A 116,796-nucleotide genomic window follows, 5' to 3' on the forward strand; every position below is an offset into this window, starting at 1 on the left:
ATGTGCAAGTTTCCGGCAATAACGATCCACAAGTAAACAGAGAACGGTTGAGAGCATTAAATAGTTTAATCAGCGGAAAACGAGACTTTCATGCAGTAGGCTGCACTTCTTCAGGTTTGAGGACCTGTTACAAATAGTCAAGAATATATCAACCCAAGTCGCAAAAGAGAGTGGGACTCTCTTGCGACTCTTTTGCGACTTGGGTTGACATATTCTTGACTATTTGTATTGCCATGCATTACATCAAATTATACTTTTTCGCGCCAAACTTTCGCGTTATTGTCGGTGATTAACGACGAGTCAACGACACTATCGTTTCGGAACTATCGGACGGATGCGATAGTCCATTTAACGTGCCCTCAGCACACGCCACGCCGCATTTAACGTCCCTCGCGGAAGACGCGTGTTAAAGCAACTTGTACTCTGCTACTCTGCGTTTCGTGTGCGTCAACTCCGTCTCCTGTTCGCGTACATACTGAACATCCTCGAAGATAGCCTACAATCTACCTTCGGGGTCGACCTTGGGGTCACTGGGCTGCACAGATCATGTAGGAGAGTTATGTAGGAGATCGTTATCGTACGCCCAGTCTAAAAGCGGCCGCTACTGTGAAACACCATCCATAGTGGATGTGCTCTCGTGGAAATCAGTCAATACATTCTGGAAGCTGCTTTTGTGTCTCCAAGACCCACACCACTCGACTTAATACCGTATCTTTTGGATGATTTGCACGTCCATCTCGACAGGCCTTTTGGCCTGAAGGACGCCATATCTGAGAGATCCTGAAAGATTTCCCTGGCTTGAAATGTGGCGCAACTCTGAAGATTTTCCATATCAAGTGAAGTTTGCCGCCATTCCAGCTCTTACTGATGACACCTCACAGATAACACCTACCAACAACAACAACAACTTTATTACGAGATGATAGCTGGGGAGTTTCATCGCCGGGGGCGATACCCTACCCCATTGCTGGTGGTGATGCGGGGAATGAAATAATGAGCCCCTTCACCGTAAGGATCGAAGTCCTGTGGTGTCCAGAAAGGTGAAGAGAGCCTTGAGGGCAGAGCGTTGGCGTGCTGGATGTGGCCAGGGACAAAGCAATTTTGTGAGAGGGAGGGGGCGGGAGTCTAGCTCGTTGAGGGATGCGGAGAGTACAGTTCGGGAAGGTTGGTAGTGTGGGCAATGGAGAAGAATGTGCTCTAGATCTTTAACAGCACCGCAGTGGCTGCGGTGGGGAGAGGCCACTTGTCTCAAGCGGTAGCGCCACTGTGCCGTGAAGGCCACGTCGAGGCGCATTCGATGAACTAATGCGGCATCTTGACGAGAGATATGTGCGGGCATGCGGAAAGCGTGCACTGGATCAACTCTGCTCAGCATGGCGGTCAGCGGCCCGTTGGCGGGTAGCTAGAGGAGCCACGAGGCGTCGAAGTGCGGACCGATAATCTCCTCTCAGCAATGCAATACACGTCCGTTTCCAGGACGAGAGAGCTGCTTCGGCGGCGTTGTCAGCTTGTTCATTGCCTTCGACACCGCAATGGGCTGGAACCCATTGCAGAACGAGCCTGTGCCCTGCTTCGTAGACAAGTTTGTAAGCCATTAACGCATGCATAAACAACGCTGCGGAGGAGCCTCGTATGCCAGAATTTGCAATTGCTTGCAGCGCAGATGTTGAGTCAGTGAAGACCACCCAACTCCGTGGGGTACAGTGAACGATGTGCTGCAGAAAGAAAAGTATGGCATAGAGTTCCGCAGCTATGGGTGAGATATGATGCCAAAGGCGACGTCCATCAACTACGCCTTGATAGAACGCCTACCTCTAACCTACCTCTCCCTACCTAACACCTACCTCTTCTCATACACTACATACAAACATGGATTTTTTTCAGAAGAAATTATTATCGGTATCATCATTGCAGTGTGAATAAACATCGACTTTATCCCTGAAACTGACCTACACTCTAAAAACAGTGCTTCACCGCGTAGCACGCTACTAGCCAACCATCATCCGGAATGACATCGTTCTCACCCCTGATTTGTTGAAAATGGGAGGCGTACGCCTTTTTTGTACCACTTATGTACTGCATAATGAGTACAAAAAAAAAAAAAAAAAGCGAACGCATCCCGTTTTTAACAAATTCGGGGCGAGAACGATATCATTCGGGATAATGGTTGGTTGGGAGCGTGCTACGCGCTGAAGTTTTATCCTACCTGGCCAGTATGCCTGCCCCTGACCTCCGATACCTCAACCTCCGTGCTGCGCGACGACGAGCACAGCGACGAGCTCTGAGAACCGGCCTTCAGGGCGACTGGGTCGCTTACAGGCGTGTCTGTGCTGCCCATAGAAGGTATGCCTTGAAATTAAGGCGGACCCAATGGAGACAGTTCAGCGAGTCCCTCAATGCCCGCACTCCAACAACGAAGGTTTGGCATACCCTGCGAGCGATCGAAAGCCTTCCCGAGCCTGTCGACCCGCTTGTCACTTTATCGGTAGCCTCAAACAGGGAGCCCAAGAACATAGCCGAAGACTATGCCAGCGAGCTAGCTCGCGTCGCAAGTTGCAGTGCCCAACGCCTTTTTCCTAGCCACACAGGAGCAAATGGTTCCCCGGCGGACGACGACCTCACGATGTCCGAGCTGAAATCCGCCATCCAAGGCTTAAAGCGGCGCAGTGCAGCTGGCCCGGACGGGATCCCTAACCAGGCCCTCAAGAACCTAGGCGACGACCAACTCGACGCTCTGCTCCAGCTATATAACAACGTCTGGACCTCTGGATGCATCCCATCTGATTGGAAACATGCTCGAGTAATACCCGTCCTAAAGCCGGGGAGGCCACCGAGCCAACTGTCCTCCTACCGTCCCATTGCCCTAACCTCGTGCGTTGGCAAATTATTGGAGCATATAATTCACAAAAGGCTGGCTTGGGTCTTGGAGCGAGGCGATTGCTTCCCAGATCACATTACGGCATTCCGGAAGGGCTGGAGCGCGTCTGACGCAATCGCTGAAGTGGCTACTAGCCTGAAGCAAGCGAGAGAGTCCAATGAGTTTGCTCTCGCTTTCTTCATTGACGTGAAGAAGGCATACGACTCGGTAACGCACTCGGCATGTTTCGCTGCGCTCGAAGCAGCTCGAGTCACTGGCCGCCTTCTAGGATACCTATGTGACTTTCTGTCCAACAGAACGTTTGACGTCTCCGTCCGCGGGTGTATCAGCTCTGTGAAGAAGTTTGAGCGAGGAGTCCCACAAGGCAGTGTTCTATCACCTATACTATTCAACCTAATCATGGCAGGGATTCACCGAGGAATTCGCCCTACACCGTACACCCTTCATCTCACCATCTACGCGGACGACATCTGCCTCCGCATTGTGGGAACGGACAAGGAGAAAGTTCGTGACACAGCTGATATTGCCTTGAACGGGCTCAATGCAGCGCTGCTTGCGAGAGGGCTGGAAGCATCACCAGAGAAGTCCAAATGCATGGTCTGCATTCCCCGTGGAAAGTACGTGGGCAAAGACTTCCCAAGCCTCAGCATTAACAACACTCCCATCCCAAGATGCGCGTCATGTAAATATCTTGGTGTCACCATCGATAGCACATTACGCTGGTCTAAGCAAGTAAACGAGACTATCTGCAAGGGGAAGAAAACGCTCAACCTGCTACGCAGAATCAGCGGTAAATCATGGGGCTGCAATGCGCGGTCATTGCTCACCCTTCACAAAGCCCTGATCTTGTCACGCATTCTCTACGTGGCGCCATACGTAGACCTCGCGCCTACACAATGGCAGGCCCTTGAGCGCCTTCATCGCGCTGGCATAAGAACTGCGCTTGGTCTCCCAACGTTCTCTAGCGTCACCCAAACGTACCTGGAAGCTAAGGAAAAGCCTGTTAGTGTCCACTCTGAGCTCAAAGGACTCCAGTTTCTGGATGATGCATCAACATCCATCAGCAAGCATTCCCTCTTCACCGACCTCGAACAGAGGACACACACATCCCTAGGACGCCTGGCTAGTGCCACCAGCTCTCTAGCCAACAGGGGCGCTCTTCCTCGGCTCCCAGCTAGCCCACCTACGCCGCCGTGGCGGGAGTTCGTGCCCGCAACAACGCTTCACATCCCGGGTCTACGGAAGAAGAGCGAGTCCAGCCCCCTAGTGGCCAGGATGGCGGCTGAGAACCTGATCAGCGACGTTTATCACACACATACTCTGGTGTTCACGGATGGCTCCATTGACCACCGTTCCAAAAGTGCTACCAGTGCGTACTACATCCCGTCAATAAACAAGGCCTGGCAAGGGAAATCAGTTCGCTACCCAATCTCATCTACGACGGCCGAACTCCTGGCCTTGCTACACGCAGCCGCTGCGGTTCAAGTCACCGGAATACCTAAGGCCGTCTTGCTTACGGACTCCAGAAGTGCCCTCAACAACGTGATAAACCCCATGTGTGGTAGCATTCTGGCCCAATGTATAAGGAGATCGTGTGCCCAGCATAGGCTAACCGGAGGTGAGCTTACGCTCCAATGGATCCCATCTCATGTCGGCATCAGAGGCAACGAACGAGCGGACCAGCTAGCTTCCTCAGCACACAACAGCTGCAGCCCATCCTTAGCAGTCCCGGCCGACACTGACAGGCTCATGGTCGTCAAACAGCTAGTTGAGGTGCGTCACCCTGGCATACAGGACATCATGCAGAATCACCGACCCTCTCTTCCCACGAAAGATCTTCCCCGTGGTATGCAGACAATGCTCCATCGATTACGCACAGGATCTGCGTTCACGAACTCTCAACTGTGCAAGATCGGCTCCAGGGAGGATTCCAGTTGCGGACACTGTAATCATCCGGAGACAATTGCGCATATCCTCACAGAATGCCGTGCATACCATGCCATGCGGGAAACCCATCTTCCCCACGCCAGGACTGGTATACTGACGGACGTCCTCTTCCCCGAAGGTTCTTGTGCGGAACGACTTTCAAAAACTCGCGGCCTCGTGCGCTTTCTCCAAGCAACGGGCCTAGCGGAGAGACCACTCTAGTGCACCTCTCACCTACAGTGTGCTTCCGTCCCATCAGTACCGGTCATCCTGCTTCTACATCACTTTGAAGTCCTCAACTCCCCTTTCTCCCACCTTCTTTTCCTTTTTTTTGGCTATAGTCGTGACGATGCCCACTTGAGTGCGGCCAACAACGGCAAGCTACCTCGACCCCCCCCCCCCTCTTTTTTAAGAGTGTACGATCACTTCCCGTCCTCACACTGTTAAAACAGAACTTCACCACATAGCATGCTCCTAACCAACCATCATACCGAATGATATCATTCTGTGTCATGATTTGTTTAAAACAGGCGGGAGGCGCCTATCTGGGACAGATTATCTTGTCCCAGATAGGCGCCTCCCTCCTGTTTTGAACAAATCATGTCACAGAATGATATCATTCAGTATGATGGTTGGTTAGGAGCGTGCTATGTGGTGAAGTTCTGTTTTAACAGTGCAGCGATATTGAGTGACCGTGCTTTAACTCTAGTGAATTCTGTTAATGCATCTGAATTCTCCAAACTATGCAAACGTACCTCAACGCAGCGGGAGCAAAGAAATGGTGGAGTATAGTTGAAACCTGACAATGTGCTCGTTCTATATCTGGTCAGATTATGATGTCCTTATTGGCAGCAGTGCGAGGACACTGGTAACTAAAACAAAGTGCTGGTCAGTACCACGATCAAAGTCAACGCTCTGCAGCATTTGGGCGACATGTGCTTTGATGGTACAACGAAAAGTGCTCGTCTTTAATGCGCTGGAAAAAAAAAAAGAAGGAAAGAAAGACGCATTCGAGCGGTTCAAATATACCCAGCCAATATAACTGATAAACAACTGAGTCACTCTGCATTATTGCGCCGAAAAATGCAAGTGCGCATTAATGAAGGTTTCTTTTCGTTATACACTCAAAAAACTGATGGTGGTGGTGGTGGTGGGTGGTGGAAGGGCTTGCCGTTGTCGGCCTCACGTAGGTGGGCAACGTCACGACTGACGCCCTGGGGGAATGTGAGTCCTGGGCCGACTTCTAAGGGAACTGTGCCGACATATGTCTGAAAGCGTCTGAGGAAAACCCAGGAAAAACCCCAGACAGCACAGCCGGCACCGGCTGAACTTCACCGCATAGCACGCTCTGCGCCAACCATTGCCACGAGTGATAGGGTTCTCGCTTCTGATTCGAGGAGAGAGAGAGAGGCGTACGCCTATTTGTGTCAGTTTTCATGTATCCATATATCCGCATTTACAAAAAGGCGTACGTCCCCCTCTATTTTCGAATCAGAAGCCATAGCCCTATACATCATTCGTGGCAATAGATGGCGCAGAGCGTGCTATGCGGTGAAGTTCATTTTTAAGAGTGTACTTGAGAATGGCCCCTCCGACCGTTAACATGCACATCCGAGCCTGCCCTTTGCGTGACGCAATGGAAATAGACCTCTGCCCGAGAAACGCCATCATGACGTTGGTAGACAGAGTGAAACCAATCGGGAGTGGGGGGCTGGGTTCCACGAATGGGCACTTGTTCACCGCATCCTATTGAAAGAGAAGTACACTCTTAGAAATGGGGGGGGGGGGGGGGTCGAGGTAGCTTGCCGTTGTTGGCCGCACTCAAGTGGGCATCGTCACGACTATAGCCAAAAAAAAAAAGGAAACGAAGGTGGGAGAAAGGGGAGTTGAGGACTTCAAAGTGATGTAGAAGCAGGATGACCGGTACTGATGGGACGGAAGCACACTGTAGGTGAGAGGTGCACTAGAGTGGTCTCTCCGCTAGGCCCGTTGCTTGGAGAAAGCGCACGAGGCCGCGAGTTTTTGAAAGTCGTTCCGCACAAGAACCTTCGGGGAAGAGGACGTCCGTCAGTATACCAGGCCTGGCGTGGGGAAGATGGGTTTCCCGCATGGCATGGTATGCACGGCATTCTGTCAGGATATGCGCAATTGTCTCCGGATGATTACAGTGTCCGCAACTGGAATCCTCCCTGGAGCCGATCTTGCACAGTTGAGAGTTCGTGAACGCAGATCCTGTGCGTAATCGATGGAGCATTGTCTGCATACCACGGGGAAGATCTTTCGTGGGGAGAGAGGGTCGGACCATGCTGACCAACGACAACCTTTATTTTATTAGCATTTCTTTGTCTCACGTCAGCATGAAGCATTTGCGCTACGTGGTACAATATCTTATCTCTTATCTCGATCTCTTATCTCGATCTTTATTGTTCGGATGCACCTGGTACCGTTAGTTTGAACTCTTTCTGACGCTGTGGTCCGATAGCTTTGTCGCGAGAGTAGTTTCGTCACCAAACACCCTCGTTTCGAGAGCAACTCTATGGAACTTATCACTCCGACCCACAGCGGTAACAATAACGCTGGCACGTAATATGTCTATTTACTTAATGATCGTTTATTATCAGTGCTGACAATACCCACTTAGCCGCATAGCTATTGAATTCCGAGAGAAATAACATCTTATCACAGTCTCCATTTTTACAAGGCATGTTATCTATCATAGACTGTGAAGGGACGCACTGATATACAATTGATCTATGTAGGGGTTGTTTTTTCATCGGTACCGACCTGGGATCATTTCCTAATCCTTGCTAAAGGTTCGCACTACTCTCTCTTTAAGCATGTTGTGCACCAGCGTGGCTCTGTGCTGTAGTGCGGTTCTCCTCTTCCAGGTAGGTTGTATTCGATGTGTCTATTCGATTCCAATTATGTTCTGCGCTGTTATTTGGTGGGTTACGTAATATTAGTATGCTACATTGTTGCGGACGAGATTCGGCATTGTGTGTCGGACAGACAAAGCCACCTTCCTCTCAATTAAGCTACTAGCAGTCTTTTAGTCATATATTTGCCTTCCAGTATGCCGAGTCTGGAGCCAAGCCATAAAAAGCGTGCGCGTGCCAAAATTGATGGGTAAGCACAATCCCTTGTGCAAATCAGCAAACATTTTTTTTTTCCTGTTTCGACACCGTAGGACGTCGGTCCTTACTCTGAGAAGACAATTTCCCACGTTCCCATTACCATTTCCCACATTCCATATCATCGTCATGTATTTCTCTCTCTCTCCCACATTCAATTCCCCATATTCTCTCCAGCAGTATGGGGTACACTCTCAGAAAAAAAAGGTGGAGCAGTTACACCTTTTAGTAGGTAATAGTTGTCGCATATGTTGTGCCGAAAAGGTTGCAAAGTTCTTCCCGCTACCTCACTCTCTGCCACGAATGATTGGGTTCGGTAAACGAGGGGGGCGTACGCCTTTTTGTAGCAGTTTGGGTATATGGTAATTGCTTTTGCTACCCTGCTACACCCTTTATCAGACGCTATGTTGACCTAGGTGGTAACTTTAGAAGTTACCACCTTTTTTTGTCACCCTATTAGAGTGTAGGGTATCCCTCTGACGATGAAACTACCCAATCATTATCAGCAATTAAAGTTGTTGTTGTTGTTCCTTTCCTACGAGGTAAGTATATTATTTGCTGATAAAAGAGAAACACATATTCTTATTAATTTGAAAAGAAAAGAAGACAGGCACTGTATAGCATCGTAGAACTCATTACTAATCATTTTTCCGGTCAAATACGTGGGTACCCAGTGCAAATGCTGAGTTATGACTGCCCAAGAGCTTAATTTTTGCCTCGGCAATTTACGCCTATACCGCCGTCGCCTCATCGTCGAGGGCGCTATAAGTATCACGCGTGCATCTATGGTCAGTCACGTGACACTGTTGCAGAGCGTTTTCGACTATTGCACCAGCAGCAAACGCCCCCGCTTGGAATGTACATCTATAGCGTATATGACACCTGGAATATCTGTCAAAAAAGTGATAACGTCACTGAGAGGGTGTCGGAATGCAAAGGCATGAGATGGCCACGAAATCGGATTCAAAGTTCTCCGTGTGCTAATGAGCAGTGCCCGCCAACCCCAGTGTCGATCGACCTCAGCCATTGGAAGCAGACGGGCCATCGCTACCAACTTTCTCTGCTATCGTTGTATAAGACGCTAAGATACAGATGCAGATACAGATAAGATACAGATACAGATAAGAAACCAGGCGAAGATACACCAGACCCTTCTCCTTGTAGATGACCGTGATTCTTAAGTATGTGAACACAGTTCCAGTTGCAGTGCGTTTGTAAGGGATAATTTATTTAGGTCGGAAAAGCACGCGTGTCCTATTCGAATGCTGAGAAGTAATTGTCTCGGCCTCTAAGTATAGTCTTCTTTCTAAGTATATAAGTATTTTTTTCCTTTATCAATATAATGTAGCCTCTATAGAGTAGTCCCGTCATTGTCTGTTAGTGTATGCCAAGACAGTTGTACTGCCACGGCAACAGCGTTGCTTACCCGTTGTCACATCATGATCTCTTTTGTCTACTTCCATGAACCATCTGTGGGTTCATCAAGGCGTTCATCACAGCAGGTGAGTTGCCCATTCACCGTATTCTGATTCTGTTCTGATTACAACAACTTCATTCTGTTTCTTAAGTGACGCGTAGCCATTGGCAATACCGCTGTCAAACTATTCTTGAGAACTGAATATGTAATCCCGAGACCTGACCTTTCCTTTTTGCCCGCCTCTTTTTTTTTTTTTGCGTAATAAACATATCCCCCCCCCCCCCCCCGAGACATGGTGCCGCCATGTACCATTTTTAAAGGAATGTTCCTGTAGTTTGTGATTAATTTGTGGCGACATGTGCCATCGCTTGACATAAATGCAGCATCGAGCAATTGATGGGTTGCCAGCTTCCAAAATTGTGCTTTGTACTCGCACGGGAAAATACAGAGCAATTAAAAGCAATATGGAGATGACAGCCTAGACAGTCCAAGGTGCATCCTTTCCAGTGGATTTGCCTGATAAAGAAGCCTTCCAATGCAATTGCCGCTCCATCCGAAACGTCGCTCACCGGATTCCCCACGATTTGCGTTTGATACTTCGTGTCACAGATTCGGAAAGCCGTCTAACAACTTGCTGAAACCACCATGTGATTTGAACATAAAATTTTACTCTTAGCTCAGACGTTCTAGCCATCTGAGACAGTGGCCACGACTGTGTCGAACACTTCTCTGGATTCTGTAATAAGCAGGCAATGTCACGTATAGACATCTACCCGAGACGCGTTATCATGACGTTGGTATGGGCAGACTTCGAAAGAAATCGGAAGGGGAGGGCTGGGTTCCACGAATGGGCACTTGTTCGCTGCCTCCTATTGAAAGAAAAGTCGTGCCTTTCAGTGACCACCGTAATCACCTCAGGACCGTGGCTTTCGGGCGCGACCTTTTTCGCCCCTGGATTCAAGCGTATAGTTCAACTCTACTAAAATTGGTAGCGTTGTCGAACACTATGACGTTATTTGTTTGAAAAACAAGGAGAGGTCTATTGCAGAAATATCTGTTTCGAGTGTTCCTTTACGAGTGTTATATGTGCACCTTATGCGTACTTGAACAACGAACAAAAAGTGCCTATGATGTCAACACAGTCTGTCTGTACACTGCTTTATAAATATACTATATCTTTGAGTACCTGACTTTGCCACTAATAAGCCCCTCTTTCCATGTCATTCTTTCTCTCTATAACAACGGCATTCAGATGGGCAGCAGCAGCTTAACGTTCAGGAACTGATCGATGACTTTGTCCGAAATGCCTCCGGTACGAATACGGTTCTTTGGTGGGACATGACGGCGCAGCACGATGTTCTCAAGAACACCCCACGCTTCCGGAAGTACGTACCTTATCAATTCTTATGTGACCCCAGAAGTATAACCAGAAGTATGAGGGCCTCAAGAGATAAGGCTCGGCATTAGCCTTACCTTATGCATTTTAAAGAGCCTCTCCGAACGAAAAATATAAGCTTTACACACGCCTATGTATTTTCCATAAAACCCATAAAACTTCAGAGTTTCGGACTATCCAATACTATGTGACGTCAACGTGTGCTTTGGCGTCTACTTCCTAACAACAGGGCAGGCACCACCCCGGTCTCTGTTTCCGCCGCAAGTTAGAAAGCGGCTGACGCTGTGGTAAGGAGACGTGAGGCGTTTCCTTAGTGAAGCAGCGTTGACAGACATGTGGAAGATTACGCACATTGTGACGTCATACTTCTCACATTTAGATGAAGCATTATGCAAAGTGATACAAATATTATTATATATATTATGATATAATTATTATTCAATTATGCAAAGTGATATAGGATAAGTTTTTCTTCGTTCCAGACTCTCGTTATGTGAACGCGCAGATATACACTCTTAAAAATGAACTTCACCTCATAGCACGCTCCTAGCCAACCATCATCTCGAATGATATCGTTATCTGCCCTGATTTGTTGAAAACGGGGGGCGTACGCCATTTCTGTGACGCTTATGCTGTTCATAATTGTCACAGAAAAGGCGTACGCCCCGTGTTTTCAACAAATCAGGGCAGATAACGATATCATTCGAGATAATGGTTGGCTAGGAGCGTGCTATGCGGTGAAGTTCATTTTTAAGAGTGTACGTTCTATACACTCTTTTTGAAATGAACTTCACCGCATAGCACGCTCCTTGCAACCATTATCTCGAACGATATCGTTATTTCCCCTGATTTGTCGGAAACGGAAGGCGTACGCCGTTTTTGCGACCACTATGAACGGCATAAGTGTCACAAAAAGCCGTACGCCTCCCGTTTTCAACAAGTCAGGGCGGATAACGGTATCATTGGAGTTGATCGTTGGCTAGGAGTGTGCTATGCGGTGAAGTTCGTTTTTAAGAGTGTAGGACAGAGCATAAACTTGCGCCAAGTTGAATCATCACGATCATCTCCATCGGCAGGCTTGCTCGACCGTGCGCCCAAGGTTTCGTGTTGCGTGCGCGCACCTTCATAATCATTAAAACCAGTTCGACTGTAGAGCGCAGTCGGCTCTACACTCGTCTTCAGTCACTTACTCTAAGGATATGTAACACTCGCATAGAAGTTTTCTCCATTTGTAATTGCAGCCGGAAAGTGACTGTCTCAGCGGGTCCCATCGTCTATGGCAACACAACCAACGTCTCCGTGAGAGAACCGGAGGTGTACGAGCACTGGGTGCACAACGATCGCTACAACGAGTCACATACAAGCTTGGTAAAGAAGGCCATCACTCACACACACAGTTACACGTGGAAACTGGACAAAACATTCGCCCTAGATGAGACATTTAAACTATCAGTGGGACTCTCAAAGAAAATCAGCATTGAATCGACAACGAAGGCGTCCTTCAGTGTCTATAGTGGCTCGGGCGACACGCAGACCGATGTTACCCAAGTGGAAGTGCACGAGACCGTGACTGTGAAGCCGAGATCTTCGATGAGACTCATATGGACTGTCAACAACGTCGCCAAGGTGAGATAGCGATAAGGTAGTCCACCTGTGAAGGAAAAGCAGGTTTCTTCTACACTCTTAGAAAAAAAAAGGGTGAAGCAGTTGCGGCTGTTAGCAGGTAAGAGTTGGCGCATATGTTGTACGTATACTCTCAAAACAGAAGTTCACCGCATAGCATGTTGTCCACAAACCATTGCCACAAATCTCTTCTGGTTCGGTGAGCGAGTGGGGCGTGCGCCTCTTTGTACCAATTTGGATATATGATAATTCCTTTTACCACCCTCTTACACCCTGTATCACACGCTATCTTGAGGTAGGTGGTAACTATAGAAGCTACCACCTTTTCACGCCCTTTTTTCTTGGAGCGTACACTTTTAGAAAAAAGTGTGGAGCAGTTACACCTATTACCAGGAAATAGTTGTCGCATATGTTGTGCCTAAAAGGTTGCAAGGTTCTACCTGCTATCTACGAATGATACACTCTTAAAAATGAACGAGAGGCGGAGCCTATTTTGTGCCGTACATAATGGCACAAAAAGAGGCTCCGCCTCTGGTTTTCAACAAATCAGGGGCGAGAGCGCTGTCATTCGGGACGATGGTTGGCTAGGAGCGTGCTATGTGGTGAAGTTCATTTTTAAGAGTGGTGGGTTACCGAGGGATAAGGTCGGTGAGCGAGGGGGGCGTACGCCTTTTTGTAGCAATTTGGATATATGATAATTGCTTTTACCACCCTTTTACACCCTTTATGAGACGATATGTTGACCTAGGTGGTAACTGCGATGGGTGTTCAAGTCAAATCGGGACTTTTCATTTTTCGCAAAAGTAAAATGAACTTACAGGCGAGAAATTAGTTTTATTTTTCAACGTAATCTCCAGCTGGCACTAATGCACTTGTCCCATCGTTTCACGAGGGCTTGGTTGCCAGCAGCGTAGAAATCCTTATCGGCGCGTAGCAGCCATGATCGGACCGAGAAGTCGCGTGCCACGAGATGACCTCGCGTAAGTACCCCACCCACTGAAAGCCTTATAGTGCTAATCCAGTAAATACGTAACCCTGACGACGGTAACAACATACCGGCGGCATCGCAGTACACATCCATGATGAAGCAAACCTAGGCATGGGCAACATGCAAAGACGAAAATACATATTTTCATGTTGTCCAAGCTCAGGCTTGCTTCGTCATGGATTGGATTTTGTCAACCACCTAGTCTGCGTTTATGCCATTTTATCAGTAGTACACAGGCTTATAACTCGAAGGTGTCTGTACATACGAAGAAATGGGGGATGTCACTTATCATTCGTTAATTAAAATTTGGACCGAAGCGAGGTTTAACTAGTTACCATGAGGGAATTTCTTGGCAGATGCACGGAGCATGTGGAAGTAGCTGACTGTGAGAGTGAGGGAACGTGGAGTAAAACTAGGCAAGTTACTGCCCCGTTCGCCCTGTTTCTTTTCTCAGTGTGTGCCATATCGCTAGATTGGTAGTATACTCGTCAGTGTTCCGTTAGGGCCGCTGACATGAACCACTGACATCCTCCCCCCAGCCTTGCTGAGCGGAGTTGATCCAGCGCTCGCTTTCCGCATGTCTCCACATATCTCCCGTCAAGATACCGTATTAGTTCGTCGAATGCGCCTCGATGTGGCTTTCACAGCACAGTGGCGTTGCCGCTTGGGACAAGTTGACTGTCCCCACTGCAGTCACTGCGGTGCTGTAGATGATCTAGGGTACATTCTTCTCCATTGCCCACACTACCAATGTTCCCGAACCATACTCTCCGGGTTTCTTAACGAGCTAGACTCTCGCCCCCTCTCTCTCACAAAATTGCATGGTCCCTGGCCACATCCAGCCCACCAACGCTCTGCCCTCAAAGCTCTGTTCACCTTTCTGGATGCCATAGGACTTTGATCCTTATTGGGAAGGGGCTCATTATTTCATTCCCCGCATCACCAAGAGCGATGGGGTAGAGTATCGCCCCTGGCGAAGAAACTCCCCAGTCATCATCATCTTGTAATAAAGTTGTTCATGTGGTGATGGTGACGGCGGTTGGTGCACATCACCACCACTGGCGCCCTTCTGGCCGTCCACTGACCAACTTGAAGACACGTGATTACACCTCTCTGAGGACTAGAACTTCGTCGTTCTTCGGGGTACCACCGTTCAGTTCTTTGGCTGTCGTCCTCAGTGTGGGATGTCCGCGTGTCATTAGGGGGTACCCCATGTCGCAGTAGCCATTCCAAGCACGTCGGCAAAAGCTCGTTTTCATGCTCAGCGCCCCGACAGAGGTTCTCCATTCCCTCCTTCTTGTGCAGAGTCCGCTCATCGCTACTTTCGGCGAACTGGGATTCGGCAGGCTGCGATATGGCCCTCTATGGCAAAACTGGCGGCGTCCTCTGTGTAAGCTGAGGTCGTGAAGTCCACAGACTACCGCGTTGCGTTTATTTGAAGCATTTTCTGATTCAAAGCGCGCAGCCGTTGCCAACCAGGGGGCTTAATCGCTTCATCGTCGTTACGGTCGTTACACGATAACGAGTGGTGGGAAATACAAAAAGGTGGGCACGTGACACATTGCGCGTGACGTCTACCACGGCCTTCACGTATCGCGCGAAGAGCGCCGTGCACGTGTTTTATCACGTGCCCATCTTTTTAAATTTCCCGCCCGCCTTTTTGAATTTCCTGCCACTCGTTAGCTTGTAACGACCGTAACGACGATGAAGCGTTATCTGATTCAGACCGATAACGTGCACATGGCGAATCATTAAAGCTAGGGTCTGCGCGTCCTGTCATTTTGGGAGGGGTGTGGGGACGCGCATGTACCCAGTAAGGTACATAATACATGTATAGGTATGGCACATGAGCTCTGCACTCTTAAAAATGAACTTCACCACATAGCACGCTCCTAGCCAACCATCATCCCGAATGACAACGTTCTCGCCCCTGATTTGTTGAAAACGGGAGGAGGAGCCTATTTTGTGCCGTGCATAATGGTAACAAAATAGGCTCCTCCTCCCGTTTTCAGCAAATCAGGGGCGAGAACGTTGTCATTCGGGATGATGGTTGGCTAGGAGCGTGTTATGTGGTGAAGCTCATTTTTAAGAGTGCAGAGCTCATGTGCCATACCTATACATGTATGGCAAGCCCTATCACCACCACCACCATCATTTCTAAGAGTGTGGTTGCCGGCCGATGCCCGATTCTTTTCATCGAGGTTTGGAAAGCTCGGGCGGAGTGGGGGGGAGGGTCTACTTATTTGAATTGGAACGCTCGATAGAGTGAGAATATAAGGACTACGACAGTATTTGCCAGGCCATAGTTGCCACCCTCAAGGGGATCGTTACGGATTCAGAGAGGTGTCGCAAAAGGGCTCGGGAACTTGAAAAAAAAACAACAGTAAATGACGTCCTTAACCATGTGCATACCTATCCATATTGTTGGGCAATACATATGCCCCACTATCATGCGTCACCAAAGGGCTCGTGGTAGCGAACCCTGAGGTGTAACAAACAAGCTCACCTTGGTGAATACTGAATTGGAACAGTCATTCTGGCTGGCATGTGCTTTTAATGCGTTACCATTAGGAGCGTCAAATGGGCAAAAGATGTTCGTGTGTGTGTGTGGTGTCTGTGTGTGAGATGGTGAAGCCTCACCGAGGCAGATGTATAAGAGGACTTGTAATGGTGATATTAGTGGGTAAATTTAAATGAAGGTAAATAATTTGAAATTGAAGAGAGAAGGTAATTAAGAACATGAGGTAAGCGTAATTAAAGCTAATTAAAGCAGGAAACCGGAGTTTAAAGGTAATGCATGTAAGGTATATGTAATTAGGTCAAGATTAATTGAAACTGAAGATCACAGAAGGCAAGCGCAGGTTACCGGAGGTAATTAGAGCTAATTAACGCCAGTTAAAGGGAAACAGAGTACTCTGAAAAAAAAAAAGGAGTCGTACCGACTCCTTTACGGGGGTAAAACGTCCTAACTCCGGGGTGCAAAATAACACCCCTTTTGAAGAGTATCTGCAACTCCGGGAACTACGGAGTAAAGTTTACTCCTATGGTACAGGGTAAAGGTTACTCCCATACAGCTCCCTATTTACTCCAGCATATTGGGTGTAAAAGTAACTCCGTTCATGGGGCTAGCGTAACTCCACTGGGGAGTTCTTGTTATGCTACATAAGGCATAAAAGTTATGCTCTTCACCTGGAGTGCACATTACTCCAGTCGTCTCCTCACAAGATCATGCAAATAAGTGTTGCAAAACAGTATATCTAAATAAGAAACATTTATTGTGTATCTGATACAAAATGGCAAGAACAGAAAAAGGAAGCTTTCAGTGCTTAATATGATCCTATGAAAACAGGTAAGATGCCACAGGTACAAGTACATTCTTGCATTATAAGGTTGCCACACACCCAATGCAACTATCACCTGGCATATACTTCCAACTCCTACAAAGAGGAAACAAAACAGTTATTCGAAGTTCATCTGTCACTATACATTAACATATCAGTGCATAGGAATTTGGAATATCGGCACCCACTTTTCTGCTTTTTCATGAGAAAGCAGGGGGAGACACGCCTTTTGAAGTGCATGTGGCTGAGGCATAAAGTGCAGTACATGTACTTTAGATTTTTCTTTTTTTCTTGGCAGAAGGGTAGTTGCCTTATATGAGAAACTGCTGTCATATGTAATTCACAATTTGGAGCCTACAAGAATATATTGCCTAAAATAGATGTGTGTATACACTTCCCAATATATCTATTGTAAAACACCTGTAATAAGATGAGCACTTACACAAGTGAAAAGGTCAGATGCACCTCCTTCAGCAGATGAGCAAGGGCATGAATTACTCATGCTGGGTAATAATCTGCAACATAAATATAGGTAATGGAGTCCGAGCAGTGGCAATATGTTACGTTATCATAAGTCAAATACTTTCATAACTAACAATTTCTTGTGCCAAACAAACTATGCTAGGAAAATGAATGGTTTGAATCATGTCTGTGCGTGCAAAAAGTGATTGGTGCTATGTCGGTTACTTACTATCTTGTCCATCAATAATATTCTCATTTATGAGCTGATGATTACTCTAACTAGTCCCTTTCTCTTCCTTGCAATGTGCATCCATCCTTTGTGGAGTTTTTTTTCTTTCTCTGTCTGCCCAATGTGCCGTGCAAACGACTCGTAAATCTGAAACAGTAACAACAGCATTAGAACTCAACACTGATGCAGTGGCGGATCCGGGGGGAGGGACGGTTGGGCGATCGCCCCCCCCCCCCGCTCAAAACAGTAGGTTTGGCAGCGGTGTCCCCCACTCCCCCCCCCACACACACTTAGGGGCTTCGACAGACAACCCCCCCCCCCCCGAACAACAACAACAAAAGCGACACGGACTGGATCCGCCCCTGCACTGACACCACTTGTCGTCGGCAGGATACACGTAAATGATAATACAGAACGGCGGTAATACCTACCCCATTGAAACTTACCAGTGCAGGGTACCTCCTTACCACAACCTGCACAGTTGACTTCTCATTCCAGAGCCGTGCCGAGTGATGCTAGCCTTTAGGTAACTTGCCACCTTCGTCATCTGCAGTGCGTTCCATCAAAGCCAGACTATTCTGCAATGCTGTTAACATTAATTAACAAAGCGTCCTATCCAAAATACGATTTCACTTATCGTCAATTTGAAGTTCCTGTTCTTCAAAGAAGTTAGACTTCTCAGGATACAAAGGTCCACTTACGAAAAGAAACTCTCTTGAAGAAGCATAACTGTGAACAGCTACCACATTTTCATAATTCGTGTACGTAACACAGGACGCATACTTACCTGAAGTACATACAGGACGACACTCAGACACATGATTTGTAGTTGTGGCATTCATTGCACTTCTGCACGCCGACGTTGTTCTTCGAAGATAATCTTATTCATGTTTGAGAACATCGTCGATACATACAGTTTCATGTTCCCGCACGACAACGGCCAACCGCTAAACGACCGCGCGATGTCAGTGTTGCTAGACTACGCAATGAAAAGAACGAAAACGGTCCAAGAATATGAAGACGCCTCGCGCTCAACTCTTACCACGGAGTAAAGCGCTGGTTGAATGGAGTTATTAGAGCATGAAAACATAGAAACGCAGAAACAGGGAGTTGCAATGGTGTTTGGTAAGAGTTAAACTGCATCAAGGGGTGTAAAATTGCCTAATACTCTCGTTCGACTCCTTTTTTTCTCAGAGTGTAAAGCACGTAAACGTAATTAAAGGGAATTCAATGAAATTCAAGATTACCTCAGGTAACCTGCGATTACTTTCGGTAATGAAATGGTGAGCGATTGAAAGTTATTCAGGCTAATTGAAGGTTAATTTAATGGACTTTCATATGGTAATTGACAGTTTTTTTTATTTATTTTTTTTTGATTCCGTGTTAGCGCCGCGAAGCAACCGTGGCTATGAGCGGCGTACAGATGTGGACAGATGGAGTGAGGACAGCAGGAAGGAGTGGGGGACAGGGGGGTTAGTATGCGTCCTGGGCCGACTTCAGGGGGAACTGTGCCGACATTCGTCGGTAATTGAAAGTGTCGAACCGGAAGTCGAGTGAGTCAAGGGAAGTGGACAACCGAAAGTTGCGTTTAGACCGGAAGTGAGTACCAGGAAGTCAAGTATGGACCGGAAAAGGCGCTTAATGCTAATGCATTTCCCTCGCATTTGCCGCGAAGTGGACTTTTTTCACATACGCGTTGTATCCTAGCGGCTCTCCAACGAACCACGCTCGGCGCGCGTGAAAACAAATCCACGTGAGTAACACAAAGGATTAAAACCGGTCCAGAGTGAGGCCGACAAGCTTGCGCCATTCGTGCGGTCTCCCCACTGGTCCCCACTTCTGTCGTCCCCACAGTGCGCCATCTAGTAAAGACAGAGATAGTCCTCTCCGGCGCCTGAAAGTCATATGCGTGTGTGAAAAAGGTCCGTTGCCACTGAATTTTTCTCTATTTTATTTTATTTATTTATTTTTTATAGTTTCTTGTCCAGCTGACTCACATTAACTAAACCAACTGTTAAATTAAATTTCTTCGTCAATTTTGCGCACTACTGTTCTGCAGTCAAAATGGAAAAGCTGTAAGGGAGGGGCCTCGTCGCGCCATGTTATATTTTCGTGAAGCGCAGCAGTCTAGGAAGCACTGGACTACGATATCGCAAACAATGCATTAGAACACGTCCTGCACTCTTAAAAATGAACTTCACCGCATAGCACGTTCCTAGCCAACCATCATCTCAAATGATATCGTTATCTGCCCTGATTTGTTGAAAACGGGAGGCGTACGCCTTTTCTGTGACACTTATGCTGTTCATAATTGTCACAGAAAAGGCGTACGCCTCCAGTTTTCAACAAATCAGGGCAGATAACGATATCATTCGAGATTATGGTTGGCTAGGAGCATGCTATGCGGTGAAGTTCATTTTTAAGAGTGTGTCAGAGGTGATTTCTAAACCAACAATTCAGACGTCGCTGATTCAAAATCCCTTTTGCTTCAATGAGTATACTTACATTTTACTTTTGTCGTCTCTACACCTGATGCAGGACCTGCCATGGACCGTAAACATAACCCTGCGTGGATGGGTAGCTGTGTGGTACTACTACAAGGTGGCAGGCCATCACCTCTGGTTCTACCCTATTGATTTCCTCGCTGGCGAAGGACTATGGCACATTCCAGGAGGAGGCATCCAGTTCACGGCCAGTGGAACATTCACGGGCGTTAATTCTCAAACGTCTTCATTGAGGGTGGAAGAGCACGACCTTTATACGTACTCTTCAAAGCCTTTAAGTGTTACATACTTGCCGGTGAAGGAGACGCCCATTGCTGCAGTCACAAAGGAGCGGCCCAAAAGAACACCCAAAGCTGATTCGTACTCTCGGGCACCTGGAGGAGCATGGAAATAAAGCGAACATTGAAGGAGTTAATGGTGTGGTTCTTTCCCGTATACTGCAATGCCTAGCAATGAACTCACACTGAGAGGCACTAGATACACCAGAGAGGCATCTGAGAGGCACCAGACGTACAAATGTTAAAGGAAGAGACCGATATTTCGAACAGTCTGTTCTTCTAGGCACCATCTTACGCTATTTCAAGTGTGAGAGTGTTAAAGGGCTCGTGGCTGTCTTAGATCTTTAACATGCGTGAATAGGAAAACTTCAACAGGCTGTTATAACTGAGGTAACCAGTTCTAAGCGATGGTACCCTGAAACAGCGTGGTTATGCCCTAAGAACACGCTGACATCCCTCACTCAACCTGAGGATGTGACTGAAGAACATAATTGACATCCTGGGAATATCCCCACAGGACCCTCAATTTGTGTGTTAGAATGAGACTCCAGAGATGATCCTAGGGACAACATCTCAGTATGAATCATGAGTTCCTGTCATGGGGACCATTGGCGCACAAAACGACAAACTCTCGAGACGTCCTCAACCATGACTGCTGAGGATGTTAGCGTTACTGTGTACATTTCGAAACTTTCTTAAGGACAGCGTTTCCTGTGAGGGGCATTATAATGTGCACTATATGTGTTACCATTCTAAGAAACATTTCTGCATTAATCTTCACATTAACGCTGTTGATTCAGTATAGACTGTGGAAGCGCGAAACAATAGAGTCACATATTTCGAGCTATCGCTGCACATTCCTCATTACACGTTTCAGCTGAGCTCATGAATACAAGGCGAAGTGGCTAGACATAGGACAGTGCATGATAAGATAACACATGGCGCTAGCAGGTTAACGCCAATTCATTATCTTATCAGGTGCTAATGGTTCATGCTGAGTGGGTGGAGAATACTACTTCGAATTACAGTACTATCCTCTTTTGTTTCTCGCACCAGGTATTATATCACAGCCAAGAAAATGATCATTCAAATTGAGTTACGATATATGCAAACGGGCGCGCTTGGCTCGTACAGAATCGAGTCTTCTATAGTCAGTACCAACACCACCTACCGAAGACTGGGACGTACACTCTTAAAAATGAACTTCACCGCATAGCACGCTCGTAGCCAACCATCATCCCGAATGACAACGTTCTCGTCCCTGATTGCTGAAAACGGAAGGAGGAGCCTATTTTGTGCCATTATGCACGGCACAAAATAGGCTCCTCCTCCCGTTTTCAACAAATCTAAGGCGAGAACGTTGTCATTTGGGATGATGGTTGGCTAGGAGCGTGCTATGTGGTGAAGTTCATTTTTAAGAGTGTACTTCTCTAGTCGCTCCTTCCTATACAAGAATGGAAAGTTGAATTCGTCAAATTGGCGTGGGTGCGGGGAAGCAGAAAACACAGAACGCACCTCGCTTCGCAGATCTCAATTCATGTCGACGAGATCTTTACGTTGCCCTGTATCGACTACCGTTACACTCTTAGAAATCAACTTGACCACATAGCACGCTCCTAGCTAACCACCATAGCGAATGACATCGTTCTCGCCCCTGATTTGTTGAAAACGGGAGGCGGAGCCCATTCTGTGCCGTGCATAATCGTACAAAATAGGCTCCGCCTCCCGTTTTCAACAAATCTAAGGCGAGAACGTTGTCATTTGGGATGATGGTTGGCTAGGAGCGTGCTATGCGGTGAAGTTCATTTTTAAGACTGTACACTCTTAAAAATGAACTTCACCGCATAGCACGCTCCTAGCCAACCATAATCTCGAATGATATCGTTATCTTCCCTGATTTGTTGAAAACTGGAGGCGTACGCCTTTTTTGTGACAGTTATGCGGTTCATAATTGTCACAAAAAAAGGCGTACGCCTACCGTTTTCAACAAATCAGAGCAGATAACGATATCATTCGAGATTATGGTTGGCTAGGAGCGTGCTATGCGGTGAAGTTCATTTTTAAGAGTGTAGACTTGAAGAAGCTGCAGGGAGGCAGGTCAGCTGAGCTAAGAAGAGAGCGATCATGGTGAAATTTCTTAGGAGAATCGCGGCCCTTCCACATGTAGCTACTCGATTTGATTTGAGCGTTACGTCAAGAGCGTTACGTCACCCGACAAATTCCGCAAACACTTCTAATAAGACTGCCTTACCCACAAAAGAAAACCCCATACAACCCCTCCCTCACCGTGCACGCCACATAGGACTCCACTTACGGCGTGCAACGGTCCATGCAAGCGCGAGTACATAACTGCATCATGTACGAGTGCACAGAAATGCAATAACATAAGACAAGGGGGCAGAGATCTCGAAAACGCATACCTACAGTATACACGTGCCTAATAGTCTGTTTCGATGGCACAACCCGCCACAAAATTCACATCGTCAGTTACGTATGGTAGGTTCGGCTATCGAAAAAGGTCGATTCGGCGGGTGTATTAGTAATACGTTATTAAGATCCTATACCTATACAGCCAATATACAGCAACTCCACACTCTTAAAAATGAACTTCACCACATAGCACGCTCCTAGCCAACCACCATCCCGAATGACAACGTTCTCGCCCTAGATTTGTTGAAAACGGGAGGAGGAGCCTATTTTGTGCCGTGCATAATGGCCACAAAATAGACTCCTCCTCCCGTTTTCAACAAATCTAGGGCGAGAACCTTGTCATTCGGGGTGATGGTTGGCTAGGAGCGTGCTATGTGGTGAAGTTCATTTTTAAGAGTGCACATCACTCGTCACTGTTTCTTATCGTAATTACCTACGCTTGTATAAACTTTCTGCGTCATTCTCTGCGGCAGACTTCCTCCCTTTCTCTTTTTTCACGAGTTGAAGATCTATAAAGTCTCGCTGGTACCATGTATTTTTTCACCTGAAGAAGTACAGACTACTGCGCGAAAGTCTCGTAATTAAATTATTCATGCTTCTAACCGGTTAATCGTCATTCTCTTTACCTTATCTCGCGGTGCTTGTCGTTTACTTTTTTATCTACGCGTATTCTCCGCAATATGCAAACGTACCTCACAGCAGCTGGAGCTAAAAAAAATGGTAGAGTGTAGCTGAATCCTGATAATGTGCTCGCTCTATCAGGACAGATAATGATGTCATTATTGGCAGCAATGTGAGGACACTCTTAACTAAAACAAAGTATTGTTCATTATCACCACCACCAACAACAAATAAATCATGACTATGGCCTGGGGTGATTCACCGCTTGAGAGCAGTACATTACCCCATTACACATGAGATTACATGAGGTGCGAAATATGAAAATGCGAACAATGCGGAACAAATTCGTCCCATGTTGTTCAAACGTTGTTTATCAGATCCCCCTAGCTTGTGGTTTCTGTTATATTAGCCAGACAAAGCGTTGCTTAAATGATCGTTTGAGAGAGCATTCATTAAAAGTAAAAAATAAAGCCTCAAACTCCGAAATTGCCAAGCATTTGGAAGAATGCTCAGATTGCTTCTCTCTATGGGATGAAACAATTGTAAATCTTCTGAATTGGACCCCCACAGAAGACTTTTGAGAGAGACCCTATGCATAACCTCTTGTGGGAACTGTGTCAGCAACCCATCCGTAATCCTCGGTCCGGCCTTCAGCAGACTTCTTGTTCCCCCGAACTGACCCTTTTTGTCCTCAACTGGTTGTTCCCTTCCCTCTGGTTGTATATAATTCTTGTATGTGAAGTAAAATTTTCAGCTGTGTTTGAGACTTCGTGTTGTCTGTCCTTTCGTGTTCCCTAGCCTCGGGGTTTTACATTATGCATCATCTTCACCAGCTCGCTTGCTTCCTAGCCGTTTTCTCATGAAAATGAAGTTATGTGCAAGTACAACTCTTGAACTCCCGTCCTCTGGTTGCGCAACGCTACGTCACATAAAAGGAAGAAGCACATGAAAGAAGCGCCAATGGTCCTTGAGATGCAGGGGAGGACCCTACACTCTTAAAAATGAACTTCACCGCATAGCACGTTCTTAGCCAACCATCATCTCGAATGATATCGTTATCTGCCCTGATTTGTTGAAAACTGGAGGCGTACGCCATTTTTGTGACAATTATGAACAGCATAAGTGTCACAAGAAAGGCGTACGCCTCCCGTTTTCCACAAATCATGGCAGATAACGTAATCATTCGAGATTATGGTTGGCTAGGAGCGTGCTATGCGGTGAAGCTTTATTTTTAAGAGTGTACAACGTCTGGAGCAAGCCGGTAGCCAAGAGGAACTCCAAGAACATCAGAAGACCTCGACGGTGTTGCACATGGCTCTGACATGGGCCAAGAATTGCAGCCAGGCTGAACATCTGTCGGCTAGCACCACTCAGCTGAGCACAGAGTTTCCGCCTCTCCGTTTCGTAGAGCTTACATTCTATTAGGACGTGATCAATGTTCGCTACGACGCCACATTTGGAGCATAGGCAGCTGTCACAGTATCCGGTTCGGCACTTGAATTGGGGAGTGAAGGCTACCTTGAGACAAAGCCCGTGCAGGAGGGACGTAAAATAGCGTGGTAAACGGACAGGAACTGAAAAGGACATAGTGGGATCCACCGAATACATCAGAGACCTGTCAGTGATGTCCCGACTCCACTGCTGGCGAGACAGTGGCTGAATGAGCTCATTCAGAAGTGATCTCCTGTCTCCTCTTGATAACACCGTTGGTACAACAGTCCGAGACTGTTGGGCAGCCGTTGCCGCTCTGTCGGCTTCTTCGTTTCCGCTCAAACCGCAGTGACCCGGGACCCACTGCAGGGATATATGATGGCTGTGATCGCTTGGACGCTGAACCTGATGGAGGATATCAGTGACAACTGGGGCTAGCGATCCACGTATTCCCATGTTGGCTATACATTGAAGAGCAGCCTTTGAATCTGAGTAGATGACCCCGGCCCGCGGATCGTTACAGGACGTCTTACGTAGACACAACAGGATAGCATATAGCTCAGCCGACGTTGATGATGGCGTGTGAGAGACGGTATCCATGTGACACACCGTCAGTTGGAATAACAAATGCAGACGATGAACACCATTATCACCATCAAGGTCAATGCCTTACAGCATTTGGGACACAAGTGCTTTCAGCGTACACAGGAAAAGTGCTCGTCTTTAATGCTCTGGAAAACACGCATTCCAGCGGTTAAAATATACCCAAACAATACAACTGACAAACAACTGAGTCACTCTGTATCACAGCGAAAAAAAGAAAACAGAAAGCACGTGCGCATCAGTGAAGATTTCTTTTCGTTATAAATGAGAATGGCCCGTCACCACGTGGGTACATCCGAGGCTGCCCTTCCCCGTGGCGCAATGTAAATTGATTTTCGAACCATGCCGACCAAGTACCACGTTTATTTTATTTTTATTTCGTCGCAGCATCGGCATGAAGCATTTGCGCTGCATGCTACAAATTAGGGATGGGCGGAATCCAGAATCTTACTAATCTCGAATCTTTCGAATCCTTTCTTTAAAAAGAGGTTAAAAAGCCAGGAAACAAAAACACTTCTAGTGAAAAGTGTTTTGAAGCAGAATACGATGCCTTTGTTTTATGAAAAACAAATTAAATAGTGTTTCAATTTCACGAGAAAATATAGCCACATAGTTATTCTTAAACGTAATTTACTTAACACGTTGTTCATCGACTAAAAGAAACGCATACATTCTCGAGTCTGAATTCTTTCCATAAAACTAAGCAAACGCAAAACCAGGTTACTTTTAAACTTGTAATCTAACAGTTCCTGTCTAAACTCTTCCAGTCCAGATTAATGTGAACAAACAAAAAAGAAAACACCTGTCGGCCAATTTCGGCAGTCACCGGAGGCGCCAATTTCAAAAAGAAACAAGCAAACAAACGTGGTTGGTGGATTCGAAAGATTCGATTCGCCGTTTTGGGGCACTGGGATTCGCGGATTCCCGGATTCGGTTGGCACATCCCTACTACAAATATTATCTCTTATCTCCATAGCGTAGTGACTTTATTGTTCGTTTTTTTTTTTTTCATGATACCGTTACCTTGAACGGTTTCGGACGTTGTGAACTGATAGCTTTGTCGTGAGACTACAGCTGCGACACTGAGTAGGCTCGTTTCGAGACTACTTCTCGGAACTTGTCACTCCAACCCACAGCGATAGCAATGACGCAGACATTCAATATGTCTGGTGACTTAATGAGCGTTTATTATCAGTGCTGTCAACACCTATTTAGGCACTTACATATGGAGTTCCGAGAGAAATGACATCTTATCGTGTCTTCATTTTCACAAGGTGTATTATCTATTATAGATTGGCAAGGGATGTACTGAAATACAATGGATCTATAGGTGTTCGTTTTTAAGCGGTGCCGACATAAGATTATTCCCTAAGCCTTGCTAAAGGTTCGCAGTATACTCTCTTGTGAGCATGTTGTGCACCAGCGTGGCTCTGTGCTGTAATGTGATTCTCTTCTTCCAGGTAGGTTGTATTCAATTTGTCTAACCCATTGCAATCGTGTTGTGTGTGTTATGGTGTGTAGTTGCTAGCCACACTGCAAACTTAATTGCATTAAGCGGAATGGCAGTAACTTCACGTCCTATAACCAGCCATCATCTCGAATGATATCGTTCTCTTCCCTGAGTTGTTGAAAATAGGAGGCGTACTCCTTTTTTGTGACAATTATGCAGGACATAATTGTCTGACATAACTGTCTCGAAGTTACTGCCATTCCGTTTAATGCATTAAGTTTGCAGTGTGTCCAATGTATTACATAATATTACAGTCTAAAAACAGAACTTCATCACTTAGCACGGTGAACTCCAACTATTGTGAGCTAGCATGACTGGTGTGATTACCGGCCTATACAATGCATTGGAGCGATCGGCCGCGGCCGTGGCACCCGGCCACGTGCGATTGTTTACATGCATGCGCTGACGCTCGCTGCGCGCCTTGCGGAAGGATTTTTGTACGGATCCGAGGTACTCTTGTGTTTTGTGTCACATGCCCTTCCCGTGAAATTCAGAGGTTCGCACCGCGCCGGCTAAGAAACAGAACCGTGTCGATGGATGGCTTATCAGGACGTCACGAACTCTTGCTCAGTACAAAGTCGTCACTTGCAGCATGGGGTTCTCTCTCTCTCTCTCTCTTGCAATTGATAATTTGTGGCTTTATGTCGTGAGACAACAGTGATCATAAGCGTTGCAACAGTGGTCGGTCTGTGTATACAGCCGTAGTCTCGCTCAGCCCTGAGGGATTCCTGCGCTTCGAGGGACCCTTCCAGTAGTATTGGAAATGCATTGGGGGCGCACAATCTATAAACAACTTGTACCCTGCCGAAAAGCTAATAGCGTCCTCGGCCGGAATCGAATCCACAACCTGACGCCGACCGTTTGAGGGTTTTAGTGACGGGGTCTCGATAAATCACTGATTGTGAAGCACCGGTAGATTTGGTAGGGTACATAATGATATTATCCGGAATGATGGTTGGCTAGGAGCGTGCTATGTGGTGAAGTTCTGTTTTAACAGTGCAGGCACTCCCAGGTGCTCTGTCACATGGGGTCACGTGGCCGTGAGGGTGCGAGACGCGGCAGCGAGCCCAGCCCTTAGTAGCCACCTATCGGCCCCGTCGTCATGACCCGATTTCAGTCGCCGTTCCGCAAAACCATTCACACTAGCTCACCATACTCCAACCATTGAACCATTGAACCATTTGAACTGTATAAGTGTTCCAAAAAGGCGTACGCCTACACTCTTAAAAATGAACTTCACCGCATAGCACGCTCCTAGCCAACCATAATCTCGAATGATATCGTTATCTGCCCTGATTTGTTGAAAACGGGAGGCGTACGCATTTTTTGTGACAGTTATGCTGTTCATAATTGTCACAAAAAAGGCGTACGCCTACCTAGTTGAGGTAGTTTTGTGCGCTTGTCAAGATAATTACAGATCTGAACAGGATTCCAGCTGCAATGCGGTCGTAAGAGATGATTTCTTTATGTCGGAAAAGCGTGTGTTTCCTATTCGAATGCTGAAAAGTACTTGTCTCGGCCTCGAAGTACAGTATTTTTTCTTTATCTGTACAATGTCGTCTCTACAGAGTAATACCGTCTGTGTCTGTTTATGTGTGTCAAGACAGTTGGATTGTCATACCCGTTAGTATCAGCATTGCTAACGCGTTGTCACGTCATGATCACTTTTGTCTACTTCCATGAACCGTCAATGCGCTCACTAAGGCGTTCACAACAGCAGGTGAGTTGCCCATCCACCTTATTCTGATCCTGTTCTGATTACAACAATTTGACCGGCCTCGGTGGCTCAGTCGGTAGCGTGTTCGCCTTCTGATCCCGAGATCGCGGGTTCGAACCCGGCCGAGGACGCCAGCAACTTGGTGGCAGGGTACAAGTTGCTTAGACACGCCGTCTTCCGCGAGGGACGTTAAATACAGGGTGCCGTGTGATGAGCTTTCATCGCACATTAAAGAACCCTCAGGTGGGCAAAAGCAATCCACAGACCGACCGCTGTGGCGTCGCTCATGATCTCAGTTGTCTCGAGACGTAAACACCCAATTATTATTACAACAATTTGATTCTGTTTCTTAAGTGACTCGTAGCCACATGGCAATACCGCTGCCAAACAATTATTGGGAACTTAAGATGTAATACTGAGACATGGCGTCGCCACGTACCGTTTTTAAAGCAAATTTCTGTAGTTTCTTATTAAGTGATGGGGCCTGTGATATCGCTTGACTTAAACGTAACATCGAATAATTGATGGGCCACCAGCTTCCAAAATTCTGCTTTCTATTGGGACGGGAAACATAGAGAAATTGAAAGCTAAGTGGAGATAATAGCCCAGACAGACGAAGGTCGATCTTTTCCAATGGATTTGCCTTATAAAGAAGCCTTCCAATGCAATTGTCGCTCCACCCAAAAGGTCACTCACCAGATCCCAATTTTTACGTATGATACTTTGTGCCACTGATTCTGAAGACGGCTTAACTACTTGTTGAAATTAACGCATGATTTGAACATAAAACTGTACTCTTAGATCAGAACTTATAGTCATCTGAGACTGCGCTTTGTGCAATAAGCAGGCCATGTCACGCATTGAAGAAATGTGTATTTCAGCTGTTAGAAACAGCTCCCTTGCGAGTGTTCTGCATGCTCCTTGAACACGAACAAAAACGGTCTGTACTTTTGACAAGGTTTGCCTGTAACCTCCTTCACTAAATAAAGAGTCACTAAATAAGCTTCGCTTCAGAGTATCGACACTGAGTTCCAAGTGCGAGAACGCGCCATCTTGTTTCCGCGGCTCGGTATCCACACGCACGCGCACTTCAGAGCGCACTTTAGAGCACGATGTCATCTACGGTGCGCGGGTAAAATGTTGCTTTCTCTTGAAAGCAGCTCATCGAGGTTGGCGGCCTTGAGCTCATCTTGCCATCCTCGGGTCCCTCTGGTGGACAATACATGGATTATCGCACAGCAATCATACATGCTTCTCTATACCACAGCGAGCATTATGTTAGCCGTCTTTGATCCTCATTAACTGGGGATGGTACCGGTATATGGTGCGGCATCAAGATGGCGCTCCTGCTTTCCCTTGGACCTCAGTGTCGATACTCTGAAGCGAAGCTTATTTAGTGACTCTAACGAAATATACCATTGAGTACTATGCTATATTTAGTACCATGGAGTGCTCAACGAAATATTCCTTCTTTGAGTACTTGTCTTCGCCACTAATAAGCGCCCCTTCCCATCTCGTTCTTTCTTTCCATAAGCACGGCACTCAGATGGGGAGCTGCCTAACATTGAGGCACTGATCGATGACTTTGTCAAAGCTGCTGCCGGCAAGAACACAGTCGTCTGGTGGGACATGTCAGCAGAGCACGATGTTCTCAAGAACACACCACGCTTTCGGAAGTACGTACCTTATTACATAATTCCGTGACCTGCTTAAAAGGGCCTCCTCGGACGAAAAATAAAAACTTTACACACCCCAATGTATTTTCGATAGAACCCACAAAACTGCATAGTTTCGGTTTCTCCGAAACTATGTGACGTCATCATGTGCTTTGGTGTCTACTTCCTAACAAGAGAACGGGCATCTCCCCGGTTTCTGTTTCCGCCCCAAGTTGGAAGGCGGCTGCAGCTGTGGTGAGGAGATGCGACCTCAGTGAAGCAACATTGCCAGACAGGTGGAAGATTACCCACATTGTGATGTCATACTTATCAAATTTAGATGAAGCATTATGCAAAATGATTTTGAGCATGATAAGTTTTTCTTCGTCCCAGACTGTCGTTATAATAACGTGCAGGTGTGTGTATATACGACAGAGCTTAGACATGTGCTAAGTTGAATCATCATGATCATTTCCATCGGCACCATGGAGGAAAGAAACACAGGAGCGGCCCTTACGACCGTTTTCCATTGGGACGGGAATAGCTGCCTTCGCATCGCATTCTTGGGTGCTCCTGTCTACCACGTGGCCGCTCACGTGACCCCAGAGAGCATGGTGCTGCTACCAAAAGCAGACGACGCGAGCTGGTCGCCTTACAGTTCAGGTGTCAGCATTATGTTAAACGCGTGCGTGCACTTTTATTTATGTGTGTTCGGATGTTTATTCTTCTATTACAAGACCAGTGACAGCCCCCAGGACGAGTACACGGGACCGGAAACATCACGCGTGGCAACGGTGTTGCTCAAGCGGTAAAGAATACTGCGTCCCAGAACACCATTAATTGCACTTGTACCACAATAGAAGATATGAAATAAGTCTGCGGCACAGCGCCAGCTCCCAAACGAAAGATTCAAGATGACACAAACACACACAGGTGACCAAAACAACCGAGCGAGTTCTTACGAAGGAAACGTATTGCCGTGACAAAGCTGCTTTCTGTTGAACTATAGAACTGCAGCCGGGACAGTCGTTCCCGCTGACATTTTAACAATAAATGACTTTGAAAAAACAAAAAGGCAGGGAGAGAAGCGCGAGAAATGAAGCCTCCCAAAAGCGGAACTTTAGAGAGGATTACGTGGTGGACAGGACGTAATGACGGTTTTGACTCAAGCGACCGCCAGAATATGGCTGCGCTAGTCTACAGGGAAGAACCGCTCCTGGTGTTTCCGTCCTGCATGATCGGTACGCTCGCTCGGCCGTGCGCTCAATGTTAATTGTTTTCCGTGCGCGCTCCATCCTAATCATAAAACACTTCGATTGTAGAGCGCAGTTGTCTCAATCAGTTGCTCTGCAAATATGTAACACCCGCGTAGAAGTTTTCTCCATTTGTAATTACAGCCGGAAAGTGACTGTCACAGAGGGTCCCATCGTCTATGGCAACGCGACCAACGTCTCCATGAGAGAACCGGAGGTGTACGAGCACTGGGTGCACAACGGTCGCTACAACGAGTCACATACAAGTTCGGTAAAGAAGATCACCACCCACACACACACTTACACGTGGACACTGGACAGAACGTTCACCCTAGATGGAACATATAAACTATCAGTGGGACCTTCAGAGGGAATCGGCATCGAATCGACAACGAGGGCGTTCTTGAGTCTCCGTCGTGGTTCGGGCGACACGCGCACCGATGTTACCCAAGTGGAAGTGCACGATACCGTGACTGTGAAGCCGAGATCTTCGATGAAACTCATATGGACTGTCAACAAAGTCGCCAAGGTGAGATATTGATAACACTCTTAAAAATGAACTTCACGGCATAGCACGCTCCTAGCCAACCATAATCTAGAATGATATCGTTATCTGCCCTGATTTGTTGAAAACGGGAGGCGTACGCCTTTTTTGTGACACTTATGCTGTTCATAATTGTCACAAAAAAGGCGTACGCCTACCGTTTTCAACAAATCAGGGCAGATAACGATATCATTTAAGATTATGGTTGGCTAGGAGCGTGCTATGCGGTGAAGTTCATTTTAAGTTGCGGACACTGTAATCATCCGGAGACAATTGCGCATATCCTGACAGAATGCCGTGCATACCATGCCATGCGGGAAACCCATCTTCCCCACGCCAGGCCTGGTATACTGACGGACGTCCTCTTCCCCGAAGGTTCTTGTGCGGAACGACTTTCAAAAACTCGCGGCCTCGTGCGCTTTCTCCAAGCAACGGGCCTAGCGGAGAGACCACTCTAGTGCACCTCTCACCTACAGTGTGCTTCCGTCCCATCAGTACCGGTCATCCTGCTTCTACATCACTTTGAAGTCCTCAACTCCCCTTTCTCCCACCTTCGTTTCCTTTTTTTTTTGGCTATAGTCGTGACGATGCCCACTTGAGTGCGGCCAACAACGGCAAGCTACCTCGACACCCCCCCCCCCCCTCATTTTTAAGAGTGAAGGTACCCCGCCTCTGAAACGAAGGCTAGTGCTATATGGGCATGTCGAGGGAGACCGGGGTCGAGTTAGCTCTATGGGTGTCTGGTTCGAACCCAACAGCGTCTGGGACACCGTCACGTATTTTCCCAGCGCGGCGCCTGTGCGGAGGGTTGTCCGCGCGCTTATCGGCGAGGGGAGGGCTGCGTGCGCGCTTACTCGCTCACATTTTTCAGCCCGGGCCAACTTCTTTCGTCATTTTTCAATCTGCGCCGACTTTTTTCGCGTATTTTTCCTCGCGTGCGGCAGGCGGCGCTCGGGTGGAGGCTCTCACCGGTGGGCGGAGCGTGGCCGGAGGGCTGCGTGCGCGCTTACTCGCTCACATTTTTCAGCCTGGGCCAACTTCTTTCGTCATTTTTGAATCTGTGTCGATTTCAATCGTAATTTGTTTTCAACTACAACGGGTGCGCAGTAGGCTGTTTACATGCACAGGATAGCCATACACAAAAGTACAAGTGAAAATATATTTATTGAAGTCATTAATGTCAGACTTAAGTTATGACTCTGTGTGAAGGAGAAAAACTTAGCCAAAAAACCTGGTGCAGAAGAAACACAATACACCAAACAAAGATTATACTTATTACAGGCATGATGCAATACCAGGAGTTTTAATTACAAAGTTCTGATAGATGTATGTAACTTCAAGAACATTAGCTGAGCCGACTTCTCTAGCGATTTTTTGTTATTTTTTAAGAGCGCGGTGGGTGGCGCGCAGGTGAGGGGCTGTCCGGGTGCTTACCAGCAGACCAACGGGTTCGGTGCGCCCTGGGCCGACTTCTTTGGCGATTTTTCCGTATGGGCCGACTTCTCTAGCGATTTTTTTTTCAGCGCGCGGTGGGCGGTGCGCAGGTGAGGGGCTGTCCGTGTGTTTACCAGCTGGCTGAAGAGCTGAGCGTACACTTATGGTTGTACACACTGGGCTGACTTCTTTGGCTATTTTTCAGCCTGGGCCGAATTCGTTCGCATTTTTTTCATGCGGCGCGCAAGTAGGGACATGCACACTGACAACATCGGGCCACATCTTTGGCGATTTTTTCACCTTGGGACGACTTCGTTCGCAATTTTTTTCAGGTGGTGCGTGTATCAAAATTAAAAGTTTTGTTATAAAAGTCTAACATGAGCACTCTAGCGGAGTTTTAATTGCAAAGTTCTGATACGTAACTTCATGCACAACAGCTAATATTCCATTATGACCCATTTAATCAAAAAAGATATTTTTAATCAATATACTTACAATCAAAATTAAAAGTTTTATTATAAAAAGTCTAACATGACCACCATACTGGAGCTTTAATTACAAGTGCCGATATATGTATTTGGACAGCAGAGAACCTGGAAGACCATGGGACACGAACACAAGAGGAAATCAAATCTATAACACTACATTGGTTAATCAAAACAACAGAGGAGGAGAATAATCTATCATTTTAATTATCATAAAATCATCATCGTGACTTCCCCATACAATTTTCATTCTAAGAGACACTACAAACCTTACTTTGTTTTATGAATTCAATACAGAAAATATATTTTAAAAAATGAGGGGGGGGGGGTGTCGAGGTAGCTTGCTGGCCGCACTCAAGTGGGCATCGTCACGACTATAGCCAAAAAAAAGGAAAAGAAAGTGGGAGAGGGGAGTTGAGGACTTCAATACATAGCACGCTCCTAGCCAACAATCAGCTCTAATAATATCTGCACTGATTTGTTGAAGACGGGAGGCGTACACCTGACAGTTATGAACATTTTCGAGTGCAATAGGGAAGATTATTCCAACATTACACAATTAATCATTTTCTTATTAAGTAAACAGCATAGGCATATGGAAATAATGAGAAGCACGATCAACAGCTAATAGAGAATCAAAACCTATCACATAAACAACAGACAGGAAAATAATTGAGAAAGAATCTATCAAAACGATAAACATGCATGGACGAATAGCAGAGAAACACTCTAAACGGCGCTTCTGCCAACGTGTAAGCAACAGACAGGAAAATATTACTGAAACAAGATCAACAGCGAACGGTTCTCGAACGGCTCGCGAACGGTTTCGTCCCAGAGGATTCCATTCTGAGTCACTCCCCCTTGCCATTGGTTCCCCGCGATACCGTTCGTGAAGGGTTTGCACGATTCACCAAAACTCTCTATATATGGTTCAGTTCCTGTACCGTTCAGCGATACAACAAAATAATTTCGGTTCGTTCAGTGCTGGATCAGCAAGAAATAGTGGTTTTTAGCATTTTTCGGTTCGGGCTCAGCCTTGACTTCGATCCCTGATTCTCTCTATCGAGGTTTGGAAAGCTCAACAGAGATATAATACAAGGACCGCTACAGTATTTGTCAAACTGTAGTTGCAACAGTCAATGGGGGTGGGGTCGCTACGGATTCAGCAGGGCATCGCGAAGGGGCTCGGGAACTCGAAAACAAAAATAGCAGCAGCAAATGACGCCCTTAACCATGGTACGCCCCACTTTCATGCTTTACGAAAGAGCTCGTGGTAGCGGTCACCTTGGTGAATAGGAACAGACATTCCAGCGTTTTTCTTTATTTAATTTGTTTACTGTTCCTTTACTTTATTTGTTTGTTTATTTATTGTTTCTTTGCTTTATTTGTCTATTTATTTATTTTTGCGATGGTTTCTAGTACGGCTGCGTCACTTTCACTAAATACACTGTTCAATTCAGTTCTCTCCTTAATTTTGCGCATTACCGTTCTGCACCGAAAACCGAAAAGCTCGGTGTGACGGGTCGCGACGTGACATGTTATATTTTTGGGCAGCACATGGACTACGATGTCACAAACAGCGCATTAGAACACGCGCTCAGGGGCGGGCGGGCGGTCTTAAGAAAATTTCGTGCTTTGCGGCACAGCATCATCCAGGAGATAGGGTTTTTACATAGGCAACACAGCAGTATGAGGGGCGGTAGCACCTCCCCCCCCCCGTCCCCCTTAAATCTGCCCCTGCACGTGCTGTCAGAGGTGATTCCTCAACCAACGATTCGCGCATCACTGATTGAAAATCCTTTTTGCTTCATGAGTACACTTACGCTTTACTTTTGTCGTCTCCACGTCTGATACAGGACATGCCATGGGCTGTAAACATAACACTGTGTGGATGGGTAGCTGTGTGGTACTACAAGAGCGTCTCAGGCCATCACCTCTGGTTCTACCCTATTGACTTCCTCGCTTGGGAAGGACTACAGCACGTTCCAGGAGGAGGCATCCAGTTCACGGCCAGTGGAACATTCACGGCCGTTAATTCTCAAATGTCTTCATTGAGACTGGAAGAACACGACCTTTATACGTACTCTTCAAAGCCTTTAAATGTTACATACTTGCCAGTGAAGGAGACGCCTATTGCTGCAGTTAAAAATAACCGGCCCAAAGTACACCCAAACAGCACAACTGTTTCGTACTCTCGGACACTCGGAGGAACATGGAAATAAAGCAAACATTGAAGAAGTTAAAGGTGTGGTTCTTTCCTGTATAGTGCAATGTCTAGCAATGAACTCACACCGAGTGGCACCAGATCATCGAAATCCTAAAGAGTATGCTAGAAGGAAAGCTCCGAAACTGGGACGTACGGGCGAGTGGAGCACCATTGAATCAGCCTGCGTTGCCGCGGCGCATGCAAAAAAAGAATCCGGGAAGCACACACCAAACACAACGCAAAAGAGGTTTCTGGAGTAGTAGCACACAGCCCTAATCCATGAAGCGCTAAGATTTGGAAAAAAAAAATAAACACTAAAAAGCGCAGATACGCCACGGACGCCACGTGGGGACACGATCACCGCCGCTGCCTCGACTAGCATTGGCTATAAGCCTAGATAGGGGGGAGGACAGTGACAAAATCCGTAGCCAACAAAAACAGTGGAACAAGCGTTGCCAACTGTTTCGGAATTGCGCCTGCTTTCACGGGCTAAAAATATGCGACGTTCCCTCAGCTGATTGAATATGGCTACCTCGAGGTCCATACACTGGGAGAGCGAAAAGCCCCGTTCGAGTTGTTTGCTCTCCTCCGATCCTTCTCCTGGTCTTTCCTTCTAGATAGACTACCAGTGCGGCCCGTGGGATAGATAAGGTAGACATCACAGCGATGCGCCGTATCATGCTCTCACCTTGCTCCCTGCCACCCAAGCAGCACAATGTACTGAAAGGCGAGTGCAATAGGGGTGGACGGTATCAATGTTCCTTATTTTCAAGAGTCTGTTCAAGGTCTTCCACCTACCCGTCCACCCCTATTACACTGGACTTTCAGTACATTGTACTGCTTGGGCACTTGTAAAACTCAAGGACAAGCTTTCCGCTGCTTTTGGTATCTTTGTTTATCTTCGTCTGAGCGCTACAAGGTCAGCACAATGAGAAATCCCGTCAGTGATGTACAAATGTTCCAAGAAGAGCCTTAAGACGATGAGCCGCTGATATTTCGAACAGCGACTGTTCTTCTCGACACCGTCTTTCAGCGTGGTATTTGAAGTGTTAGAAATGACGTGTTAAATCGCTCGTGGGTATGTTAGGTCTTTAGCATGCTTGAATCCAACAGGCTCGTGCGACGGAGATTGACAACAGTTATACACAAAGTCTAAGAGCACTTAAGTTGGTACAGTCACTAGCATAGGCAGAACGTAATTGAGGTGCAGCATAAGTATACCGAGAGCGCCTACCCATAAAAATGAGAAACAAGATATAGTTACAGCGCCTCTACAGTCTATATCTCGTGCCAATACGGAATCCAACCAAGGTTATATGCCATTACAGCGTACGTGGCTCATGCTGTATTCTCCCAAGATATTTGTTTCTCTACGTGACGGGGGGAATATTGTGGAATTCATTTATACTTTTTGACAACTATGAGGTCACAGTTCCGCAGTCCTCCACCCATCCGACAAGCATTGCTGCCTAAGGTACACTCTTAAAAATGAACTTCACCGCATAGCCCGCTGCTAGCCAACCATAATCTTGAATGATATCGTTATCTGCCCTGATTTGTTGAAAACGGGGGCGTACGCCTTTTTGTGACAATTATGAACAGCGTAAGTGTCACAAAAAGGCGTACGCCCCACGTTTTCAACAAATCAGGGCAGATAACGATATCATTCGAGATTATGGTTGGCTAGCAGCGTCCTATGCGGTGAAGTTCATTTTTAAGAGTGTAGCGCCATCCAACTCCTCACCACAGCTACCACAGGTACTGGCCACCTTCCAACTTGGGGCGGGGAGACGAACCGGGGAGGTGCTGGCACTGTTGATTGGAGGTAGACGCCAAAGCCTATATAATGACGTCAGTAGTAGTTGCTGACCACGACCATGAGGCCACACACAAAGCCTCTGTGCGCCATTAAATTAGCAATTACAGCTAATTAGGACCCCTTCAGTAATTAGGATCATCCAGAGAGTCGTTACACTGATTGGGGGCATCTAACACGTGTCCAGATTACTCTGTATGTCTCCGGATAGTCGTGGTCATAAAAAGTACAAAACAGATAAAAATAGAGTGGACAGAAATAATTTATTTGAAAGTCAACGACTCAAACAAATTACTTCAGAGCAGGTGACTGTCCAGTGACTGCGATCTTGCTCGTTGCTGGCAACTGGTAGTTGCTGAGATCGACGACACGTGGTTACCTAGTTGCAAGGTTTCACACCAGGTGGCGCCATCAACCCCTTCATGGCAGATTGCGTGGAAGACAGAAAAACGACAAAACACTAGCGACTGGTAAAAAATGCAACAAGAAAGACACTGCAAGAAAGACAAGACAGACAAGTCTAAGCATACGACAGCCCAAGCAGCACACAATATTAGACCCATATTTGCTGGGCATTGCCAACAGACGATTTTAAAAAGATGCGCGCGCCACCAAGCGCGTGGCGCAAAGCAGCATGGGAACTTTGAGGGACACTGCTCTGTCGCCTGCTTTGGGTATGGTTTACCTCGGCTGACGCTGCTGCTCCGCACACCGGGAATGTTGTTAATCTTCTTCTACCTCCGCCTCTGGCCACCTCGTAATGCTTCACGGCGCGCTAAGTTCCCATGAGCCGCGTCACGCGTTTCATCAGTGCCTTGTGCCCGATACGCTATGGCACAAAGTTGAAGTCCTGTTCGGTGTGTCACGCATTCGGTGTGTAACGCATTCGGTGGGCTGTCATTCAAACGCTCTTTCAGCCTCCCGTCCCGCATCGCGATAGGAAACAGTTCCTCCTTCTGGCAGTTGAGATTAACTACAAGGTGTGGATTTCTCGCTGCATTGCAGCACAGGGTGGCCGCATCCGTAGTGTAGCAGATGTGCTAAATCTTGTTCGAGCAGGGGTTCGTCGCGCTCTTCGTAGAGAGAGAGCTGTGCTGGGAGCTGTGCACTTTGCAAGACGGTGGCAGACATCTTCGGTCTTCTTTGAAGATTATAGAGGTACGTATGTGCTTCACTTTTAGGTGGCCAAGTACAGTGAGCCGTTGTCACGTTCGCAGCTTTCCGTGAGTATTCGTTCGTTGCATGGTGACGTCCAGCACACATATTAATCTAGAGATCATATTGCTCTAGAGTTGGCATCTACGTAGCCTTAGTTTAGTCCGTGTGAAATGTTAGAGGGAGCCAGTCTGTGTGGCTGGTCTTCCGCTCTGATGCCAATACAGAGGCGCTTGCTTTTCTAAAAAGGTCTATACGCTTGTCCCATCCTACAGTTGGCGATAAAAGGTCTATACGGGTTCAATATGATTCTCGTTTTGCAAGGATTTCCCTCATATTGATCCAGACTTGTCAATACGAGCCCCATATTGCCAAGTTTGAACCAATATGGGGAAGATGTCGGCAATATCGGTCCCATATTGCCCGTGTAGACCTCATATTGGCCGATAATGCAGAAAATGGTACGTACCCATGTTGGTATACTTGTACCAAACACCCAAGCAGCATGGCAAGATTGGACATTGACGCATGTGAAATGCTCAACTTAATATGTCGTTGCATCCAACAACTTCCCACAGATGATACACATTGTTCGAGCCAGTCAACATATGTGGCAATCCCAATGTAACATGCACTGGAACTCAACAACTCAACTTTCCACTTGCTGCGAACAGCCGCCATCTTGCTTCGCGATGCCGATCGGTCGAACTGACTGAGAGCGTGGTTGTTTGAGTGAAATCATGTGTCCTACAACTAATGCGCATGCAAGACACTCGGATCGAACGTTTCATTCAGATAAAAATATCGCTGGTTTCTTTTATGACAACAGAAGTGCGGTAGGTCAAGTAAAATACACAATGTTTGATAGGAAGGGATGTCTGTTCTGTAACACTAGGTGCTTTCAAGTAACTGCAGGCAGTGTGATTTGCTTAGGCATATGTCCGTTACCGTCACGAAATTGTCTCGCTCCTTTGTAGTCTAGGAGTGGGTTGGAAATTTTTGGTTCATGCACTGTTACGATCCCAATGATGGCTTCTGAGGGATGTTTGGTATTCGCAGTTCCGTGAGACTGCATGGGTGTTTCAGCAAAGCGGGCCCATCAACTGTTCTTCGTTTTTAGGGCGATGCAGTATTGTTTTTGTAACGTGATGCAACGTGGATCAGTAATAAAAAGGAAAAAGAAGAGAGAAGTATATCAGTGGTGGATATTATACCCGATAATGCTTTATTATTACGCGGACTCACCGTTGGTGTTATGAAAATATTGGTGCAATAATGGCAGAATGGCTTGCCAATATAGGCAGCCCATACTGGACGAATATTAGTAATCCTGGCAGCCCACAAGCATCCAATATTGGACCAATATTGGCGTGCTGCTTGGGACCACATACAAAACACTGGTCATCAGGGAAAAGGCTTAAGACGAGCGCAGAGCTAGGCATCATGACGCTTAGGCCTAATTGCAGTGTCCGGGCTTATGGGAGTTTGTGTGGAACACGGAAAAAAGAGCAGAGTACTAGCCGCGGGTAAAAATTACAACAAGAAAGACACTGCTCAACAACTCTAAGCATGCAACAGCGCATACAAAACACTGCTCAGTGGGGAAAAGGCTTAAGACGAGCGCTTAGGCTTAATCGCAGTGCAAAGCTCGTACACAAGAACGCTTACAAATACCGGGAGCGCTTAGGCCTGTAGAGGAGGTGGTGTTCCTCTACACGAGTCCTGACAGGCGGTGATGGAATGTCCCAGCGTGCAGATGTTCATGGCCTCACGCTAGGACAGTGCCCGTAAAACTGGCTGCCAGTAGAACTGCGCAGTAGCGCGTGGCAGCAGAGGTGCGTCGTCGTCGTCATCCACGGGCCGCCACACCACTCCCCCCTCAGACGCGGAGCGACGCATGCGGTAGAGGTTCGCGTGGATACCATGAACAGGAGAATGAGTGCGACTCGTGGGTCATGGACGACTGCCACATGCGTTGTGATTGTGGCAGTTGATGCAGCAGGGCGGGTTTCAGAGATGAGGTGCGGGTGCTGAGTGGTTGGTAATTGCCTTCAGTGGCTGCTGCTTCCATTGACTGCGGCGCGTTGCATTGAGTAATTGTTGCTGAGCGTTGATTGTTGCTGAGTGTTGCCGAGTGAGCGCGTTAAGTTGCGTTGAGTGATTGTTGCTGAGTGGGCGATAGTACCGCGACCTATACAAGTACATGACTGTCGGTTGTCGCCACAGAAGTGCCAGGGAGGACCATCACGAAGCAGGTGGAGGCAGTAAACTGAGCTTGCTGTGGTCTCCTTGTGGGTCCCTGATAGAACAGTGGTCCTCTTTTTTTTTTATTCCGTGTTAGCGCCGCGAAGCAGCTATGGCTATGAGCGGCGTACAGACGTGGACAGATGGACAGAAGGAGTGGGGAACAGAGGGGTTAATATGCATCCTGGGCCGACTTCAAGGAGAACTGTGCCGACATTCGTCTGGAAAGTCTTCGGAAAACCCAACAGTGGTCCTGGTGCGACTTGCCGGCTAGAAGGTAGTTCACTGCTAGTTTGCCAAAAAATGTACGATGATGAATGGCCGAATTACACCGAAGATGGTGTTCATTGTTCGGGTCACCAAATGTAGAGTAGGTGGTGTTCCTCTACACGAGTCCTGACCGGCGGTGATGGCATGTCGCAGTGGACAGATGTTCATGGCCTCAAGCTAGGATGGTGCTGGTAGAACTGGCTGCCAGGCGCAATAGCGCGCGGCAGCAGATGGGCGTCGTGGTTGTCATCCACGGGCCGCCACAGGCCTAATCGCAGTAAACATGCATGAAGCAAAGGCTGCATAAACAATGCACAGACACTGCTCAGCATTGGGGAAAGGCCTAGCCGCAGATTGTTACAAAAATCACTGGCAAATACACACTGCCTAGCCACTCTCGATCACAATCGTTGCGGTGACGCTCACCTTTGCCGCAGATAACGGCTGCACCAACGGAGCGCCCAACCGCATGACCGCTCCCGACAAGAGCAAACAGAGAGCCACAGGGGTGGCATCCAATATACTGCCCCATAGACGAAATCGTGCTGGATGAACGCAGTGCATCCTGGACAGGTGCTGGACAGGTCGCACGTCACATCAAAAGTCAAGGCACACGTGACCTTAAAGATGGCGGCTTAGGATTAAGTGGCTGGATGGCTCTTTGCTTTGAGGATGAGGCAGTCTAACGCCATGCAACGGTGAAAAATTAAAAGATCTACAGAAAGAAAAAACAAAAAGGCGAGATAAATACTGTCACTGTTAGTAGTGGATATTATGCCGGACAATGCTTCATTATTACGCGGTCTCATCGTTGGCGTTATCACCGAAAAATTGGCGCAATATAGGCAATATTGGCTGCCAATATTGGTCCAATAGAGAGTCTGGTTGCACTCTTCATCTTGGACCATTATTGGCGGCCCGTATGGGAGCAGTATTGGCCACCCTGCCAGCCCACATTGGTCCAATATTGGGCCAATATTGGTGTGCTGTGTGAGATCTCTTGGACCTTATTTCGCTGTCCGCGTCTCTGTGTCGTCTGCTGTCTTTATCGCTGCTGTTTGCTAAACCTCGCATCCGGGCGATTTATAGGAATGTCTTGTTTACGTTCTTGTTTTCCGGGTGACAGAAATCATGCACCTTCGACGATTAAACGTACACTGCACTCGCGAGAACCGCACGACCTCGCATAGATGGCGCGCGAGTCGCCTCATGGTTGGCACGTCTGGAGCCCGCAAGCTTTGCCCGGCGCAGCAATCTCTGATCTCTTAGCCAACCACCATCCCGAATAACATCGTTCTGTCCACTGACTGGTTAAAAACAAGGGAGGAGTACGCCTTCTGTGACACTGATGCAGTCATGTTAATTGTCGCAAAAAGGCGTGAGCCCGGTGCTTTCCACAAATCATTACCGATATAATTTGATAATCATATAATAATCATTATGTGCAATGGCTGGCCTTCACCGTGCTATGCGATGCGGTTCTGGTTTTAGAGTGCACCCGTAAAACAGGGTACTTGATGCATTGCTCGTAAATTTCAAGTGCGAGAGTGTTGCGGAGGTGCTCTGCCGATGTACAACACTGAAGCGTTTGGGACAGCAGTGGCGCTGTTTCGCAATACCAGTCGTTTCTGCGTCTTCATGCACTGCTCTTCATTACGCAGCCATTTTGATCGTTTTGATTACGGCGTTCGTATGTTTGAAATTGCAATTCTGCGTCGTAATGTTCACTCGCGTTGAAACAGGATTGGATCATCTCCGGAGCTTTATACAGGGTGTCCCAGCGAAGTGCGAACATGTTTCTAAAATATATATATATATTACTTTTTCCGAAATGAAATCAATTGCAATATAGCCTATGCTGAAGGGCGCTCCTCAGGAGGACATTAGCAAACTACTAAGTCAATGTCTTAATTAACTTTCAATAATGAACTTTTTAATTATAAAAGCTACGAAGTTGTCCCAATGAGAACATCCCGTCCCTTCGGTCACCCGATACCGGAGCCGTTTTCAGAAAAAAAAAAAGATCCGTTCGGTAGATCGTCCCCCCAAAATTAGTGAAGGAACACAATATTTTTCTTTCTTTTTTTGTTCATTGCGCATCTTCGCAGACGCGTCTTTCCTTCACCCCCAATGTGAGAGGGTGAAAGAGCACACTATCGCCTCTTGCATCCTGGAAAATTTTTTAAAGAAATCGGAAAATGCAACCCAAGATAAGGGCAGTTCCGATAGAGTCACCCGATACGTTTGTTTTTGTTTTGTTTCGGCACGTTCAAGCTCATCTTCGACGCATGAGGTGGCACTGTGCACCCTCTCGCATTCGGGAAGAAGGAAAGACGCGTCTCCGAAGATGAGCAATCAACAAAATAAAGAAAAAAAAGGTGTTCCTTCACGATTTTTTTGCGGACGATCTATCGAACCGATTTTTGTTCTAAAAACTGCTCCGGTATCAGGTGACCGAAGGGACCAGATGTTCTCATTGGGACAACTTCGTAGCTTTTATAATTAAAAGTTAATTATTGAAAGTTAATTAAGACATTGCCTTAGGAGTTTGCTAATACCCACCTAAGGAGCGCCCTTCAGCATATGCTATATTGCAATTGATTTCATCTCGGACAAAGTGATATATATATATATTTTTAAGAAATATGTTCGCATTTAGCTGGGACACCCTGTATGTAGGCAGCCCAATGTTCCGCCTGTTTTGAGCACGGCACGCCGCCGGGTAAATTTGTTGGAAGCCACCCCGTACTTCGTCCTCAAACAGCACTGTCATCGTATACGGCATCACCCATGACATCGTCATCAACTCGTAGAACGTTTCAAAGGGAACAGCCAACAGGATCATCAAGAGAAGAAAGCGATATGTCCATTGAGTGAACCCAGTGGTTGTGAAGCATTTCATATTCTGAGGTAACACGTAAGCGATTACTTCTTTCAATGTATAGTAGCAGCGTTTCAATACGGCTCCAATAGCGCGTCATCCTTTGTACAGGTGAACAGAGCAACACCAAAGCATCTGAGTTGCGATTGGTGTTTCTCTCATGGTGACGTTCGTTGAATATGTGACAGTTTTATTCTCAATGCGTTCGAGACGTTTGGTATGCGTACACAAAATATGCGTTAGAAATGCACAGGCAACAGTGTGCCGCTACCCCTTGAACGACTGTAGTTCTCAGTACCAGGGAAGGGTAACGCGTGTGTTGCCGTTACCGTTATCCGTTTCTGATGCCAGCCGTGCACTCTAAGAAAAAAATGAGTAAAACGGGGAGTAGTAAAACGGGGAGTAATTGCAGGTTCTACTCCGCTAGACTGCAATTACTCCTCATTTTAGCCCCCTAACCCAACATTTAGTCCCGGCATTTACTCCCCAGGACTGCAAATTGTCACTAAACTTCGCGAATGGTCTCCTGAATGCAACAGTCTACGTAAATATGTGCCCTTGGTCAATTTGAACGGCATAAGGCTGTATAACTCAGACAACGTAGCAATATTCCAGCCACACAGAGTAAGAAACAGTTAGCGCATCTTTCTTCGCAAATTGCGCCCTATGTATGACGTAAGATTTCATATCACTCGACATTTTACGGTTGACGATTTGCTTCAAAGTATTTTCATGCATGCACACCAATTATGTACCTGGGACTCCTGCAACAGCCCGTGAAATGCAGTCTCAACTCTGCGACATTCATTTACTCCCGTGCATTTACTCCCGAAAGGGACTATTTTTTGTGGCAATGCATTTAGTCCCCAAAAGGAGCAAAATTACTCCTTTTTTTCTTAGAGTGTGTAATTTCGCTTCCGTTACGTTTCCATTACTTTTTGCGGTAATAGAACAGCTCTTACAGAGTTGCGGGAGGACAGCTCATTCAGCTCTGTCACCACCTCGTTCTGCCCCAGTGGCGCCTCGGTGTCACGCGGCTACAGACGTAATTTCGCATCGGCGGGATGCGTACATCTTGCAGGACATTTAAAAAAAAATATGTAGAAACATTATTCCATCCCGTAGAGCGTTGTGTCCAAGCTCTTGAGTCCGGCAGCTCAAGATGGGCGTGACCAGACCTCTTTCCAATGCCGCATTCATAGCCAGACGCCCACAACGTGCTCTACACTCTAAGAAAAAAAATGAGTAAAACGGGGAGTAATTGCAGCTTCTACTCCCCTAGATTGCAATTACTCCCCATTTTAGTCCCCTAACCCAACATTTAGTCCCGACATTTACTCCCCAAGACTGCAAATTGTCCCTAAACTTCGCGAATGGTCTCCTGAATACAACAGTCTACGTAAATATGTGCCCTTGGTCAATTTGAACGACATATGGCTGTATAACTCAGCCAACGTAGCAATTTTCCAGCCACACAGAGTAAGAAACAGTTAGAGCATCTTTTTTTCGCAGATTGTGCCATATGTATGGCGCAAGATTTTATATCACACGATATATCACGGTTGACGGTTTGCTTCAAAGTATTTTCATGCATGCGCACCAATTATGTACCTTGGACTCTTACAACAGCGCGTGAAATGCGGTGTTCACTCTGTGACATTCATTTACTCCCGTGCATTTACTCCCGAAAGGGACTATTTTTTGTGGCAATGCAATTACTCCCTAAAAGGAGTAAATAAAGTACTCCTTTTTTTCTTAGAGTGTAGAAACAGGACTTGTGCGCCGACCCTCTCCAGGAGCAATAATGGATTCATGGCAATGGTTGGCACGCAGCGTGCTATGCGGTGAAGTTCTGTTTTTAGAGTGTAGGCTTGCGTCTTCATGATATTGACGTGGAGAACGGCCTACGGGAGGCGCTGTGGGCTCTTCGAATATACGGAGCCGACACTGTCAAATGGAACCTCACCACATAGCACGCCTCCTAGCTAACCATCATTCCGAATCCGAATGATCTCATTCTGTGTCCTTGTTTGCTGAAAATGGGAGGAGGCGCCAATCTGAACATTATGCATGTCCCAGATAGGCTCCTCCCCCTGTTTTGAACGAACCATGACACAGAATGATATCATTCGGAATGGTGGTTGGCTAGGAGCCTGCTATGTGGTGAAGTTCCATTTTAACAGTGTACATACGCGACTCCGTCTTTAGAGTGGTGAGGTGCCCCCAGTCGAGGTGCCTCAGGCGGCCACGAAATTTGGCGTCCGCCTGATTTGTTGAAAACGTGAGGGATATACGCCTTTTCTTGCGGCAATTAGGTACAGCATACGCCTCACAAAAAAGGAGTACGCGCCTCCCGTTTTCAACAATCAGGGCAGATAACGATATCATTCGAGATGATGGTTGGCTAGGAGCGTGCTATGCGGTGAAGTTCATTTCTAATAGTGTATGGTCGCTATACCACGCCGGCCAGGGCAGGGAATGGGGACCAAGACGGCGCGGCGTGAACGCTGGCAACACTGTCATCTGGCGAGCGGTAGCAAGCGGTGTGTCAAAGACTGACACCACCCTAAGGGCCGGGTCCCATAGCTTTATGCGAGCAGCAGCAGCAAAGCAGCAGCGGTGCGGCAGCAGCAACACGGCAACATGGCAGCAGAGCAGCTTTCTGCTGCCGCTGCTCTGCTGCTGGGGGCGTCCCATAGCTTCGTTTTGAATTAGCGGCAGCAGCGGCTTAGGAAACACAAAGCGTGTTGGCAACTGTGGCATTGTTTACATTTCGCACATTCCGAAGGCGTACGCAGCGGCTAAGCCTTTTAGTGCACACACCTAGGAACGCAATCCTAGGTGAAAGGCGTTTGTGTGAGAGATATATTGTGGATTTGGAGCTCATAAGTGAACTTTGAGATGAGTGTGGTGGTGGTCTGAGCCTCGTATTACCTGACTCTTCGTTGATGTGTAGTCAGTTTCATGACATTCAACGTAGGTTCGTCCTACTGCTGTGCTGTGCTGTGCAGAACAGTCCTTGCTGTGTTATGTGGAGATTCTTCTACGGGATTTTGTCGTATAAATATTGCCTCGTTACTATAGTATTCGACATTTTGATTTACGGTGACTGTCAAATGCGTACGTTGCTCTTAGTGAAATAAAACTGTCTAACGAAAACAAAGGCCCCTTCTGCTAGTACTCACTGCTTTCTGCCTGTTTTCACAAGGAATGGGTTCATTATCTATCTCTATCAAACCTTTTCTTGTTGTCTGAACGTTGTCTATCTCCATCTACCCTTTTCAAGGGTCAGTTTCATTTACAACCACCTAGCAAGGTCTTGGAATACCGACCACAAGAAATTTGTTCGGTTTGGTTTTCACACGGCATGGACGTGAAAGTAATTTGCTTGTATACGTTATCAGGTCACGGGTTTTGAAGTACTTTCCAGAAAACAAGCGAACATGTAGCTACAACTGGTACACAACATATGTATCACGTAGGTTCGGTCGAACACTTTATTGAACTTTATGAACTGAATTATGTCCTGAAAGCGCACTTCACGCAGTCCCGATGATTGAACACTCGCTCCAAACTACTGGCAATCACAAGCGTATCCAGGTCTTCAGAATCAAATCACAGAACAACCTGAAACAAACCTTCTTCCGTCACTCACCGCCCTGCTAACCCTAAACACCGTCGAACGAAAACAATACCAACCAGCCTCCTGATTGGCTTTCGAGACCGGCTGCTCAGGCTGCAGAGCAACAGGGCAGCACAGCAACCAAAAATTCGGATACGAGAGCAGCAGGGAATTTCTGCAGCTCGGCAGCGCTGCTGCTCTCGCCCAGTGCTATGGGACCGCTCGTGTCGCTGCAGCTCTGCTGCTCCGCTGCTGTTGCTCTGCTGCTGCTGCTCAAATCAAGGCTATGGGACCCCGCCTTAAGACGAAGTCGCGTATGTAGCCTCGAATAGTGCGGGTGGCTTGTTAGATCTGCATAGGGCAAGAAACAACGAAAAGTTCTGTTGTTGGAACTCAGGATTGCGATGGTGGGTAACAAGCACTTTACCAATGAACATTTCAGGACAATAGAGGAAGACAACACAGATACCGCTCATAGAAACCCGGAATCATGTCGTGTTACTCAATTGTTACTATACTAGCACGATGGAAAGTGTTCTGTAGCTGAAACACACAACAGGCGAACACAACCCAAGCCTCAATGAGGGATCGGCAATTGAAAGATGCGTGGTTCAAATCCCGCCGATGTTTGGCTTTTAGCTACGTCATAACAGCTTAACATACCATTACCGACATCTGTCTATACACCCTAAAAACTGAACTTCACCGCATAGCACGCTCTGCGAATGATAGGGTTATCACTTCTGATTCGAAGAGAGAAGGGGGCGTACGCCTTTTTGTGTCAATTTGAATATATGATATGACAAAAAAGGGCATACGCCTCCCTCTCTCCTCGAATGAGAAGCGATAACCCCTATCATTCGTGGCAATGGTTGGCGCAGAGCGTGCTATGCGGTGAAGTACCGTTTTTAGAGTATATCGTGGATACAATAAGGCAGTATTTTCGCGTTCCCCATCGAACGTACACGACTATTTTTATTTTTGTTTTTAATACATGAAGCAAACAACAATGCAATCATTTCCAGAGAGCTCGCGCTCAACAATATTAAATGTTTTTGTTTGGAATCTGGTGTTCTGTGTGTCACGTTCAAACGAGTGTCCACGCAGATTCTCCTAAAAAAAGTAGGTAGCACTTGCTAAGCATCGGTATCCCTGGTACAATACGCTGTTCACAAAGCAATGCAATGGGTTCTTATGCTGATCGACTACATCTATCCCTTCTATATTAAGTAGCAGTGGTAACGCAAGTCAAAGACAGAGAAAATTATCATCTGCTCATGGGGTTTCGGTCTAAAATGTTTCGGGTTAAACGGTTAAACACGATTCCGCACGATTATTCCATCTCGATTGAGTTTCGGACCAATTCGGGTTACATTAGAATTCTGCTGGAATTCTAATCACGTATGACTTTGCATCACGTATCAGGTACACGACTTATTAGTGATCTGTGCACATGCCTGGTGAAAATATTTGAGTACAAGAATAAACTATGTGAAACATATATAATGCTACGTTATGCGGCATGTTGTTACCATAATTCGTAAGAAATGCACGTTGGGCCAATATGTACCCCTTTAAACTATGCGGGCTATTTCCTGGGCAGAAGGAAAAAAAAAAAAACGACAACACACGTTTGTACGAATAGCACCCAATCTCATCTCGAATTTCAGATCGGAAAATAGCACACGACCCCCTCCCCCCTCCCAAATATGTATAGGGGAAAAGTATTTAAGCCAAAGCAGAGACTACTCAGACACTAGTTATATTCCATTGTTACAAATATCCTAAATAAGCAGCAACGATTTTTGCAAGCGACGCTATCCGCGACCCTATAAATTCTCACTGCACAGCCACGACAACATTCACTTTACGCAGGATTGTGCTGCAGAATTGCTTGGTTCTCCACGCTAATTGGAGGGTTGTGCTCGCACGTTCTTACGTTGTAGGTGCCCTTGGCGCATTTTACGACACCGCATCTCCAGTAAGACAATTGCCGGTTACTTGTGTACACTTTAATTGTGCAAGCTTTTCCACTTTATAGAGTATTTCACAAATACTACACAAAATTCCGATTGGTCGTATAGGAGTCTCAAATGTTGCACGAACGAGGTGTTTGGAATGGCGCATACGATGCTGGTGGGTTTCACTCCAACGCTTCAGTGCAGCAAATGAAGCCCTCTTTACATGTTGAAAATTTGTAACGTAAATGGAACCTCGAATATATCAATATTCAGCCAAAGAAACTGCATTAAAAGCTTCGCTGTAGCACAGGGAAGGTTCCACTAGCGAACGAATACAGATCCTGTCAGAAAAATGTGTTGCATGCGCTTTTCTGATCCTAATACATGGGCTCTATGGCGGACGACCAGGTGAAGCCCGCTTTATGTTTTGTCCCGAATTCTCGGGCATGGATAGCCGTGCGATGGCACCTCTAGTTACAGTTACCCATTGTAACCAGTCTGCACTGTTCGGGATAAGGAGCATTCGGGTCAGGTGCACACCAGCTTCTGTACGTATTTCGTCGGTACTAGTCAAGTGGAGGCTAACTAAATAAGGGGCACCGAGGAGCCCGGTAGTTCCTAAAAAATACGTAGAACGCTACACGGTACAATCGATAATATGACCTGCCGCCAGAAGCTGCTGTTCCCAACGTGCTTCATTACAGCGAGCATTGAAAGGTGTATTGAAAAGGGCAATGAAAGTAAACAGCAAAGTCAAATACAAGTGTTTAGATTCTTCGACAACATGAAACGTTTAATGAATTCCTCAGACGAATACTCGATTAATTTTGCGATGCACTCACAAGGCTAGGCGCCGTCCGGTCGCTTAATCCTCTCAACGCCATGCAATGAAGTAATGGCTTCGAGGAATGCGTTGAGAGGAGGGATAAACCACAGTCACCTTCATTCACACACGCAAAGTACTTGGCAAACAAAGCGCATGTTACAAAGAACGCGTTGTTCCTGCTCACGACAAAATAGGAATCGTATGTCCACTGATAGTGTCCTACTTCTCACAGAGTGTTAATTTTCTGTTACCAAAGACCACAAAGCAGAGGAAACGCACCGGACGTAAAGCCTGCAATGCGAATTGCCCTAAAATCTGAAATCTTGTAAATTTCCTCATGAAGTACGCGCTTCCCAACGGAAATATTTTGCATGACAGTTCCGGAAGGTAGTACAGTCGACCAGCGTTTATCCGGACTTCATTTATACGGATCCTGCGCTATCCGAACAAAAACACACGGGGACGGATTTCTCCCCATGTATTTCGCCCTCGTTTATCCGGACTTCAGCTTCCGGACTCGGACGAGAATCCCAGGGAGCAGAAGTGACTCATACCCAACAATCGGCTTCAGTTATCCGGTCATTGTCCAGGAAGGACACTTGACCCGCACCTAGACAAGGGAGGTCGAGAACCCTGGTCGTAGCCTCCTTTTTACTGACACAAAAACGGTGTTGCTAGGAAGAATTTTCTCCCTTTCTGACTTTGCACGTTACACAAAAGTAATCCACCGAACAGTCTGCTCATTCCAGACTGGGAAGGTCCGCAACGAGAACCCCTGCGCTGCAATCACTGATGACGACATCGTCAGTATGGCCGCTTCCGATAGTGTTCAAGAAGAATCTGATGATGAAAGCGTGGATGCACCAGCTGTGACGGTAGAAAACTGCGCGGGTGGCACTGAGAAAGGCGCTATTATTTTTCGAGCAACAGAACAATATTTCGCAAGTAAATGCCATTATCAAAGGTTTCCAAGAACTGGATGCGTGTATTAGAATGAAACAGATGACAATGTATATTTTCTGTGTAATGGTCAACAAAGACGTCCTTTTAGGATCACTCCGGTTTTCGTGTTTCACTTATCCGGTTCCCCCGCTATCCTGACATTTTCACAGGAAACGAAGTCGTCCGGGTAAACGCGGGTCGACTGTATATTTATATCACGCGGTAAAAAAAATGTGTTTGTGGTGCCTTCCAAGCTACTTTAAGTGACGCTGGACAAGAACGTGGATTGTCTGTACAGGGCTACACACCCTCCCTTGGGTAACCCTGTACTTCCATTCCTTTACAGGGTTCTTGTTTTCGCATGTGCTACCTTTCTTATTGAGTTAGAGTGAAAGCATCCCGTCCAACTCAACTTCGTGCATACGAGAAGAAAAAACGACTGCAACGGTATTCTACAGGTTAGTCGTAAATTGGTTCACTGTGAACTTGCGTTCCTCCGATAAAACGGCACAGTAATATGTGAGTACTCCGTCATTCCCTGATGGTGTAATTTGCCTATACTTGAGTACCGAGGCTTTTTCCTTTCCAGATTGCACAGATAACCAGCACAAACATGTCCAGTGGAATGGTATTCGCTACTTGCTACGCCATTGCATCTGTTGTAAGTTAACAGCACTTGATTGAAGCCCTTTAGGACAACTATCGCGATGACTATCATATCTCCATACCATACTATACCATATCTCTACCATCCAAAAGAATGTCACGTGTCGAAGAGGTAACTGACGGTTCCTCGTAACGTTCAGAGTTCAAGCAAGTAAGCTGTAAATGGTGCCTTCAGCCTAGCGGTCGTCCAACGAACTACTTTCGTCGCGCACCAAAACGCGTCTACGTGTACACTACCTGTACACCACTGTTTGAACAGTTCTACACTGCAAGAAAAATATCCGTAATTTTACAGCACAAGTCACTGCCGGCATACGTGCCGTAAAATATATGATGCATAAAATCCGTTTGGAGTGCACTCTGCACACTTCAGAATTAGGTTCATAGAAAGTCTTCCTACATCGTACGCTACAACCTTTGCGTACGTATGGGATAGCGTTGGGGTTCTGCGCGAATACGAATTACCCGCGGAATAATATACCTTACTGCGGAATGACTGCTTCAGAGCAGATCTATTGCGTCCGACTCGACCATGTTTCAGCTTCGTTCGGGAGTCCTGGAAAGAGAGCGATCAGAAGCGAACCGACCGTCACCTCGAAGCGGTGAGAAGCATAAAGTGCGTGAGGAGGTAGCTCTAATTCTGTTTAACCTCTAGAGCGATAAAATATGAAAGACGTGTTTGCTGCTGTTCCAGGAAAGAATAGCACATCGCTAGAGCAATAGCACAACTAGTTACAACACCAGTGCAGACGATTCGGAAAGGAGGAGGGGGAAGTATATGGAAGTATATCGGAAGTATGTGGAAGTCGCTGAAGAGGTGTTGTCATCGAAGAGTTGACAGTTTTGTCAAAGACAGTTTGTCGTAGAGTTTGTCTTTCACTTAAACAACAGCACATGACCTTAACCTAATTTTCTACGCTCAGACGCGGATCCGTGTTATTGTCTGCTCGACGTTATTGCGCTCTTGTAGCAGTTCTTATCCAGCGGGTGCAGCCTGGCTGTGAACTCGTCCAGAATTATAGGCACACACTTTCACGAAACGAGTAGGAAACTGCAGGTGGATCCCGCGGCACCGAAAAAACAAATGCGAGAGTGCTGCAGTGCTTGAAATGGTGCAGCCAAATCGAAGGGACCTCAACTCAAAATGACATACGTAATCTGCACTGCAACCTTAAAGCAGCCTCGGTGGCTCAGCCGCTAACGTGTCTGCCTGCTGATCCCAAGATCGCGGGTTCAAACACAGCCGAGAACGGGGGCAACTTGGTGGGAGGCTAAAAGGTACACGCTGTGTTCCTCGAGGGACGTTAAATATGGTGTGCCGTGTGTCGAGGTTTCGGCGCACGTTAAAAACAACCCTCAGGTGGGTTAAATTAATCCATAGATCCACTGTGACGTCGCTCATTATTGCAGAGATATCGGGACGTAAAGCCCCAAGTTATTGTTATTACTGAAGCCCAAACATTGCACAGAATGATACCGATATCGCTCCTGATTTGAACGACGTCAATAGCGCGTCATATTGTGAAGGCTGGGGTGTATCCCGTGAACGGGGTGTATCCCGTTTGAAACCACTAAAAATAATCTTTCAAAAATAAACGCGTAAGTATCCACTGTTAAAAACATATCTCCCAGAATATACGCTTAAAAATAAACGCACAAAAATAATCGCCGAAATATCCCCGTTTAAATATAAACGCTAAGGAATCCACGGTTAAGAATACATCGTTAAAAATAAACCGTTTCAGAATCCCCCCAAATGCACCCTACAGTTGCTAGAGCCATATGGTATGGCCCAAATCAAGGTGAACTGCAAGCAAGGGGTTTAACCTAACCTCATAGGACCAAACTAGCCTAAGCTATCCCAAACTAACCGAAACCAAACCAACCTAACATAACATGATATAACCCGGCGTAAATTGCAATCAGTCCGGCTCCGTGCTAGATGGTGAGGGGATTTTGAAACAGTTTATTTTTAATGGTGGATTATTAAACGGTGATCTCTAAGCGGGGATAGTAAGCGGTTTATTTTAGGATATATATTTTTAACCGTGTATTTTTTAAGCGGATTATTCTTGAATGTTTTATTCTTAAACGTTTATTCTTAATGGTGGATTTCGGGGACCCCCCTACATTCTGACTCAAAGTCTCGTCAGTCAGCGCAGCGTTTCGCGCCGGGGGCCCGAGTTCGCCACGCTTCGCCGTTGTCAATTGATCACAGCCTGACGAGATATAGACAGGAGCTAAGGCAAGCGACGGCACGATGTCATTTGATACATGCGTACCCTCTTTAAAAAAAAAGTGTACTTTAACTGTTTTTCCGTGCCACATATATCGCCCTCTCATGGAGAGTACAATTAGTCTCAAAAAGGAGTCTCCTCACTCCTTTCCGGGAGTAAGGAGACCCTTTAACTCCCTACTGGAGAGTAATTGTACACTCCAAAGGGAGTGATATATGTGGCAAGGGTGTACTTCCCAAAAAGGAGTTGCAGTACACCCTTTTTTAAGAGTGTACCGATTTATTTGTCAACGCGTCCCTCGCCTATAGCTTCAAATCTTTGACAAACCTGTCCCGAACAGCATTGAAATACTTGTCGAACTCATAGTTGACCAGACGAAACATCGTTACCTCGACAGTGACGAATGACAATGACCACGTTTACAACGCAAATAAGGGTGGAGTCAGAGCGCAGGGCTCTGAACTTTGCTGTGTTTGAAGTCTGCACTCTGAAGTGTCGAGTCGGAAGTTTGAAGTCTGTCCTTTTCTGCACTTCTTCTATTTTTCTCTTCTTTTCTCTTCTTTTTTCTCTCCATCGGTCATCTATTCGCGTTTCGCGCAGACTCTGATTATCATTCGCGGCTTCGAACGACAAGCGCAGCTGTCGAAGCTACCGCCAGACGACGCCATAAGTAGAGACGTGCTCCTCGTCTTTGCCGAATGCTGGCGCGGTCGCGCGCCGCCTTCCCGCCACGTTACGCTTCATAGCGCCGAACTATGAACGGAACGGCGGCCGCTGGCGTCGCGGGCGGCAGCTGGACACACACTGACATAAACATGGACACTGAAATGAAGAAGAAAGACACACCTCTTCCCAGCTGTTCTCCTTCTTTACGTCGTCTTATAGTCCATCCGTCGTGTATTATATAGGGAAAGATTTCTTAACAGCTTCGATCAAAAGCTGAATGGGCGACGCCATGTTGGGAAATGAGACTCCGCCGAAGCCCACGCCATGCTCAGCTCGCTGGCCACCGCCAGATGTAGAGCATTGCTCTCCTCCTCCGACGGCGGCCGACGAGTCGCGCGTTACCGCCGCGCTTCGCCGAGTGCCGTCGAACTATGAACTCGGCGACAGCAGCTCGCGATGCACGTCGTTACGCCCTGCTGCGTCGGACTCCAAACCAGCCTTACACCAGCCTTGAAGGAGCGTCGGCATCTACGGGTGTCATATGAGCCCGCCTGAAGGGGCGCCAAAATAGACACCTTTCGGGCAAGAAGCTGCTGCTCTAGGACGAGGGAAGAGAGAAACAAAATCTAGAATGCGTGTGTAGAGGGGGACGTAAACTTCTCCCTCACCCTACCGGAGGCGAAAAGTTAGACACCAGCCCATGCGATGCAGTTCTGTATTTAGAAAGTAGCAATAAGCTCTCGCAACCGTTTAACAATGGATTCACGAAGACTGTTCTTGTTTTTATCAGGCACTACACCTCGTCACTACCTCCTATCCATTTTTTCAAGGTGAGAGACTTGACTGAATTACTTCGCTTGACTTTTCTTCATGCCGTACGCAGCTGATGACACCGGCCGTAAACGCCGATCAATAACAACGAATTGATCAAAGTTTGTTATGCACAGAAACCGGTTTAATTGCCGCCCTCCAAGCGTCACTGGTAAGGTTTTTGAGTCCCCTGGTACTGCACTTCCCTACTTCACTGAATCAAAAAAAAAAAAAAAAAAAGAAAACAGTTTTCACCGACATGAATGATACAATCGACTATCGGCATTATAAATCATTGGAGCCAAGAGGGCTTCAACTTCTCATGTGTAGAGACGTATGTGTGATGTCATCGTGACGTCACGAGGTCTTTCCCTCTGCACCTTCTTCACCTAGTGGCTCGTTTCGAAGAATACATTAGCAGAAGGTGTGGGAGAGTGAGCACCCCGGCGAACGTAATGGAAACGTCACACATTCCCTCGGCTGATCTCCGCTCTCTGAGGCGCGCGGCTCCTTTTTTCTTCCTTTCCGCAGTCGATTGGTTGCCTTCCCCCGTCGGCATAGCAGACCGTTCTCGGCAGCGGACAAAAGTGTCACAACATGACAGAGGAGGCTACGAGAGATCGTACTCGCATTCTTGTAAATTAATTTGCTCGAGAAATGCACGTTCCCCAAATGAAATGTAGCGTGACTGTTCTTGAAGGTAAGTATGCTCATATCAAGCGAAAGGAAATATATGTTGGAGGTGTCTATAAGGCTGATTTGAGGTAGCGAAAAGCAGAAATTGGTTATGTACGTAGTTTTATACAACCCTGTGAAGGTGTACCGTAAACCGTGTACGGTAAACACTGAGTACTCAGGCAAACGCACACTAAGAAAAAAGGGAGCGAGCACTAATTGCAGCTTCTAGTCAATAGACCTCTGCCTGTTTACAAACAAATGACGTCAGGTGGTTCAACAGCGCCGCCAACTTGGTAGACTGGAACTACTATAGCAAAAAATCAATAAGTCACAAGAAAGCCACGTTTAAATATAGTTTTTCATATTGTAAGGCTTTTATGCAATCCATGCATATTATTAGTTGTATTGCCCCCCCTCCCCCCATGTTCTGCTCCATTTTACCAGTGACACTATCTTTTCGGTAGCCCTTTCTAAAGATGGCTTCTGGGCTGTTCCATCTTCCGAAGCCTGTAGGGCGTCAGTTTATCTAAGGGTGAACGTGGTTTCCCTATACACAGTAAGCGCGAACTAAGTCGTAATAACAAACCACATTCTGCATGGGATTACGACGTTGACTTTCGAGATGGTGCAACCAACCCTTCGGTGGAGACATCTTTCTTTTTTTTTTCCGTGGTGGACTGGGAACGCGAATGAAGACACCAAATCGACTAAAAACGTAACCCCATTTGTGCGTACCACTAATACCAAAAAGGGACCCTTTACTCTCGTGAAGGAAAACGGCTTTGTGAAGCGGCTGTGTTCTTCGTCCACGCTGTTTCGGTTTCACTGTGTCCACCAACTTCATGAATACGTCACAGTGACGTTTCTTCGGTAGAGGTCCATTGCTCCCTAATCCCGAAATTTACTCGCCAGAACTCCAAACAGTCGCTGTACTTCGCACATGGTCTACCGAATGCAAGCAACAGACTATGTAAATGCATGCTCTTCATGAATTTGATGGAATAAGTCTATACAACTTCGTTAACTTAGCCACTTTCCACTCACACAGAGGAAAATATAGAGGTTCTTTCTAGCGATATTGTGCCCTTTGCATGTTGAAAGAATTTATATCACTCCACATATGCCAGTTTATTTCGAAGTATTTTCATTCTTTCACGTGCATTATATTCCTGTGCCTCTTGGGACAGAGCGTGAAGTGCAGTCCCCACTCTGGTCCCGTGCATTTACTCCCTGGCGATGCATTTATTACACAAAATGATTAAAATACCTTTCTTAGAGTGCACATGGACGTTCGGTAGATAGAAAGTTAACAGTTGTTTCCTTTGCAATGAATCCACAACGTTTGTATATACACAGAGTACATGGGCATGGGCAGGTTCCTGTACCTGGAGATAAACAACATTGTCAGGCTGTCCATGCAAATTTGCCTGGCTTTTGCAGTGGTCAGGGTAGGTTACCACTCCTCTTGTTCCTCGCATTTACAGCATTAGAAACAAACGTAAGCTCTTCCTTTTTGCATTTTCAGATGCTGAAAGTGCCCTTACAGATTTACATCACATTGCTCAACGTATGGCTAGTTTACAGCCTTTTCTACGGCATTCTAGCAGTAGCCATGGTAAGCAGTTTGTCCAATTACCACAATATGTTCAAAGCAGCAGTACAAGCTTTCTTCGCGGACACCGGTGCAAAATGAAGCACCTCACTGAAAGCATGCCTTGCAGCCTGTGTACTGTGTGGGACACGGTTGCCTCAGATCTCCAGCCCGTGCAGGAGCGGTTGGGGGATCCAGCTAATCTGTCATGAAGGGTCCGCCACAGGGCTGGCGATTTCAGCAACCGCTCCCAACACAGAACTTTGGGAGTAGTATTGTTTCAGGTCACTTTTCAGGTTTTGGCACACTCAAGCATGTGCAAGACTACGGCAGGGTCTGTAATATATGAAGGTGATATGTAGGAGGAGAACAAAGGGGTGGGGTGTCCTATCAAGGCTACCTAATCAATTTCTGGGTTCGTTTGTCCTTGGCGAGATCATGTTGACGTCCCTTTTTAAAAATCGTGCTTACTGGCGACTGAGTCTAGGTTATCTGCGTGAAAGTCCAACATTTAACCCATTGGATTACTAATTATGGGACAGAGTTGGAGGCTTTGAATGTTCATAGGTTGTATATGCTTTCACTGAAAAGTTCTTCACTTGGGATAGCTAGCGATACGCTATAAACACAGAACTTGAGCCTGCCTTTGAGCCGAATGGTATAGTTATGGCTTCTGGTTTCAGAAAGGAGTGGTACATACGCCTTTTTGTGGCAGTTAACTTCTATCCGAATAGGGGATACAGAAAATGTACGGTGCAATCTCCCGTACAACGACTACGCTACTATACCAGCGACTATGGCGACTACACCGCGCGACCAGTGACAGTAGTAAGCACTGACCACGAGTATCATCAAACACACAAGGGGCCTGGACACCCCCCATTAAATTTCTAATTAATTATTCATTAGGACGCCCACAGTAATTGGGGTCATCTAGTGAGTAACCAGATTAATTTGGGAGCATCTAACTCGTATCCAGACCACCCGCATGTTTCAGGATACTCGCGGTAATTAAAAATATAAAAAGACACCAGAATAGAATGGAAGGAAACAATTTATTTGAAAATCAACTATGCCAGCTGGAAGAAATCGCTCCGGAATGGGCAGTTGACCACCAACTGCCATCTTGCTCGTTGGTGGCTGGTAGGTATAGAGATCGAGGACAGGTGGCTACCTCGTTTCAAGGCATCACACCAGATGGCGCCACCATCCCCCTCATTGCAATATACGTGGAAGACAGAAAAAAAACAAAATGCTAGCGGTGGGTAAAAATTGCAACAAGAGAGACACTGGGGGGGGGGAATTTATTGGCGGAAGAAAAAGTAAAAAAAAATAAAAAGAGAGACACTGCTAAATAAATGCACACTACTAAACAAGTCTCAACATGTGAGAGCAACACCGGAAGAAAGGCTTAAGACGAGCGATTAGGCCTAATCGGAGCGCAAAGTCTGCGTAAACAAGAACGCCGGTCCATGTCTAGTTTAATGACGCCACTCAATTTCAAACTTCTAATCCACATACCTGGATGGAATTATGCATGGTGCATCGTAATCCATAATAATCAAGCAGCAATCGATTCCACAAATTCCTCCAGAGATCAGTTTTTCATGGAAAGTTTCGGCAGCGGTGACCATGTCATCTCCATGCACCCATTGTTTACCTACGACAGCTTACGCACACCTTGCACTCTTCCCAGCATGCCTTTAGCCTGTTCGTTGCTAAGACGCACAGCAACTCCGCTAGAGGACGACAGTCGGCCTCCTCCTCACGCAATTGCTCCGCACCAAAGTTGGCACTGTCTTCTGCCCGCACTGTCTTCTGCATGCACAGTCTCTAGCAACTGCGGGGGGAGGGCTACCGCCCCCGGAACCCCCACATGTAATATATCGACCTAACCTGACCTAACCTCCAGGAAAACCAGGCCTTATGGCTGATGCGTAGGAGTACCACAAATGACACTCGTCGAGATCTAGTGCTTTCATTGGAACAGGTGAAAAGCATGCTGGGAAGAGTGTGAGGTGTGAGTCAGTTATCGTGAGTAAACAATGTGCGCATAGAGATTACATGGTCGCCTCTGCTGAAACTTTCCCAGGCAGACTGATCTCTGGGGGAATTTGTGGAACCGACCGCTGCTTGATTATTATGGATTACAATGCACCTTGCATAATTCCATCCAGGTATGTAGATTAGAAGTTTGAAATCGAGTGGCGCCGCTAAACTAGACATGGACCACATTTTCTTGTTTTTTCTGTCTTCCATGCATATCACCATGAGAGGGATGGTGGCACCATCTGGTGTGATGCCTAGCGACTAAGTAGCCACCTGTCGTCTATCCCTACAACTACGAGCAAGATGGTGGTTGGTGGTCAGCCTCCTGTTGCAGAGCGATTTCTTCGTGCTGGCAGCATTGATTTTCAAATAAATAGTTTCCCTCCACTCTATTTTTGTCTATTTTTTACTTTTTATGACCACGAGTATCCAGAAACATGCTGGGTGGTCTTGACATGAGTTAGATGCTCCCCAATTGGCACGGTGACTCACTGGATGATCCCAATTACTGTGGTGGGTCCTAATAGCTAATTAATTAGGAATTTAATGGTGTGTAGGCCCCTTGTGTGCTTCTGGATACTCATGGTCAGTGCAGCCATCTTGGTTAATTCATGTCGGAGCAACAAAGACATCAAACGCTAGGGTCACACCTACATCCAGGCATTCCGAAACTATGGCATGTGGGCAACCACAAGGAAGTGTAAGATCAAAACCGGACTATCGGTGACGTCGTAGCGTCCATATTCCGGCTTCACTTCTCGGCGGAATAGGGGCTCCTCTCACTCTTGACTTTAATGGCTGCTTCCTGCTCATCACTCACATCTCTGAGATATAATTCACATGATTCATTGTAGTTAACTAATTCATAACAATTCATAATTTATAATTCATTATAATTTACAGCTATTCATTCACTCTGTCGCTGTGAGAGAGTCGAACCAAAAGTGCTTATCACTTCGCTTTGGGTTTAGGTTCAACGAGAAGTGTTCAGTTCCGGTTCAGCTCCGGAAGGCAACTATAATGGTTTGAACTGGTCTTTTTCGAAACGGTTCGGTTTACGAACTGGTTTCAGGAGTTACGGGTGGAAATGAAGCATATAACAGGCAGCTTAAAGCACATTTCTGTTTGTGTGGTACAGTGCTTGAAGTGGACAGGAAGGCGTACTGTCATTCAAGATTTCAAAAGATTTTGTGCGATATGAAAGGCAACATTAGTAACGGTTACGAAAGGAGCATAACCATGGTTTGGGTTGACTGCCCCAGTGCGTAGCTTCTGTCATGGTGGTGAGCTAACCCACCGAGTTGTTCGAAAAATCTCCGTAGGATCATAACAATCAACCAAGACTGCTACATTAACCTAAGTCATTTAAGTCATTGAAATCATTGATTACCAGTCAGTAGTCGCAACTACTTGGTATGCTTGGTATTTTCTTTTCATTATGGCCAGCATGAGGGTGGCTGGCCCTCTACTTTGTAAGGGGCTCACGTAAGCTTACGCACCCCATGTGTCATCGATCAATTCTGCAGTTAGGGTGGACACCCTGTATAGCTATGCTATATGTCACTTCATGAACTCTACCCAGTGATCCCTAATCCTTGTACACTCATGTGTATGTCTAAGACAGTAGTAGTCATAACAGTTCTAAGTTACTATCTTTGTGATCTTATCTTTGCCTTTATTTCACGACTCCAGAAAATCCACTGCATTCCTGCACTGCACGACTTTTTCGAACAGGAAAGCTAAGAAGCTAATAAAAACAGAAAAGAAAGGACGAAAATATTTTGTTATATTCAAGAACAACATGAAAAGTTTCGCCCATAGTTCCGTATGGACCGTTATTTGAACTGGTTGGTTACGGGTATTTTCTTAACGGTTCAGTTCCAAGATGGCGTCGACTGTTTTTGGTTCGGTTCAGTGCTGGTTCGGCCAAAAATAATGGTTAATAACGGTTTTCGATTTGGGTTCAGGTTACGTTCGACTCTCTGGCCGCTGTTACCCACGTACAAAGTGGAAGCCTTAGCTTCTTTCGGCTGTTTCATTCTGTGCTTACGTAGTTCGCCGTTTATAGTTGTAAAATGCAATAGCTGGGCTGCAGGAAGTCATAGAAACTGTTGCACGTACGAAGCCAAGGATAACGATGCTATTCTGGCTGACTCCGCATGTCCTGAAGGCATTACCTCTGTGTCGTGATTTGGCGTCATGATGAGACATCTGCATATCATGGCTAGCAAATAAAAGTGTACGCGAATTAGATCACGCCACATAACCTCATAGTAAATGAGTGCATCATGAACATCGGCGGCGGTCCTCTGTACAGTGAATGATTTCTCAGGCTCATTTCTTATGTTTCAGATGCACTTTGCCAAATACAATATATTAAGCTTCAAACACGCAGACAATGCAACAGGAACCGTTATAAAGGTATGCACGCCGTTTTTCCGAGGCACTTAACGTTATACGCAGAGTTTGGCGCAACATATGTAGTTAATGCATTTGTCGTCTAAATTCAGCCCAAGCGTAGGCAACCGGGAGTCCTCTATGTAAGCAAACGGAAATCTCACTCGTTAGACAGTAATTCTGTTGGTAGTAACTTAATACTCCATTCATTGCAGCCCTCTATTCTCAAGGAACTCGTCATGGTAAGTTGGTTACACCACACACCACGCTATGAAGTCCTATGTGAAGCGTTGAAGAGGCAAAGAGGCAACGACATTGGTTGGAACCTCTTTCATTCATCAAGCCGACATGTACAATAGTTTCGCTAAAGGGAGTCTCGTCACTGGACAATTACAACAACAACAACAACAAAGTAATATCCTGCGAAGCATCAGCCATGAGCAGTGCTGCGTTACCTAGGAGGCGCGTCTCGGTCTCCTGGCGTGACAGTACCTTGTGACGTACACCCCTGTAGGGAGCAAACGCGAGGTATCACGGTGAAATAAAGTTTTTGATAGCGGACACGACGTGGCGCTGCCTCTACATGGCGCGTACTCTCCACGTCACGTACTCTCCACGTCACGGAGCGACGCATCGTTACTCTTTGCTTGCGGGCTCCCTGAACTATAAGGAAGGGAGTTCCGTCTAGCGGGTGTGTAGACGAAGGACATCTCGCCCCCCTACGGGTTAACTACGATTATCGTTTGTGCACGAGAGCGCACGTTATAAGTTGTAGAATACTCTAGGCAATCAAAGTTTATAGAAGAGGCCTTCGCTGCCCGTTTAAACAGGCACTAAGCGGTATACAGCCTGCAGTTGCAACCTGCAGTGCACAAAAAAGTGCATAATCCATCAAAACTGACACAGCATGGGAAGCTTTTTGGATGACGCCATAGATGGAGCTTCGGTGGTGTATGCAGAGCCGTGGAAAGTGTTGCTATCCTTTGGGCTTTTGATGCCGGTATGGGAAGTATGGGGAGATGCGCGCGGCGGTGATTTAGCGGACGCAGCACGTATGGCGATCGGCAGTCTGCAGACTGTACTGCATGCGGGTACCGAGGCATGGGTTAGGAGGCATGGGTTAGGAGGCATGGGTTAGGAGGCATGAAAAAGGAACGCTGACTTTTTGTTTTTTTGTTTGTTTGACTTGTTTGTTTGTTTTTGTTTGTTTGACTTGTTTGTTTGTTTTGTTTGTTTGACTTTTTTCAACTGCCTGTCTTCGCTGTCGTCGCTGCTCGGGTGTTCGTGTCCGCAACCGTATTGAGTCAGCCTCTACTAATGTTATTGCGTCAAAGCAACAATATTGACAATTTAATGCCTTTTCAGTTATCTGAGTTACAATAAGAGTAAGGGTACTGACACGGGTCGGTCCACGCAGTAATATTATCTACCCTTCAAAATCAGGCTAAGCCCAACCGTTTGGTACGCAGCCGCAGATAGACGGCCAGAATGAGCGCTGGCGAGTGTGGCCTTACATTACAACCTTTCACAGCGACAATATTTAGCGTGTGTACATACTTTTAAGTGAGATCATATTCTCTATCAATGCCCTTAGGCTATTGCAGCAGAAAATAGTTACATCACCTACGAATTCGAAGACAAGCCAGATGTGCCCAATGTAAGTATCAGAGGCCTGCAGTGTGGGCCTGCATATTTGGCTTTGACAATGCCGAAGCCAAGAAAAATGCGTGTATCTCATATTTGGTCAGGCCTCATAATGGTGCCCAGGGATTTCTCTGGCATTTTCAACTCGCGGTGGGGGTGGGGAATATCCCGTAAAGAGGGGGTGCTGCTGGCTTTTCGGTGAGGGGTGTTGGGAGAATCCCTGGTCTCGCCAATACAGTTCTGCATTGTAGCCTCTTGGCGTGACTACACAATTCAATGCCGCTGTTTTACCAAACCCTTCTTTTCCATATACGAGACTGTTGTTCAGTCTGAAGAGGGAGAGTAGAGAGATCGAGATTGCTTTCCATGTATTCCAAGAAGAAAATTTAGTGAACACGTTTGTTCTTTTTCTTTTTTTTTTCTGCAGGCGAAGATCTTCTCAATGGAGGTCGCGATTATGACTTTTGCTGATGCCTTGTTTACGGTAAGCTTAGCACTTATGCACACTCCTGTTTTGCCACACATGATTATATCGCTCCCAGAAACCACGATGCGAAGCTTGTACGCAAAACGCACTGACGCAGGATCCACATCACGCGCAATCGCGATTAGGCAGCGGCTGTGATCGCCCGCAGTGTGTACAGAACAAGTCATGGCGACAGAGATCGACAACGCAGACTCTTGTGCCCCATTCGCGAGCGTGATTACGCACTTCAAGGAGGGTTGGCGCAGGTGCAGCGGCTCCCGTTCTCCCTCGCCTACTTGCTACTCATACTGCCGGTCCCGGGCTGGCAAGATGGTGGCGACCCGGACGAAGAGAACAATATAGGCAAATGCCGAAATAGCATTTGCAAAATTTGCCGAAATAGCATAGCAAATGCGGATGACGCAGGCGTGTCCAGCGGGATTGTGGTGACCAGGATCGCGCGCCCACCCAGATTGTGTGCGACAGTGCGTTTTGGGTATTGCTTGCTTTCGTTGTTGCGGTAACACATAGTTATAACGTGCTGTCAGACGGGCGTTTCAATGGTCATTGAAATGAAATGCGATCGAACTGAATGGTGACAGGACGCTACTACACCGTCTGCTGATGTGACATCGACTCGGCTCCACAACTCGATGGAGCTTCGTAAAACGCCATTGTAGCTGCCAAGGATCCTCTAAAAGCACCACTGGGAGCCTCAAGAATAGTTAAAGGGGGCAATAGACCGGTATACGAAAGAATACCCGTATACGATACCGGTATACCGGTATACGAAAGTATACGAAAAATATATTTTTTAAAAGGTGTACAGAGGGCCATCCAAAAAAATTTCAGGTTAAGACATCTGATGAAAGTGTGTGTGTAATTATACCGAATAGCGCGAAAAGTTTTGATGTGTGCAATTTGTTCCCCAGAAAAAAACTGACATAAACATAGCTCCGCGCGTTCACCCTTAACTCGCCACTTCAGCAATAACGAGGATGAGGAGGTACGATGCACGTCACCGATGACGGTATAAAGAGAATTCGTTCTGGTTCGGCGGTCAGTGGGAGTAGCGCCTTGTCCCTTTGCCGCCGTAAACCTATTTTGCCAGTTCTCCTGGAGAATTGGGGATAGAAGGAGCGGCCAAAGCATTACCGAGCAAGGAGAAAGGCATTATCAGAATCCCGAACAGCCGAGTAGTAGACGACAGCGGAGTAGCAGACATTTCTCTAGGCCAATCAGCAAGCGTTCTCCTTATAGCGTCAGCGCGAGGTTCCACGCAGATCATAGGTTGGTACTGCTCTTCACCACCGTTGCGCACGGTCGCTTTTTGTGGAGTATTTTAAATTCAATTTCTGCGATAATTATGACTCTGTGGTGTAAATTACTTCGCATGGTGCATCTTACTGGCCTACTTAACAGTTTTATAGGAGGAAAACTGGGTGTTAAAAATGACTTCTGTTGTGACGGTCCGAGTTTCTTGACAAAATCGGTTTCACAGACTTTTTCCAATTATCTAGCACCAAAGGGACAGCGCGCCCTGTTACTTCCAAACGGTTGCGAGAGCTCGTGTTCCCCCACAGTTGAAAACCATAAAACTTTAGTTGGCATGTGCGCAGTGTCTCTCCGTGGGAAGGGTGACATCTGCTCCCCCTTGGACGGTGTTGTTTTCCCCTAGAGGCGGCTTTGTGTAGAGGGCAGCATAACTGTATGTTAACGGAAACAGTGGCAATTACAGCGTTCTTCGAATGCAGTCTCGGACGCACATGTGTTTTTGGTTTTGCGTACGTGACTGACCCGGGCTGTGTCATGGCGCGGGAAGGTTATATAAACCATGGGTGACTTCGAGAGAGAGGAAGAGAGTGGAACAGTCGCGGAAACAGACAATCGTAGTTTGCATCGAGGGTCCGAACCAAAAAAGAGTCGTCGAGATGTGATCCAGAGCGGGAGCCCGGACGGATGCCCGGAGGGAGATGGACGACGGCGGCGCCTTGATGCCTGGAACCCACCTTCGACCTGAGGGTTCGTCCCCGAAGTCTCCTTCCACCAGCGCTGACGTCCGGGCAACCGAAGTTACGAACAGGAGGCCCAGCTGGCGGTGACTGACCGGAAAGAGGTGTACCCGACGACGATGTGGCGAGCGAAGAGACGGATCGACGAGGGCGGCAGCCGAGCTCCTGGGACCGAGCCTCCAAGTGGGACGGTAGGCCTGCCGCCAAGTCGCCGTCTTCGCTATTGTTTGACCCGGCCGTGGACCAAGAATGGAGACCAGAGCGGATGAAGATCGACGGAAGCAGCAACCGAAAGCCACAGCATGGAAAGGCGGCCGTGTAGGTCACTGCTGAAGTCATCTTCAGAGCTCGTCTGCCACGCCATCGTCCATGGCCTGGTGAAGATGTGGTGTCGTCGTGATGCGCAAAGTCAGGGTCAGTCACTCTTGCCGCCTTGTTGTGTCTCCTACGTTTGCACACGATTCACGTGTTCATTAACCGCGCTTTTTGTATAACTGTTCTTTTAAAGTATACCATGTTCGCTTGATATCATGTGTGTTGTTGCCGCGATTTGTATTATCCATCATACGAACTGAATAATGGCATAGTGCTTACTTTTATTCATTAAATCATGTCTTGTTGTAGTTGACGAAGTGTGTGGTTGTTATTCCTTCTCGCCTCTGCAGGTGCCCACGCGTTGAGTGTATCCCCTTTTCTTCGGTAATTTTGTGCTCCGTCCCTCCTTCGGCATCGGAAACGAGGGACGTCACACTGTGCTACTTTAAAGCATTGTGATACGTTGCCGACGGATGTTGCCGCAAATAATGACTCCATGACCCAAGCAGCACAACATCTTTGCCCAATATTGGACCCAATATTGGCAATATTGGGCCAACATTGCCACTATTGGTCCAATATCGGGCAAAGACATTGTGTCGCTTGGGTCGATAGGCAAGCCCATCGCTCAGACTCACCTATCATAAAGTTTATCCACCAGCTAGCCTGCACTTACACCATTCTAAATAATGACTCCGACTAATGTATTGTAATCAGCGAGGCAAGTTTGCCCCCACGATAGGTTAATCTGTAGCGCCCCCTCTCCCACTGCCATGGCCCTGTAAACAAAGGAATGAAAACGCTTATTTGCACTGCCGACATCGTAGATTGAAATTTTCTTGCCATCTGCTTACGGACTACCCTGACTATCAGCGGGAGCGCACGGACTGCATGCAATCGATCACCATAGGCAACCACCCTTCACCATAGGCAAGGTGCTGGGCCCATGGTCCAGTGCCGTTCATATGCACGAAAATCTCCGTTACCTTTGGGATTTCCTGTCATCAACGGGCCTCTAAACCCTGCTTTGATTACCGGAATCCTCATCCCCATCATCACCTCACATTACTTACAAACGGCACTGGGGCACCGGCCAGCCTGCTGGCCAGCATCACCCCCATCTCATCATCATATCTTTATGTGTGTGTGTGTGAAATTTTCTTCGTTCCCGCTTTATTCTGTCCAGCCAACCTGCCAGGGCCTGCCGTTCGGCGCCCTCTCTGACGAGGGCGCCCGGGGCGGTTGCCCCTCTCGCCCCCCCCCCCCGTCGCTACGGCCCTGATTGTAATGACTAATATATTAATTGAACTCTTTCGCGCCTCATGCCCCGCCCTGTGATGTCCCGGCGACAATAACCGCACGTCATTTTGACGTCGCGCACCATCAGCCATTCAGAATGCGTGGCGCTTATACATTAATTTTGTTGTAATATCGAGAAGTGAGGTCAATTCTAAACAAATTCTCACTTGTCATACCTATGACAGTCAGTTCAAACCGTACCAAAAGCCCCCAATATTCCACTTCATGTGCGCACTATGTTGTCAGTGCTGTATTGCTACGCGAGGTCACATCGATGTTCCCACAACCGGTTCTCCCCGCACACCGCTGCTTGTGTGAAGGAGGCCCGTTATTGGCTAGGAGTCCGAAATCTCCCCCGTCTCCAGTGACTGGAATGCAGCTTTGCTACACGTGCGAGACATGTGACGTAGGTGCTCTCCGAATAGGAAGGAGAGACTCACGCGGATTATGCTCCTTGAATGGCATTGTTTCGTGTGCCACGTTCTTCCGTAGAGCATAATAATTAGAGAAAATTCCTGGAGCTGCTTAGTGCCTCTTCAATGTTCGCCTCAAGGAACATAACTAAAGTTTAAAGGGTTTTAATGGCAACCATGGCCACCATGTAAAGAATGCAGTTGCAATGCAGGGCTAGAGGGAACACAAGGTCACGCAAAAGAATTGAACGTTATGAGTCATTCTTCATTCAGTAAAGTGAAACTCGTGCGTCAGCATGGCGCCCCTAGGCTTGAGTAATAGGGAAATGTTGTTCCTATCTGTATAAAAACTGGCTGTCTGTTGTCAGTAAAGCTGTTGTTGAAAGCATGCGAAGTGTGTGTGCCGTCCTGTCTTCGTCCCTTATTTAGACGCGCTTGTCTTAGTATGGGTTCAAAATCGATAACAATGTTAATAATAATAAAGATAATAATAATTTCATTCCCTGTTGGTTGCGGACGCCACCTATCCGCTAGGATTTATGAAGACGGATGAACGGACGCGCGTAGCGTCATCTGACGTGTAAAGCGTCAACCACTCAATGACCATTAGATCGGGTCGCCTTGACGTCACCAGTGCGTATCAATGCTGCTTGACACGTTTAATTGGACACCATTGGTTTCAATATTCATGGGAATGGCCATGTAACAGATGTATTACACAGGGATTACTAGGAACTAGATTTACGCAACTCTACGCCAGAGTAACAACCGAACGTCAATCATACATGGTGATAATGATACAGAAGTGACACAGGCGTTAACGTTGAAACGGCTCAACATGCGATTTTTTTGCGCAGTACATCGTTTTAGCAAACACGCCCTTTCCCCGCGGTAAATTTGTTCAACAGGAACTGCATAGCCCAAAAACCCGGGTCTGTATCGGCAAAAACAGAAGGACAACACAAGACTCAAACCAGCACAAACTTAATTTCCAAACCACAATTAACAGACTTATGCACGTCTGCCCGCCCCCCGAAGCACTTTGCCCCCCCCCCCCCCCCCCCACTACCCCTTTGGGAAAAAAAAAAATCTTGAAAACGCCCATGCCTATGATTTCGATTTTTCTGCTCTATGGAATATTCATTACCATTCTTCCCAATGCAGGTGTTTTTACTTTCGATACTTGGAAAAGTGTACGAGACCTTCCCAGAGCCTTTCCGGAAAGTACCTTTTTCGACGCACGAAACGTTACAGCCACTTCCTCCGGGCGTTCGACCTGGTACCGTCGAACCGATGTACCCCGTGCTGCCTCCGTACGAGGTTGAACCTCAGACCCGAACGGATCTTCAGTTCGGCATGGAGCCTCCAACCGGCATGGAGCCTCCAACCGGCGTGGAAACCCAAATACCAGTGGAAAGCCAGGCTTACGGACAACCTCAGACAGTGTTCAGGCCTCAACAGTTTTAGGTTGATCCTTGTACATCCTTGCTATCCTTGATGATAGCAACTGCGTTACAGCAGCCTTTCTCTCTTTTTTTTAAGGAAAATTATAAAACAACTGCATATCAAGATACATAAAACTGTGTCTACGTTAATATTCAAACGGTATTTCGTACACTCTTAAAAAAGAGGTGTATCGTAACTCCTTTTGGGGAGTACACCCTTGCCACATAATATCACACCCTTCGGAGAGTACAATTACTCTCCAGTAGGGAGTTAAAGGGACTCCTCACTCCCTGAAGGGAGGAGTCCCTTTAACTCCCTGAAGGGAGTGAGGAGAATCCTTTTTGAGAGTAACTGAAGTCTCCAAAAAGGGAGGGATATATGTGACAAGGAAAGAAGTTCAATTTTTTTTTTTTTTTTTTTAGGAGTATAGTGCAAGATACAACCAAGGACGTTCCAGGACTGCTCTTGCCTTGGTTTAAGGTGCAAAGATTGAGAATAAATATTAGACTCACTGTTCTGTTTAGCATATAAGGTAATAGTATGGATGAATCCAAATCTTCGTGGCGTCCTTCCGTAACTCCCTGTTTGCTTTGATATTAACATTGCCTTGAGTTTGAGGGGGAAAAAACACCGGATGAACACAGGACGAGATGAACAGATAGACTCACGAACCAGCAATGAAGCTTTCATACACAAAGGGCAGGGGGAACAGGGTAAAAAGAGAGAGTACACTCCGGCGTCTCAGCGTAGGTGAATATGAGGCGCGTAATACGAACCTCTTAACGGTCGGTGGTAGCATCGATAACTGCACAAAGGAACGTGTGTGCTTGCAAAGACTCCCTCTGGTTCCTCTATGTGTATATTCATCTATGTATTTTCATTTATTTTGGTAAAATAAATAAATGTCAAATGTCAAAGAATGGACAGATATTCCAAAGCAGTACAGATTGCAAAAAGGACGATAAGAAGTAAAAATATTGGTAACAGTAACAGTACAATATATAAAAATATATAAACATACAAGCAGAACTCAGAAGTGAATAAGGTACGGAATAAAATGTGTTTGAGTCTGTCCCATGGAATTAATCAAGATTAAAGAAGTTATCCGGGGCTAATAGGGCTAAGGAGAGTGACCAAGCCTTCTGGGATGACAATGCTAGGTTGGCTCACACATGCTAACTTGCCTGCTCCTGCTATGTTCGTCCTTGTTTGCCTTCCAGCCGTCGGGTATGCAGTTGCGTTCGAGGATAGCAGTGGCACAGCCGGCAGCCTTAACTAACTGAGGTTACGCGTAACAGCGGTTTGCTGATGGTGGCACCGCCCTGAGCTTGAGGCCGTGGTATAGGTTCAGCGTCGGTGGCGGAACCAGACCTCCAGGCGGGGGAGGGGGGCACTGGATACGAAAACCCTCTCCGCTGATCCACACACCTGTGCATATACTGCGAGATGAGAAAGATGAAGAATATATAGAATAATAAAGCATGTATAAATATATAGAAAAACACAGAATGCGATTACACATGGGGTGTCATGACAGGTGAGGCCGAGTCATGAGATTGCAAGTATTATAAAAATCTCATAATTTCGCAAATATTCAACGATGCTCCTTGGATAGACGCCGGTAACTGCAAGAACGTTCGCAATCGTCACACTCGACTCTCCCCCCCCCCCCAAATAATATAAATTTGTGACCTCGAATTTCTCCATTCGCCTGGGTCGGCCTGTGGCAGGTAAGGGGGCTCAAATGCCCCCCAAGCCCCCCGTGGCTACGCCACTTGTTAGCGTGAGCCTTGCTCGTCCACTTCGATCGCCTTTGCGTACGTAAGGGATGGCGTTGGTGGATCTGCGCACTGCGCAAAGCCCTCTTTCTCTCATGGGCATGCGCAGAACCATCAACGGTGTCCCTTACGTAAGCAAAGGCGATAGAGTATATACTAAACTCTCTGATAAAGCCGAGGCTCCCATAAAACGATGCAGCAACCATCGGGCAGCGATTGCGAAAGGACGTGTTGGCTTGCTGAGCTCAGGCTCGCGGGTTCGGCCCCGTCGAGAACGGTAGCAATGTGTGGGAGGTAAATATTGCTTCCAGCGTGATATCACTTTTGTCACCGCAGTCTACAACATAACCTCGAACAACACTAGATCCATTTTTGAACGCCATCTGAACATACTGCACAGCGATGAAAAACTTTCCAAATGATATTTTTCCTACTGCTCCATTCGTAACTTTCCGCAGGTCTCGCAGTATTCGCAACATTCTCACCTCCTCGCGCTTAATGCGGCAGCAACCCGGCTGCTCTCATTGTAATAAAACACGCTGTCAGACATGTCATTTCATAAACCCGTGTACACGTGTATCTAGTACCGCTAGTTCCTTTAGATTCAGGATCCGTCACTCTTTACATTGCAGTTCGTTTAATTTATGTTAATTGATTATGTGCAAAAAACTGCAGCATCCAGTATATTTGTGAAACATCAAACTCCATGCGAGAAAGATTTGATAGCCACATATCCGACGTAGTCAATAATCGCCCAACCCCTGTATCGATACTGTATCGTCTACGTCTGCACATTCAACGCGAAGGCTGCCAGTTCGAAATGCTTCCAATGACGAATTCGGGTGTACATTTCATGGCAACACGGCCAAGCGCTCGCAAATTGCTATGTCGACGCCCGCGCTGGATCACGTGACCGTTGCCACCAGGGATCTAGTGGTTTCAGACGCATGGATCACGCAAGGGGCATCGCAGTCGCTCGTCTTCGAGTTGCGTCGTCAGCTAACCCACGTGAACTTCAAGTGCGGGACAAAGAACCTCTTCCTGACAAACGTCATCGTGACGTGGTAGACAGACCGAAACCAAAACAGATCGGAAGGGGAAAGCTGGGTTCCACGAATGAACAATTGTTCGCTGAAAGAAGATAGGACCGAAGGTCCTATACGTATATTTCATGTACAGACACATCTGTAACTACAACATGCCCAAGAATTCGGCACAAAACCAAAGCCCGCTTCACCTGTTCATGTCCCCATAGAGCCCGCGGTATCATGAAAGCACACACATTCCGCAGACAGGGCTCTGCATTCGTTCGCTAGTGGCACTTTGCCTGTTACACGGCGAAGCTTTCAATGCAATTTCTTTGGGTGAATATTGGGGTGTTCGAGGCTCCATTTATGTGTTCCAAATTTTCAACATGTAAAGAAGGCTTCATTTGCTGCACCGAAGCGTTGGGGAGAAGCCCACCAGCATCATATGTGCCATGTAAGTATTCCAAACGCCTCGTTCGTGAAAAAGCAATCGGAATTTTGTGTATTATTTGTGAAATAGTCTAGAAAGTGCAAAAGTTTGCAAAATTATAAAGTGTTCTCAAGTAAGTGGCAACTGTCTTATTGGAGGCGGGGTCTCGTAAAATGCGGCAAGGGCACCTACAAACAACGTAAGAACATGCGAACAACCCCCTTCAATTAGCATGAAGAATCAAGCAATTTTGCAGCACACTACATCTATACGTAGAGTGAATGTTGCCGCGGCTGCGGAATACGGGTTTATAGGGTCGCTTGCGAACCCTTGCTACGTATTTAGGATCTTTCTAACACTGCCCAAGCAGCACAATGTACTGAAGGTCGAGTGCAATAGGGATGGACAATATGCGTCTTATCAATGTTGTTTAGTGTCACTAATGTGTCCAAGGCCTTCCACCTACCCGTCCACCCCTATTGCACTCGACTTTCAGTACATTGTGCTGCTTGGGTGGAATATACAAGTAATTAGTGTAGCTTGCTTAAATACCTTTCCCGATTTCAGAGGGGAGAGATCACGGGTGTTGTGATAACGCCGAAATGCTGCCATGCGATAACAAACGTGGCCACAAAACGTGGACAAACTCTCTGGCAGTGACGAGGGAGCGAAGCCGTTAAATGCGGCACGGCCAGCAGCACGAAGCAGAAAAAGAAGAAACCAATCGAAGCTGAAGCAGTGGCCCGTTCACAACAGCAGCATTGCACAGAGCAGACAGAGGGACAGTACAGAGCTCAAACACGACAGAATAGCATGTAAGCAAATAAACACCTGCTTTTCTTTAACTTGTACTTGCTGTATTCTCTGGGGCAGCGCAGCGGCTATGGTCAGTCAGGTCGGCGTATGATTTTGAGGCGGAATTTCCCATACGTGTTCAAGCGCGGATATAAACAACCATGAGAGAGAGTGCGCTTTCAGATGCCACACCGTGAACGTCCCGACGCCACGTACGCCGGCGCAAGAAGCTGTCGGCGGAGGAACTTCTGCAGTTCAAGTGTAAGTGTGTCTGTGTACGAAGGAGACTTCAGGCCAACGCAAAGCACGTTTTTCCAAAATGCGACAAGCTAAGCGGGCTATGCAGGACGGGTGCAAGACGCAGACTGCAGCGAACTATACAGCACATTTGAATCCCAACTCCAGGAGATTGTGCTTACCAACAAATAAGTTAACGGTCTTCCCCTCCATCCCACAGCCATCTCGCCCGAGAAACCTACCCCCAGCTTAGTCTGGCCAATCGCTCGTCGGTCCGACGTTACCCCCCCCCTCCCCCTTCTCTTTAGCGGGCAAGGGTGTCTCACAAAACGACAAACAGCACCAACTTCATCTCCAATATAAGGGGGCCGTGCGTTAGACAAAAAAGAAAAAAATAGTCTCGAGGCATCCTAAAAGATGGTGCAGTGGGCCAAGGAGAACGACAAACCCCAATGCACATGTTACCGACATGCACATGTTACCGACATAGGAACTGACCCGGTACTGGTCAACTGCAACGTCCTCGCCTTCTCGGAGACCTACACCAAGTTACCGCGACATTGGAAGCTTGATGATGCGTTTCCCTTACCAAGAGAGAAAACAACCAAAATGCCGGTGGCGCCACCCACTCGAGAAATGACGAAACTATCTTAGGAACCAAGGCAGTCACGCTCAAAGTAGACAATAAGGTAGAACACGCCCTAGCCGCTCCAGACAAGGTTGGTGACGTATCCGTCGTAGAGATGAGGGAATGGTGCTTGAGGGAGGTGCGGTCAGCCTGCTCGTGGGTGGCGGCTCGGTGCAGCCAGCGAAAGGAGTAGAGGGAAGGTATGTGCAGTCCCACCTGATCTGGGGTAGGGTAGTCGCGAACTACGCAGAAAACACACGAGCATCCCTCAGTAGCCTTCATTGGAATGCTCTCTGTACCAACCGCCAGTATGGTTGGCGAAGTTACCACACCTACGCGTGTACAAGTGGATGCCCCCATGGATGCCCCCTCCCTCATCGTGGTATCGTGCTGTATACACTACGCAGGAATCCCTAAAGGCAAAATCAAGAAGTTTCTGCTAGCCAAACTCAACCAATGTTCTACAAGCAACACCTTCATAGAAAAATTGAAGGAACACAGCATGGCGATGATTGTCAGGGCACGCCAGGGCACGCCCTCACAGTCCCATTTGTAATTCATTGAAACTCAGAAAGAGTAAATAAAACCTGAAACCTGTCATGGGAGACTTCAATATGGACATTAAGAAGCCCCAGAACAACTGGTTCGCGGACTTTATGAAGGAAAGCTTCGACTAGTCGTGACGATAGATTACCACAACCCGTACGGGAAGTGTTGTAGATTGTGTCTTCGTCAGGAGCATGGACAAGCTAGTGGTGGCCATGTATCGCGTACGTCAGCTGCTACAGTCTTCACAGGCCTCTATGTCCATCGTCGGAGAATGCCAGCGATGAAAAGCGATCGCATTTTAATGACAACCTGCAGAGCGATTTTTGCAGAAAATAAATGAATACAAAAGGAAACTGCTTACTTTTAATACTGCGTTCCACTTGTGTTCTCACATTGTTCTCCTATTTTTGACTAATTTTACAACTTACTAATTACCTACAACTTACTACTCTTTACTACGAGGGGTGTTCAAGTCAAACAGGGACTTTCTGTCTCCTGAGTGTACAAATGGCTCGCGCTACTTCTTTTTCATCATTTTCACACGCGACAGGCTTCCGTGGCCACCGCGTGGTGGTCCAAAGTTTGTGCAAAACAGAAGACACGTGCTGGACAGGATGGCCGACAACGAGGTGAGCGCGCACATCGAACAGCGAATTGTCATGAAGTTTCTCGTGAATGAAGGCGTAAAGTCATCTGAAATTCACAGAAGACTTGAGGCTCAGTATGGCCACGATACACTTAGCCGCAGCAAAGCGTTTGAGTGGTGCAAGCGGTTCCGAGACGGCCGTACATTGGTGCGGGTAAGGTCATGGCCACGATTTTCTGGGACAAGGCTGGCGTTGTTCATGTTGATTTTCTGCCCAGTGGTACCACCATCAATAGTGCATATTACTGCCAGGTTCTCAGGGATGTGCATAAGCCGCTGAAGCAAAAGCGGCCGGGCCTCATCACCAAATGAGTCCTCCTCCTACAGGACAATGCACTCCCGCAATGCACTCCCGCAACTTGGCTGGGAGTTGCTGTCACATCCCCCTTACAGTCCAGACCTCGCCCCCAGCGATTTCCATCTCTTCGGGCCACTGAAGGCGTTCCTTGGGGGCCGCCTCTTCAGCTGCGACGACGAGGTCAAGCATGGGGTCCGATCATGGTTGCTATGCGCCGGTAAGGATTTCTATGCTGCTGGCATTCAAGCCCTCGTGAAACGCTAGGACAAGTGCATTAGTGTAGCTGGAGACTACGTCGAAAAATAAAACTAATTTCTCGCCTGTAAGTTCATTTTACTTTTGCCACAAATGAAAAGCCCTGGTTTGACTTGAACACCCCTCCTATTCACTTCAAGTCATGCTTAATGGCATGCCCCTTAGCGATGTGTCCTTGCGAGAGGACAAGGCGAGAGGTCCTTGCGAAAGGAGGTTAAGGAGGAGGCTAAAATACCTTTTAGGCCGGTTTCACACAAACGTTCTCCTCATTCGTGTTTTTCACTTGGCCAAAACGGTCTCATTGGCACCTATGGGCAGACTTGTGCCCGTTACTCGAAGAAAGTAATTGATAACCGTTACTTCTACGGAAAAAGTAATTGATTACCGTTACCAATTGCTTCGACTCCAAATGTAATTGAGCAATGAGTAGAAAAGTAACGCGTTACTCCGGTCGTTATTCTGCATTCACGCAAATTATACTCGTCTTTGTGTGCCTCAGTAAAGAAGAGAGAGAAAAAAAAGGGTTCAACAGCGAAACAGCTGAATAACACGAAGAACAAACACACGTAGGACAAGTAGAGCTGTACGTCTACTGTATTTATCGCCCGGGAAGACATTGACCCGATCTTGGAAGAACATTGCATGGAACTTCCCCACGACTCACTAAACCTCAAAAGCTTCAGGTACCGGCACACTGGTGTTGAGGAAGGGATCAGGGAGAGAGACCTTGAAATTCCAAAGCGTTATTACAATGACCTCCGCTTGCTATAGTAGAACAGTCCAACAAAGGCTGTCCGCATTAGGGGCTGACTTGGGGCAGAACATCTGAAAGATAGGTTAATCTCTGCCGGAAATGTAATATATAAGTAGTAAGCATTTGATATTTGCTGTTCTGTCATGTTTCAATTTGTCAATGCTTCTAATGTGTGGGAACCGCGGCCCACAAACCCGGGGTGGTTCCGTAGTCGACCCGCCGCAACCCCGAAGAACACGAACACAGCAATTGAACAAGAGAAACAGTGTTTATTCTCTTACATGTTCAAGCGCAGAGCAGCGTCGGTCGTGTCGCCGCAAGACCCAGTCCAGGCAAAAACTCGCTCCCGCTGCCTTCCACCGGCGCTTAAGTAACATCTCGGAGACAGGGGCGTCTCCCCCTATCGCACAAACCTTATCTATAGGTGTACACGTGTCTGAACCGGAAGCGGCAGCCCACAAATGTTACAGGAATAAAAACCGGGACTGGTGTACTTAAAAAGGGGGGAAAGGTGGGGAAAACTATACTTAACGTTTTGAGCGGACGCTCTTCACGATGAAGAGCGTCCGCTCGAAACGTTAAGTTGTTCATGTCCTACAGAGTTGTGTGTTCAACATTGTTCCCGTGACAATTATTTTGGTACGCTCATTGTACTGAATGGGAAATAAACTAAATGAAATGAATGAAATGATTTGAGAGGTTTTTTCCGCACGCAGTAGACGCGTTTTGCGCGTTTTACTAGACCGAACATCGTGTGAGACAATAGCCAGTTGGTTGAGTACACTTTAATTTTACTAACTTTCCCTTTTTATAGACTACTTCGAGTATACTACGCAACATTCCGATTGCTCGTATAGGGTCTCAAACTCTTCAGGAATGAGGTGTTTGGCGCGCATGGCACATATGATACTGGTGGGCTTCACCCCAACGCGCAGGTGAAACAAATGAAGCCTTCTTTACAGGACGACAATTTGCCGTGCCACAGGCAAAGTACCACAGGTGGACGAATGCAGAGCGCTGTCAGAGGAATGTGTTGCATGCGCTTTTAGATTCCGAATACATGGGCTCAATGGGGAAATGAAGAGGTGAAGCCTGCTTTACGTTTTGTCCCGAATTCTTTAACTTCAGGCTGAGCCAAAATCACCTAGAAATGCGTTTTTTAATGCATTCGCCAGGGAGGGGAGGATAGAACGATAACCTCGCCGCACTACAATCTCGCCATGCTTAAAGGAGCTATATGAACTGTACCAAGCGAGCCCTTTTGGTTGCAATAATGTACGAATTAGCGTTGCTTGCGCTACATTAGCATGCGTTTTGTTTTCCGTCGTTGTCTTTCCGCCTTTCGAGCAGCACTTGTTGTTCCAGCGCAAATTTTGATAAATGAATGGTCACAGTCACAACGTATATCGCTCAATATTGACCAAGGCCAAGTCAAACAACAAATCTGATGAGTTATGCTTTCATGGACTTTAGCTGGTTTAGCAGTGTGCTATCCACACATACTTGCCTTCTCATACAAGTAATTCGACTGAATGAAAACAGCCTATGTGCACGTAGCAGACGTGCTTCGATATGTTACTACATTTGTTAGTTGTTGCGCGTTTACGAATACAAATTGATTCGGAGTAAAGATACAGATATTGTATCGCTGTACAACAAACACTTACGAGGGTGAGCTGTATTTCATTTTGTTAAAATTTGTCGTCGTATTTGTTCAACAATAAAAGTCGGCATACTTGAATTCATCTCCTTACGGCGAACATCTCATACATATGTTTGTAAGTGTCTCGGGCAGGCAACTTTTGTCTGCCTGTATACTGCTGACGATGGCCCAATAAGGCCGAAACCGCTGTCCAGTAGTGGCATGGCGACGTTTGAGCACCTACAAACATACGCTGTACAGCTTGGGACAAAAGTTCACGGAACGCGCCACCTGCGTATTTCTTCATCGGAGCGCTTCCCTGCTAGCTATCACGAGGCGATGGAATAGGAAACGGGTGGCGGGCTATTCTATCCATCTCTCAGTATGTATGTCCACTCCTTTTTGCTGCTAGGTTGTCGCTCCATTGGAGGAATGCGACACCACGGTGTTCCGTAAACTTTTGTCCCAAGCTGTACGTGCAACCAAAGAGCTCCGGCTGATTTCTTCTTCTTTTTTTCTTACATCGCATACATATGTTGTGCCTGTGTGCCTTCGCGCACCGCGCTCGGCACAAAAAAAGTACTTAATCAGAATAAATATTTAATTTAAAAAAAACTGTCACATCTCTGGCGAGCACCGCTTTCTTTGTCCACATCCAGTCCTCAGATTTCACGAAGCCTATTTTATCCTTCGTCACCTTCCACACCTACGCTTCGAACATATGCTACAAAGATTACATAATCAAATTGCAGAATCACCAATCCCCCCACGTCCCCCCCCCCCATTTGCACATTATAAGAAGTCAGAAGACCCATTGTGTGACGTACCCCCCTCTGTCATATTCCCGTGTTAATCCGTTTCGCTCCGCGTGACACCGTTTTTAACCCCGCCATCGACGTCAAAAACTACAAAGCCTTCGTCGCGCGCGCGAGTGAAGCCAAGTCCGTGGCTTTTATGCCAACACGTCGGACCCCGCACGCGCGTTCTTCTTCCCTCATTCACCGTTATTCATTAGATTTACCGTAAGCGTAAACATGGTCCCCCCCCCCCCCCATCAACCCACGTAGAAGCGGTGGCGTTGTATAAGAGCCTCGGAGACGCGCCTAGGTAACGGTGACCTATAACTGCCGGAGACGCACAAAAGAAACGGAAGAGAGCCGGCGGCGCGCCAGCCGCACGCGCCCTGGTGAGTCTCTTGACCTTGTCCTTCCTTCCGGGTCACGTTGCGGAAAAGAAAAAGGAACGTCCATAAGGCGGCGTTTTTGCTCTACTTTTACTAGCTTCAAGTAACAATGACGGCCGACGACCGGTCTTGACCTCGTAAGGGCGGTTCAACTGCCATCTGCGCTATGGGATACCTTTAGGTTGGACCTATTAATATGATCGCCCCCAGAGTTAGCGGTAAGTTAGTGTACATCTGGAAGTTTCTGTTTTCTTTTTTTTTTTTTTTTGCCTGAACCGTAGTAGGAAGTTAGCATGTAAGTTCGTTCTGCACGAAGACTTGGGAAGGCTGCTGCGTTCTATAAAGGGTGCATGCTCGAACTCGGAAAAATTACGATGAAAGAAGTCTTTGTTGTCTGTCTGTTTATTTGTTTGTAGGGCAAAAAGAAACTTTGAATACTTTGTTTGCAGAGATAGCGTGGCATAGCGGCAAATAAACAATTGAAGAAAATGATGGTGAATCCTTCATTAACGTGGCAATGTTGAATATATTGCATGTAGTGGTGACACTGTAGTGTACTGCCGCGTAGTAAGGTATAGTGTAATTATGCTGGCCTGGTGTAGCAACGTGTAATAGCTTGTAGTAATCCCGTAAACCCCTTTAATCTAGCGACCCCTATTTGTCGCGATTCTGGCAAAGAGCACAAAGTCGCGGCCACGAGATTCTGCGAAATCTGGATTATATAAAGTTCGTGGCTTTTTTTTTTTTTTTGCCTCACCTTGTGATACGCCTTAGGTTATTGTCCTTACTATATTTAGCTTAGGCAGTTTTGCACATGTTTGTGGGGTAAAGTAGTTCAAATGGGCAACCACATGTGAAAATAAAGTTTGCGATAGGATAATTGACTTCAAATTGTCAATTCTTGCTCGAAATTTTCGAACACAAAAATCGCACAGACATCTCGAAATCCCGGGAATCTAGAAAGGGCTTCACACTCCGAATCCTAATGGCTGTCTTTTTCTGCTTGCTGCCAACGCCACCTAAAACCAGGTGGTGGTGCTGAAAGGGCTCGCCGTTGTCGGGCGCACAGAGGTGGGCAACGTCACGACTGACGCCCTGGGGGAATGTGCGTCCTGGGCCGACTTCTAAGGCAATTGTGCCGTCATATGTCTAAAAGCGTCTGAGGAAAACCCACAAACAGGAAACAGAAACTGAAAGCGAAGTGGAAGACCCGCCGTCAAACGAGCCTTTCAAGCAGATACAGAGCCGCCTAGTGCACTGGGAGAAAATCAAACACAGACTCACGAGACAACCACAGAAGTGACCTAAGTGACAAACAGAAACGAATTGAACTCATCGAGAACTATTTTGTCTAGCGCTATGTGTCAGCGATCAGTTCTGCAGTTAGGGTGTACACCATCTATAGCTCAGGCTATATGTCACTTCATGAATGCTACCCATTGATCCCTAGACCTTAAATACTCATGTGTATGTCTTAGCGTATAGTCATGACAGTTTTAAGTTACTGTGTTATTATTTCGCGACTCCAGATAATCCATATCATTCCTGCAGGGCACGACTCTTTCGGCAAGCAACAGGAAGGCTACGAAAGTAATACATAAAAACAGAAGAAAAAAGAAACGAAAAACAGCAGTTTTTATGTTCATGCACAACATGCAAAGTTCCACCCTTAGTTCCGTATGAACCGTAATTTGATCCGGTTACGGTTGAAGTTCCAGGAAGGTCATTGCTAGTGTTCTTCGTTTCAAATTGAATGCAAATGCAATTAACTTTACGTTCAGTCGGCATGGTGTCTCCTGCATAACGCTCAGTTTGTGGACTGGGGATTTTCAGCATTTGTGAAAGAGCACTTCTGTGTGGGTAAAACCAATCTACAGCTCCGTCGGCGTTCGTGACCACAGATGTCACGCGACCTAAAGCCCTGAATTGTTACATCAATTATCAGCTTTTTGATTTGGACCGTAGCAGACCGTATAGCTGGAAGGTGCACTTGGACAGCTTTCACTGTTCTTGAGACTCTTGCGTCGCTTAAACGGGTCTGCCGTTAAATGCAGGCATAAATGACAGTCCTTTTGCGGCATCTGTTACGTACTGTCTCTAACGTACAGGCCGACTACACTCTTTCCGTAGCAAGTTGCTTGCGCCTCATAGCTCTCCCTTTCGTTATTGTGAAGTTGGCCTCATAACATTATTGAACATCGCTGTGTGCTTTCCACGCGATGGATAGAAAACAGAAGGCATACAGTTTTAGCATGTGTATGTATTGAGTAACAACTCTAAAATAATCATTCAACATTATCACAACTGTCATTTCAGTGCCAACCTTCAAGAAGTCTTACAATCATAATAGAACAGCAGGCTATCATCAGAAATTGCAGAAGGCTTCGTATCGAGGCTTTGTATCCGAACAATGGAAAGCATTAGCGAATGCGTGCATATTCATCACTGCTATATTGCAACGCTGCGCTGCGTCCCCCATTCCAAGCGTCTCCACACCACACTCTGGAAGGCACGTCGAAAGGAACAGAAGTTGCATCGACATTTCCTTTGACACGTCGTCACCCGTCTTCAGGGTGCCCTCAAATGTCTCTACAAGAACCGACATCGCCACAGCGCGGAAGACGTGCCAGATATCCAGAGAACCCCCTCGACGTTTCAGACAACGAGTTTTCTTCGAGAAAACATCTGCCATGTAAGAACTCGTTGGATTTTCGAGTCCTCCGACATCCTCCGAGAAGAGCGTGTACCAAATCTGTTCGGAAACCAGCCATCCAAAGGTACCCATGTTCGCCGCTCGATATCCGTCCAAAGAGAACAAGGGGGGCAAAACGTACCGTGCTGGAACTTTGAACTCTTTTCCGAGGATGTAGGATGTCTTCTCGTCGATCTTCATGCCTTCCAGCCAATCAGGAATGCCGTGTTGCTTCGTGCGACGCCACATGGTTTCAGATATGCTCAAGAAGTTTGCCACGAAACTCTCATTCGTGAGGGAGACGTAGCTCAGGTGCTTGTCTAGTTCTTCAAGATTGTTCAGGCCAAGTGGGTGAACGAAAGTGATTTGTGTCTTGCCGAGTCGTTCGGCGATCCCTCGTAAATGCTGAATTTCCCTCTCCTTTCTACCAGCCAATGTTCTTATGAGAGAGACGGAATTGTCGCGGACCAGCTTGAAAATGTCCCGTGCCGTTTCCCTGGTAACGTCGGTGACGTCTCCGAAGATCCCATGAGCTACAAGCGCACCTGCGCCGAGCAGCCGTTCAACCTTATTGTAGCAAACGAGCCTTTGTTTCTCCACGTCTCTTTCGAGGCCGAAATTTATAAGCTGGCGAGCTAACTCCCACGAGAGGTACGCCAGTAGGTTCTTCTTTTCGATTGTGAGCAAGCTGTCCAAGAAGCTGAGGGTCCCGATACCGTCGACGGTAAGAAGCAAACGGGTCTTGTAAAGGAGGCCGTCAGTCGACAGATAATGTACCAGAAGGTCGCCGTCCAGGTATTTCGAATAATTGCGCACGTCTTCTACGGCGATCGTTACCTTATTTGAAGAGTTGACGCGCACGAATGACCTTCGCAACATCACTTCAACCTCGGCATCAACCGCCTCAATCGCATGTACCGTAGGGTCCAAGACTTTGTCCGACAAAAAATTCTGCGGCCATATCAGCCTAAGGGTGTGCATCACTTCATCGCGCAGGCTTACGGTTTTGTTCTTCCAAATCCACGTCGTCCATCTCTTGAACTCCTTGTTTAGACCGAACCAGAACGGGTGAGTCGTGCTGGAATCAGCACGCTCGGCGGGTGATAGAAAACGGCCGTAATCTAAGCCCAGATGGAACAGTATCCCGTCTTGCATCTTGCTTGCCATGGTCAGCATAGTCTTCAACGGATCCACTTCTGGGCGCTCACTGTCTCCGGGGGACAGGTTATAACTTGCTAAAAATGTCCTCACGACTTCGATGTCCGCTTTTGTAGTGTCTTTAATGCAAGTGTTGTACAGAAGGGCAGTCTTCGCAAGTGCTGATGTTGCAGGCAGTTTGACAGCGTCTTTGGTACCTATGTGATTTAGCACTTGTTGTTTCGCTAACCTGGACCTCAGGTTGTCTTCGCCGGTGGCCAGACGAGAGCAAGCGTATTTGTAGAAATCGACACACGGGTCCACGCTATGGTTCACGGTCTGACTGAGGAGGTCGGAGAAGCAATTGCAAGCGCTGGTGTTGCAAGTGCCTCGTAGGAACGCTTCTGACGTGTGAAAAGCAACAGGATGTCTCTTGTAACTGGAGAAGAAATAAGAAGTGATGGCTATGCCGCAAATAATGCTGAAGATAGCGAAGGCGATAAAACTGGCTATGGTCCATCGTTGGGCTTCGGCGGCAGCACTGCTGTCCTGGAAAACGTGTGCAAAATAAACGAATCAACGACTTTACTGCCTGCAATCTACCGACCAAGTAACGGAGAATTCCACCGGTCGATCGGGAGCGACCACTTGAATCCGATGCAGCGCAACGAAATCCAGCACAGCGGGACATAATCCGAATCAACGGGCGGAAAATAATCGCTCTTCAGCAAGCAGCTTGGTGGTAATCGTCACATACATCCGGCAAACTTAGCGAGTCGGCCCAACACTCGCTGTTGATTCGCCTCGCAAGGTCCGAAAGTGACGTTAGTATTTAGTTGGGGTTTTGGTCGAACCCCAGCTTACTCGGCAGAGCAAAAAAGAGCGTCCGTTCGGGGAGCGAGATGATCTCAAACGATAAGCGAAAGATAACAAGTAAATGACGCGTAAAAGTCACCCCCTCCCCCGAACCCCCGATCGGCCAGTGGAATTAGCTGTATTACACTCATCTTAAAAGTGAACGTAACGCAACCTTTATTACTGGCGTATAATGCAGCCTCTGTACTACTTCGAATTCATGGTGACATACTTGCTTCGTGGCGATACAAACAAACCTCTCTCGCGCAGGTTCACCCTATTTCAGTTTTCTTATCGTAACTCTCAAATAGCTCCGTATAGCAAAGCAAGTGAGGAGTTGATGTATAACGAAGAATTGCATCATATAGATGCAGACTCGCGCACTCTCACGATGGAATGCACTACACTAATGATACTCGACTGTTTTCCAGCTGATGACTTCAAACTTGTACAGACTTACCTGCGGGAAGTATTGCATTGTAAGTAGCGCTTTCTTGAACTAGTACAAAATAATCGCACAGTATCGAATGCGCGTGTGTGACACAGATCTAGGCATGCAGGATACTTCTTCTTTTCTATCGGGAACGTGTTTATTCGCGTGATGTCGCTCGCAGGGAAGCGCAGTCCATAGCCATCCTGACCGTCCAGACCTCCACCCTCATTGTTCTCACCGTTCGTTTGGACGTTCAGCGTTCTTGTGTTGTGTGATTATTATTTGTGACACACTCAGTAAGTGTCATGTGTTCCCAGGTCTTCCTTCAAATCTGCCCTCCGCAAAAACAACAACAACTACATGAATGGCCAGTACGAAAACGAAACTCTCCTAGAGAGTGTTGTTGTCTTATAGTTCGTAGGATTGTAACGTAAAGTTAGTGTCTGTGCAAAGGGGACTACCTTCATAGGTAGCTCTCCTACTTGATGACAATACACATTAATCTTTCGCGGTGGAAGGAGGAAAAAGTGAGCCAGCTCTCCTGTTGAGGGCGAGAGCACCTTTGTTAAAGAAGCAAGGAGGAGACATTTACCATCGCTCGAAATCCTGCCTCGACTGTCAAGCTGTCTATCCTCATGCAAGATATTTTCGCTCTGCGTTGCGTTATAGCTGTGCAACCGAATTTACAAAAAGCAGTCGGAGAAAGCAGTCGCGGACGGCCGACACAATGCTCTCGTGACGTGGTGAAGGCTTTGTGCTTTGTTTGTTTGTTTCTTTGTTTTTTATTCGCAGCTCACGCGCCGTGCTTGAGCTGTGCCGCTGTACGTCACCGGTCACTTGAGGGGAGTAGCATACGTCACAACGTCCTCTCGTTCTGCGATTCGCTCGTTTCACGAGGAAAAGGATTTTTCAAAGGTGTGCGGAACGGAGCCCCCGCGCTCGCTCTGTACGTCACCTAGGCTCATCGTTCTTTGGCAGGAACTCATTTTATTCGTTGGAGAACGCTCTGCAAAAAAAAAAGAAAAAAAAAGAAATGTTGGGGGTCACCTCAGTGCACCTTTAACGCGGTCTGCAATGGCGGACTATGCCCTAGAATACGGCCTAACGGTCGCGGGGCAGTATTGCTAGCAGTATTACACCCGGAACGATTTCCCCCTAAACTACATAACATATGGCAGAGAACGAAAACCGAAACCAAAACGCGCCTTGCCTACATCATGGCGGCAGTCTCGCCATTTCGAAGGTAGTGCACACTAGAGGTGTGAAGCCAGCGAATAAACTCTGTGATACACGAAAAAGCATTCAGACGTTATCCGTGAATGATGTCCGACGCGACCCGCAGTCTTGCAATTGAAGCTCTCCTGGATATTGTTTCAATAACAATAATTGGGAGTAGATGCAAGGTGAATCAGCCTATATTTGTGTGGCGACACGCTGCACGTGCCGCAGGGTTTGACTGCGGATAATTTTGCGGATGATGTTTCAGTTCGCTTTCTCTTCAATGGGTGTCGTACGTATCGTGGTACAGTGCCGGACAAAATTTTTGCGTAACTCGAAGCGGCATCATATGAGGTTCCGCGATTTCTCTAATCCCATTGAGGTCACCATTAAAATAAAAATATTTTGCGTGGTCACTCCTGCTCGACACCTTGCCGAATCAGACAGTGTTTCGAGCCATGTTAAATGTCACGTCATTGCTGCTTTGAGACCCCCAGGGGCGTACCGAAAATCGCATGCGAATTACTGGCGTAGTTTTTTCCGCAGTTTCATGCAGCTTATCTCCGGCTGTTGAGAGTATGCTGGAATGCCCTCTCTGGAAAACGTCATACTAACCGACCAATGACGGAATTTTGACAAAGGTGAGCTGCCTGCGCGGTGGTCGTCTCGAAGCCGCGGAACAGACACACTTCGAAATAATCGTCTCCGCACGTGCGATGCCATTCGGGACGATGCTTGGCGATGGTCCTGTCGTGCAGTGAAGTTCTGTTTCAACAGTGTATGAACGTGTTCACGTGACAGCTTTGTATTCTTTCGCCCACCGGCGTGTCGCACCAGGAGAGAAGGATTCCGCTTCTGTGTTCTGCAAACTTCGTCCAGCACTGCACCACAGCGGCATACATGCATTTCGACCCTTGTGCAACCCATCACGTTAGCGCCCTTGAAGAAACAGTGAATGTCCCTCAGTCCGTTCTCCGGCTTTGGTTTTGGCAGCTTGTACAACAAATGCGTTGCGACAGATTGTTTCTGGGCAGGGGAGAGAGTAATGTGTGGAGAAACCAGGTGACCAAGTGCCGGTTCACCCATTATTATTTGGGAGGCTGTCCAATGAGGTCGCTCCGCGGGCAATAGGGGAAAGAGGAAGACTGGGGAGCTGCGCAGACAGCTGACCAACTTACATAGCGTATAACATGCATTCTTGAACACGACCAATAGACGTATCCCAGTCAACCATAGACGTCCCAGGGATGTCCAGAATGTCCCAGGGATGTCATGGAATATTGGAATAATGGATATTTGGATATCCCTGGGACTTTCTCATAGAGCCTAGGGACGACATTGGGCCGTCCGGGGGACTATGCCTTTACCTCAAAACGGAAATCCCGAGAACATCCATGGAACGTCAATGGTAGGATTTCTGACATAAATAGGACATTGGTAAACCATGCATGTTTTTCTTTCAAATTGAATAATCTTTTACGTGAATAAAAAAGCACTACAAATACCAAGCATGAGACATGTTTATATGTTGCACTACGCTAGCCAGTGGGATGTCACACATTCTGATGAGATACATCAAGACGCTTTTGTCACTCTACATTATGGCTATAGGCTTTGTGGCAGTACAATATTCATTGCAGTACAGCAACACCGTGTGACGAGCCAGCATAAGTCCAGAACCCCACCCGCCTCACTTGGGCCGCTTGGGAAAGGCCGATCAAGTGGCTTATGCTACGTGGCGCTGATCTCCTGGAGCAATGAAGTGGAACTCACCTCGCAATCGCATCCGAGAACATGTCTATGGGTCCGATGCGGTAATGTTCGGCACCGCTTCACAGGCAACTTGGCCAAGTTTCTCTTAGGAAAACAGCTTACATATTAAACACGGAGTTTCAAAGACTCGCACTGTCTCTGCAGCTAAGGAAGACCCAACGATAGTAACATCATGATGACGTCAGCCAGGCACACGAATGGCAGCGCAGGCGCCTGTCCCTGAGTTCGTCAGCGTCACGTTCGCACCGCGCAATATACTAAGTGAAAAGTCCTCGGCAAATACGGCAGACTTTCACTTATCAGTGTGAGTACTGACGACATCATACCGCATGGAACACGGCGTTACGTACCTGGCTGTACAAAAAAGCCCAACGCTAACCCAGAAGTGACATTACAATTCCATGACATGATCACAGACACTCCGCGACCTGCAGAAGTCCGCCCTCCCACTGGTCACCAAAAGGTGCCCTTCTCTTTTTTTTTTTTTTTTTTTACTCGTGCCGTTTTCTCCGACTTCCAGAGAAGGAATTCCGCGACACTCTCAACATCCGGCGTCTGCTCTTGCCATGAATTGCATCAAATTAGAATAGAAAAAATACAACATGATGCGACCAGGTTTGTGTGCAATCGGTATAGTATCGCAGATAGTGTTACGGAAATGAAAACCATGTTGGAATGGCCTTTACTGTCAACATGTAGAAGAAACCTCCGTCTAAAATTTATCACGACCAAACCATTTTCACACCTTCGAATTAAGTAATCGCAAACACCAACATACAGGTCGGCTAGGATTAATCATGCACGAAAGATATGTGAATATAATAGAGGACAGATGCTTCTAAATTTTCTTTTTTCCCTTGGACAGTAAAACAGTGGAGCCGCGTGTCTAGCTCTATAGTTGTGCAGCCTAGTGTTGATTTGTAAACAACTGTGCAGGAGTGATGCTGAATAATGTTGTACATGTGTCGTGTTATCAGTTCTTTTGAATTGTGCCTTACGATAACTGACTTCCCTCCTACTGTTTTGCCCTCCTACTGTAATGCCTTATGGAGATGTAGGATTATGAATTTTAGGAAATTCTGCAGAAACTACTTCACAAATCCGCGTCGGATTTCCAGCGTTTTTGCCGGTGATGAACAAGGAGTAAAACGGCGCTATACTTTGGTGATCGACTTGGACGGAGGCACCAGTCCCTTTATAACGATCGCTCGTAACGTTGCTACCCCCATCAAGCAATCCATCAAGAGCCACCAATGCAAATCGTTTCAGCCGAGCGGTGTCAAACGACAAGATAATTAAAGGCCGACAAAGGATGGAACACAAACGACGACAACGAAACTACAAGTTAAGCTCTATCATAGACAAAGCCTCAGTCTGGGCAACGGAGAAACACAAGCACACACGAGACCTTAGTTATTGTATCGAGCAGTGCCGAATTTAGGGGAGGGCAGACGGGGCCCCCACCACAAAGGGGCCCCCACCAGTAAAGGTCTTGTTCAAGGGAAATCTGTTTTGCATGCCTGAAACGCATCCATGAAACGGCAACTTGGTAAAAATCTGTTCTCCGTCCACGCATATCGACCCCGAATAAACACATTGGATAGACATGAATAGAATATTTATTTCACTTGTCTACGAAATGTTCAAAATATGACAAAACCTGACTGCTGGACTAGTGTGCCACACGGCCGCCGTCCTTTAGAAACAAAACGATGTCATTTATAGACATATAATACACGAATACATAGAATAATACATAGAATGCACGAGGGAGCCCCCATAGTACAGTGCCCCGGGGCCCCCACCACTGTAAATCCAGCACTGGTATCGAGCCTTCTGGGGCTTTGTCTATGATGGAATTTGTCTATAGCAGCTGGCCTGCATTTATGTCGTCTTGAGCCGAGCGTTCGATTGGTGAATCGCTGGTGAACACATACATGAGTGGTGCTTTAAGGTCTTCACGAAATGGATAACAGCAAGAAGTACCGCTGTCGGAATACACGGAAACCTACCCTACTTCGAAAATATGCGTTATTCCGGAGTTGCTTCGAACTTCGCGCGCAACCACCTACTTTAGTTTACCCTGCTAGCCGAGAGATGGCGCTGAGTGCATTAATCCTGCACGCATTACTTGTGTGCCAGCCGGCTCGCTCTCACTTCAAAAAGGAAAGAAAGAAAGGAACACATGATTGATGTGGTTCTTTCTGTTCAACTGATTTTATTCAATCGCACACACATCTTCAGAACAGCACTGTATACAGTGCTGCAAAGAAACGCTGTTTGTGTTTTACATCGTGCCACGTTACAGGTGATAATTATCAGAGTTTCTGCGTATACATATGGTATTGGGGAAAATAAAGCAAATCAGTAAATTAAGGATATAGGGAGTGGTAGGCTAAAAGACAACGAAGATGGGCTCACTAATTTTGTGACTCATCTAATCAGTCAACAACACAAACATATATATACATAAATAAATACAATAAATAATTGTTGTTATTTTACCAACCACCACCACCACCACAATAAATAATACAATATAATTATAATATAATATAATATATATATATGTGACGTAACGACGAAGAGACCGAACTCACGCTCGTGCATGAGCAGGATTATTCATTAAACTGATATTGCTCGGGACGGATGTTCCAGTGTTCATCACACACACACACACACACACATATATATATATATAATACATACATATAAACCATATCAAACGGTCGTATCAAATCATATCAAACCATATCATACACTATTGCGATCCCAATGAAGGTTCCTGATGGATGTTTGGCATTGTTAGTTCTGCGGGACTGCTTGCCCAGCACTAGGTGATCCTGCTCTTTGTTGTTAGGGCGAGAGCAGTACTATTTTTGAAATGTGATGTGGGCAAGCTCTCGCTTGTCCCATCCTACAGTTGGCAATAGAAACGGTCGTCGTGGCAGCATCGCTTGCGGCGCTGTTCCTGGAAAGATTTTCACCCCTAAAACTCGCTACGTATGAATAATTTCGTAGGAAGGTGACAGTAAATATATCAAATCTAAATGAGGGAAATAATAGATAAGATAGATATGATAAATTTCAACGTAGAAGAAGTTGGTGCTTAAACAACTTCACATGGACACTCTTCTATAACTCTTCTCCTTCTGCGAGAAAGGTTGCTGGAAAGGACCATCTTGGAGCTTTCCCTTGCATATACGTTCACCATGCACAATGCGTAACTGCTCTATTTTGAGACGACGCTCGAATTTTCAACCAAAGTAATAAGTGATGCCATTACACATTATCTGCACAAGCTGTAATGGCATTACATCACTCATCGCCGAGAAGTGATGCGTTAGAGGTAATGCGTTACCCTACAATCCATTACCCCCTATCTCCGCAGAATACTGTTATAACCACACTTCTGAAACTGTAAAAGAAAAAAAAATAATTAAGCTTTTTCCTAGTGTCTTCTCGCTTGCAAGTAGACGAATAAATAAAACTATATCATCTATATAAAACTATATAAAACTATCCATGCTTGCCAAATATTTCGTTATCGATCGGTTAAAATTGTTTAGAGCAAGAGCTGCTGGTGCAGTAATGCTAAAATAAATAAATAAGTTACCGCGCTTCATCTATTTTCCATCCACCTTCCAAAATCTTCAGTCGCCGATGCCACATCAAAGCTTGGTTGCCACATCAATACCTGTTTCTTCAGAACTGCGGACAGCCATATAGGAGACACCAATACCGGCCAGCAACAGCTAGTGCAAGAAAATGCTGACGCTTTGCGAAACTACAGCGAAATGCATGCAATTCTACATGAATAGTTAGTTAGTGTAACTATATAGCCGCTGACGTTACAGCAGAAAGCTAGTTTCGGATATGCTTTCGGTTTGTTCGATATGTTCGGATATGTTTTCGGTTATGCGGAAATGTGTGGCGAACAGATCGAAATGACAAATATTTACTATATTTTTTAGAGTTCAATACGAACATAACGTATACCCGCATTCTATGCAAACGTCTGCTAGAAACGCACAGTTTGACACAGATACCGAAGAACAGTCTACACCGTCTAAAGCGTGCGTGCGTGCGTGCGAAGACCCAGAGACAGACATACAGGGTGTCCCAGAAAACGTGTGATTGAATTTTAATTTTAAAAAAACTACGCCACATAGAACCATGCGGTCAACGGCATTTGTTCTTACTAGGTGTTTGCCACCTCCTGTTGTGCATGTCGTGTAACTTAACTTTAATTATGTAAATTTTTGCGAACTGGACTCTGAAATTTGCCAAGTAAATGTCACTTTTTTACCCCACCAATGTGAAGAGCGTACGGAATTTACTCAAATTAATGATAATTTGCAGGCATATTGAGGATACATCGTATCGAAAAAAAATAGCCGAAAACCATGCTCTATGGAGCTCACAGAGGATAGCGCGCGAAGAATTTTTCAGCGAAATCATTCTCACGGTCCGACGAAAGGAGGTTGGAAACCCAGCCCACATCGGCATGGTAGAAAGAGATAAAACAGACATGGCTTATCGCGTCCGGCTTCGGCCGGGACCATATATTCCCTCCCAATTTCACTTTTTCTACTATCACTCTGTGGGCTGGGTTTCCAACCTCCTTTCGTCGGACTGACAGCGATTGCGCTCAAAAAGTCCTTGCGCGTTAAACTCAAATGCCCCGAGAAGCATGATGTTCGGCTTTTTTTCCCGATACGATAGATCCTGAGTATCACTGTCAATTATCATGAATTCGAGTAAATTCGGCACGCTCTTCGTGCTGGTGGGGTAAAAAAGTGACCTTTACTTGGCAAGGTTCCGAGTTCACTTTGCAAAAATGTACATAATTAAACTTAGGTTACATGACATGCACATCAGGAGGTGGCAAAAACCAAGTAAGAACAAATGCCGTTAACCGCATGATTCTAGGTGGCGTAGTTCTTTTATTAGAATTCAATAACACGTTTTCTGGGACACCCTGCATGTCGGCAAAGTTCCCTTGGAAGTCGGTCCACGACGCACATTCCTCCAGGGCGTTAGTCGTGACGTTGCCCACCTCTGTGAGGCCTAAAACGGCGAGCCCTTTCACGGCCACCACCACCACCACCTAGAGGGAGTGAGGGAGGGACCTAACCTCACCTCACGTCACCTCACCTAACCTAACCTAACCTAACCTAACGTGATCTATACACTAGCTATAACTGCCGCCAGCTCAACGCCCCCTAAAGCAGTTTCATTACTAGTGTACATTGTTGCTTATTGTGGAAGAGTAATGAGTTCGATTTACTAGTTATTTTCTCAGTACTAAGTGTCTATTGTCATCATAAAGCAGGGAACCAGTAATTATGTACAGTCAGTAGTTCGTACTTTCTTAGAAACCATGGTTACTTCTGACTACTTCCTGAGATTAATTGGTTCGACATTTGTACCAGAGCCCCGTATTCCTCGGAATTAGTTGCGTTGCGAAGTCTGGTACGATATTCGTTCAGATTTCTTCTCCCAAACGAAATAATGTGAGATTCAAGCTCCCCGCACGCGCCTATCGTCTGTTTTCTGCTTCTTTGCTTCTTCATACGACTTTATTTGTGTAAATTCGTCACCAGTATTTCTTTGGCACCCAATCCAGACGCCAACGCGGAGGTACACATAACGTTCTGCTCTACACTGTTAAAAATCAACTTCACCACATGGCACGCTCCTACACTCTTAAAAACGAACTTCGCCACATAGCACGCTCCTAGCCAACCATCACCCCGAATGACAACGTTCTCGCCCCTGATTTGTTGAAAACGGAAGGAGGAGCCTATTTTGTGCCGTGCATAATGCCACAAAATAGGCTCCTCCTCCCGTTTTCAACAAATCAGGGGCGAGAACGTTGTCATTCGGGATGATGGTTGGCTAGGGGCGTGCTATGTGGTGAAGTTCATTTCTAAGAGTGTAGACAGCCATCATCCCTACACCCTAAACACAGAGCTTCACCGCATAGCACGCTGTGCGCCAACCATTGCCACGAATGATACGGTTATCGCTTCGGATTCGAGGAGAGCAGAAGGCGTACGCCTTTTTGTGGCAATTTGGGTATATCGTAATTGCCACAAAAAGGCGTACGCCTGTCTCTCTCCTCCAATCAAAAGCGATAACCCTATCGTTCGCTGCAATCATTGGTGAACTACCTGCTATGCGGTGAAGTTCTGTTTTTAGAGTGTAATGACAACGTTCGCGTCCCTGTTTTGTTGAAAACGGGAGATGGAGCCCATTTTGTAGCCATAATGCGGTACATAATATTACATAATAGGCACCGTCTCCCGTTATCAACAAATCAGGAGCGAGAACGTAGTCATTGGGGATGATGATTGGCCAGCAGCGTGCTATATGTGGTGAAGATACGGACCTATCTGATTCATCTATACAAAAGGTGTCACAGCCGACAAATTAAAATTGCCGTTTGGAGCCGACACAGTCGGCGGGCTAGCTTTGTAGAGGTCATAGCCCCTTTAATACTTGTAGGACATTTATTCGTTCATTTTAAGGAAGAAGCTCAAGTACTTGCATTTATTTTCACACAGGTGAGTAAAAAACAAAAAGCGCAAGCGATGTCCGTGTACGTCCCATTTGCATTTTTTTTTCTCATCATGCGTTCATTCTGTACTCAAAGTCGTGACCACGTTGTTCATCGTTGGTCAGCCCCAGGGAGACCTAACTTGCTACTCTCCAAATTATTACCCCTCACCGCCATGCCATGCTCTTTCGGGGTCTCTGACGCAGCGTAAATAAATCACTCTGTCGCGCTCCCGCCTCCTACGAAGCTCGCGGACAACCATTTTCGACACTGCTAACACCTGTTTGCCGCCTCGCAGAACTATCCACAACACTCAAAACTGATCGACTGTTATTGGCGCACCGAATCACAAGGCCATCCCTAACAGATGGCACGATTTTTTTTTTTTTTTTTTCACTCTTCTAAGTCGAGAGAACATCTGCACGGGCGACCACAATGTGAATCAAACAACACCGCTTCGGAACGACCAAAATTTTAACAGAAAAACGCGAACGTACAGGTTACGAGCATACGCGTAAAATATGCTTTCCCGAAAAAGCATCCCTCCTTCTATGCAAAAGCCAATACCAACCCTTTTAGTCCAACATCATTCTTCGGAACTCTACTTTTTTATTGAAACGAAAAGTCGGGGAAGTGACAAAAAAAAAAAGACCTTCGTCAAAGCAACCCTTTCGTGGGGGGCTTCCATTTTCGGAACCATACCACCCACTTGTAAAACACGGTCTTTTATTTTCATTCTCTTCTCTTTTTGTACACATGCCCAAAAAATGGGGGAGCTGCCTCTTTCTCCAGCGTTAGCCCCCCGTTCCCCCCCCCCCTCCAGCGTTAGCTTTCCCTTTTTCCCTGTCAACCCTTCTACTCGTACTGTCCATAAAAACGTGAAACGATGGTTCGCCTCGGAACTCGAAACTGCACCTCAACGGGGGCGGATAAAAATCACCTTTTTCTGTTTATGTCCTTCTGGAAAGAACTTTCCAAACTTCGCCACCCCCCATATTTTGATACATCCCACGCGCATGTCAAACTTTTTTTTTTTTTGCTGAATTGCTTTTTGCCTTTTGGAGATATTTGAACGGCACGAGTGAGGGAAGGTTAAAAAAAAAGAGACACGGGAGAGAGAGGCTGTTATGGAAGGCAGGTAGCGAGGAAGGAAGGTCCTCACTTACCCCGGAAGCACTCTTTCACTCCCTTTCTGAGCGAGGCCCAGTAGTAGGCTAACCCACTTCCGTACGCTCCCTTTCACCACCACCTCCTCTCAGTGCCATTCACTGCCAAGGGCAGTCACGGTCACCACCGGTCGTTGTCCTTCCACCGCCGATGCATGGGGGAGAGCAGAGTCAATGGGGAGAGAGGCGTGGCGGAGTCTAGCGGCACCTGCCGCTGCTTTTCGTAACATTTGTGCGAACATCATGTCTTGAACATTGCGTGGTGTTAACGTAACGATCCACGTTAAAAAAAAAAAAAATAGTACGTCACATTCTGTATAACATGGTGTGCTCTCTTCTCAGAAGATTGAGAGTTGTCAGCCAAAGTAAATGGGTTGCTCACGCCATGGGCTTCCTGTGGCGATGCGTCCAGAGCTCAGAACTACACTCTTAAAACTGAGTTTCACCGCATAGCACGCTCCTAGCCAACCATTATCTCGAATGATATTGTTATCTGCCCGGATTTGTTGAAAACGGGAGGTGTAAGCCTTTTTTGTGACACTTATGCTGTTCATAATTGTCACAAAAAAGGCGTACGCCTCCCGTTTTCAACAAATCAGGGCAGATAACGATATCATTCGAGATAATGGTTGGCTATTAGCGTGCTATGCGGTGAAGTTCATTTTTAAGAGTGTACAAACACAACAGCAACAACAATGTCATTTCTATAAGACCGAGTTAGACGCCAGTGAACTGATGGACTTTCATAATTGAAAAAAAAATAAAGAGGAAAACAGACCCTGTGGAGCTATGCCGCGATCTGTCTCAGGTCAGCGGGGAAACGGAAATCTGCACAGTGAAGCCGGTCCCTGGACCACAAGTTCCTACACTCTCAAAACAGAACTTCACCGCATAGCACGCTGTGGGCTGATTGGAAGAGAGGTGGCGCGTACGGCTTTTCTTTCTTCTCATTTTTTTCTTTTTGTGTGTGTGTGTGTGCGTGTGGCAGTTTGGATGTATGCTAATTGTCACAAGAAAAAAAAAAAAGGCGTACGCCCCGCTGTCTTCGAATGAGAGACCACAACGCTATCATTCGTGGCGAAGGTTGGCGCGCAGCGTGCCATGCGGTGGTGAAGTTCTGTTTGTAGGGTGTAGCCAACCAATAAGTGTAGCCCCGAATGACATGGGTCTCCCAGGCGCTGTAAACGGAAGGCGTGCGCCTTTTTGTGACACCTGCGCGGTTATGTTAACTGTAACAAAACCTGTGTATAGAGAGACACGGAGAGATTGACTAGAGATTGACACGGGCCGGGTTCGGGCCACGCATACCTGTTCGGCTCCGGGTCCGGATTGTTCCATGCATTGTGAATATTGTTTATTACGAAAACAAAGGGCCACGCTGGCAGCAACGAATAAAGCAGTTTAGAAACAGTTAAAAAACATGTTTTAACCGTTTAACCGTAATAATGTTTTAACCCTCCTAAACAGTTTTTATTTGTTTTGGTGCCGGTGCGCGGTGGTTTGGTGGTTTCGGATTTTCTGTTTCGGAAGTGATTTTTTTTCGGCAGCTGCTTTGGGGGGGGGGGGGGGGCACGAGAAGGCCTAGTCATTCTCTGACGGACTCGAAAAATAGCGGCCCGTGTCAATCTCTACTGTACGCCCCATGCAAGCTTTTCACAGATCAGGAGCGATGACAGAATCATCCCGTACAATGGTTGGCCCAGCATGTATGGTGAGGTCTTGTTTGAAGAGCGCGGGGAATGATCCAACGATTGCAGTAGCTTTTCCACCTTTAGCGATAGATGATGAACCGAATTTACAAGAAAAATCGCCTTGAATTCTACGAACAAAATGATAGTGCCTCGTAGTGTCGTTCTTGCGACGAACATTATGTAATTTAGTTGGATTTTCGCACAAAATCACAAGAAATTGGAACATACTGCAACGGTATTTGAAGAGTATCACACGTGTGGCGCAGTCATGACGTTTTCGGAAGTGACGAGCTAAGTGCTACCTTTTTATTTATTTATTTTTAATAAACAATTGGGCGAGGTTGCAGCTACCAAGGGAGGGCAAACTACATATAAAAAACAACAACACATACATGGCGAAGATGACGTGTTTCGCTGCAGGAGTTAGATCGCCTACCCCATTGCATGCGCGTTATGACGTGAGTGAGATACGAATCAAAGACACAGCGCATGCTACGCACACACACATGCGAGGTATGCATGGCTTGCGACAATCAACAATTCACATCAGCCGATAAGTCCACCTTAGCGGTATCAAAAACAAAGTATAACACCGAGGGTCACAATAAATAGCACTATCCTAGCCACAAAAATACAATAGCAGAGATAACTATGTCTGGAGCGTCCGGAACAAGCCGATAGTCGTGAACAACTTCCTAATTGATTGAAGACCCTACATGTGAAGGGCCTATAGAGTTGCAGCAAGGTCGAACGGCTTCCTATTTACGCTATTCAACTAAAATCGAAGTATTTGTCTCGAGGACGTGCTAAGTAATCGCCGCCGCACCGCTGTTGGAGCGTAAACAAAATGTGCGAATGAATATTGTTTGAGCAGCAACCCAATCAATCCAATCCAATTTTTCCTTCAGATACTATAGTTACATTGTTATAGTTACTTCAGTACTATAGTTACATTGTTTATTAAGTACAGTAGCGAACCAGAGCTAGGAACTTTATATTAAATAATAAGAGCACACAGCATGAGTGCACAACAAGTATGAATGTTCATAAATAAAGTACAGTAACATCCAGTTAATTATAATGGGTCCAGAAGATCGCGCGTGGCCCCCAACGTTTTCATCACTTTTTTTTCTCTTCACATTAGCCATTTCTTGGCGATACATAGCGTTCTGAATCGCTTGTCGTGATATAGTTTGCTATCACGCTTTCTTTTTGTCCTTTCCCGGGTCTTTGTTGGTACTACATACACAAACATGAACAGGTTGTAGCAAGCCTGTAGCGGTTATGCAAATTGTTGTGTAGCTGGGCGATCTGAATCAACTTTACTCCGCCATCTCGGCTTCCTCTCCCGTTTGTCAGACCAGTATTCATGGTATGCTGTAATGTGGTAATGTGGTGCTGCTAAGGAATGCTGTATGCAAGTGGAATATATCACATTGAAACGCAAAACACGTAACTGGTTGGATCGAAGGCGTTGTTGGCGCGGAATTTGTGTTATTTACTACCTTATTTGCTTGTTATATTTCACTAAAGACGTAGCCCTATATACAGGGTGTTTCAGTTATATCCCCAGGATAAATAATTCGCGAACGGGTGCACCAATCGAAGAACTTTCTTTTTTAGAAGTATCTGTCCGATACCACCTATAAGCTGCGCACCGTGTGAATGGGTGGGAGGCGCTCGTTATTTAAGTAAAAATTCGAATGAGTTCTGTGTAAAAACATGGTTTCTAAAGCAGGACACCATTAAAATGGACACTACACCTTTTGGGACCTTCAGTGGACACCTTTTAGAGAAAAATCTGCCACCGAAGGGGTCACTTGTTGCAGTAATTAATTGATTTCTGTTTACATATTTGTATCGCGGCTGGTCGCGGTGAACCTTCTTCAGCGAAATGACTGACACATTTCGAAATTTTGCAAAATGCCTGACATGAATGGTCATTTAACGAAATGCATGGGCCGCTTTTCTAGGCATTTAACAAAATTCCTGACGTGTTTGGACATCTTTCTAAACGCCTGAGCGAAACCGGCATTTCATAAAATGCCTAGAATTGTTTAGTCATTTCAGGAAATGTCGGACTTTGCGTATTGCCTGTAACATATACAGGATGTTTGCTCTAACGTGTCCAGAAATTATATTTAAAGCGAGCGATAAAAGAAAAGCAAGTGGTACTTTTCTGCTACTTGAATAAGAAACAGGTACTGCTTCACTAGTAGCACCTGGTTCTTAGTCAAGTAGCTGAAAAGTAGCGCTCGGTTCTCTTTTTTCTCGTTTTTCTCGTTTCTAAAATATCGGGACACGTTAGAACAAACACCCTGTATACCTTCGATGATGCGTCTGTGTTTGAGCTACGTCATTGAGGGCCCTTCTGTAATAACAGGGCCAATTATTTGAAAACTTGTACCAGCCACTAAGACAACCTTTCGTTTGGTAGTGGTCATTGTTGCGTATTGGAGCCTGGTCCAATAATATGATAGATTCATATTTATTGATAGATTTGATTTGTTGAACTACGTGCAAGCCAATGTTAAAGTGGAACTGGGAAGCATCGGCCTGTTGTTTATCTCACTTAGAAGGGGGCAAACGCCCATGCGAAGGTGCTTTATAGATAGTCCCCTGCATTACCCGCGGGTTCCCACGAATGCGGGTCCAGATTCTGGTATCGTGCGCGTTGGATAGGGGGTGGGCATCTGTGAGTCCGGAGCGGGTTGCAGCCTTGCAGGTCGGACGCGGGTTAGACATTAAATGAAAACACATAAAATTTCAAATACCGAAACTGGAAACGGAGACCTAAAATCGGGTTGCGGGCCGGACGCGGGTTACACATTAAATGAAAACACATCCAATTTCAAATACCGAAACTCGAAAGCTAAACCTAAAACAAGGTTGCGAGACAGACGCGGGTTACACATTAAACGAAAACACATCTAATTCCAAATATCGAAACCGAAACCTAGAACCGGGTTGCGGAACGGACGCGGGTTACACATTAAATACATCCAATTTCAAATGTCGAAACTGAAACCGAAAACCGGGTTGCGGGTGGGACGCGGGTTACACATTAAATGAAAACACATCCAATTTCAAATACCGAAACTCGAAAGCTAAACCTAAAACAAGGTTGCGAGACAGACGCGGGTTACACATTAAACGAAAACACATCTAATTCCAAATATCGAAACCGAAACCTAGAACCGGGTTGCGGGACGGACGCGGGTTACACATTAAATACATCCAATTTCAAATGTCGAAACTGAAACCGAAAACCGGGTTGCGGGTGGGACGCGGATTACACATTAAATGAAAACACATGCAGTTTAAAATACCGAAACATGGATGGCCGGTCGGGTCCGGGTGAACTTTTGAAAAGAATATGCGTGTTGCTTACGGGTGATGGTGTCTTTCTCGATAGAACGCCAGTTGCGGGTCGTTCGTGGGTATTGCACCTGCGGGTACGGGTCGGATACGGATCGAAAAATTCCGACCAGCGCGGGATCCTGCTTCGAGAGATGGTCTGAAGTCGTCGACCAACTTTAAGGTTACTGTTGTATTCAACTGTAAGTTATGTGTAGGCGAGAAATGCAAAATTTTATCCGAAAGAGAGTCATATTTTCTAAATAAACAACAAACAAAAAGAAAACGCGAACGGTAAAACGAATTGTAAAAAATGGTTTTTGTTTCACGTTTACGTCAGCTTTAGCTACCACTCCTCGGGGGACATCACAGGTGTGTTCGACCGAGATAAAAGACGATTGAGGACGGTTTCGAGGGTTACGCCCCATTTCGTCCAAACGTTTATTTCGTCCAAGTACTCACAACGTCCAAATATTTAATTCGTCCGAAAAAAATCGGACGTACTGAACACTTGGACGAAATGAACAGGCGAGGAGAAACTTGCCCAGCGCGTCCAATACCCGTACCGTCCAATAGTCCATTTCGTCCAAATGGGGGAATTCCTAAAGGCTCTGCTCCTTTCGGCAGGCGACTGCCTGGCCGCATTCATGAAAGCACAGGCCATTTTGACACTGGGTGAATGGCAGGTGACTGTATTCATGAAAGCAAACGGATTATCGATCAAACGGGGAATCACAGAAAACACAAACCCGTTCACAGGACCGCTGACCTACAGTGACCGTCCAGTTAACGATGTGTTGTTTTCCATAACTGTGTTCTCGCTAAGTACCGCGTTTCCCAATGTCAGTGATCTTTCTTGGAAACATCTAGGGATCTGAAAGGAAACTTGCGGTCCTTTGCCTTTACGTAGACTACTTCGAGCGGCAGTGGCTTACCAACGTTCATCTCTGGAATTAGTTTGCGGATGAGGACGATCTCCGCACAAACAATCACGCCGAAGGGTGGCATAATTTGCTGCGCATGAAATTCAAGAGCCAACCCCACATGACGTTTTCGAAGTTCCTCGTCGAACTTAAGTCAACCATACACAATGTAAGCACAACCAGGTACGCAACAAATTCGCATAATCAGGGAACATCATCATGATAATTAATAGAATATAGCATATATACTTCCTCGCTTGCTCTCTTTGTATTCATGCTTCTTACCGCCATTTGCAGGTACGCATTCTGCTGCTGTTGAACGGGGCTTCGCCAAGCAGGAGACCATACAAGAGGCTCGCTCTTCCTTCTCATGGGCGTACGGAAAATACAGCTCAGGGGAAATGATGCTGGGAAACGAAGCACCCTTCACAGACGTAACAGAGCAGTTTGCTCATGTCATCAAGGCATACCTGCAGCGCATGTCCCACTTGCTGGGCCATGCTAACTAATAAGTTAGTTGTTCAAAGAAAAAAAAAAAAAAAAACTAAACGGAGCAGGCTGGGCATTTGTTTCTCGTTTTACTTAGTGTATAACATCTTTCTGTGGGAATGTTTAAATCTTACCTTCAATTAATAAGTCAGTTGTTGGAATCAAAAAAAGAAAGAAATAAAGAACAATAAATAAACTGAGCAGGCTGAGCATTTGTTTTTCGTTTTACTTGGTGTATGGCATGGCATCTTTCGGTGTGAATGTTTAAATCCTACCTTCAATCGTAAACGAAGCAATTGTTCACTCGCATTCGGAGATCCCCCTCCCTTTTCGGACGAAACAAGCGTTTGGACGGTACGGTTATTTGGACGGGTTGGTCAAGTTTTCCCCCCTTTGGTTCAGTTCGTCCAATGACCACTATGTCCAATTTTTGTCGGACGTGCTGAGTACTTGGACGTTGTGAATACTTGGACGAAATAAACATTTGGACGAATCGGGGTGCTACCGGTTTCGAGATATGATAAACAAAGGAACGGAAGCAAGTGGCAGTGAGGTCACAGGAACGAACCCTCTTGCTACAAAATTCAATTATAAATAATTGAGCGCGAATTTAACGGAGATGATTTGCGGAGTGACACGTAGCATCATGGCAAGCGGAATCGTGACAGTGGTTTCTTAGAGGGGCACTAAAGTTCGAAAATTCCTGGTCTGGCAATGAAACCTGTTACCTTGAAATGTGTTACCTTGAAGGCTTTGGGAAGTTATTATCAGTGTTTGCAGTATAGTTACGTGAACAACGCACTGTTGTGTTGTCAGATGTTCTTAAAACCGAACAGCAATTGGGGATAAACAAAAAGTCTACTGCTAAAATTTTCTCAAAAACGTTAATACAAAGGAATTCATCGAACAGCGACATCTTAATAATTAATATGACAAGAGATAACACTTCAAAATTCGTGGTCCACCCGCAGGCGCATTATGTAACAATCATGCTCTCAAAATTATATCTAACTCGAGAACTGAGGTCAAACGCAGTTACTAAATCTAAATAAGCAGAGAAAAGGTCAACAGACGCGTAAAGGTAACTTCCCTGCTACACCCCTATTGAAAAAAAGCACTAGAATCATTCTGGTGTTTTTGGTGGCTCTGATTTGGGACAGTCCTGGTGTTTTCTTCTCTGATGTTAGCATCAGAATTCCCTGGTGTTCCTAGTGTCTGTTCTCTGATGTTCCACACCAGGACCTCTGATGTGTGTGCTCTGGTGTTGCACACTAGGATCCTTGGTGTTCTGTGACGCTCCACTGTTGAACATTATGCTGTCTCATGGGTTCAATCCCGTGATGTACTTGGTCCGTCAGGATCCTCAGAATGCACTAAAGCTGTGCATAGCTGTAGACGTGTGTGTGTGAGAGAGAAAAAAAAGCAGGACAGTGCAAGCGCGGCACCACAGCACGAACACGGTGTTAGTGCTGTCCTGTTTGTTTTTCTCTAAGCGTTCACAACTATGCACAGCTTTCAGAGCCTCGTGGGGGCGCTGAGGAGCCGAGTACCTCACGGGATCGAATGCGTGAAACAGCATAATGTTCAATAGCTGAGCATCACAAAACACCACGAAGGGATCCTGCCATGCATACATGAATGTGCAACATTCAACCAACACGATCTGCTCGTTATTCCGGTACTAAAGCTGCTTGGGATGTACTCATTAATGTTAGCGACTCATCAAACCAGTCAACAATACAACAATATATCAAAGGTTTCTTTCTACTGCAAAGGTGTCCCAGCTGTTAGCAGGCTACTAATTGTTTGCATATAGTATACTAAGAATCAGAAATAGGAACAGACGAGCACGTGTAACAAAACTGTCTATATTACTGCTACCATTGATGATACACATTTAGGAGAAGTATGCACACCACAATATAAAAGTACAAAAAGGAGCAATGTTATTTCTTCTGCAAGTGTGAATGCATCACACGCGGCACAGGTATGATTTAGAAAAGCATACTCGATCAGTCGTTTTTCGTCCTCTCTTCTTGTAGTCCATATCCCATAAATAATCAGTTCATATGATGCCGGACGAAACACACATTTAAAGACGTCACACCAACGACCAGTCGTCACATCTGCCCCGAATGCATCTCTTGTATTTTCTCACACTTCCACTTGTGCACAGGTTGGAGAGTAAACTACGACATATAATGCAGAACTTCAGAAACTCATATTCAAAGTCGTTCACATTCGTGCGCAGTTTTTATGTTGAAAACCAGGACGGAACGCTACCTCAACCACCACGGCCAGCTCGTTGAGTTCAAAACAGGCACTAATGCCGATGGCGCTGTCGCTGTCTTATGTGACAATGAGAGCGTAAAGTTTCGTTTTCAAACTCGAGTGGAAGCCGCAAAGAGTGTCAATTTTGACACTCGAGGGAATTATTTGCGACGCGAATTATCATTCCTTTGGAAAAGAAGTTGCGCTAAGGAACTCATGATCATTGTAAATAGCGGTTTTCATGGTAACAACGCGTAGTGCTCGTACTCTGGCGCCTGTAGGTCTGGTGTCTGTGAACCACACCAGACCGCTCTAACGGTCACATTAAAACACTACGTCTGTCTAGTGCGCACACCAAGCATTCTAGAATGCACCAGAATCATTCTGGTGTCGTAGTAGGCCACTCTGGTGTTGACATCAGGAGAACTCGACAGCACCAGAATCACCGTGGTGTCACGCCAGACATTTTTGATGTGCACATTACAAACATGAAAAGAGTCTAGTGTTAACGCCAGGAACATCAGGAAACACCAGAACAATTCTGTTGATTTTTTTCAATCGGGACACTACTGCAACACGGAGAAGCCACTTTGACTGTTTCCGAAATTTGGCATCAGGGCCAAGTATGCCGCACAAGGAAACCGCAGACGATTGAGTGACTTTAGTACTTCTTCTAAATGTTGAGTCTAGAGGTACCCTACAACGCATATCCACGGGAATATTACAGTGCATCGTACATTACCAGAGATATTAAGCGATGAAATCGTCTACTGCGTGAAAATACCCATACCTCCCATGTATTCACGATCCGAAAGGCGGGATGTCTGGGGAACCACAGGTATTTCATGTATAATGATATTTTTCGTTTGTATAAGCTTAGAATAGATGTCAGAACGTGTATCCTCGGTAATATTACGTTACCTTGGATAGAACAGCTGGTACAGCACTTTTCTATTGTCTTGGCGGCAAGTTTCACTCAACGGCCGCGAGAGGGCGCAAGGCGTCGCTGTCCACGAAAGCTGATAATGAACGGGGTTTATTCGGCGCATAATCTCTGTCCGCGATTTTCGTTTGCGAAAGTAGCCGCAATGTATACTTCCCCCCTCTCTCTCTTCTTCTTCTGAAGAAGAAGCCCGACGATGAGGATAGACCTCGGATAGGACACCTCAAACGGTCTCCCGCGGTCATTGAAGAAGTCGTTTGCGGAGACCAATGAGAACGCGTCCCGCATTGTCGGCCTCCTTGAGAAGTTTTATGTTTTGGTTTGGGTCATGGCATTGTCGCTTGCAATGTACTCAAGGCTAAACTAAACTATGCTAGACTACGTGTGGTCGCTGCCAACTAGGAAAGCTATTATTCAGAAACTTCCACTCCAATGCTCAACTGTGACCGCCATCGGTAAAATCGGTTCAGAAATCGTGTTCTTTCAAGCGGCGCCTCCGAGGAGAGTTCGTCTTCTTTCTCTCTTTCTTCCCGTACTTTGTCTTTCAAAGCAGAAAGGAAGGGCGAGAGGGTACCGTCGTCAAAACAACCGGTACCGAAAGGATAAAAACGGAAGTCGACCCGCAAAAGAGTGAACTTGGTCAGGCAGGTAGCGGAACGGCCTGGTACGGAGAACGGACGCTGTGCAGCGCGCCCTCCTCTGCCGCTTCCTCTCTCCGTCGCTTGGCCGGACCTCCTTATTAGGTCACGGAGCAATGGGGTACGCACGGAAAACAATGTGCGCTGTTACGACGTTAGACGCTGGCGTCTGCGACGTTGGGATATTCGACGGAAATGACGTGAACCCAAATTAAACTAAAAATACAATGTCTAAACCACAGCAGAAGCTTCAGTTAAGGACCTTCTGATATACTTAGAAACAACAATTGCAGGAAGCCGACCATTTGCCTTACAGCAACACAGGAAAACACAGCAACATCTACCCCAACGATGCAGTATATCCTCTGGATGCACGAAAAATCTCCCTAACGGATTTGTACGTCCGATGGACATCCCTCGGATATCCATCGGACGTGCGAATCCATTAGGACATTATTCGGACATCCAGAGGATATTCGGTGTTGTTGGGGTATAGACATCACTGCGGGTGCGGAGGATTCGGTTCCAATCGACTTCCCAGTTGTGGCGTCGTAGACGATGATCTTAGCGATATTTTCGCTTAATATACGATTATGAGAACTGGCGAACCGCGAAGGCTCACGCGAGTGCGCTGCAAGATATTCGCTCCGAGATCGAACGGTGTCGGCGCGCTGCGGCGAACAAAGAACTATCGCAGTGTGGACGCGTCGTCTGCTTTTACACGTTTATTCCGCGTTCAGTGCCGTAGGCGGAACCGAATGGTGTCGTACCATCGGGGCACAAGGGATCTTCCGGTGAATATACACAAGAATTACGAAAAAGAACCATCAAATCCGAACATCGGCCCACGTGTTATCCACACTAGAATGGTGACAGTGTCGCCCCCTATAGGTCGATCTCGCAGCGAATAGATGGGCGCATCTACCGCTGATGGTGCCAGCTGGCCAGCTGCTGCAGACGAGAAGTTTCAGCGTTGATATCGGAAATGCGTGTGTCCTTAGGCTTGGGTGGTTGTCCGCGCAGGCCAGCACGAAATCCCATGTCTGATAGTAGCGGCCCGACAATGTCAATGTGAACTCTGTCGAAGCGAATTTCCGCAGCAGGGAACCTCGTCAAAAATGTCACTGTGTGTCGGTGAAACCTCGATCGCTGGCAGGCCAGGCAGGCCCGTGTCCAAGGACGGATGTCCGTTCGCATGCTGGGCCTGATGTAGCGATGTGGAAACTGGACAAGTTCCAGTGTTCCTCACATTCCAGGATGGGATGACACAAATGCATGCAGTGCGTCGAAAACACGGTGACGGAAGGTCCAGAGTATCACAATCGAGGACGGGAGTGTGACTTCCTGAAGAGTAGCTTAACAGCTAAGGAAAAATGAATTATTTTTCTACGTGTCGCGAGCTACGAACCTTGCACACACATAGGCGTCGAGCTCTGGCGTCACATGAGACTCGGTCGTTGCTATTCGTTCTCGTAAGCACGTGACCTCTCCCGCGGTTGCGTCACTGGCGGAGATGCTTGCCGTTATGTCACAGCTCGGCAGCTGTCCCTTACATTTGTCCTGTCACAACCTTTATAACGCGACTGGCGCTGAACGGGTCCTGCTCAGCTCGACTGCAATTGGCACACAAAGTAGCGAAGCATGTAGCCAGCGACACGTAGTGTAGGAACTTGGTATCTTTCAACATCACCGAACAATCGGTACAGTCTGCAAAATTTTTGATAGGATTTCGCATTTGCATATTCGTGACTCCTCCCCTGTATCAGCACGAGAATATCAGTTTGTCGGAGGCTTCCTGAAGACAGATAAGCTTCGTATTGTTGATGATGATGCTAGAAATTATTCACCAAATTATTTGTATGTGTTTATAAAACATAAGAAAACTCTAATAACACTATACAATCATAAGGAACAGCAGGCCCTCTTTTTCTGGCTGACTTTTCCTGACCAATGAATAGATTCTCCTCACCCACCACCCACCCCAATCCCAAAATAATGCTTGGGGTATTCTACTGATGCTTATGACAAAATCGTGAAGCTACTAAATCATGCACGTGACAGCAATGATTACCAGTTACCGTTACATGGTTGACCAGGAAGCCTAGAAAGTCTGCCTAGTGTACTGCAGCATGACCACGAAAAGCAGTAAATGAATAAAGTAACTTCACGGAGCCCGTAATGATGACGTTACGTCCGTTAGCGACCACGGGACTTGTGGGGTGGCGTTGTTTTGGTCAGTCTTCAAGATGGTATATGACATACGCACACTATCGCTGTGCATTTTGCAACCAGGGAAATAAAGCCGATCACAGGAATGCGCCAAGTTTCGGAAAAACTTTCCGGAACAGATTATGACTAAAAAGTGTTAATCAACCTAGAAAACAAGTGGAAGGCGAGACAGTTGTGCATCCTGATGATTCGTTTTCCGTTTCTCCATGGTCAGCACATCTAAAAACGTAGCACGCTCCTAGCCAATCATCATCTCGAATGACAACGTTCTCTGCTTCGATTTGATGAAAACGGGTGTAGTACACTCTTAAAAACGAACTTCACCGCATAGCACGCTCCTAGCCAACCATAGTCTCGAATGATATCGTTATCTGCCCTGATCTGTTGAAAACAGGAAGCGTACGCCTTTTTGTGACGCTTATGCTGTTCATAATTGTCACAAAAAAGGCGTACACCTCCCGTTTCCAAGAAATCGGGGCAGATAACGATATCATTCGAGATTATGATTGGCTAGGAGCATACTATGCGGTGAAGCTCGTTTCTAAGAGTATGCGCCATTTTTGTGGGAATTATGAACTGTTTAATATGACACAAAAATGGCGTACGCCCCACGTGTTCAGCAAATCAGGAGAAAGAACGATATCACTCGAGATGATGGTTTACTGGAAGCGTGCTACGTCGTCAGCCTCCGTTTTAAGAGTGCAGAGTGACAGGTATGCAGGAGGACGAGGAGTGTCGTTGGGAGGAACCCGAGAGGTCTGCCTGCCTGATTAGGCGGCATGTTTCTCGGGAAGGGAAAGGTGGTGGAGAGGAGGAGAGGAAAGGGTGAAGTGCAAGACCGAGCGGAATCCGCTCGGGGGGAGGATAGCTGCGTCCATGGGCCGACTTCAGGGGAACTGTGCCGGCATACGCCTATTACACATCTGAGGGAAACCCAGAAAAAACCCCAAACGGCACAGCCGGCCCGCGGATTCGAACCGCGGACCTCCCAGTCTCCAAGCGCTACCGCGCTACCGCTGCGCCACCGGAGCCGGTACAGGTATGCAAGAGGCAGAAGAGTCCGCATATAGAAACACGCTGTGAATTTTAATCCCCGTGTGGTGGTGGTGGAGGCGGGAGGGGGTGCCCACGGAACGCATCAGTGGTTAGTCCAGTGGTTACTTCAGTACATCAGTGGTTAGTTAGTTAGTTCTCGATGCTCGTCATTTTGGCACGGTTGGCCGCACCCTCAAGACAGAGAGGGGGGGGGGGAGTAATGTCGAGATTCGCTGGACGTTATCGGCCACATGCGAGTGGGCATCATCACGACTATACAGCCACAAAAACAAAGGGGGTGAAGGAGAACAGATGGTGGTGGTAGTGATGGTGGTGATGATGCCGTAGTCGACCACGCTTAGGCTGGCAGCGTCACGACTATCGCATGGGGCACCGTGCGTGCTGGGTCGACTTCACTGGGAACTGCGCCGACATAATTGTAAGTCTTAAAGCGTCGATCTGAGGAACAGAATTTCACCGCCTAACGCGCTGATGGCCAACCGTTGCAATGATCCTGTTATCATTTCTGATTCGTGAAGGCCAGCCTTCGTCAACTCCTGATTTGTGAAGTAATTGCCGTTGATTGCCTTCTTGTGGCAATTAACATAGGTGCATAAGTGTCACAAAAAGGATTAAGTTTCCTGTTTTCTATGCTTCCTATGGTTGGCTAGGAGCCTGTTCAGCGGAGAAGTTCTGCTTGAAGAGTCTCTTCTGCTACTTCAGTGGGCTGGTATAAAGATAATCGCGCACGAGATGGCCGCGGCACAAGACGGACGCAGCAGAAGTAGGACCCTCGCAAACAAACTTACCAGTGAAGCACACTCATCACAGTGCACAAGCTACGCTGAGTGCGACGTTCCTTCTGTGCGTGTGTGTGTTACTCTTTTAGTGCTACGGTGTCTGCGCGGTCCTTTCGGGCCACCTGCACCATCACTTGCGTCCACTTCGTGGGTCACACATTGGACTTTATAAGAAACGTATTACGCCATTCATATTTCACTCCACTGTCCGAGTGTCGCCACGGGTCCCGCTACGAGCCATCCATTTTTCGCATGTAGGTCACCACCACATATAGGAGACTTCCTGAAGTTACGTCATTTTCCCACTATTATTCGAAGCTGGTATCAGAAATTGGGTATCAGAGCAGAAACCCGCAGCATGCACCCTAATTGGCCCGTTGTGATGTCAAGAGCTTGTGACGTCAAGAAATGTTATTTTCTTGCGAGGCACAGCACGCTTTTCTTCTCGGACTTCTTCGAACTTTCGCGTAATATCCTGTCTGGGGCACGAGGAGATGTATAAACAAAAAACAAGAAGTAGGTTAATGCTATTTTGAGAAAGCGCATTTGGAGGGTGGCGCAACAGGTTGCATGAGACGCCGCCCTCTTCTCTACCAGCATGGCCACTGGGTCAGTGGCAGCACCGTCTCCTTCGTTACTGCTTGAAGAGGCTTATGCAGTGACGTCACGTTTGGTCACGTGACTCGGGAAAACATATTGCCGCACCGGAGTTACTGCAGTGAGTTGTTGCAGTGTGCAAGCAATTACCAGCATATATTGCAAAACACAAGCTGTTGGCTCATTCGGCACGCGGTGTGAAGCCTGCGACGCATCCCCATGTTTTCCCGAGTCACGTGGCTCAAGGGCGCTCAAAGGCTGCGCGTGACGTCATCTGCACGAGCCTCATTGCGGAACTTCGCTGAAATTTTATTCAAAGGTGTTATGGAGACAGACACCTGCAAAAATTAAATTCCCATCTAGATCAACGAAACAGTTTTTTCGAATATGGCGGGAAATATACCGTAACGGCAGACACTGGGTGTTGAACGCGGTCGCAACACGTCGCTCCCACAAAACCGCGAAGAACGTCACGCTGACGTATAACCAAATGGACCAATGGGCGAGCGTACTGGTTGAGCAGCATTTCGCGGTCAAGGTCACGCGTACGTCATCGTCAAGATGACGTGTGTGTCTGGCTCCCAGCCCTCCAAGATCTCCCTGAAGTTCGGCGAAACTGTTGTCCGTGTTAGCTCATCTTACCCCGTTGCCTTTGAAACGGGAAAACTATAGGGGGATTGCTGCCACCGGTGGTTTGGGCATCGCCTCATCTACAGGGTGTCCCAGAAGACGCGTCATTGAATTCTAATAAAAAACTACGCCACCTAGAATTATATGGTCGACGGCATTTGTTCTTACTGGGTTTTTGCCACCTCCTGATGTGCATGTCATGTAACCTAAGTTTAATTACGTAAATTTTTGCAAAGTGAACGCGGAAATTTGCCAAGCAAAGGTCACTTTTCTACCCCACCAACACGAAGAGCGTGCCCAATTTACTCAAATTCACGATAATTGACAGTGATATTCAGGGTCTATCCTATCCGGAAAAATAGCCGAACATTGTGCTTCTCGGAGTACTTGAGTGTAACGCGCGAGGACTTTTTGAGCACAATCGCTGTCCGTTCGACGAAAGGACATTGGAAACCCAGCCCACAGAGTGATAGTAGAAAAAGTGACAGTCCCTTAAATTGGGAGAGGGAAGGTATGGTCCCAGTCGAAGTCGGACGCGATAAGCTATGTCTGTATTATCTCTCTTTCTACCATGTCGGTGTGGACTGGGTTTCCGACCTCCTTTCGTCGTACTGACAAGAATTGCGCTGAAAAATTCGTCGCGCGCTATCCTCTGAGAGCCCCGTAGAGCATGATTTTCGGATATTTTTTCCGATACGGATATCTTCTCAATATTCCTGTCAATTATCATTAATTTGAGTAAATTCGGCACGCTCTTCACATTGGTGGGGTAGAAAAGTGACCTTTACTTGGCAAATTTCCGAGATCAGTTCGCAAAAAATTACATAATTAAACTTAGGTTACATGACATGCACATCAGGAGGGGGCAAAAACCTAGTAAGAAGAAATGCTGTTGACCGAATGATTCTATGTGGAGTAGTTTCTTTTCTTTTAATTCAATTACACGTTTTCTGGGACACACTGTATATACTCCGACACAACTCAAGAGCTCCAGTCACAGAGGTATATCTCCGCCAGCAGAGAATGTAGTCCGCACGTTCAGTGTGGGGAAGGAGCCGGACGCGAAAAGACGAGGAAGCCGATTCACGTGTCTTGTTACCGGGAACATCTTACGTACGTGCATGCAAATGTGCTCTAAGTACGTTATCTGCGACGTGTGTTTCTTGCAGCATGGTCAGTGTACAAGCAACAGCTTGAAGCATACACTGGCTTCATGCAACAGGCGTCCAGCACCCACCTATAGGCCAGTCACAGTAGTCTAAAGATTTGTGGTCGGAGTAGACCTGTCCCGAAGCAAATCGAAACATCGATTTGTCTCTTTTACTCGAGGAAACGTAGCGTGTGTTGTAGTTGCCAGCGCAGCTAACGGCAAAACTATGCGGCTTTTAATTATTTCGCTTAATAACCATGACGTTTTAGGGGCACGAGAATTTGTAGTGCTACTTTATCAAGGACGGGAAATGAAATAATATCCGCTCCAAGTAGGTCGTCGTCTACGAGACCGTCTTCTTCAAGTGACATTCCGGACCAAGACCAAAGATACGGCGACGCAAACAAACGTTGTTCCGTGCTTTCTTGTGGTACTCGGGATCGCCGCGCAAAATGTTTGGTAAGCGGTTATTTATGACCGAATTTCACATCCAACGGTTCCGCTTTTGTGACGTCACTGTCACCAGGGCAGATTTTCATAAAAGTTGAGTATGAGTCTCAGACTCATTCTTGGCTGTGCTTGGCTGGCCTTGGCTTAACGAAACGGCAGGCTTGGCTTGAGAAATCTTGCAAACAGGAGGCGTACGCCTTTGTGTGACAATTATGAACAGCATAAGTGTCCCAAAAAGGCGTACGTCTCCCGTTTTCGGCAAATCAGGGGGCTTAATCGCTTCATCGTCGTTACGGTCGTTACAAGCTAACGAGTGGCGGGAAATTCAAAAAGGTGGGCACGTGCCACATTGCGCGTGACGTGTACCACGTCCTTCACGTATCGCGCGAAGAGCGCCGTGCACGTGTTTTATCACGTGCCCACCTTTTTAAATTTCCCGCCCGCCATTTTGAATTTCCCGCCACTCGTTAGCTTGTAACGACCGTAACGACGATGAAGCGATTAAGCCCCCTGGGCAGATAACGACATTATTCGAGATCATGGTTAGCTACACTCTTAAAAATGAACTTCACCCCATAGCACGCTCCTAGTCATAGTCAACCATCATCTCGAATGATATCGTTATCTGCCTTCATTTGTTGAAAACAGGAGATGTACGCCTTTTTTGTCACAATTACGAACAGCATAAGTGTCACAAAAAAAGGCGTACACCTCCCGTTTTCAACAAATCAGGGCAGATAACGATATCATTCGAGATAATGGTTGGCTAAGAGCGTGCTATGCGGTGAAGTTCATTTTTAAGAGTAAAGGCTATTGAGATTGAGTATGAGACTCATACTCAACTCAAGACTCAACTTTCAACGAGACGAGACTCAAAACGAGACACAACTTTTATGGCAATGGGCCCAGTCTTCCGTGTTTTCTTCTGTCAAGCATCGAAGCTATGGATTCACGACAAAGCTTTCTAGTTATATTTTATCGCATTCTAAGACAATCCTTAGTCACCTACATCTTGGTGACGTACCCTTGTGTGACAGCGCACGCTTTGCGAAGAAGGGTAGATACAGAAGGCCTGCTTAAAGGGCCTATGAACTCTGCCAACCACGCTCTAAAAACAGAACTTCACCGCATAGCACGATTGCTACGAGTTATAGGATTATCACTTCTCATTGGAAGAGACAAGAAGGCGTACGCCTTTTTGTGTCATTTATCAGATATCCAAACTGACCCAAGAAGGCGCACGCCCCACTCTTACTTTCGAATCAGAAGTGATAGCCCTATAATTCGTGGCTGTGGGTTGGTACAGAGCGCGCTAAGCTGTGAAGTTCTGTTTAGAGTCCCATGAGTATCGGTCATCCTGCCTGTGCCTCACTTTGAAATCGCCAACTCCCCTCTCCCCCTTTTTCTTTTCTTTTTTTTTTTTTTTTTTTTTTTGCCATAGTCGTGACGATGCCCACTTGACTGCGGCCAACAACGGCAAGCTAAAGCAAAAAACCGTGTTCTCTTTCTGCAGGAGGCGGGTCTTGCTCAACGACCCCTCGAACACTTTGCTCACCCCAACGAACTCACGCACTCTCTACGCGTCTCCACCCTTCATCCTCCATCCGTCTTTTGTTTTTTTCTTTATTTGTTATAGTCGTACGGTGCCTACTTCTGTGTGACCAACAACGGCGATCCCATCCTGCCATTACCTCCACCCCCCTCATACACACACAGTTTTTAGAGTGTAGCCCGCTGAGTGTGCCGGCATGAAACGGCAATTTTAACGTGTTGGCTGCGACACCTTTTGTACAGATGAATCCGATAGGTCTGTATCCAACGAATGTTACGGTTATCTCGGCTGGTTCCGCACTCAGTCGTCCGCCACGTGTGCACGTGCGCACGCATTTCTGCTTTACGTGGAGTGGAGTGGAGTGGAGTGCCGTTGATAATTAGCGGTCTGCTTTGCGTGCTTTGAGCGTACTGTGTGGACGAAAGGCGCCTACGGTGTGTGGTGTCGTCGTCCTCGTCCTCGTAACAGTGAGAAAGAAAGTGTGAATGAAAGAAAACGTGGGCGTAGCTGGCGTTTTTTGAGGATATAGCACACTCTAAAAGCAGAACTTCACCGCAGAGCACGCTGTGCGCAAAATCATTGCCACGAATGATAGGGTTGTCGCTTCTGATTCGAAAACAGGGGGACGGCGGGGGGCACGCCTTTTTGTGACAATTTGGATATATGAAAATTGCCACAAAAAGGCGTACGCCCCCTCCCCCCCTCTGTCTTCCAATCACCAGCGATAACACTATCATTCGTGGCAATGGTTGGCGCGCAGCGTACTATGCGGTGAAGTTCTGTTTTTAGAGTGCAGGACAACATTTGTTTTGAATGGTATAGCGGTACTTCTAGTCTCCCATATAAAAAAAGTCCTTTAGCAGCAAGGCCGTTACTTCACCTGTAGTCCAATCATCATTTGGAATGACTTCGTTCTCTGCCCTGATTTGTTGAAAATGGGAGGCGTACACCTTTTTTATTACAATTATGCTGTTCATAATTGCCACAAAAAAGACGTACGCCTCCTGTTTTCAACAAATCAGGGCGGAGAACGATGTCATTCGAAATCATGATTGGACTACAGGTGAAGTAACGGCCGTTCCGCTAACGGACTTAGGTTTGCCGTCTGCATTATGCAGATATCTTAATTGTCACAAGAAGGTGCACGCCCCGCGCAATCAGCAGTAATAACGACATCATTCCATGCAATAGTTGGCGCATGGCCTTCAGCGTGCTATTTGGTCAAGTTCTGCTTTAAGAGTGTAGGTGGCGTTGGCTTACGCGTCCGTAAAACCGAATCCAGATGTGAGGGAGCGGTTCCTTTTCCCTCGTTTATCTCCAAGACCTCGACGTCCTGTTGAACGAATATTTGCTGAATATTCTATCTACACGGAACCTCATAGCTTTAAGCGGAAGTCATCCCCATATCATCGTCATCATGTATTTCTCTCTCTCTGTGCTGCCACGTGAGCGCGGGCGCACAACGTCATGTCTTTTCGTGCTTCTCTAACCATGGAAACGCCGGCTAAATACTG

The 116,796-nt window shown here is 46.7% G+C and overlaps 4 protein-coding genes across 5 annotated transcripts; 3 read left to right on the forward strand and 1 right to left on the reverse strand.

Annotated features, from left to right (window-relative positions):
- The first annotated feature begins 7,538 nt into the window (after positions 1-7,538).
- LOC135399688 (uncharacterized) lies at positions 7,539-20,305 on the forward strand. The gene is made up of 5 exons (XM_064631420.1): positions 7,539-7,692; positions 9,422-9,437; positions 10,605-10,737; positions 11,990-12,374; positions 19,930-20,305. Exons 1-5 carry the CDS (start codon positions 7,642-7,644, stop codon positions 20,287-20,289), a joined length of 945 nt encoding a protein of 314 aa, XP_064487490.1. The 5' UTR covers positions 7,539-7,641; the 3' UTR covers positions 20,290-20,305.
- Positions 20,306-26,550: 6,245 nt separating this feature from the next.
- LOC135399687 (cytotoxin-like) lies at positions 26,551-36,094 on the forward strand. Its single transcript, XM_064631419.1, has 5 exons — positions 26,551-26,718; positions 28,473-28,488; positions 30,020-30,161; positions 31,538-31,922; positions 35,713-36,094. The coding sequence occupies exons 1-5, from the start codon at positions 26,668-26,670 to the stop codon at positions 36,076-36,078; spliced, it is 960 nt and encodes a 319-aa protein (XP_064487489.1). The 5' UTR covers positions 26,551-26,667; the 3' UTR covers positions 36,079-36,094.
- Positions 36,095-44,334: 8,240 nt separating this feature from the next.
- On the forward strand, positions 44,335-70,651 carry LOC135399689 (uncharacterized). Of its 2 annotated transcripts, none has more exons than XM_064631421.1 (12): positions 44,335-44,457; positions 52,126-52,298; positions 52,369-52,440; positions 56,139-56,178; positions 58,193-58,284; positions 58,362-58,451; positions 62,829-62,897; positions 62,987-63,016; positions 63,089-63,115; positions 64,468-64,530; positions 64,945-65,001; positions 70,187-70,651. In XM_064631421.1, the coding sequence occupies exons 3-12, from the start codon at positions 52,393-52,395 to the stop codon at positions 70,487-70,489; spliced, it is 819 nt and encodes a 272-aa protein (XP_064487491.1). In that variant the 5' UTR covers positions 44,335-44,457; positions 52,126-52,298; positions 52,369-52,392; the 3' UTR covers positions 70,490-70,651. The 2 variants fall into 2 exon arrangements, with proteins under 2 accessions (XP_064487491.1, XP_064487492.1); XM_064631422.1 differs by having other exon boundaries at positions 52,126-52,237.
- A 12,291-nt stretch (positions 70,652-82,942) lies between these two features.
- Positions 82,943-85,920, reverse strand: LOC135400340 (uncharacterized). The gene is made up of 2 exons (XM_064632173.1): positions 85,836-85,920; positions 82,943-85,069 (listed from the first exon to the last, which is right to left on the reverse strand). The coding sequence occupies exons 1-2, from the start codon at positions 85,851-85,853 to the stop codon at positions 83,057-83,059; spliced, it is 2,031 nt and encodes a 676-aa protein (XP_064488243.1). The 5' UTR covers positions 85,854-85,920; the 3' UTR covers positions 82,943-83,056.
- Positions 85,921-116,796: the final 30,876 nt, after the last annotated feature.

The sequence above is a fragment of the Ornithodoros turicata genome, chromosome 7, assembly GCF_037126465.1.
Source record: "Ornithodoros turicata isolate Travis chromosome 7, ASM3712646v1, whole genome shotgun sequence".
Lineage (NCBI taxonomy): Eukaryota > Metazoa > Arthropoda > Arachnida > Ixodida > Argasidae > Ornithodoros > Ornithodoros turicata.

Bases quoted from the DNA above. Each gene is read 5' to 3' on its own strand.
- LOC135399687 (XM_064631419.1), top strand. From the start codon at position 26,668: ATGTTGTGCACCAGCGTGGCTCTGTGCTGTAATGTGATTCTCTTCTTC. The intron at 30,162-31,537 runs GTACGTACCTTA...TTGTAATTACAG, and splicing joins AACACACCACGCTTTCGGAA to CCGGAAAGTGACTGTCACAG. The intron at 31,923-35,712 runs GTGAGATATTGA...CGTCTGATACAG, and splicing joins CTGTCAACAAAGTCGCCAAG to GACATGCCATGGGCTGTAAA.
- LOC135399688 (XM_064631420.1), top strand. From the start codon at position 7,642: ATGTTGTGCACCAGCGTGGCTCTGTGCTGTAGTGCGGTTCTCCTCTTC. The intron at 10,738-11,989 runs GTACGTACCTTA...TTGTAATTGCAG, and splicing joins AACACCCCACGCTTCCGGAA to CCGGAAAGTGACTGTCTCAG. The intron at 12,375-19,929 runs GTGAGATAGCGA...CACCTGATGCAG, and splicing joins CTGTCAACAACGTCGCCAAG to GACCTGCCATGGACCGTAAA.
- LOC135399689 (XM_064631421.1), top strand. From the start codon at position 52,393: ATGTCCAGTGGAATGGTATTCGCTACTTGCTACGCCATTGCATCTGTT. The intron at 58,452-62,828 runs GTAAGCAGTTTG...CTTATGTTTCAG, and splicing joins GCATTCTAGCAGTAGCCATG to ATGCACTTTGCCAAATACAA. The intron at 64,531-64,944 runs GTAAGTATCAGA...TTTTTTCTGCAG, and splicing joins ACAAGCCAGATGTGCCCAAT to GCGAAGATCTTCTCAATGGA.